The 117,006-nt window shown below is 44.5% G+C and overlaps 4 protein-coding genes across 5 annotated transcripts; 2 read left to right on the top strand and 2 right to left on the bottom strand.

The window, feature by feature from the left end:
• Positions 1–2,973: 2,973 nt before the first annotated feature.
• jmjd6 (jumonji domain containing 6, arginine demethylase and lysine hydroxylase) lies at positions 2,974–30,191 on the bottom strand. The gene is made up of 6 exons (XM_084328702.1): positions 29,770–30,191; positions 28,279–28,667; positions 26,032–26,318; positions 20,069–20,204; positions 17,247–17,385; positions 2,974–6,678 (listed from the first exon to the last, which is right to left on the bottom strand). The coding sequence occupies exons 1-6, from the start codon at positions 29,896–29,898 to the stop codon at positions 6,547–6,549; spliced, it is 1,212 nt and encodes a 403-aa protein (XP_084184828.1). The 5' UTR covers positions 29,899–30,191; the 3' UTR covers positions 2,974–6,546.
• A 326-nt stretch (positions 30,192–30,517) lies between these two features.
• Positions 30,518–33,225, top strand: mettl23 (methyltransferase 23, arginine). The gene is made up of 5 exons (XM_084328230.1): positions 30,518–30,602; positions 31,477–31,581; positions 31,825–32,062; positions 32,463–32,547; positions 32,632–33,225. Exons 1-5 carry the CDS (start codon positions 30,540–30,542, stop codon positions 32,786–32,788), a joined length of 648 nt encoding a protein of 215 aa, XP_084184356.1. The 5' UTR covers positions 30,518–30,539; the 3' UTR covers positions 32,789–33,225.
• A 617-nt stretch (positions 33,226–33,842) lies between these two features.
• On the bottom strand, positions 33,843–37,097 carry srsf2b (serine and arginine rich splicing factor 2b). 2 transcript variants are annotated; one of them, XR_014620464.1, is made up of 4 exons: positions 36,475–37,097; positions 35,652–35,943; positions 35,138–35,292; positions 33,843–34,711 (listed from the first exon to the last, which is right to left on the bottom strand). XR_014620464.1 is itself a non-coding variant. In XM_084328597.1 (3 exons), exons 1-2 carry the CDS (start codon positions 36,897–36,899, stop codon positions 35,664–35,666), a joined length of 705 nt encoding a protein of 234 aa, XP_084184723.1. In that variant the 5' UTR covers positions 36,900–37,097; the 3' UTR covers positions 33,843–34,711; positions 35,652–35,663. The 2 variants fall into 2 exon arrangements, 1 of the variants encoding a protein (XP_084184723.1); XM_084328597.1 differs by lacking the exon at positions 35,138–35,292.
• A 15,685-nt stretch (positions 37,098–52,782) lies between these two features.
• Positions 52,783–86,407, top strand: mfsd11 (major facilitator superfamily domain containing 11). Its single transcript, XM_084328708.1, has 14 exons — positions 52,783–53,096; positions 53,715–53,882; positions 53,999–54,054; positions 57,987–58,094; positions 58,587–58,666; positions 58,775–58,871; positions 59,002–59,060; positions 60,420–60,573; positions 73,446–73,489; positions 73,900–73,965; positions 77,938–78,063; positions 80,632–80,806; positions 82,519–82,654; positions 84,818–86,407. The coding sequence occupies exons 2-14, from the start codon at positions 53,787–53,789 to the stop codon at positions 84,977–84,979; spliced, it is 1,359 nt and encodes a 452-aa protein (XP_084184834.1). The 5' UTR covers positions 52,783–53,096; positions 53,715–53,786; the 3' UTR covers positions 84,980–86,407.
• Positions 86,408–117,006: the final 30,599 nt, after the last annotated feature.

Genomic DNA, 117,006 nt, shown 5'->3' with positions numbered 1-117,006 from the left:
GCAGTTGTTTGTATTGAGCCGTACTGTATTGTACCCATTCTGCAATCTGTTAATGAAGATTTCAATCAATCAATCTTCAGAAACACATCACGTTACTGTGGCTTTATGCTGTAAGATGTTAAGGGTTGAAAGGTCAGCAAAAAAACATCTTGTGCGCGTGCTGCAGGCTCTCCCCATTTGCTTGTACCCCAGTTCGAGAATCGCTGGTTTAGCCGGTATGCGCAGCATGTGTGTCGGAGAGAATTTCCTGAGAGCAGTTACACATTTAAGTCGGAGTGAATTTGTGGATCAAAGAGGCATGTTTCAGTTCATGTCCAAGGCCCACTTTACATTCTCCTGTAAATGTACATATGGGGGGGGGGTCGTTAATATAAGATAAGGACCCCATATTTGATCTTGAAACGGGCCCCTGAACCTTAGGGCCTGGTAGACGTGAAATAAACATTAGTCCATTGCCGGAAATTACCGCCATATATCACAATGTTGCTACTGTAGACTGGAACTATGGTCCCCATCTGCCGCGCTTTCAGTTCAGTTCAGTTCAGAGTTTTTATTTGCCACATGGAATCATACAATCAGAGTTTCTTCATTACACAATCATAAATAACATTCCATGGACAAAAGGAGCAGGAAGAAGAATAAATCGTATAGTTACCTGCCCCTCTTTAGGTCCAGGTTGAACAAACATCTTACCCACAATATGGACCATTAAAAAAAACATGATTACAAATCTCCATGCTTCTGTTTGTAACCGTTTTATTCAATGTCTAATTGATCCAAACAGATACGTTTCCTCATCTTTATTATAATTTATTTTAAACCCGTTCTAATATGCCTGTAATTGCGATAACATTGCAAAGGAGGGTAGCCTCAGTGTATTTTTGAGAATGAAAGATAATGAATCTTAGACGTATGTATATTTATTATTAATATTATATAATATATAATGTTATGTCCACATTTACAAGACACATTTACAAAATCTGTACTTGGGACAAAGTCAGAGCTACCGGGGACAACAGTGAAGAGGAAGTTAAATACCAAACTAAAACATCAGACCTACCCAACGACTGACCGCAGAAAAAGGTCCAGACAAAATGAGAAACACGACAACATGATACGTAAAAAAAAGAATTTATTTATTTATCAACAATATGAACTTTAATTCACTTTGATCTGGAGAACGTCAAGGTACATCTCGAGGCGTTCCCCGTCTCAAAAAGATTCTCATCTCTCCTCGATTCACATTTCACACTGACCTAGAAAAAGAGTTACAGACAGACAGCATGAACATTTAATCTGCTTATAGCCACGTCTCTTCTCGTTCTCTGCGTAAGTAGGGCTCCTTCCCACTTCAGATCAGGGTCTCGTTTCCCCAAAGGTGTTGGTAGCTTTTCAGTTAGAGTTTCTCTCCCCTGTCGTCTCTCTCCCAAAAGAACATACCGTTCCGTTTGTTGTCAAAAGAGGATTGACCGTTAAAAAAAAAAGGGACACTCGGGGACAGTTTGTCATCACTGATTTTGTCCAAACTGGAGGAAAACCTTTCTACGCTTCGTTTGTCCTTCCGTTCCCTTAAAGAAATCAAGAGCTCGCTACCTTCTTCTCGTGGGGAACAACATTGTAGGCGTGTCCTTCCCGTTCCCCAACATAGCTAGTTACTAGAGTTGGCATACCACGTCGAAACTGAGGGACACACAGCTAGCTGTAACCTCAGAGACAGCACGCCCAGGTGGTGACAACGAGGAATGCGAACAAGCCATTCTAGAGACACTTAAAGGACAAGTGTACATGATGTGCAAGTGTCAGGTTGAGCAAAAATAACCAAAAAAAACTCTGAATATCAAGAGTATTGATTTTTAAAGCAGCAATTCTTTAATAAAACTCGGGCAAGAAGTTAGTGGAGTTAAAAGAAAAAATAGACATCGTAAGGCTACGGATGTTAGGGAAACCTTTCCTGCTTCGACTCCCGAGTCTAAAAATCTACTAGTCCTTCCATAGGGTTTACGTATCGGATATGAATCCGATAAGGAAACGGCAACACTTGATCTTAAGCCAAAAAAAGGCAGAGGAGTGACTCCCAGGGGCCGGCTGGAAATGAAGGAGAGGAGAGGACAGGATCAGAATATAAGCCCCAACAACTGCTTCACCTCAGCGGATGGAAGGCACAGTGTGACTGACCCCAGGGACCGTGATAGTGCTAAATGCTTTTTTTTCTTTTTTTACACAGAGGTGAAGCACAAAGAGAAGATTTTAAAAACACCTAAATGCAATGACCACGGCTAACGGCAGAGCCTCTCCTCCGGCCGCCAGTCACACAGCCTCTCGGGCGGGCAACGCGGTCAAGCGGCGCTTCGTAGGCACTTTAGTCAAGAACACGGATAGAGACGCACTGGAGAGGCACGGCACAGCGACTCACAGACGCACTGGAGAGGCACGGCACAGCGACTCACAAACGCACTGGAGAGGCACGGCACAGCGACTCACAAACGCACTGGAGAGGCACGGCACAGCGACTCACAAACGCACTGGAGACACGGCACAGCGACTCACAAACGCACTGGAGACACGGCACAGCGACTCACAAACGCACTGGAGACACGGCACAGCGACTCACAAACGCACTGGAGACACGGCACAGCGACTCACAAACGCACTGGAGAGGCACGGCACAGCGACTCACAAACGCACTGGAGAGGCACGGCACAGCGACTCACAAACGCACTGGAGACACGGCACAGCGACTCACAAACGCACTGGAGACACGGCACAGCGACTCACAAACGCACTGGAGAGGCACGGCACAGCGACTCACAAACGCACTGGAGACACGGCACAGCGACTCACAAACGCACTGGAGAGGCACGGCACAGCGACTCACAAACGCACTGGAGACACACGGCACAGCGACTCACAAACGCACTGGAGAGGCACGGCACAGCGACTCACAAACGCACTGGAGAGGCACGGCACAGCGACTCACAAACGCACTGGAGAGACACGGCACAGCGACTCACAAACGCACTGGAGAGGCACGGCACAGCGACTCACAAACGCACTGGAGAGGCACGGCACAGCGACTCACAAACGCACTGGAGAGGCACGGCACAGCGACTCACAAACGCACTGGAGAGGCACGGCACAACGACTCACACTGTGAAGAAGCACTTTCAACTGGTTTCGGACGTTTCTCGCCGATTTTCTCTCAAGCATGAAATCAGGATTCACTCGACTCCATGTTTTAACGTCACAGAACAAAGTCAGACAAGACAACATTATTCATCGTTCACGCCGAATCCTCGAGACGAGGAACAACAGAAGTCCATTTAGAATTTTTTTGGGGGGAATTTGTAGTTGTAAAGTGAAATTACTTGGGAGTGTTGGAAGTGTCTGTACATAATTAGTTTTTTTTGGTGGAGGGAAAATGTATAATACAATTTAAAAAAATAAAAAAAAATTACTGACATGGTTCTTCGTCAAAAGGGTTGAATTGGTTGGTTGTACTTGTAGAGATCAGGAACGCTTAGGGGCGTATCGAACAGAATACAAAATTCAAGAGAAAATATACGTTGGATAACAGTCAGTGTATCGAATTTTTAAACCATATCAATTCTCCTTCTCTTCTCTTGGTCTCTCATATTCTCTCTCAGGTTTAACCAGTGGTACGCTATGGTTACCGCTGTTAGCCTGTTACCATAACGATTAAGGCTCGTTTTCATTGTTTTCGCGATAAAATATTTGAACTTTGAAATATATATATATTTTCAAATTTTCAGAGCGTAGTATATAATGTATAATTAAAGCCCTGTAGTATGAATACATTTTAACACGTAAAATAACCTAAAATCTAATTGTGATCTCAAAATCAAAATGCATATCAACTCTGAATGATGACTAACAACTTCGATCAATACATTGATTAAAAAAGGCAACAATCCAATTTAACTGACGCAGCGTTGATTCAGCGTGTTCATACATGACAAAACAAATAAGCCGTTAAGAATGCTTACTGTTCAAAGAATGGGTGATTCCGGTTTTTAAACTTGTGTTAAATCAATAATAGTAGTAAATAATAGTAAAATCCAAGCCACATTTGGTTGGATGAGCTTGTGTGTCACAGAATCTTTTCAGCTCGATCACAAGAATCTACATTGTGTCGATCATCTCACTGAATTGAATCATAGCGCAAATACTGAGTTGCTGCCTTGTCAATGAAAATGGTATCAAGGTCAAGGCATCAAGTTTACATCCTTACTACAACTCAACATTTTGTTTTAGATATTAGTCGTAATACTGTAGGCAATTTTTTGGGCTATGGAGACTGGTGACAATCCTAGCAACACGGGATAAAAACTCTATTCAAATGTTTCCTGGCAATAAGACTTTCTCAGGGGGTTTACGCCACAATGTCGGGGCAACTAATTGGCCAATAGGCAGAGCCACTGTTGATCATCAGGTTTGCCCAAAAAAGTTGCTGTGTATCACTGCCTTTAGACAAAAAGTTGCTGTGTATCACTGCCTTTAGACAAAAAGTTGCTGCGTATCACTGCCTTTAGACAAACAGTTGCTGTGTATCACTGCCTTTAGACAAAAAGTTGCTGTGTATCACTGCCTTTAGACAAAAAGTTGCTGTGTATCACTGCCTTTAGACAAAAAGTTGCTGTGTATCACTGCCTTTAGACAAAAAGTTGCTGTGTATCACTGCCTTTAGACAAAAAGTTGCTGTGTATCACTGCCTTTAGACAAAAAGTTGCTGTGTATCACTGCCTTTAGACAAAAAAAAATCCTTTGCTCATTTTGTCCTGTGCCAGCTTTCTTCTGTTACATAATCTGTAATTATCAACCTGTCATTCAGTCAATGAAAAATCTGATCCAATAGACTACTGTTAAAAAAACAGTGACAGAATTGCTCTTGGCATTCTGGTGAGTGTGGCGCCCCCTACGGTATTTGCTAGAGAACACCGGCAAATCGCCTATTTCGACTGCTTGCAGGTAAAAGTACAAAGTAAACGTGTCTAAAATGGTTATCGACAATATCTCCTCAACTTGTAGTTCATATCATTAGAGCCGCATATGGCACACTGTTTTACAAAGAAACGCTACTATATGAACGATATTATCCAATGATTACCCTCATAATGATAACCTTTCTGATTGTTTCTTTAGACTTACACCTGTGGCACCTGAGAATAGCTAGATAAATCTGCAAAAGCTACCGTTAAGGGATTGTTTATGCCAATTTCTCTGCCCAAGACATGCATCCGAGACCGCTACAGTTGCAACCGTAACAAACCTTCCAATTCACTGTCTCACGTCACCAGGATTAAATATCAAACATATATGCCCGGAGGAACTGTTACTTTTACCATTACTTTAGACCGCCGGAACACAAAAACACAATACATATTAGTTTGGAAGATTTAAATGTGATAATCCAAATGTTTTCTCCATCTCGCGGATTATTCTACAGTATTCTACGCCCGTGGACAGCAGTTAGCCGCTTCATTTACTGACCGAAAGGGTTTGAACTCCAGCATATATTACATTACACATTTTTTATAGAGACAATTTAAAGGTGCACCAATACTATTTCCTGGTGACCAATACGGGTACTTAAATTGGAGTGGTTGCGGTAGAAAATAAAGGAAGGCCATTTTCTTTTACAGATATACCTACAGTATAAGTGAAAAAAGTGTATCCTAATCAAATTGAATTCCCCATCTGTATGTAGTGTAGTTAACGGTTAGTTAGTTCAGCAACAATCACATGGCATTTTGGCCCTCGGCGACACCAAGTACACGTACTTGAGCCTGGTACCTGGTCGACATCAGTACTGATGCACCTCCTCTCTCCGGGACATGAAGGCAACCCCCCAATTAACCGGTTTACCCTGTCAGACAGTATTCAGTCTGTACAACGTCTTAACAACGTGTTATAATAACGTGATCGCTTGATTCCACCAGGTCAGAAACTCCACAAAAGTGTCCCGTTTACAGTTAAGAACGAACCCATTCATTCTCCAATCACCATAACCTCATCGTGAAGTCATTAGAGCAGAAAGCAGTTCCCCTACAGAGCATCTTAAGTTCCCCTACAGAGCATCTTAAGTTCCCCTACAGAGCATCTTAAGTTCCCCTACAGAGCATCTTAAGACCATTAGACCCACAGGTTCAGCCCCCAAGGCAACAGAGGGTTCTCTCAATATCCCCCCCACCCCCAAAAACAGTCATGTCTTTCCTTCGTCCACGAGCTACAGACACATGTCCAGTCTCAAGAAGCACAGTGGTGGTGGCAGGTCTCCAGTCGCTCCGCAACCCCAAAAATATTCACCGTTTCTTCTTCTTAAATCTCCACGTCCAACTCTCGTCCTCTCCAACAGACAAGAGAGCAGCCAGAGAGAATATCTCCTTTAGGAACCAACAAAATAACAAAACAATCATCGATTGGCGTGCGTCGTACGTGCGTGTGAGGGAATCATCCGTGGTGGTGGTGGTGGTGGGGGGGCGTGGCCTCCTGAAGAGGTGGGCGGCGTGTACGTTATGCTGGACGTTACCGAGAGGAGCTGCGCTCTTTGCTGACACAGTCGTCCTGGGTGGTGGTGTCCCCGTTGGCGGCCATGCTGCACGTCCTCCTCTTCTTCCTGCGGTGAGACATGGCGTCCCCCTCTGAGCCGGACTCCGCCTGCAGGGGCGAGGGGGTAGTTCAGTGACATGTACACATATTGCATAACAGGGGAGGGAGGGAGGAGGGGGGGGGGGGGGGGGGTGCAACATGTTTCTGTCTATCACATGTAGCGACACCTGTTGCCAGTGCTGCATACAGATACAGTGTCCGTGATGAGAGGTCTGTTCTTGGAACATAATAAAACAGGATCTATAGAGGCGGGTATTGTGACAGTATGTCAGATTCCTCCGTCAGCAGAACATCACAGCCAAACAAGTAGCGGGGAGGAGGAGCTGCGTAGAAGAGTCCTTAACCCTTTCACTACCACACTACAGAAGGTTAACCTTTCACTACCACACTACAGACGGTTAACCTTTCACTACCACACTACAGAAGGTTAACCTTTCACTACCACACTACAGAAGGTTAACCTTTCACTACCTCACTACAGAAGGTTAACCTTTCACTACCACACTACAGACGGTTTAACAGTCTGTATTGTTGCAGTGAAAGGGTTAACCATTTGGTAGTGAAAGGGTTCATCTACTTTCTTGTAATCAAGACGCTCCAGATTTTGAATTAACGCAAATTCAACCAAACCCCCGCAGTATTTGCGACAGCAATCCTATTCCCCGCAACACGTCTGCATGAAATAAGTCAGGCTGCTCGCAATCCTCTGGGTCGCTGCAATGTTTCCGTATTAAAACATGGCATCGTCACGCAGCTGCTGGTGATTTTCTGCTTTCGATTATCGCTGCCAGTTCGGTCACTTGATGTTATCTGGGCAACTTTTGCAACGGTCTTCATTTGGACACAGTCGCTTTTCAAACGGGGAAGTAGGGCTGACCTCGACTAATCGATCGAAATGAGCCGTAGTCGACTGCAAAAAAAAGGAATACTTTTATTTTTTTTTATCATTCTTTCCAAAAGCAGGCCTAGAAGCCTAATGGCGCACATACCAGCGAGGCTAACTGGCTAAGAAAACGGGCACAGAGGCACTGAAAGAGGATTTCACCCGTCTAATGAACACGAATATGAAGATGTATCCATCAGTGGACCAATTGCATGCTTTCGCAGAGGACAAGAAGCCTTCAGTCGATTCCTTCAGACATTAAGCACCCCCCACAGCCCAAATGGCATGATAAAAAATTCGGGGGGGGGGGGGGGGGGGGGGAGAAGGTAAAGTGACGTTAAACTGCCTGTGGGGTGAGACAGTAAAGTGACGTTAAACTGCCTGTGGGGTGAGACAGTAAAGTGACGTTAAACTGCCTGTGGGGTGAGACAGTAAAGTGATGTTAAACTGCCTGTGGGGTGAGACAGTAAAGTGACGTTAAACTGCCTGTGGGGTGAGACAGTAAAGTGACGTTAAACTACATGTGGGGTGAGACAGTAAAGTGACGTTAAACTGCCTGTGGGGTGAGACAGTAAAGTGACGTTAAACTACATGTGGGGTGAGACAGTAAAGTGACGTTAAACTGCCTGTGGGGTGAGACAGTAAAGTGATGTTAAACTGCCTGTGGGGTGAGACAGTAAAGTGACGTTAAACTGCCTGTGGGGTGAGACAGTAAAGTGATGTTAAACTGCCTGTGGGGTGAGACAGTAAAGTGACGTTAAACTGCCTGTGGGGTGAGACAGTAAAGTGATGTTAAACTGCCTGTGGGGTGAGACAGTAAAGTGATGTTAAACTGCCTGTGGGGTGAGACAGTAAAGTGATGTTAAACTGCCTGTGGGGTGAGACAGTAAAGTGATGTTAAACTGCCTGTGGGGTGAGACAGTAAAGTGATGTTAAACTGCCTGTGGGGTGAGACAGTAAAGTGATGTTAAACTGCCTGTGGGGTGAGACAGTAAAGTGACGTTAAACTGCCTGTGGGGTGAGACAGTAAAGTGACATTAAACTACCTGTGGGGTGAGACAGTAAAGTGACATTAAACTACCTGTGGGGTGAGACAGTAAAGTGACATTAAACTACCTGTGGGGTGAGACAGTAAAGTGACGTTAAACTGCCTGTGGGGTGAGACAGTAAAGTGACGTTAAACTGCCTGTGGGGTGAGACAGTAAAGTGACGTTAAACTGCCTGTGGGGTGAGACAGTAAAGTGACGTTAAACTGCCTGTGGGGTGAGACAGTAAAGTGACGTTAAACTACATGTGGGGTGAGACAGTAAAGTGACGTTAAACTGCCTGTGGGGTGAGACAGTAAAGTGACGTTAAACTGCCTGTGGGGTGAGACAGTAAAGTGATGTTAAACTACATGTGGGGTGAGACAGTAAAGTGACGTTAAACTGCCTGTGGGGTGAGACAGTAAAGTGATGTTAAACTGCCTGTGGGGTGAGACAGTAAAGTGACGTTAAACTGCCTGTGGGGTGAGACAGTAAAGTGATGTTAAACTGCCTGTGGGGTGAGACAGTAAAGTGATGTTAAACTGCCTGTGGGGTGAGACAGTAAAGTGACGTTAAACTGCCTGTGGGGTGAGACAGTAAAGTGATGTTAAACTGCCTGTGGGGTGAGACAGTAAAGTGACGTTAAACTGCCTGTGGGGTGAGACAGTAAAGTGACGTTAAACTGCCTGTGGGGTGAGACAGTAAAGTGATGTTAAACTGCCTGTGGGGTGAGAAGGTTAAGTGACGTTAAACTGCCTGTGGGGTGAGAAGGTTAAGTGACGTTAAACTGCCTGTGGGGTGAGACAGTAAAGTGACGTTAAACTGCCTGTGGGGTGAGACAGTAAAGTGACGTTAAACTGCCTGTGGGGTGAGACAGTAAAGTGACGTTAAACTGCCTGTGGGGTGAGACAGTAAAGTGACGTTAAACTACATGTGGGGTGAGACAGTAAAGTGACGTTAAACTGCCTGTGGGGTGAGACAGTAAAGTGACGTTAAACTGCCTGTGGGGTGAGACAGTAAAGTGATGTTAAACTACATGTGGGGTGAGACAGTAAAGTGACGTTAAACTGCCTGTGGGGTGAGACAGTAAAGTGATGTTAAACTGCCTGTGGGGTGAGACAGTAAAGTGCCGTTAAACTGCCTGTGGGGTGAGACAGTAAAGTGATGTTAAACTGCCTGTGGGGTGAGACAGTAAAGTGACGTTAAACTGCCTGTGGGGTGAGACAGTAAAGTGATGTTAAACTGCCTGTGGGGTGAGACAGTAAAGTGATGTTAAACTGCCTGTGGGGTGAGACAGTAAAGTGATGTTAAACTGCCTGTGGGGTGAGACAGTAAAGTGACGTTAAACTGCCTGTGGGGTGAGACAGTAAAGTGACATTAAACTACCTGTGGGGTGAGACAGTAAAGTGACATTAAACTACCTGTGGGGTGAGACAGTAAAGTGACATTAAACTACCTGTGGGGTGAGACAGTAAAGTGACGTTAAACTGCCTGTGGGGTGAGACAGTAAAGTGACGTTAAACTGCCTGTGGGGTGAGACAGTAAAGTGACGTTAAACTGCCTGTGGGGTGAGACAGTAAAGTGATGTTAAACTGCCTGTGGGGTGAGACAGTAAAGTGACGTTAAACTGCCTGTGGGGTGAGACAGTAAAGTGACGTTAAACTGCCTGTGGGGTGAGACAGTAAAGTGACGTTAAACTGCCTGTGGGGTGAGACAGTAAAGTGATGTTAAACTACATGTGGGGTGAGACAGTAAAGTGACGTTAAACTGCCTGTGGGGTGAGACAGTAAAGTGATGTTAAACTGCCTGTGGGGTGAGACAGTAAAGTGACGTTAAACTGCCTGTGGGGTGAGACAGTAAAGTGATGTTAAACTGCCTGTGGGGTGAGACAGTAAAGTGACGTTAAACTGCCTGTGGGGTGAGACAGTAAAGTGACGTTAAACTGCCTGTGGGGTGAGACAGTAAAGTGATGTTAAACTGCCTGTGGGGTGAGAAGGTTAAGTGACGTTAAACTGCCTGTGGGGTGAGACAGTAAAGTGACGTTAAACTGCCTGTGGGGTGAGAAAGTAAAGTGACGTTAAACTGCCTGTGGGGTGAGACAGTAAAGTGACGTTAAACTGCCTGTGGGGTGAGACAGTAAAGTGACGTTAAACTGCCTGTGGGGTGAGACAGTAAAGTGACGTTAAACTACATGTGGGGTGAGACAGTAAAGTGACGTTAAACTGCCTGTGGGGTGAGACAGTAAAGTGACGTTAAACTGCCTGTGGGGTGAGACAGTAAAGTGACGTTAAACTGCCTGTGGGGTGAGACAGTAAAGTGACGTTAAACTGCCTGTGGGGTGAGACAGTAAAGTGATGTTAAACTGCCTGTGGGGTGAGACAGTAAAGTGACGTTAAACTGCCTGTGGGGTGAGACAGTAAAGTCATGTTAAACTGCCTGTGGGGTGAGACAGTAAAGTGACGTTAAACTGCCTGTGGGGTGAGACAGTAAAGTGATGTTAAACTGCCTGTGGGGTGAGACAGTAAAGTGACGTTAAACTGCCTGTGGGGTGAGACAGTAAAGTGACGTTAAACTGCCTGTGGGGTGAGACAGTAAAGTGACGTTAAACTGCCTGTGGGGTGAGACAGTAAAGTGACGTTAAACTGCCTGTGGGGTGAGACAGTAAAGTGACGTTAAACTGCCTGTGGGGTGAGACAGTAAAGTGACGTTAAACTGCCTGTGGGGTGAGACAGTAAAGTGACATTAAACTACCTGTGGGGTGAGACAGTAAAGTGATGTTAAACTGCCTGTGGGGTGAGACAGTAAAGTGATGTTAAACTGCCTGTGGGGTGAGACAGTAAAGTGACGTTAAACTACCTGTGGGGTGAGACAGTAAAGTGATGTTAAACTGCCTGTGGGGTGAGACAGTAAAGTGACGTTAAACTGCCTGTGGGGTGAGACAGTAAAGTGACGTTAAACTACATGTGGGGTGAGACAGTAAAGTGACGTTAAACTGCCTGTGGGGTGAGACAGTAAAGTGACGTTAAACTGCCTGTGGGGTGAGACAGTAAAGTGATGTTAAACTACATGTGGGGTGAGACAGTAAAGTGATGTTAAACTGCCTGTGGGGTGAGACAGTAAAGTGATGTTAAACTACATGTGGGGTGAGACAGTAAAGTGACATTAAACTACCTGTGGGGTGAGACAGTAAAGTGATGTTAAACTACATGTGGGGTGAGACAGTAAAGTGACGTTAAACTGCCTGTGGGGTGAGACAGTAAAGTGATGTTAAACTGCCTGTGGGGTGAGACAGTAAAGTGACATTAAACTGCCTGTGGGGTGAGACAGTAAAGTGACGTTAAACTGCCTGTGGGGTGAGACAGTAAAGTGACGTTAAACTGCCTGTGGGGTGAGACAGTAAAGTGACGTTAAACTGCCTGTGGGGTGAGACAGTAAAGTGACATTAAACTGCCTGTGGGGTGAGACAGTAAAGTGACGTTAAACTGCCTGTGGGGTGAGACAGTAAAGTGACGTTAAACTGCCTGTGGGGTGAGACAGTAAAGTGACGTTAAACTGCCTGTGGGGTGAGACAGTAAAGTGACGTTAAACTGCCTGTGGGGTGAGACAGTAAAGTGACGTTAAACTGCCTGTGGGGTGAGACAGTAAAGTGACGTTAAACTGCCTGTGGGGTGAGACAGTAAAGTGACGTTAAACTGCCTGTGGGGTGAGACAGTAAAGTGATGTTAAACTGCCTGTGGGGTGAGACAGTAAAGTGACGTTAAACTGCCTGTGGGGTGAGACAGTAAAGTGATGTTAAACTGCCTGTGGGGTGAGACAGTAAAGTGACATTAAACTGCCTGTGGGGTGAGACAGTAAAGTGACATTAAACTGCCTGTGGGGTGAGACAGTAAAGTGACGTTAAACTGCCTGTGGGGTGAGACAGTAAAGTGACGTTAAACTGCCTGTGGGGTGAGACAGTAAAGTGATTTTAAACTGCCTGTGGGGTGAGACAGTAAAGTGACGTTAAACTGCCTGTGGGGTGAGACAGTAAAGTGACGTTAAACTGCCTGTGGGGTGAGACAGTAAAGTGACGTTAAACTGCCTGTGGGGTGAGACAGTAAAGTGACGTTAAACTGCCTGTGGGGTGAGACAGTAAAGTGACGTTAAACTGCCTGTGGGGTGAGACAGTAAAGTGACGTTAAACTGCCTGTGGGGTGAGAAAGTAAAGTGACGTTAAACTGCCTGTGGGGTGAGACAGTAAAGTGACGTTAAACTGCCTGTGGGGTGAGACAGTAAAGTGACGTTAAACTGCCTGTGGGGTGAGACAGTAAAGTGACATTAAACTACCTGTGGGGTGAGACAGTAAAGTGACATTAAACTGCCTGTGGGGTGAGACAGTAAAGTGACGTTAAACTGCCTGTGGGGTGAGACAGTAAAGTGATGTTAAACTGCCTGTGGGGTGAGACAGTAAAGTGACGTTAAACTGCCTGTGGGGTGAGACAGTAAAGTGATGTTAAACTGCCTGTGGGGTGAGACAGTAAAGTGACGTTAAACTGCCTGTGGGGTGAGACAGTAAAGTGATGTTAAACTACCTGTGGGGTGAGACAGTAAAGTGACATTAAACTACCTGTGGGGTGAGACAGTAAAGTGACGTTAAACTGCCTGTGGGGTGAGACAGTAAAGTGACGTTAAACTGCCTGTGGGGTGAGACAGTAAAGTGACATTAAACTACCTGTGGGGTGAGACAGTAAAGTGACATTAAACTACCTGTGGGGTGAGACAGTAAAGTGACATTAAACTACCTGTGGGGTGAGACAGTAAAGTGACATTAAACTACCTGTGGGGTGAGACAGTAAAGTGACGTTAAACTGCCTGTGGGGTGAGACAGTAAAGTGATGTTAAACTGCCTGTGGGGTGAGACAGTAAAGTGACGTTAAACTACCTGTGGGGTGAGACAGTAAAGTGATGTTAAACTGCCTGTGGGGTGAGACAGTAAAGTGACGTTAAACTACCTGTGGGGTGAGACAGTAAAGTGATGTTAAACTGCCTGTGGGGTGAGACAGTAAAGTGATGTTAAACTGCCTGTGGGGTGAGACAGTAAAGTGACGTTAAACTACCTGTGGGGTGAGACAGTAAAGTGACGTTAAACTACCTGTGGGGTGAGACAGTAAAGTGATGTTAAACTGCCTGTGGGGTGAGACAGTAAAGTGATGTTAAACTACCTGTGGGGTGAGACAGTAAAGTGACGTTAAACTGCCTGTGGGGTGAGACAGTAAAGTGACGTTAAACTGCCTGTGGGGTGAGACAGTAAAGTGATGTTAAACTGCCTGTGGGGTGAGACAGTAAAGTGATGTTAAACTGCCTGTGGGGTGAGAAGGTTAAGTTTTACAGGAAGGATTATATGTTTTGTTTGCCTAATTTTAAAAGCCACATTGTTGACACTAAATGACCGGATGTCAAGAGACCTGATCTGCAACGCTAACGGTTCCGGGTTATTTTTGGCTAGCGAGAAAGCGGCAGCCATAAGTCGCCCGTGAGGCATCTATGCGAGGAGAGAGAGAAAAGAGAGAGAGAGAAAAGAGAGAGAGAGAGCGAGAGAAAAGAGAGAGAGAGAGCGAGAGAGAGAGAGAGAGAGAGAGAGAGAGAGAGACAGTCCATATTGTGTGTGTGTGAGGTAGGAGGGAAGAGAGAGAGAAGGGGCAGGCAGGCAGGTGTGTGTATGTGTTTGTTTGCGTGTGTGTGTCTGTGTGTTTGCATAGGTGAATGGCAGAGGTTGTTACAGGCAGACCTGCCTACTTAAGAGTTCTTGACGGTAATTGGACTGCATTCACATAGCTCTTTTATCCAAAGCGCTTTACAACTTGTGCCTCACATTCACACACGGCAGCGGAGGAGACCATACAAGGTGCCAAGAAGTTAGGCGTTAAGTGTCTTTGACAGGAGGAGCTGGAATCGAACCAGGAATCTTCCAATTACCAGACAACCACTTTACCTCCTGAGTCACTGTCGCCCCGGTTGATATGAGATCATTCTGAATATATAGCTTAGATAATAAAAAAAAAAAAAAAAGGCTATCTTTCATGGACTTGCAATTGTCCTGCAATAAAAAACAGAACATTTTACAAATTGTGTTGCAATTTTCTCTTTTTAGAAAAGCCACTGCAAAATCAAGTATTTTAGGTTGAGATAATGACGAAAAGGTTTTTCTTGGTGATCCTAGAGTAGATACAACCATGAGAGTTGAAAAGGAGGGTGGTGAGTGGCTGGCTACGCTAAGCTACATGTCACAGCTGAGCAAACCAACACGTAAGTGAGATGAACTCAAGATCCGTCAGGCCCACATTATGTTATGTCTATAAATATATATACGTCTATTTCATTTTTACTTACAGGCGCCTTCCAGATTAACCTAAACACACAACTCACTTATTTGTGGCTCACTTCAAAGCTGTTGAAATGGTCCAACTTGTCAACACTTCACTGGAGAGTCTGTCTACTTTCTGGGACGCTGGTCGAATCAAACGCAAAGTTCTGCGAGTGAAAATAACTCATTTAATGTTCCGACGTTCCGAAAAGTCGGCGTCCAGAAAGGAGACAGACTTCTCTGTTGAAGTTGACCAGTTGGGACCATTTCAACATTTTCCAGTGAGTATTTGACAAATAAGTGCCTCAAATTTGATGTGTATATGACACAGTGACCTGAGGGATCTTAAATTCATCCCACTACCTGTCCGCTCGCCGGGCTGTGATATGAAGCTAGAGAACGAAGATCTTGTTGATCTTAGCATGGCAATAATAATGTACAAAGCACATAACCACTCACTTCCAAGTTGCATTCAGGAGTTGTTCCAAACTAGAGAGAGCCGGTATAAACTTAGGGGAACTTGTGTCTTCAATATCGCAAAGGCAATCCGTCGAGATTGTGCTTAATTTTGTAAATTTTTATAGTTTTAGGTGTTTTTGATGAACCAACTGTTGGTGCATTTAATGTATATGACTTGAAACTTGAAATATAAAAAGCTGATATCTGTTAAAGGGGTAAAACTATGGAATAACTGTGACAAAGAAGTAAACATGTGTAGTTCGATACATATATTTAAGAGATTATTCAAATATAAGGTGATACATAAATATAAAACCTTATTATTATTCTAATTATATATATATATATATTTTTAATCCACTTTTTCAATTTTTTTCTCCCATCCCAATTTAGCCGTGCCAATTCTCCCCTCCCCTGTCTTGAACGTTGCTCGCATATGCCCCCCACTGGTCGGTTGTAGGGAGGATAGAAGCGTTGCATCACGTCACATCTTTTCACCTGCCAGCGTGGACTCTCAGTGGCGAGGTGTAACGTGTGGGAGGCTCACACTGCCCCCGCCATTTTCCTGTCTCTGCTGTGCAGGTGTCCCCCAACCGACCTGTAGGAGTCGCTGTCCACAACGTCCAGTTTACCACCCATCGACTTCCACCCACTAACTCTGCCAATTGAGTTAGTATGACGGCCGGCCCAAGCCGGAGGCAACGCCGACAGCCGGAGTCGAACCCGGTGTCTCTTGCGTTGGTGACGAGCGCAATGTCCGCTGCGCCACCCAGCATGACAAAAATATATAAAAAAAATTAAATGTGTATACGTTTTGTATATAAAACTATGAAACTTTTGTAACCTTGTTTTTGCTCAATTATGTACTGAATTGTGTTTTTTTGTTTGTAAATAATGTAATGTAAAAAAAGGGTAGGCAATTATAAGCCTCGGCTTCAGCCTACACCTTTTCGGTCATTTTCTTTCTTTTATACATTTTCTACTACTGTACAATTGCTTTGTAAAAGAAGACCGAAATCAAATCATTCATTCATTCAACCCAGCGTTAGATAACACTGCCGGCGACAACCCGATATGTGGCAGAACTGCAGCCAAGAGAGGCTGAGCTGAAAATGGCAGCAAATATTTAGCACTTGATTATCCGGAGGCACAGCACTGCCATACTTCAACGGCAAAAGGCCACAAGATCAACGGGAAACACTAGACGGCAGCATGACGGGAACATGTTTCCGACCCCCTGACGCAGACCCCTGAGGGCCGGCGGACACGTGTGTCATGGGGGCTGGGGGGGGGAGATCATTACAACACAGTCTTTTTCACCGTACATTTAAGGAAAGACCTTAATACGTGCTACGATAGAATGTGAACCTGATAGTGGGACCTGAATCAACTTAAAGTAATACCTTAAGTGGTTTAATTCAAGAATCCAGCGAGCACTTTTGGTATACAGTGACACCTGCCTGCCCCGACTGAGAACAGATATACCCACAAATACTTTTTTTTACTCCGTCTATTCTATTTTATTACCGTATTTGTATTACTGAATGAAACCGTAAACAGAGAGGCCTATTGGGATGCTAGATCCTAATGTGAAAAACTGTGATTTACCTTACCTTGCTACCTCTCTATCTTTTTTATGCTCGCTTATGCCTGTATTTTCTACTGCCGTGAAGCACTTTGAACTGCAATTTCTGTGTGAAAAGTGCTATACAAATAAAGTTATTATTATTATTATCCTCCTGGAGCGGGGTCTCTGGGTAGGATAGGACCGTGTTCAACTATGTGAACACCTCACAGGGAGTGAGTGAGTGAGTGAGCGTGTGAGCGAGTGAGTGAGTGAGTGAGTGAGTGAGTGAGTGAGTGCGTGTGTGTGTGTGTGTGTGTGTGTGTAGGGAACACAACGCACGTCTGAGTCAGAGTCTGAGGAGCTGGAGGAAGAGGAGGAGGAAGAGTCACTGGAGCTGTCTGAGGCGATGCCCGTCGACTCCTGCAGGTCCACCTTGTCTGCCAGCACTGCGAGGTCGGGCCGTTCCAGCTTCAAAACACTGAGGGAAGCAGAGAGAGAGAGAGAGAGAGTCTGTCAACGTCAGTATTGTGCTTTTGGAAAAACCAATAATGCCAATAATCTATAATAAAAAGCCTATTGAACTGAACAGAATAGAGGATGGGGAACAGGCAGGTTAATTAGACAGTAAGAAGTATATAACTCAACATAAATGAGTCAAGAGAACCTAACAATGTCTTGAAACTACTACAGGGAGGTGTAGTGGTTACGTCATTGCTGTTTCCTGTGCGGTCCACCCTCCTTGAAATAGCAATGTATTTCCAATGGACCCATTTCTAAATAGTCTCGTTTAAAACAAATAAAGCGTGAACATTGGCCACGGTGTACCTCTCTGTGTGTATTCATCCACAATCTATATAGCTCAACCTGAAAGAATTAGCACTTAATCGTAAAAGTAGCTAAATAACAACGTTTATGTTTTCGTTCACTGAGGAACTACACTTCACTTTGGCGCTGCTGACTGACGTCACCACAGCGTAGACTCCTGGCTGTATTAGGCGACAGCACTGAACGACGTTCTACTGGTAAGTGTAGTTATTTTTAATGACAACTGAAACAACCTTATAACTAACTTTATTTCAACCAAAAATGCTTAAACAATAGTTAGTGATAGAAGGAAACTAATTTTGTGCAAAAATGGAAAGCTTGCCAATGTTCATGAGGCAGAATTATTACAATAGCCGATAATATATTTTCCCAATGATAAAACCCTACAGGTGGACCGCGTGGGAAACTAAAGTGACGTCAGACTACACCTCCCTATACTGGTGGATGTTGGGGTAGATGATAAGCAGCCCTTAACTATCCATAAATAAACACAGGATTTATCCGATATCCATTAAACAACCACAGAAGAATGAGCAGCCTGTACCCACAGGGACTGCCAGGTATAGGCACAGCTCTGTCACCTACCTCTGCCTCAATCAAAGCCAAAACAGGACCTTGTGAATACTAGGGCTCCATGATATGGAAAAACATATTATCCGGCTAGCAAAGACCTTCTATCACGATATGGGAAATGTCATATCTCAATAACGACGTATATCACGATATAGTATGGAGATGGAGGTGCGCTTGATTACTATCACAGGCCAGCGGTTCTGTGTCGTGTTGCGGGGAGCTTTGCGCTCCTCCACGTTTGTTTGTTATTCCAGCACATGTGCGCGTGGGTGAGGAGGACATTCCCCCCCTTCATATTCACATATGGCAGCCCTTTGCAACGTGTATAATGCACAAGTTGATATCGTAATGACGATTAAAATAAACACAATAGATTGTGCAGCCCTACTTGTGAATCAAAACTGAATTGAATCGGGTCACCAGTGCTGACACCCACCCAGTTATTGTATACGTTTTGAAAGATATCGTTTGGTAAATGTATTTGTGGGGAGCCTCTTCCATATTAGGGTGGGTATATGGAACAACTCAACGTATGGGAAACACTGGATAGGAATAACAATAAAGTTTAGTCAACAACCATACTTCCCAGAACCAATCGACACTAGAGATGTTCCGATACCATTTTTCCCTTTCCGATCCGATTCCGATACCTAAGCTTTGGGTATCGGCCGATACCGATATTTATCCGATACCAGTGCATACAAAAAAAATAAAAAATTATATAAATACTTTTTTTTTTTTTTTTTACAGATACTGTTATACTGTTTTTAGTAATAACTGGAAAGTAATGGTATTTATTCAACAACAGGTGATTGTATAGATTTGTATTAGTATCATTAATCAATGAGTATGGGCTGCAGCACTGCAGATATACCCTACTCCAATGATCCACACGAACATTAAACGGTGTTGCACTCGCTACTCCGTGGCTCTGCAGATATACCCTATTCAGTCTGTAAGCTAGTGGCAGATAGAACGTTCATGTTGTGATTTTTGATGCAAAATAAATATTCAACATTCTCTTTTGAAACTCCGCCTCAGACTCTTATCCTTTGGCACTTGCTGTACTTTGCTTGCAGGTCTGCAGCCATTATTGCTGGATTATAAATAGCACCAACTTTAGACACAGTAACGTTATCAAGCTAAGCTAACTGACCTAGCTCGTCTTCCCGCATTGACATTTGATAACGTTAGTAATAGTCAGCTAACGCTAGTCAGTAGCTACTTAACTTAAATACAATTCACCGTGGGTGCATTATTGTTGATAGACGGTCACGGACAGTGTTAGGTCCTGGAGAAAGGACAGGCGATCATCTGGTGATTTGATGTAACGTTAAAGCGGATGTTGTTCCAACTAGCTATCTTTCCAGCTAATGCTATCATAACACCAGCAAAACACATCCCGTCCGAGCTCCCCGTCACACCGCACTGTCGGGGACAATGGAATTTAAGAAAGTGTATCTGCTGTTAAAATGACACAGCATCACACTTTAAAACATGTTCATTTTATAATCCTCACTCTCCGCAGGACTCGGCAGGAGATAAATTACATCATGGGATCGGAGGCTAGAATTTACGTGTACTCGCTGATACCGATACCAGCATTTTAGGCAGTATCGGCGGCATTTCCGATACTGGTATCGGTATCGGAACAACTCTAATCGACACGCTCTCTATTAGTTCCTGCGGGTGGATGTGTCGTGTCACATGGGTTGCTAAAGGCACTTGTGTGTTAAGATATCGATCCGGTAATGAGCACTCACCGATACCACTTTCTGGAGAGCTTGGGGCGGCCTCTGACAGTTTTATGCCACACAATGGGGAAGTTGGTTGTACTGGCAAAGTTCTGAGTGATGGCGATGGTCGTGTCCATGTTGAGAACCACATGCCACCAGCCACCTGGAGGGAACAGAAGAGTCACCATCAACAGCGACACGGTCACAACACTGGTCGATATTTAACACCTGGAAAAAACAGGGTCAACAGAGACGATGCAGACAGACAACATTAGTGTAAATAAATGTTTATTTAAGTTCAGTGATTTTGTGTCTCTTTTCTTCTTATTAAATTGTTGCATCTTATAAGATGCAAAAGAAATTATAATATATATCAGCATTGGTATTTCAAAAACCCATATTGGTCGACCACTATACAATACTGCTTTACATTAATAATAATTAGTAAATAGTCATTTAAGAAGTCTCAACAGTCTTTAATATGGAGAAGGGGTTGTCATGGTAAAGACTTTTTGAGGTGACAAAAGAACCTGTGTCCACAGTTGCAACACACAAAACAGCCAGCGCCTCAGGAGTTAAGGCACGTTGTCATGGCATCATTACAGGGAGGGAGGCAAACAGGAACATTCCAAACTCTGGACACGTGCCCACAAGAGCTAAGGGTTTAATCCAGTCTCCATCTCCAAATTAACCCCAGAGACAGAATTAGCAGAATCTAGGTCACATGACTGTCACTGTCCGCCGTCTCCTTGACTGCGTCGTCGTGGCCCTCAGGAATACCAGCTGATCTTCTGTGTGCGTGTGTGTCTCTCGTTAAACCATGTCTTTTTGGCTTTGGACAGGACAGTAGCATGTTATGGTAGGTTTACACTGAAATAGCCACACAAGTTACCAAATGAGTCTCTCTGGTATCTCTAGCACACTCCTTCTGGCAGTGTCCTGGCATTTGAGGAGTAAGGTGGCATTTGAGGAGTAGGGTGGCATTTGAGGAGTACGGTGACATTTGAGGAGTAAGGTGGCATTTGAGGAGTAAGGTGGCATTTGAGGAGTACGGTGGCATTTGAAGAGTAAAGTGACATTTGAGGAATAAGGTGGCATTTGAGGAGTATTGGTGGCATTTGAGGAGTAAGGTGGCATTTGAGGAGTATTGGTGGCATTTGAGGAGTAAGGTGGCATTTGAGGAGTAAGGTGGCATTTGAGGAGTAAGGTGGCATTTGAGGAGTAGTGACATTTGAGGAGTAAAGTGCCATTTGAGGAGTAAAGTGCCATTTGAGGAGTAAGTGACATTTGAGGAGTAAAGTGCCATTTGAGGAGTAAAGTGCCATTTGAGGAGTAAAGTGCCATTTGAGGAGTAAAGTGCCATTTGAGGAGTAAAGTGCCATTTGAGGAGTAAAGTGCCATTTGAGGAGTAAGTGACATTTGAGGAGTAGTGACATTTGAGGAGTAAGTGACATTTGAGGAGTAGTGACATTTGAGGAGTAAAGTGCCATTTGAGGAGTAAAGTGCCATTTGAGGAGTAAAGTGCCATTTGAGGAGTAGTGACATTTGAGGAGTAAAGTGCCATTTGAGGAGTAAAGTGCCATTTGAGGAGTAAAGTGCCATTTGAGGAGTAAAGTGCCATTTGAGGAGTAAGGTGCCATTTGAGGAGTAAAGTGGCATTTGAGGAGTAAGGTGCCATTTGAGGAGTAGTGACATTTGAGGAGTAGTGACATTTGAGGAGTAAAGTGCCATTTGAGGAGTAGTGACATTTGAGGAGTAAAGTGCCATTTGAGGAGTAAAGTGACATTTGTCTTTGTTATTAAACTACCTTGGTCGCTTGCACCCATGATGCAAAGTTGCAATGTTCAGTCGATTGACAAAATTAGGGTTCCTATCGGTTTCCCCTAATTGAAGTTACCTGCCAGGTCACTTAATTTTTGCACTGCAAGTCACCTGCAAATGCAATCCTGTGCAAAAGCCACACAGTGCTGGGATATATAAACATTGCACTTTACAAACGATCAACTGAATATTGCAACTTCCAAGGTTGTGTAGCAAATAGCAAAGTAATTTCACGTCTTTACTTAACTCATTGGACACAGACAACGTTTATATACGTGTTTGTCCAACAACCGTTGAACGCCAACCACGTATATATATATACGTTATTTGATCATTATTTCTTTTATTCGATATTTCCATTCATTATCCATCCAGGGAGCCTGGTGTTATCATGGGGCTGAGTCTGAGATCGCTAAAGTGCAATACCGGCCACATCCTACCAGGCGGCGGTATCGAGCACCATTTGAAACCATGTGTATTGAGCTGTGCGTCGATGAAATGCCTCCGGGCGCTCTTTTCTAATAACCTGAACCTAGGGCTTCACCCGATCGCATTGAATCGTTTTCGGGGTTATGCTGTGGTGGGTTATGTCGTGGGCCAAATGGACATACGATCTACCAGATGGCAATTAAATAATTGGAATATTCTTTTTGGAATCCCACTGGCCACAGGTAAGAGCAATTTAACGTCAATTTCAGCTTGATTGTGCCTTGTTATGTTGTTGTACTAACGAATTCCATTATTGACAATCAATTAATTAGAAGCGACCCCCCTCCCCTTCATGCTTTCATGATGGAACATAATACCGATCATATGCATTTGAATTTTTTATTGTGGCGTGTGTAGGGACGAAATGCAAATGGGTTTAGTATAATACACGTCACGGTCTATTACTAGCCTCCCAGGAATGACCATAGACCGCTCTAAAACCATAGTAACCATAGTAAACCATTCACCACGGTATAAAACGGGAATGTATGGATGGAAATTATTTTTCTCATATTGAACGATAGATACTCAATGTCAAATGGGCCATAGTATTGCATCCATAGCTATAGTTATAGGCCTGCAAACAAGGTGACGGACTCCATTGGTTTAATGCGTGGCAGCGCATAGCCATATCCCGGAAACAGCGTGGCAGCCAATGAGTTAATGTTGTGTCCAATTAGCCAGCATTTGTTTTCTGGTCTATGGCATTTTCACCCAAACACATACTATGCGGTTGAGCAGAGGTGGAGTATACCAGCTAACCCAGACCAGTTTGCTCTCTTGCCTGTGGCTTAAATAGAAATACACGAACACAAGGTCAAAGGTGAAGTTGAGGGCCAATAGTAAATCACTCTCCTGAGCTGTTCAGTGTTGCAGATGTATTCGCCGTGCTCCAGTTTCCGGTGACCACCAAAGTGCTTCCAACAAGTCCCGCCTACATCATGATCCACCCGGTGCAGTTAAATGTGAAATGTTTTGAATACACAACACATTCTTGAGATGTAGTGGTGGTCAAGACCCCCTCGCTTGGAACCATACATATCCCTGCCGGCCAAGCTTTCAATCCTGCCAGAACCCTTCTCTGTTCCGTCTGCCCTACTCTCGGCTCACCTCTCAACCTCCCTACCATCTCAATAGAGAGAGAAAAAGGGGGGGGGGGGGGTGAGGGAAGAAAGAATGACCTCCATACTAGGGATGGGCATCGATTTTTTCATTGTCATTCAATTATTTATTTTTAATCTATTTATGCAAATATTGTTTTGTCTCAAAAATATTTGCGCCTACAATGTGTAGTGTATTGAGACTGAGAGGGGACCCTATTAATTGTTACACTGCTGAACGGCATGCTGGGTACAGGTAGCTAGCTAGCCAGGTAGCATATTATATTATTATAGCTATAGTCAATGGGCCACGCTAAAAGATAGGCATTTTCACTGTGCGTCACGATGTTTGCAGAGCTATATCTATATTCTATATTATAGCTATGGAGACAATATAAATTTTTTCATGTATACGTTCGCGTGTTATCCCGTGGTGAATATTGTATAGTTTCAAAGTGATCCGGGCTAATTCCTGGAAGCTGTGTTATGTGCATTTTGCTAAAGTCGTTCGCGTTGCTCGTCTGGACACGTTACTATTTCCAAATCAAAGGTATATAATAGGTATTATGTTTCATCTTGAAGGCATCAAGGGGGGGGGGGGGGCGTTTTTTTTTATGCTCCGATCGTCAGCAACGGCATACGTTTTGAATACTACATACGTTGATCATTGTGATCGATGTGAAATCATTGTTGGATCAAAGTAGGATTGATGTCATATAGTCCTTACCTTTACTAGGAGGTATCCCAAAATGAATATTCCAATTGTCTGATCGCGATTTCCAGTATTGATGTCCATCGGGTCCCTGACATGAAATGGCACAAAATATGCATCAAGTGTGCTAAACGCGTTCCAAGTTGCTCGAATGAACCGTTTCACTTGTCCGGGTCCAAATTCTCCGCCCGGATCATATAAAATGTAACACACAGTGTGAAATAAGGTTTCAAAGGGTAGGCGATACTGCCACCTAGCAGGATTTGGCCGGCATTGCACTCTCGAGATCTCAGAATGAGTTCCAATGGTAACACAGAGGTCTGCGAGAGTGTATAGGATATTAAAATCGGAAAAAAGAAAAAACTATCCAAAAACGTAATAATACGTTTTTTTGGCGCTCAATGGTTGGCGAGCAAACACGTAATATTATATATAATATGGTGTTAACAGCTGGGAGAACAGAAAAGAATGATGAAGAAAGAGAGACTAAGTTCACAATTTCAAGCATCACAGTGATTTAACGCTCAGAATGAATGCTTTTGTTGCTCTGTCCGCTAGCGTTAGCAATAACAGCAGCCAGCTAGCTCGCTTGATTATCTCACGTTCGTTAAGTAAAAACAAAATCGTACTTTAATGTGGAAGCTCAGACATTTCAAGCATCAACAATGTAACTTTCGGAATTAATGCTTTTGTTCCTGGAAATAGCCTGCTGTGAATCCCACATATCTAGTTGTTGGCAATGACAGCAGCCAGCTTGGGGGGGGGGTTGATTAGTAATAGGTCCCAGTGGGGCGGTCAGGTGGCGTAACAGAGATTGCGTTCGTCACCAACTTCGGAGACGCTAATCCAGCTCACAGCTCCGGGGTTGTCACCAGCTTGGCTGGCCGTTCACACTAATACAATTGGCAGTATTAGAGGGTGGGAGAAGCTGGCGGGGTGGGTCCGGGTCGTTGTAAACAGCGACTCCTACAGTTCGGTCGGGGCGCCTGCTAATCGCGGATAGGATCTAAGTGGGATAGTGTGATCCTTCCACACGCTACGCCCTCTCAGTGAGAATCCGCACTGCCAGGTGAAAAGAAGCGGTTGATTGGCTGGACGTGTGTCGGAGCCGAGGAAGCACGTGGTAGCCTCCACTCTCCCAGACCGACTGTGGGGGGTAAGTGCGCAGCGACCAGGAAGGGGATTGGGAATTGGCATAACGACTAACATGGGATGGGAGAAAATCGGAGGAAAAAGACAAAAAAAAAAAAAAAAAGGTAATAGGTCCCAGTGACTATCGAATAGTAATAATTACAAAAAAAATGTAATCAAGCGGCTGGGTGGCGTAGCGGAGATTGCGCTCATCACCAATGCAAGAGACTCCGGTATTGAATCCCAGTCTCAGCATTGCCTTCGACTTGGGCCGGCCGTCATACTGGCTCATTTGGCACAGTCAGTGGGTGGAAGTCGATGGGTGGGGATTGGACGTTGTGGACAGCAACTGCTACAGGCCGGTTGGGTGTCGCCTGTACAGCAGAGACAGGAAGTATCGGGGGCAGCGTGAGCCTCCCACACGTTACTCCTCGCCACAGAGAGTCCGCGCACTGAAAAGATGCGACAGGCTGCCTCCTCGTGCACCGGAGGGGACACGTGATGCAAGGCTTCTATCCTCACTACAACGACCAGTGGGGGGGCATAGTCGAGCAACGTTCAAGACAGGGGAGGGGAGAATTGGCAATACGAAATTGGGATGGGAGAAATTATAAAAAAAATGTATAAACATTTAAAATAGTAATATTTTACTAAATAGTAATAATAGTAAAAAAAACTACATTTTAAAATAGTAATAAATAAAAGACCGTTGCCCATCATCCCTACTCCGTACTAACCAGGGACAAAGACGGTCTCCCCGGGTCGCTGGAGGACCTCCAGGGGTCTGAACTCAGCGGGCCAGGTGGGCTGCTGGGTGCGCGGGTACACCACGTTGAACCAGGTGATGGCCTCGTCCTGCTGGTTGCCTCCGTCCTCCCTGGTCACCTTGATCAGCTCGCGGGGCGTGTGGGTGGGGAAGAGGCACCAGCGCTTGTGCCCTTGCACCAGGGCGTTCCAGGCACTGGTGCCCAGCGGGTCGATGTGGATCCCGGTGCCGGAGCGGGAGGGGCCCATCACGAACCACCTGGAGAAGACGAGGCAGACGGGAGAGATAATGGGAGAAGAAGAACCATTTAAAACAACAACCATTGTTTATCCACAAATTGGCAGAATGTAACCCTTTCACTACCACTCTACCAAAATGGTTAACCCTTTCACACTGCGACAATACAGAAGGTTAACCACTTGACCGTCTGTAGTGTTGGTAGTGAAAGGGTTAACCTTCTTTAGTGTGGTAGTGAAAGGGTTAAGTGAACTACAAAAGAAGAACAGCCACAAGCTAAGGGTTGAAGAGCACTTCAACACCTCCGACCCTTGATGCGTGTGGCAGGGCATCCAGGCCAGACTACAGTACAAACCCACAAACAACTCCCCCAACCACTGACCCGGCCCTCCCTGATGAGCTCAATAACTTTCATCATGTATATCGCTGTTGCACTTTACCGTTACTGTACTTGTGCTGCATGATGATTGACAATACATTTTAATCTAATCTAATCTATTTTTTGTATCCACTTTTTCTCCACCATTTTCTATTTTTTCTCCCATCCCACTGGTTGGCTGCAATGTGGACCAAGCCTTGCATCACGTGTCCCCTCCGGTACACGAGGAGGCAGCTGTCGCATCTTTTCACCTGTACAGCGCGATCTCTCAGCGGCGAGGAGTAACGCGTGATTCTGCTGTACAGGCGCACCAACCGACCTGTAGGAGTCGCTGTCCACAACGTCCGATCCCCACCCACCAGCTTTCCCACCCCCTAAGGGCCCGAGTCGACCGGGGACGGTTTATGAGTTGTCAGCTCCTTTCCGTCATTCATTTCTATGCTACAGACGCGACAGGCGCGCTCCTTTTCCCAGCGCCGCGCCTCGCGCTTTAGCGCTCTCTGCGGCAGCGTTTTTGGGTGGAGCGCTCCCAGCGCCTAAAGTTGAAACTAGTTCAACTTTTGGAGAGGAGCGCCGCTCATCAAGGTAACTTTTTTCGACCGACCAATCAACATCGAGGAAGTGGCGGAGCCACGGCAGTCGCGAGACTCAGGAAAACGCTCTGAGCTTTTTTTCTTTTGCTTTTCAAAGCGGTCCGCCTTGAAAAAAACATCCCCGGTGGACACAAAGTCTAATACTGCCAATTGTATTAGTATGAACGACCAGCCAAGCCGGAAGCAACGCCGAGAGCTGGGCTCGAACCCAGCATCTCCTGCGTTAGTGGCGAGCGCCTTGCCCACTGCGCCACTTAGCCGCACAAATCTAATCTGATGTTGACCCTCCAATTACAACCGTTGCTTCACCGTCCCGAGGAAAGCAACAGTTGTGATTGGAGGATCAAGAAAAGAGGGCGGGGTTCGAGATAGGTTTGGCTGCCCTCCATCATTGTCTAACCTCAAGTCATACACATGAGCTGGATGTTATCCTACGACCTCTGTGAGACTAAGGGCTAGATCCACAAAGAATGGATTGCACGGTGCTAATTGCACCCTTACTTACAAATCATTATGAATTGAAAACGGGGGACCCTGATGTAAACAAGACGAAAGTCTTTCTCTGGTCTGCATCTCCTTAACAATTGTGTGTATTGATTGAGCCGTACTGTATTGTACCATTCTGCACTCTGTTAATAAAATGTTCATTCAATCAATCACCGCGCCATGCAATTAGCACCGTGCAATCCATTCTTTGTGGATCTAGCCCTAAGTCTGTTAGTCTACGTCTGTTGTTGATCATTTTTCAAAAAGGAGTATCCGTTTGTTGGACAGTATAATGACAATACATTTGAATATAATCTAAGTCCTTTACAATTTTGTTCGTCGGGAGCAATTAGGGGTTAAGTCAGCGTCTTGCTCAAGGACACTTCGACACGCTGTCCGGGGAATCTAACCGGGAACCTCTCGATTACCAGATGACCGCTCTACCTCCTGAGCCACTGACGCAACAGCTGTACGCGGGGGGTTATATAATCAGCCAGAGTTACATAACAACACTCCTCCTGACCTGTAGGGAGGTCTGCGTTTCTCCCCGGCGAACTGGAACAGGTCGTCCCTGAAGAAGAGGGGCACCTGGTAGTCCTCCAGCAGCTTGCGGCGCTTGGCGTGCTCGCCGTAGCTGCTGTCGAAGATGTAGAGCGGGCTGTCGTCCCGCGTGGACTCCAGGTACTCCACGTAGTACTTCATCTTCATCTTCACAGAGTAGCCGTCATTGTCCTCGCCGCACTTGAACTTCTGGTTGCGGTACTTGCGCTTCAGGCGCTCCATGGTCCATTTCTCACGGGCGGGCCAGCTCTCCTGACAGTTGAGCAGCACGACGGGCTTGTAGGGCCTCTCGAAGCGCTGGATGAACTCCTCCGGGCTGAGACGCAGGGCGTCCGCGCGCTCGATGTTGTCCTGGTTAAGAGACAGCGTAGAACACACACACACAAAACCAACAGGTGGATAGGGTTTAGAGAGAGACAGGTATTATTTTGCCTTGAAGGAATGCATTATGGTAGGTTGACAAACCGCTCAAAAGGTCATTTCAAACTCGAAGCTCACTATTGAATTAAGAGAATGGCTTGTGGTGTGTTGACCTAAGGTTATGAGGGGTTTCTAAACTCTCTAGGCCTGAAATGCTACGTATATTCTCAGCCACCCACACCCCACAGAAGAGCCTCCTGGCTGTGACAATATCAACCTTCTCCTGCTGAAGCGCTTGGCAGCTCCCCAAGCGCTTGTCCCAATCCCAGGCCTGAAGCAAGCAGACATAACACCTGTTCTGTACCGACAGACCAAAACGGTGTCAAGTTAACAATACTGCGTATTATAGGTCTGTTTGGGGTCAAGTGCTACTAACAATATGCATGAGTTACTGTAGTATAATTGGCACGTTTGAAGGTATTTGACCTAATAATAACTAGCTATAACTGTCCGAAGGATAAATCTGTTCTCAGCTTAATAAAAGAAAAACTTTGCAACACGAGGGTAACGTTAGTAAATTAGCAGACCATTTCGTAAATAAGATTGGATTAGTGTCGATTGGCCATATGATTAACGTTAAGTTAACATTTCTGACCAAAAAACAACCCAGGAGAACCCAGTTATGTTAAAGAGCCACGGAGTGTGTCGCAGCAGGCGTGTTGGCTACGTGACCACAAATATATACTCTTTTCTGGACACTTTTTGTATCACAAACAGTATGTATTTGCAAATCTGGTATGTCATAAATGTATAGATGTAGCAGTACTGTCTATCTGTATGTCGTGTGTGTGTCATGTATGTTATGATTAATTGAAAATGGGGGACCCTGATGTAAACAAGACGAAAGTCTTTCTCTGGTCTGCATCCCCTTAACAATTGTGTGTATTGAGCTGTACTGTACCCATTCTGCAATCTGTTAATAAAGTAATCAATCAATCAATAAATTCAATCAATGCTAGGATCATGTTGTAACGTCAAGAAGCGTGTTAGCAGCTGGCTAGCTCAGCATGCTAAGAGACTGTGTGACAGTTACCTTCACTGAGCGATGTGACACGTCGAAAGTCTCACAATAATCGTGTTTGATCCAGTCTAATGAATCCTTCAACTCGGGTCTGGCACTCCGCTTGGCCTCTTTAATCCTCTTCTTACTCTTATGATTCATTCCTCCGTTTAAAGAAATGTTGTTGTTGTTGCCCTGCTGCTGGGGGGTTAGCTAGCTATCCGTCTGTGCTAACGGTGGTGTAGTGTGTAGTAGAAACACATCCGCTAGCCTGCACGGGTTTGCTAGCAGGCTAACGTTTAAGATGACTGGTGTTTAATAAGCCAGTTGATAAAGACAACTATGTCAAAAAGTATCTTACTGTGTTGACAAACTCGGCCTATAATCGATACTACGTGTGAACACTGAACACAACACACTGTTACACCTGTGCGCCCAGTCAAGAGGGTTCGACGCGCGGCTAGCTAACCTCGCAGCGGCAGCTAGTTAGCCGGTGTGCAGTCTCAACCAAACTATGTAAAAAGGGGAACCCCGCCCCCCCCCCTAGTGTCAACGGAAAGGTGATTGGGCCAGAGCTATTTGAGAGCGCAGCGTTGATTGGCTGGAATATAAGAAGACGCCTCTATGTTCCCGCCAGCCAGGTGCGGAACCAGATTCTCATTGGCTTTTCTCCACGCCGCTCTTATTCTCATTAATGGCGGCGACTACTACACTTGAGAGCATCAGCGTGGTGGTTAGTTAGCTGTGTTGTCTCTCTGCAGACTATGGACGACCACGGTAGTAGAGGTGGACAACTTATTGTTATGCATAAAGTATTCACATTTGAACAAAACGAGAACACACGGCTGACTGTCTCCATACCCGAGGTTTATTGATTTTTCTTTTCTTTCTGGCGTCAATTCATATACAGGAAATGGTTGTAATTCCTCTCTGTGGTTTGATTGATTGATTGAAAACTTTATTAACAGATTGCAGAATGGGTACAGTACAGCTCAATACATACAATTGTTAAGGGGATGCAGACCAGAGAAAGACTTTCGTCTTGTTTACATCAGGGTCCCCATTTTCAATTCATCATAACATATAAGACACACGACATACAGTACTGCTACATCTATACATTTATGACATACCAGATTTGCAAATACAGTACTGGTTGTGATACAAAAAGAGTCCAGAAAAGAGAGTATATACATTTGACGTAGAAACTGTACATTGGTCAGTGGTCACAACCCCCGACTGCGTTGACATGATAGATACAAGTTGTATTCATGGCTATCAAACTATGTCATGGCTAGATGGTTTAGCAACTCTTTGGAGGCCGATGGGTGTTCTTAAAAATAATGATCTGTATTCATGCATACAATTAATAAAACCAACGCGTTTTAGCAACATGCCTTCATCAGGGTTACATCATTGGTATTTTAATGTTGATTGATTGATTTAAAATTGTATTAACAGATTGCAGAATGGGTACAATACAGTACGGCTCAAATACACACAATTGTTAAGGGGGGATGCAGACCAGAGAAAGACTTTCGTCTTGTTTACATCAGGGTCCCCCATTTTCAATTCATCATAATATATATATGACATACAGATAGACAGTACTGCTACATGTGAATTTGTACTCGATATAGTTTTTTCCAGTTCATGAACCTTGGTTGAAGGACGAAGTTGCGACAGACATTTTGTTTCTCGTGGATAGATGGTTTTTCATAACATTGTCTCGTGTTGCAGGTCCTTGATCCACAGTATGGCATGTATGTGTGGCCTTGTGCAGTGGTGCTGGCGCAGTTCGTCTGGACACACAGGGGGCAGCTGCAGCAGAGGACAGTACTAGAGGTATGAAACCCCCCCCCCCCCCCCCATTCACGTGATAACAGGAGATTAGATTAAAATGTATTGTTTATGTATAAACTGGATATCACATATATATAAATTAGTTACTAGTACTACTGTGTGATAGTGCTAATCAGGTGTATCTGTACAGTGATACAGGTATAAAGACACTATGGTAGTAAGTCATACTGGCCAGCAGCGTAACTGCTGACGAACATTAAGACACTTCTGGTGTTTTGTTCACAGCTCGGTGCGGGTGTGAGTCTACCAGGCGTGGTCGCTGCCAAGTGTGGGGCACAGGTGATCTTATCAGACAACGCAGAGCTCCCACTTTGTCTGGACAACTGCAGGCGCAGCTGCGCCGCCAACAGCCTCCCTGATGTCTGTGTCGTGGGGCTGAGCTGGGGAGACATCTCTCCAGATGTTGTTCTCCTTCCTCCTCTGGATTTCATCCTGGGATCTGATGTTTTCTACGAACCAGAAGGTACATGTCCATTGCAATATTAACTGTAGTACTAGTTGGGTGTACATTGTGGCTTTATAACCATATTAATTTACTTTATTTGTCACGTATAAAGTACATGTACATTACAGTGAAATGCTTGGTTCTGTATGAGCCTCCTGAGAATGTGCTTCATACAGTAAACAGTATAACCGCCCAACACTATACAAAATGCAAACTTGAGATAAGATATTCCTTTATTGATACCATTGGAGGTATGGATGTAGTGCAAAATTTTTGTAATAGATCAAATATGTAGTTTTAAAGTGTCTAAAGTGAATGTTAAATGTGAGTGTTTAGCGAATGTGTGTGCAATGAATGTGGATGGGTGGGTTAGTGCTGCATTGTAGATCATAAATAACAAATGTGCACCCATTTTCAGATTTTGAGAATGTTCTTGTGACCATTGCATTTCTACTACGGAAAAACCCTAAAGCCCAGTTTTGGACAACATACCAAGAAAGAAGGTAGACTTTTATTTCAGATCTGCAAGTGGCATTTATAATTTTGAATTGGGTCTAAATTAATATTTGAATCCCATTGTATTTCAGTGCCGACTGGTCGATTGAAGCATTGCTCCACAAATGGAATTTGAGGTGTGTTGACATTCCTCTGGAAACATTCCATGCCAACAAAGCTGAGCTGGCCGGCTCAACGCTACCTGGCAGCCACACCGTACAAATGATGATGGTCACACTGAAGACGTGACGGTGGACAAACAAAGAGTCTTCTTTTGGAATGAAAGAGTATCGATTATTTTGTCCCCAACCCCCAAGGGACATCAAAACTAACACTGCAGTGTTCCATTATATTTCACAACAATCTTTTTTCTGCCGTCTCTCCCCCAAGCTTGACAAACAAGTCTGCTCCAAAAAAAATTACTCCCTGAAGCACAACTACGTTTTTCATATTCATCCATCACAAATAAATCAACATATTCGTAGACATGACAGTAATCATTCAGAATGCAGCCGCTAGACTTTTAAGTGGAACCAGGAAATGGCAGCATGTGAAATATACAATTGTAAAATAGTATTTTTTACACTGCCTTAATTTTTTTTTTTTTTACTTCTCCACTATACTATAATTCTTTATTAGGGATATCCGATATTGGCATTAAAATGTGATATCGGACAATATCGGTATAGGTAAAAAAGCCAATATAGAGTATCCCTATTCTGTATGTCTTCTAACTGTCTCCTGTCCCGACTAAAACGTTTAAATCACATCAAAAGACCCACCTTTATCTTGCTTTTAGTGCAGATCGCCTCGTTTTATTCCTGCATCTTATTTGATTGTACTATATTCGATTGACTTCATACTGTTTTGTTGGTACATGTTATACTGCAGTGCTGTGTTCTTAGTCAATGCCATGTATTCTATTGTAATGACTGGAAAGTGGCTCAACTCGTTTTTTAAATGTGCTATATAAATAAAAGTTACTTGACATTCATTCTCAGTCGGTCTCTATGGCTAGTGCTAATGCTCCTTAACGTATCTATGCACAGGAATTTTCATCTTCTGTAGACAGCTTTTTTAAACCATTTATCATAATATGCAGATTACCATTTATATCTATGCATGCCAGTCTTAAATAATGTCAATCGCTCTTGAGAGATTACTCAAGTAATGATACGTTTACAATATGCCGTTAAATACATATGTATAATGAATATCCATACTTTGTCTACAGGTTATTTCAAGCATTCATGTCGCCACAATGACAGTGTGTAGGACGTGAAGTAATAAAAACACAAGGCCCTTTAGACAAAAACGACGAATCTTTAATATGGTCTTTCACAGTGGTCTAAATACAGAATCTTTAAACAGGGGAAAGGAATGCAAATCAGGCATGACATAATCCATTTGTTCTGGTAGAATAAGGGGCAAAAAAAATAAAAAATACATCCAAATTACCACATGGAAAAATGCACCCTAAAGCAGGTGAAATGACAGCAGCCAACGGTAGGTTTAGGAGCATTCTGGAGAACAAGGTGCTGAAACATCCAAGCACTCTGCAGAGCAACACGCCACCTTAACAGCTAACCAGCAACACTCAACTGCTACTCAACTGCGCCTACTGCACAAAAAAATACAAGGAGGAAGATTAGAATCACAATGAAGAATAGACAAGACACAACGAACAGGCTAGAAAAATGTGTGCCTAGTTGTCACAACAAAAAAAACGTTTGATGTGTAAAAATGTTTCTTAAAAATATGCAATGGCCTTTCACCGACCTAAATTGTATTTAATTTAATGTTTGCTTGGGCCATTTCTGGCAAAACATTTACTCATTTCCAATGCCTGTCTCTATTTTAGCCTGACAATTTCAAATGAAAACCCAAAACATTAAAAAAAAGGTCAGAAAATGTACCCTCCATAATAAAAAACTAAGCCAGAACATATTTTTTCGAGGCCATGAGCCTATTATGGAGAGGGGGGGGGGAAAGAAACCAAAGAGAAAGAAACCAGTATCACAGCACAGAAGTCGAGCCTCTTCTAGGCAAATAAAACACAAGAGACCAAGGCGTTCTTAACGAGATACAATAGTAACCTTTCGGACCAGGAAATCATTGCTTGGGCGGGGTCCACTGTTGACGTCTTCGACATCACATCCTGAAAGTCTTCATCTGGAAAATGTCAAAAATGCAACTTAGAACAAAACAAAAACTACAGTATTAACAGACAAATGTTCCAACTTGTCTTTTTTTAACCTCTAGTAATGTGTCAAATGCTTTACAATCCCCCCAGTAGCACAACTTAAATGTGCTCCTCAATGACCCACATCGGTAGGCCACAATGATACATCCCATGTTTGAGTTCAAATTTGTCTTTCTTATTCTCTTTTTTGTGTTTTGTACAGGGGAGAGATAAGGGGGAAAAGGGACCAAAAACAAAAAACCTCAAATTGACAGTCAAGTTGAAACAAACCTCGGTTTCCCCCCCTCATGTACCATCAACCCCTCCTTACTCCGGGGGGGAGGGAGGGGGGTGGGGGGGATGAAACTTGGATGACAAAGTCAAGTTTCTGTCCAATGTCGGGCAGACAGACGTACCTTAACACCAACCCCAACACTGCCTGCCTCCAACCTGCTCCATAGCAACCCTGAACAGCAGCAGGCGGCCCCGGGGCAGCTCACACACACCTCTAACTGCTCATACTGCCTCAGCTCAAACTCCAAACTCCACTTTTGCAAACAGGATTCCGCAGCTTGGGAGGAGAGAATTCCAGATTTTGTTTACCATCAAAACCGTTTCTTTTTTTCTATTTCTTTCAAATACTTAGCTTGATATTAACTGAAAGTTAACCTGCCTTACCTATGACACAAAATCGTAATGATGAATGCACTTTTTTTTAATTTATTTATTATCACATTACCCCAATGTTATTAAAGGAAAAAAAAAAAAAGGACAACCCCTCCTGTATCCCAAACTCTAAAATAAATCAGCCTGGGAAAAGGAGAACAGGTTATGAAGACATTCCTTGGAAAAAAATCAATACAACCCCCCATGCATCACACTTCAACTCAACAGATGCATTACTTTCAAATCACTGTTGCTCAAACTCACCCTGTTGCCATCCTATGGTGATTGGTCACCGCCGTTCTCCCCCGGTGACTTAGCGGCAGGCTGCTGACTCTTGGATCTTGACCTCGAACCTCTGTTTGACTGGGGGGTGTGGCTCCTGGAGCGAGACTTGGACCTGGAGCGGGACCTTGACGGGGACTTTGCCTTCTTCCTCTGGGGGGAGCGGGACTTGGAACGGCTGTAGGAACGGGATCTGGACCGGGAGTAGCGGGACCGGCTCCTGGAACGGGACCGGCTTCTGCTGCGGGACCGGCTACGTCTCCGGCGTCTCGGGCTGTGGGGAGGGGGAAATAGCAGAATACATTCAGTGGGGGTCGAGTTTCCAACTGCTATCTCACAACTGGTCCGTGAAGGCCGCAGTTGACTCATAAGAGATAAGATGTTCCTTTGTTGATCCCCTTGGGGGGGGGGGTCGGGCTCATGGCCGCATGGGGGGAGGGGAGGTACAGGTATGGGCGGGGTAAAAGAAAAGACGGGCAATAAAGTTGTATCTAAATATAAGAAACAATATAATGAACTTTAAAATGTATAATGAACTTTAAAATGTATTAATTAAAATAAAGGGTGTTGTAAACAAAGGTGCAAAGCTTGTGATCTGATCTGGGGCATGAAACATTACAAAAACCTTAAAAATACTAGACATTTACACGATCTAGCACGCTAATGGATTAGGCGCCACACTGGAACAAAAATAGCGCGAATAGGATCTGCAATCATCTAATCTGCCAGTAAGAAGGGGCCATCGTCTGCTAACTTGGGAGCGCGAACAACTAACTTACACCATGCGGTCTACTACTACTCTTACCTCCGGGGTGGTCCCCCTCGCCGTCCTCCTCCTCCTCCTCCGCCGCCGCCGCCACCACCACCGTCCCGGCCGCCACCGTCTCGGCCTCCACCGTCGCGGCCCCCGCCGCCTCCTCCTCCGCCGCCGTGGTGGGAGTCCGGAGGCCGGCCGTACCGCGCCATTTGCACGCGCAGCTCGCGCCCGTCCAGCAGGGCCCCGTCCATGGCGTCCATCGCGTCCTCGGCGTCGCGCTTGTCGTGGAACCGCACAAAGGCGAAGCCGCGGCTCTCCTTGGTGTAGCGGTCGCGGGGGATGTACACGTCGCCCACCCGGCCGTACTTCTCGAACACCCGCCGCAGGGTCTCCGGCGAGGTGCGGTAGGTGAGGTTGTCCACTTTCAGTGAAGTCATGCCCTCGACGTCGGGCGGAGGCCTACCGTAACTCATGGTGCTTCACGACGCAGCAGCGCGAATTTTAGCTTCGAAATACCAGAATCACACGGTTGTAGTCGGTTGCACTAAGTTACTTATGGTATGGTGGCTAAAATGTCGACACGAAGGCCAACATTTGCTAATCCTATCTTGGTTTTCTCGGTCTCCGCCTCGAGGTATTTGTTGTTACCCGTTCGCTCGCTTCTTCTTTCTGCTCGCTCTGTTCGAGGGAGCGAGGTAGAGGGGGGAGGCGACAGGAAGAGGGGGGAGGGGACCAATAGGGTCCAGCTGCAGCGCCGAAGAATCCTCTCACTGGGCAAGCCTGTGGCAGCCACATATAGTACCGTACGTCTGGCGTAAAGTACGAACCTACTTTCTATAGAGGCAGCTCGGAGGTGCCATACGGTACCTGTATTCTCCCGTATTTCAACTCTCTCTCGTTGCATTTACCCATAATCCATTGCTGTATTAGACCCATGTGCCAGTATAACTTTTGTAAAGTAATGAAGCGCAAATGTAAAGTTAATCAATACACAATTAAGAATACCCTGAAGACTCTAGCAGGAGCACTCATTCAAGGGTACTACGACTATGCTTGCACCTCATGGTACCAAAGCACCTCAAAGGCACTAAAAAACAAATTACAAACATCTCAAAACAAGCTAGTCAGACTACTACTTGACCTGACTCCTAGAACCCACCTCACCCCTGCCCACTTTGACAACCTAGGATGGCTTAGAGTAGACGACAGAGTACAGCAACTTGCAATGGGCCTGGTCTACAAGATACACTATGCGACCAAGGTACCGTACATGTCAAAATACTTCCCAAAGGTCAGTGAATACCACGATCACAACACCAGAGGGAGCTCCACAAATCATGTAAAACCCAGATTCGGCTCAAACAAGGGACTAAACACGTTTCGCAATTATGCCACATCAATGTGGAACGCCCTACCTAAAGCTGTAAAGGAATGTGAATCACTACCCACTTTCAAAAACACTCTCAAAAAACACCTACGTGAGACTGCAATTCGAAACTGGCCCCTACAAATGTCCTCACCTAGTTGTACAGTAAATGACCAAGTAAGGCTTTGTCAATATTCCAATGTACAGTGTAAAATGTGTGTGTGTCCCCTACCCAACCCCCCCCCCCCCACCTCCAATGTACAGCCCTCACCCAACCCACCCAACCCCACCCCACCCAACCAACCTCCTCCAATGTACAGTTTCTACGTCAAATGTATATACACTCCTTTTCTGGACACTTTTGTATCACAAACAGTACTGTATTTGCAAATCTGATATGTCATAAATGTATAGATGTAGCAGTACTGTCTATCTGTATGTCATGTATGTCATATATGTTATGATGAATTGAAAATGGGGGACCCTGATGTAAACAAGACGAAAGTCTTTCTCTGGTCTGCATCCCCTTAACAATTGTATGTATTGAGCTGTACTGTACTGTACCCATTCTGCAATCTGTTAATAAACTTTTCAATCAATCAATCAATCAAACTATCTTTATCTATATCACATGTCAAAACTACTTTAATAAAACAAGATTTCCATTTTTCATTTCTACTCATTCATCCAAAACAAGATAGCAATTCTACTTCTGCATGCACCAGGAGAATTAAGCTCATAGCACAGATTTGGAGTTGATAGAATGGACATTGCTGTTCTTAGGAAATGTTCAGTTGCACATGGTGGAAATAATGGAAATTAACATTTCTAACATTAACATTTAGTGTATGTTTAAAGTTGATACATTGAGGCATGGTAGAATTTCACTTTATATTACAGCAGTATCCGTTTTTAACATTACAATTAGTGTCTGACACTATAGACACATGTTAAAAGTCAAAGTCAACTTTGTCATTTTCCAATTTGTGCAAGACATACAGAAAAATTCAATTATGTGCGGGGCGAAATCTCCAGTTTTTTCAAATCCCAATGTTGACAGCTATGGAAGGTGCGCTGTTTTAAGTGAGCATGTGTTATTGGATTGATTGATTGATGTATATATATATATATATATATATTTTTTTTATCTGCTTTTTCTCCCATTTTTTTCTATTTTTCTCCCATCCCAATTTCGTATAATTCTACCCTCCCCTGTCTCGAACGCTGTTAGGCCATGCCTCCCACAAGCCAGCTGCAATGTGGACGAAGCCTTGCATCACGTGTCCCCTCCGGTACATGAGGAGGCAGCCGTCGCATCTTTTCACCTGCACAGCACGATCTCTCAGCGGCGAGAGTCTGCGTGGGAGGGACACGCCGCCCTCGTCGCTTCCTGATTCTGCTGCGCAGGCGCACCAACCGACCTGTAGGAGTCGCTGTCCACAACGTCCGATCCCCACCCACCAGCTTCCCACCCCCTAACACTGCCAATTGTATTAGTATGAACGACCAGCCAAGCTGGTAGCAACGCCGAGAGCTGGGCTCGAACCCAGCATCTCCTGCATTAGTGGTGAGCCTTGCCCACTGCGCCATTTAGCCGCCCTGATTGATTGATTGATTGATTGGACATTTTATTAATGTCCGCCTTGTTTCGAACTGGTTATGCTTAGGCCCTCTTTCGAAGTCGCCCTCTTTCGAAGTCGGTTATGCTTAGAGTTTGGAATCAGGGCTGGTGGTCTATCGCCCTGCTCTAAAGATAAACTCTAAGCATAACCGACTTCAAAAGAGGGCCCAAGCATAACCAGTTCGAAACAAGGCGGACATTAATAAAATGTTCCATCAATCAATCAATCATTCCAATAACACACGCTCACTTCATTCTTAGATGGCATGCACCAACCGACAGGGACGTGCACAGGACTTTAGAGGGGCAGGTGCTCAAAGGCTGAAAAGGGCACAACACTTGTGTGTCTATATTAAGCGAGCGCGCGTAAGGGCCCTTTTCGGGCGGGGGGCCCCCTTTTTATGCTTTTTGGGGGGTTTTGGTGATCAAATATTGAATATTGAACTATAATAATCAGTGCAGGAGCTCACTTATCCTTGAAAGACACTTTTATCACTGACTTAAAAGGCCCATACATCTCCATAAATGTTCAGGGGGGAGGGAATAAGTGCTTATCCTACAGACCCCAAGAAGTGCTGTATATTCTGTATTGTTTAATATAAATGCATTTTTTATTCCAATCCCGATTTGTATTTGAGATTCCCAAATCCCATCGGACTTGACTTCTTTGTGTCCCTCAGTGAGTGTAATACCAGCATTCAACAGTGGTTTCTATCATCATCATCATCACCACCCACGCTATGCATAAAATATATACAGTAGGTCCGCGGAGAGGCACGCTGAGGAGGCCGTGCAAACTGCAATGGAATATGGGGCATCTCTCTCTCTTTACCTAATATTTTTATTCTATCCTGACATTTTTCAGTTGGAAGGGCAGTCTATATGCGTAACAGTATAAAAAAAAAAAAAAAAAAAATATTTTTTTTCAAAAAGGGCACTTTTTTGATGAGGCTCAAAAAGGCAGGTGCTCAGGCACCCCTTGGCCTCTATGTGTGCACGTGCCTGCCAACCGAGTACTTTGAGAAACTTCCGTACTTTCCGCCAATCAGCGCGCTCTCTGTGGCTGCCACAGGCTTGCCCCTTGAGAGGATTCACCGGCGCTGCAGCTGGACTCTACTCCAATAGGGTCCAGGAAGAGGGGGGAGGGGACGGGAAGCATTGAGCAATACTGCGCAAGTGCGTATTTAATCACGAAGGAAACGACAACAACAACAACTAGTTACTGTTTTCTTTATTCTGTTGATGAATACAATTGTATTGTATTGTATGTCTACCTAAAGACACACTTCTTCAATCGATATCTAAAAATCTTTTTGAAAAACTATTGTACTATTATGCACTTTAGAAGAAGAAGAAGAAGAAGTCTTTATTTGTCATGCAGATTTAACACACATGCGATGGGCGACTGATTGATTGGTTTGATTGATTGAAAACTTTATTAACAGATTGCAGAATGGGTACAATAGTACAGCTCAATACACACAATTGTTAAGGGGATACAGACCAGAGAAAGACGTTCGTCTTGTTTACATCAGGGTCCCCCATTTTCAATTCATCTGACATACAGGTAGACAGTATTGTTACATCTAGACATTTATGACATACCAGATCTACAAATATACAGTAAAAAAAAGAGTCTAAAAAAGAGAGTATACATTTGAGGGGGAAGAAACTACATTGGAGGAGGTTGGGTAGGTGGGTGGGGGGTTGGGTAGGTGGGGTGGGAAACTACATTGGGGGGGGGGGGGGGGGTTGGGTAGGCGGGGGGGGGGAACTGTACATTGGAGGGGGTTGGGTTTACAGGGGCCAGTTTCGAATTGCAGTCTCCCATTATTAGGTGCTCTTTGAGAGTGGTTTTGAAAGTGGGTAGTGATTCAATTCCTTTACAGCTGTGGGTAGGGCATTCCACATTGATGTGGCATAATTGCGAAACGTGTTTAGTCCCTTGTTTGAGCCGAATCTGGGTTTAACATGATTTGTGGAGCTCCCTCTGGTGTTGTGATCGTGGTATTCACTGACCTTTGGGAAGTATTTTGACATGTACATTGTACCTTAGTGGTGTAGTGTATCTTGTAGACCAGGCCCATTGCTGTACTCTACTGTCGTCTACTCTAAGCCATCCTAGGTTGTCAAAGTGGGCAGGGGTGAGGTGGGTTCTAGGAGTAAGGTCCAGCAGTAGTCTGATCAGTTTGTTTTGTGATGTTTGTAATTTAGTTTTTAGAGCCTTTGAGGTGCTTTGGTACCATGAGGTGCAAGCATAGTCGTAGTACCCTTGAATGAGTGCTCCTGCCAGAGTCTTCAGGGTATTCTTGTTTACCAGAGAGGAGATCCGGTACAAGAATCGTGTTCGTTTGTTGACTTTTTTGATTACATTGGATGCCATTTTGTCACAGGAACACACACACACATGCACTGAGTCGCTGATGAAATGTTCTCTGCACTTCCCGCCCCATCATCCTTCCCCCCAAGGGCAGCCGGGAGCAGACAAGGGATAGTTCAAGTTTGTTTTTATTTGTCACATATATAAGGTACATGTACTTTACAGTGATGCTTGGTTCTGTATGAGCCCCTGAGAATGTGCTTCATACAGTAAAAAAGTAAGTAAAAGAGGAATAACACTATACAATATACAAACTAAAGTACAACCGCAGTACAATCTAAGTACAATGAGTAAAAATGCAGACAATGTTGTACAGAAACTTTAAGGCAAGGTCCAAATGCAAATGAGGTATGAATGTAGTGCAAATCTCTTTAATAAATAGATCAATATAATGTAGTGTTAAAGTGTCTAAGTGAGTGTTAAGGTGTTTGTTTAAAGTGAGTGTGTGCATGAGTGTAGATGGATGGGTTGATGGTGTTACATAGAGTCATTGAGCATCCTGATGGCCTGGGGATAGAAGCTCCTTCTGAGTCTCTCTGTACTGGCCATGAGACTCCGGTAGGCGGTAGCGCTTGCCTGACCGCAGCAGTTCAAAGAGGCAGTTGTTTGGGTGAATAGAGTCTTCTCAGACATCTTGGTTTAATGTAAGGATTCGATGTTCTAGAATGTTCCGCTATGACATCATCACAAACGTTCCAGAATGTTGTGGCAGCTGTAATGTTCTAGAATGGTCCGCTATGACATCATCACAAACGTTCCAGAATGTTGTGGCAGCTGTAATGTTCTAGAATGGACCGCTATGACATCATCACGAACGTTCCAGAATGTTGTGGCAGCTGTAATGTTCTAGAATTACTGCTCTCTAGTCCTGTCTTCTGGAGCAGTAAGTTCTCACTGTAACTCCCTCTACTTGCAATGATGACAGCAACACGTTCTTAATATTACTGATTGGATTTATTTCAATCCGAACTGTGAAACACACACATGAAATACAATAAATCACAGCTCAAACAATAACAACATACATCCATATTATTTCTACTTGTCTCTTAGTGTCACATGTCTTTGCAATGTTGTTAACCAAATTAACTTAACCTACAAACACATTAAGTCCTTCAATCATTGATGCTTCGCAAGCCTTTAGTTAGCACCTTAGCTACATGGCATGGGCCTACACATAGCAACATTTACGACACCAAACGTACCTTATTGGCTGCATGCAATAAGAGAGGAAATTATGGACTTCAGCATCTTCTTTCTTGATCTTCTTTCTTGATGCTATGAACTCTTTACACGAAAGACTGTCGGTGGCCGGTGTCGTATTCGATTTATAGAGAATAATCTTCAGGACGAGGAGATTGCATTTAGAGATTTATTCAAAGGTAAGCATTCGTTAAGCATGAGTGTAACTCCATCCACGGCTGGCAGCCAACTGACTGTCAGGACCCCTTGTGCAGGTATTCATAATAGGAAGGTGCGCCTGGCGCGCCTGTCGTAAAATGAGATATTCAAAGCATGAATATTACATCCTCCTTCTTTTAAAGAAAGCTTTATAAGCTATGAACAAAATTGAAATAAAGAAAGTTGTGCATTACTCTGTAAGAGTTTCTTTGTAAACAATAACCATGTGCGTTACAGTGTCAGGACCAGGCAATGTAAACAGGTAAGATTAATATGTTAAACATAAAGATTCTTGTATCAAAGGTATTACAGTTCGTATTGTGTGCCCTCTTATTCTGGAAAGTCTGCTTTAGTATTTGAATACTTCAGCTGTGAATAAGGTATGTATTCAAGGCTTATTTGGTCGTGTGTCTCACCACTCTTACCATATGCAGCTCTTATTTGTAGAATTAGCTTGCTAACAAAATGGGAATATATCGACAAGTAAGCAAGGTAAGTAAGTCATAGATTTCAGCATACATTAATATTTTGTTACATTTAGTCAAGGATTCAACACATATAGTAAGTCATCATTTCACCACCCCTTTTTTTTTCTTTTTTTCAATGGGGTAAACAGTGTTATATTAGGGCAGCAATCCGCCTGCACCTTGTACATTTATAAGTCTAAAATGTCCCGAGGCTTCACTGCTCGGCCGGATCTGGTGTAGTATGAAGCTGAGTTCTCTTCTGAGTCCTCTGGCAGTTCAGGGTTGTTGGTCTCCGGCGGTTGATCGACGCTCTCTGGACTTGGTATACCGTCGCTGTCCTGGAAGTGTTCCTCTTTTGTGTCCCTCAAGTGCCTGCGGTTGCGGCGGTATTCGCGTCCATCTTGGGTGCGAACGTGGTATGACCGCGCAGTGTCGGCTGGTTGTATGACAACTGCTGGCCTCCAGCGTCCATATTCTTGGAGCCTGACAGATTCACCACAATGTAGTGGGGGCAGTGGTCTAGCTGACCTGTCATAGTATTTCTTCTGGTGCTGTTGTCTCTGCACTCGCTTGTCGTGTCCATCTTTGGGGCTTACTACCCCTGGCCGCAGCTGCTGGTTGGTGCTCGGGAGGGTTGAGCGTAGCCTGCGGCTCATCAACAGCTGTGCCGGCGATTTGAAGTTGTCGACTGGGGTGTTACGATACTCCAGGAGGCTTAGGTACGGGTCTCTTCCGTCTGCCTTGGCCTTGTCCATGAGTGATTTTGCCGTCTTCACAGTTCTCTCCGCTAGTCCGTTGCTTTGCGGATAATGTGGGCTTGACGTGACGTGTGTAAACTCCCACGACTTGGCGAATGCCTCGAACTCTTTAGACTTGTATTGTGGTCCGTTGTCTGAGACTATGGTCTCTGGGACGCCATGCCTGGCACAGGCTGCCTTTAGCTTGTGGACAACAGCTGCCGATGTGGTGCTGTGAAGTCTGTCTAGTTCGAAGAATCTGCTGTAATAGTCGACGGTCACAACATAGTCCTGGTTGTTCCAGTTGAAGAGTCCCTACAACCTGCCAGGGGCGGTCTGGGATACGATGAGGCATCATAGGCTCCCTGGTGTTTGATGGGCGGCGCTCTTGGCATATTGAGCACTTCTCCACGACTTGCTCTATATGTCTACCCATTCCAGGCCAGAACATGATGTCTCGTGCTCTCAGTTTGCATTTTTCCATTCCCATGTGGCCTGCATGGATCTTGATCAGCATCTCTCCTCTGAGGCTGGTAGGGATGACTATTTTCTCCCCTTTGAAAATGATTCCATTAGTTTTGGATAGTTCATCTCGGTGATTCCAGTATTCAGTGATGTTCTGGGGGCATTGTTTTCTTTCCTCAGGCCATCCCTCCAGGATAGCCTGGCTGAGCAGCTTTAGCTGTGTGTCATTGTCTGTTGTTTCTCTGATCTCCTGTAGCCTGTCGTCGTGCACAGGTAAGCTGTTGTATACCATGTGTACCTGAAGGTCCATCCCTTCACTGAGACCGTCGTCGTGAGAGGTGAGTGATTTCCTGGACAGCGTGTCGGCGACTGGGATGTCTTTCCCAGGGCGGTGCACGATCGTGAAGTTGTACTTGTGTAGTTGTAGTATCATCAGTATGGCGACCGTAGGCATATTGGTGGAATCGTTTGAATCCATAAAGGACTGCGTACATCTCCTTTTCGATTTGTGCGTAGTTGACCTCGCTGTCCGTGAGTGATCTGGATGCGTAGCTAATGGGCCTTCCTTCCTGCATCAGCACAGCACCCAGACCATACTTTGATGCGTCCACTTGCAAGCTGAGCTCCTTATCTGGGTCAAAGTAAGTGAGGACTGGCCTCGGTTCACTGGTAAGTATGTCTTTCATCTTTTGGAATGCAGCGTCGTGCTGCGCGTCCCACAGGAACTCATTTGATTGTTTAAGCAGCTGTCTCATGGGTGCGTTGATCTCGGAGAGGCTCGGGACGAATTTTGCCAGATAGTTGACCATACCTAGCACGTCTCCAGTTCTGCACGGCTCTTTGGCGCCTCCATCTCCTTGATGGCAGCTATCTTGCCTGGGTCAGGCTTCATGCCGTCAGCTGAAAGGACGTGCCCGAAGTAGCTCACTTCGGTGGCTCCGATGGTGCACTTGTCTGCGTTGAGCCGAACGCCTCTCTCCCGTGATCTCACCAACATTGCATGTAGGTTCTTATCGTGTTCCTCTCTGGTCGCGCCATATACAAGGATGTCGTCTACTATAGCTGCTACTCCGTTCAGTCCCTCGTATGTCTCGTCGATTTTCCGTTGGAACTCGTCCTGGGCAGAAGCGAGCCCAAATGGTAATCGTAGGAATCTCTATCGTCCAAACGGTGTGTTGAACGTCGTCAGCTTCGATGATTCTGTGGAGAGCTTGATGGACCAGTATCCCGACCTTGCATCCAGTACGCTGAAATAGCGTGCGCCTGTTAGTCTGGGTGTGATGTCCTCTAGTGTCGGCAGAGGGTAGTGCGGGCGCTTGATAGCCTTGTTTAGCTCCTTAGGGTCCAAACATAGTCTGAGCTTGCCTGTGCGTGGTTTCTCAACAATGACCAGTGCACTGACCCACTCCGTTGGTTCGATGACTCTAGCGATGATCTGTGTGTCTTCCATACTCTGTAGCTCCTTCTTTAGTCGGCCACGCAGGGCGATCGGTGTCCTTCTCAGTGGGCAGACTACTGGCGTGGCGTCTGGGTCTATATGGATGTGACACTCTCCTGGGAATAGTCCTATCCCTTTAAACACGTCGTGGTATTCTTCCATGATGGTCTGTTTATCTGTGTATGCATTTACTGACAACACTAGTTTAATGAGGTCCATATTCAGGCATGCCTGTAAACCTAGAACTGGGGGTGCCTGAGTGTCTACTATGTAAAAGTCTAACAACATGTCACGCTCTTTGTATTTACACTTTAACGTGCATGTGCCCTTTACCACTAGCTTCTCTCCACCATATCCTGTCAGTCTGCGTGAAGTACTGTAGGCTGTATTTTGCGTTTATCTTGTAAACTGTGATACTCTCTCAAAGGAATTACATTTACTTGTGCACCTGTGTCTAGCTTAAATTTAAGCTCTGTGCCCTGTTTTCCTACTTGTATGTCTGCGAACGCTTGTTCTGTTGCATCAAACCGTCTGTCTGTCACAGTGTCTACATACAGTTCGTCTGACTCTTCTCCTGACTCAGAGCGCATGCTAATCTCGTGTACTGACTTTTTCTGGAAACTACCGGCCCTGCAGACTTTGGCAAAGTGGTTCCATTTTCCACACTTCGTGCATTGTTTCCCCCTAGCTACACAGTTATCTCCTTTCTTGTGAGCTCTACCCCCACAGTATCCACAGTTCTTACGTGTGTCTGTGTCGCTCGCTCTGTTCGCTCTCTCTGTCCCCTCTGTTCTGGGGCGGTATTTCTGTGCGCTATACTTCTGTTCATGTCTGTGCACCTCGTGCACGAGCTGCTCCTGCGCGCTGCTCGTGGCGCCAGTAAAGCTCTTTATCTGTGATTGTGCTAGCTCGTGGGCTCTAGCTATATCTACCGCTTTGTCTAACGACAAGTCTGATCCAACGTTTAATAGTTTCTCTCTTACTTTTGCTGAGTGTATGCCAAACACTATGCGGTCTCTAACCATCTCATCAGCACATATGCACAGTCCTTCACGAGTAGTTTCAATGCAGTGACAAATTGTTCAAATGACTCGCTAGGTTGCTGGGTTTTTTCATGGAATTTGTACCTAGCGAAAATCGTGTTCCTCCTTGGAAGTACGTATGCTTCGAAATTGTCATAGTAGCTCTTCAATACCTTTGCTTCATCTGCACTGAGAGTCCATGTGTTGTGAATGTCTCTCCCTTTTTCTCCGCTCCACAGTAGCAGGTAGCTACATTTCTCGTCCTCTCCTTTCTTCTTGAGTGGGCCCGAAAAACATTAGCTCTGCGTGCTGCCTGAACTTCTTCCATTCTCCCGGTAAGTCCAGAGAATCCCAATTCATCCGTGGCGATGGGACTCCGTTGATATCCATGTTCATCCTGCTTCTGACACCATGTCGTATTCGATTTATAGAGAATAATCTTCAGGACGAGGAGATTGCATTTAGAGATTTATTCAAAGGTAAGCATTCGTTGAGCATGAGTGTAACTCCATCCACGGCTGGCAGCCAACTGACTGTCAGGACCCCTTGTGCAGGTATTCATAATAGGAAGGTGCACCTGGCGCGCCTGTTGTAAAATGAGATATTCAAAGCATGAATATTACAGCCGGAACTGCCACTTAAGGATGTGCGAGGTTCTAGAATGTTCAGCTATGACATCATCATCACACACGTGCCAGAATGTTCTGGCGGAACTAATGTTCTAGAATGTTCCTAACAATAGTCCGTGGGTGAATTATGTACCATTACAATCGCTACACTAGCAGCCTTTAGGTAGGAACCAAAACCTGGTAGGAACCAAACTTAAACTGAACACAGAGGCAGTTACAGTTATTATCTTAGCCTTGGCCCTGCAACGCTTGGTATAAATGTCCTGGAGAGTGGGAAGCCCACCTCCAATTGTGCGTTTGGCCGATCGGGCCACTCTCTGTAGTCTGCTGCAGTCGTGTGCGGTGCTATTCCCAAAGCAGGAAGTGATGTTACCAGTCAGGATGCTCTCTATTGTGCACGAGTAGAAGTTCTTAAGGATCTTCTGACTCACTTTTTTTTCTTGATCAACTTTTTCTCCTTTTTTCTGTGATTTTTTTCTCCCCGTCCCAATTTACCTCTTGTGCCAATTCTCCCTCCCCTGTCCTGATCGTTGCTCGCATATGCCCCCCACTGGCCGGTTGTAGGGAGGATAGAAGCCTTGCATCACATGTCCCCTCCGATACATGTGGAGGCAGCCTGTCAGCCGGATTCGAACCCGGTGTCTCTTGCGTTGGTGACGAGCGCAATGTCCGCTGCGCCACCCAGACGCCCCCTTCTGACTCACTTTGAACTTCCTTAGGTGCCTAAGAAAGTAGAGGCGCTGCGGTGCCTTACACTGTCAATGTGTGTGGTCCATGTCAAGTCCTTGAATATGTGGACTCCGAGGTACTTAAAACTGTTCACTCTCTCGACCGGTGCCCTGTTGATGCTGAGGGGGGTGTAGTCCCTGGCCCCGACATCCTAAAATCCACAATCATCTCTTTCGTTTAGCTGACGTTCAGGGAGAGGCAATTCTCCCGGCACCACAGCGCCAGGTTCTCTCCCAGGTAGGCTGTGCCCGGGGACCAATCCAAGGGCTTCTGTCCGTCTTCGTCAGGGACGCGACAGCGTTAGCAATCTGTTGTGCATGTTTTTCCATTGGGTTTATCTTATTGGGAGGGGAAACCCTTGCGAGCATGGGGGAGAACATGCAAACTTCACACAGAAAGGCCCGGGAGATACCCCATCTGGGTAACTGGTAACACAGCAACCTGGTCCCCAAGCGGGAATCGAACCCAGGACCTTCTTAGCTGTGAGGCGACAGTGTTAACCACTACACCACCACCACTAAAAAAAAGCTAAATAGTATATTATGCTGTATTGTATTATGAATTAATTATGAGTAGGTATTATTGTATTGTATTATGAATTCATACGGCGTATATATTGTTATATTGTATTATGAATTTGATTCGGGTTTTTATTGTTGTTTTAATTGTCTGTATGACATGTAAATGTTGTGAGTGTATAAGTCTGTAACTGTATTTTATGTGTTATGGACCCCAGGAAGAATAGCCCCAGCACTGCTGTGGCTAATGGGGATCCAAATAAACTTAAACTACCACTTTGCTATTAAGTAATACACTGTGCCTATATTACTACCTACTGTGCTAATATGTCTATATATACTATGCACTCAAGAGTGTAGCACTCAAGTTCAACACTATTTGACGAACAATATCACTTACCCTTAGCTGCCAGAGTTGTACCCTTTCTGCTGACTTGTACAGAACTTGTAAATTGCTTTGGATGAAAGTGTCAGCTAAATGTAAATATAAAAGGTGATCAGACGCACATTGCAGTATACCCGAATGTCCTGAATATCATACCTTAAAGGAACACTCCAACATTTTGGGAAATTAGCTTATTTAACATCTTTCTTGGAGTTTGACAAGAAGATACATACCTTTGTTGTCTCTGTGCGTGCATTAGGCATCGGGAACGCCTGCACCGTTAGCCTAGCTTAGCGTCAATCACTGGAAGTAGGTTACACATTTAGCCTAGTTCCCAACAGTCACGACAGTCATTTATTAATTTATAGATATTTATTTAATAGTCATTTATCGATTAGGGTGAAGTCCAGCAGGATCCACCAGAAGTCTAGAAAGTAGAAAGTAGCACTGGTGACGTCAAATCACTGTGCCCAGACTAGACAGCAGTGGTTCGGCAAAAAATAGTTCAGTTATTTCTCCACGTGGTAAATACACAGGTCACAACATGTTTACAGGAACGTTTTGGAGTTGTATTTCGATATTTGGAGTGTATTTCGTGACTGTTGGGAACTAGGCTAAATGTGTAACCTACTTCCAGTGAATGACGCTAAACTAGGCTAACGGTGCAGGCGTTCCCGATGCCTAATGCACACACAGAGATGACAAAGGTATGTATCTTCTTGTCTGACTCCAGGGAAGATGTTAAATAAGCTAATTTCCCAAAATGTTGGAGTGTTCCATTAACCTAAAGAAAATAATAAGTCTATGTTCAGGCAAGTATTTCAAACCTTTATTTATTCTCGAAAAGACAATTGAGGTCACCCTCATTTTCAAATATCATCGAGATTTGCCTGTTCATTCCAAAGTCTAAATGTCTCGCATTTGTGTCTGATATTTATCTACTTTTATCACTGTGCAGAATACTACTATAACACTGTACATACATCTGATTAACACTTTACTCAGTAGCAGTGGCGTAACTCTCTCTCCAGGTGTGCAGGGGACAGATTTGTGGGCGTGGCGAGTGACGTCGCTGGGGGGGGTTAGGGGGCCCCCCCCCCCTCTCTACCTAGATTTTTTTTTTAAATACCAGGGGTGCAATACCGCATTTTTTGTATCTTTTTTGTATCACAAACAGTACTGTATTTGCAAATCTGGTATGTCATAAATGTATAGATGTAGCAGTACTGTCTATCTGTATGTCATGTATGTCCTGATTAATTGAAAATGGGGGACCCTGATACAGTACAGCTCAATACATACAATTGTTAAGGGGATGCAGACCAGAGAAAGACTTTCGTCTTGTTTACATCAGGGTCCCCCATTTTCAATTCATGACTGAGCTGTACTATACCTTACCCATTCTGCAATATGTTAATAAAGTGTTCAATCAATCAATCACTTGGCCCCAGAACCTGGATAAACACTTAGATTCCCAAAAGTAGTGATAGACTGTAGCCTGTGTAGGTACCCAGGTCTGTTTGACATTTCGAACATATTTAAAGGAGATATTGATATTTGTTAGTTCTTTTTTCAATACGTTGCTGCAAACTATTATTTGTAAAAAATATTGAACCACACAGACAGCAATCAGAATACTGGCATTTCCATAACGCTTTGCCACCGCGCATTCAGTCCACACTGCAGCTTTCATCTCTACAGTATATTTTCAAAAACATGAGGAACAACTTTGCTTGAATTGTCTTTATTATGAAAACTAAAACAGGACGTTTGCATATTCTCAATGTTGCTGTCGATGTCGTCGCGTCAATGTGGGGACTTGCTTCTTCAAACCGGGTGGACAAAGTTTACAGACAAACGTTAGATTGTTTCCGTCTGAGTCAGTACTGACTTTAACGTTAAACTATTTTAAATCCCCAAGCACCGACGTCAAGAGGTAGAGTTCTCTGAGCGAGTGCTGCTCTCGACCTGCTGCTGCGCAGCTCTCAGCTTCTGCTCGCAGACGCAGATTCAGCTGTTGTTGTGATGAGTCTGATGACGTAGCAGGGGGTGTAGAGGCGCGTTGCCAGATCAGTTGGTTTTCCACATAATTTTATAGCCTGTTTACGGTGTATTTTAACTGGGTTTTCGGCTGAAATACATATGAAATCTGGCACATCTTTGAACGCCGTTATAACAGAGTGCTGAGAATTAACGCACTTTTGAACTCCGTTACACAGCGCTGAGAATGAACGCGTTCTCAATTACGTTCATTTAGCGGATAATCAGTACGTTCAGTTCACGTTCGCCCAAAATACGAACGCGTTCATGAACGATCGTTCATTGAACGCGTTCAGGTACATCACTGTTCATGGGACGGGGGTGCACTAAGTGCAAGCCCAGATAAGTACTCGCTATTTGCATATCAATAGCGCCGGTCGTATTTAACACACCTGACGACCGGCGCTATTGATATGCAAATAGCGAGTGCAATCCCAGTTGATTTCAGGAACGCACCACTGCACACACACACACACTGCTGGTGTCGTCACTGCTGCTGGTTTAGCTCTAGGCAAGGGAAAGAATGCGACCCCCATCTACTCCTCTTTGCATAATAATAATAGGACAGGTAGTCAGAAGGGGGGGGGGGGACATAACTGCATTCTGAAAAAATGCGGGGGACACATTCCAATGTCCCCCGCGGTAGGTACACCCCTGCTCAGTAGTAGTCATTTATATGTGTTATACCCAGTTTAATCACCTCACCTGTACATTGTATATTACTATTGCACTTTACTTTTTACATTTGCACTTTGGTTGGATGCCAAACTTCTTTTCGTTTGTACTTGTCTGTACTTGTGCTGTATAATGACAATAAATTATAATATAATATAATGTTTGGACGTTCCCGTGGCACATTTCCACTAGTAATAGCCAGCATTTGGCGTGAGTTTATAATAATGTTTTTGAGATCAACAAAACAGAATAGACCACATCACTTCCGTGTTACGTGGAGCCCGTGAGTGGGAGAGCGCGGGGATCAAATTAATGATGTTGATTGGAGCTTGTTGATCATTCACGCCCCCCGCACTCTCCCATGGGCTAAAAAATACCGGAAGTGTTGCGGTGGTGGTCTATCCTATATATATCTATGGTCTATCCCATAGATATATATATAGATATCTATGGTCTATCCAGTGGGTGGCGGTAAGGCTGCTATTAGCGGTGCAAACTGCCTGAAATTGAAAGAAGAAGAAAAAGCAGCAGCAGCAACTCTAGTCAGCTGATTGATTACACATGACACACTTTTACAGTTCCACACTAACTGGTGTTGTGGTGTGAAAACACTCTTCGCGAATTCGTCCTGTTGGCAGAAAAAGTGTCGTTATTTAGCGGCAACATATGTAGCACACACGACCAGTACCTTTTTATTAAGTATTCTCTACAAAGAGCATGGGATGGTGTTAACGAGACCGTGAGTTTGCACAAACAAGAGGAGCCATACTCTCAGACACAAAGCTTCAGCACCGCCGGTGAGTTGTTTTGCATGTCATATTTATCCACACCTGTCTGTATATATCTGCATATAATCCCTTTTACATATCTATAGATACTATATCTATAGCTGTACATATACCGTACCTTTTACTAGTTATACGCTGCTGGCCAGTATGACTTACTACCATAGTGTCTTTATACCTGTATCACTGTACATAATAACATTATAACTATACATCTGATTAGCAATTTAGCACTATTACTCAGTAGTACTCATTTATATATTTTATACCCAGTTTAATTACCTCTACATTGTATATTACTGTTGCACTTTACTGCTACATTTGCACTTGGATACCAAACTTGTTTTCATTGTACTGTAACTGTACTTGTGCTGTACAATGACAATACCATTTTATTAAAAAATCTATATCGAATCTAATAATAACGCTATATAATTGTGGTAGGAAAACACCCTCTCTTTGTTTCTGTGTCGCGATCAAGGCGGGTCAATCATTATTGTCATATATATAATCATTATTCTATTATGCTGTTTGTCTTATGTTTGCAGTTGGTTCGCAGTAGATGTACTAATGAAGTTGAGATAATTGGTTTTTACTTCCTGATGTTAATTTCTGTTCTATCTTCCTCAGATGAACCCTGTGAGTCTCGGCGTTGGCAGTTTATTTTCCTCGTAGCGTTGGAAGAATCTGACAGCCACCAAAATGACTCCAGACGGAAAGATGCTGATGAACATTGTCATCCTGGGGTTCGGGTTTATGTTCGTGTTCACAGCCTTCCAGACATGTGGCAACATAGAGGTAGGTCTGAAGCGACTGATGAAAACAGAACAATTCTATCAACTCTATGTATATATTTTGGAAGGCACTTTTATTTCGATATTGTAACCACCCACACACTGTCTTAATCCTTCCAGCAAACCGTGTTGAAGACCCTCAACCACACCCAATTCAATGGTAGCGGATACACAAGGTAATTTGTTGGTGTTATTTCAACCAGACACACAGCGATGCACAGCCATGGTCATTATACATGTTGTTCAGGGTGAGTCCTGACCGGACCTCGCGGACACAAAGCCTGATTTGATCCGCCACATCGTGAGGTCACTCGAAGGATAATTACATTTTAGGTAACCCGTGTTGAGTAACAAAGTTAACTTCCAGTTCGCTGCATGCCAATGAGCTGAGGTATTTAATACTAGACACTGTGATATGACTGTGGTGTTGCTAATCCAGCCATTGCTGGTGACTTTATGTGCTTAAAACCTGGGGTAAATGCAACTACTACAACTTGACAAATTGTCACTAAGAATTAAGACTATTTCCCTTGAAAGTTAATATAGATAAAGGGTTTATCGCTATATGGGCGAGAGGCGACAGTGGTAGAGTAGTGGTCGTCTGGCAATCGGAAGGTTCCTGGTTCGATTCCGGCTCCTCCCCAAGTTCAAGTTCAAGTTTCTTTATTAGTTGTCACAAAAATACAGAATACTTTTATATGAAATGCTTTTTTTCTGTTTTGCTCCTGAGAGTGTGCTAGATAAAAATAGATGAGTATAAAATAGAAAGTCAAAAGTACGTAAACAAGTGTAAACAAAAGTGTTCAATATACATACAATATACAATGCAGAGTAGGACAAAAAAAGTAACTGAGTTACAATACAATATACAGTACAATGCAGAAATGGGATCATGAGGTATAAATTAGGGTAAGGTGCAATAAGGTATGAGTTGTTGTAGTGCAAATCTCTTCCCGGCAGCATGTCGGAAGTGTCCTTGAGCGAGACACTTGAATGAATGAATGAATGAATGAATGAAAAGTTTATTTTTGAACATGTAATTCTCCATTTCCTCCAAACAAATCACGGTATCTTGTTCCGTCAAACCAAACAATCATAACAACAAATTTAAAAACATAAAAGAAAAAAAGGAATTATAAACAAAAGGTCAAGAGCAATGTGTTTGGTTAGCAGACATGTCCAAAAAAGGAGTAGAGGGAAGCTAAGCTTATTGATCCCTACCCCCTTACATTTATATTTGTTCTTTCATACATTTGACTAGATATAACATAATTTAGTATATTACAATATAGTAGTAGTAGTAGTAGTAGTTTATTTCTTTTCAGTCATCATCACACACAGTACAATATACATCATCATTTATCAATATTTGATTATTTACAGTGACTGAAAAAGGTACAGACTGAAGCATAGTGCTTATATGTGCCTGTCCTATATTCTTACCAAAAAAAAATACAAATTGTTTTACTCCAAAAACAGTATTCTAAAGAAAAGAAAAAAGCAAGCAAAACAGTATTTTTCACCGTTGTAGTTTTTCAAAATTTAGCTTTACAAAAAAATACAAAAATGTAGATTCCAAAACAGTATTCTAAAAGAAAAAAAAGAAAACAAAACAGTGTTATTCACCCTTGTAGTTTTCAAAAAATAGCTTTACAAACCTTTTTCTTAAAAACCAAAATCGAATGACCCATTCTTAACTGTATATCCGCATTGTTCCACAAGTTAACCCCAATAATAGAAATACACATCCTTTCAATCCCTTTTTTAGCTTTCTGAACAGTAAATTTACAAATATCTCTCAAATCATATTTTCTTTCATGTGTTGAAAAAAACCTTTGCACCCCATCTGGGAGTAACTTTGCTTTAGCTCTGTACATTATTTGCATAGTTTTATAGTAAACCAAATCATTAAATTTCATAATATGAGACTTTATAAACAATGGATTTGTGTGTTCATAGTAACCAGCCTTGAAAAGGTTCCGAATGGCCCGCTTTTGCAGTACGACTATTGGATTTACTGTATTTTTAAATGTCGACCCCCATACTTCCACACAGTAAGAAATGTAAGGAAGTATAAGTGAGCAGTAAATTATGTGCAAGGCTTTGTAGTTTAATATATCCTTACATTTATACAATATTGCTACTGACTTAGATATTTTTCCTTGAATATAGTTAACATGTTGTTTACATGTTAATTTCTGGTCAATAACTACCCTTAGACATTTTATCTCAAACTCTTTCTATTTGTACATCACATATTTTTAACTCTATCTCCCCCTCTATTTCTTTTCGATTTCCAAAAACCATACATTTAGTTTTCTTAATATTGAGAGACAATTTATTAACATCAAACCAAGTTTTGAGAGTTTCAAGCTCTCTTTCAATAGCAGGCAAAAGTTAATTTAAATTACTTCCTGAGCAATATAAATTTGTATCATCTGCAAAAATAACAAACTTTAACAGTTCAGCAACATTGCACATATCATTAATATAAAGTATAAATAGTTTTGGACCTATCACAGATCCCTGAGGTACTCCACAGGTGACCTTCCTAAATCCTGACACAGTGTCATTGATTTGCACACATTGCTGTCTGTTTTCCAAGTAGCTCTTCAGCCAAGAGTTAGCTATACCTCGTATCCCATACTTCTCCAGTTTTCTCACTAATATGCTGTGATCTATTGTATCAAACGCCTTCTGTAGGTCAATATAAATACCAATAGAACACTTGTCATTTTCAACTGCTTTGGTTATTTCTTCTACCATCTCCATCACTGCATATGTAGTAGTTCTATTTTTCCTAAACCCATACTCGTGTTCACTCAGTATTTTGTATTTGCCAATGAAAAGATCCAGTTGTTTCACAAATAGTTTCTCTAATATTTTTGAAAATTGAGGAAGTAGGCACACTGGTCTATAATTGTCCATTTGATGTTTATCTCTATTTTTATATATTGGTATTACCTTTGCTGGTTTCATATTATTAGGAAAAACACCTCTTTGAAAAGACAGATTGCATATATAGGTCAAAGGTTTTACAATAGACTCAATTACTTCTTTAATAATTACCATGTCAATGGAGTTTATATCAGTTGATGTTTTGTTTTTGAATTTACTTACAATATCAATTATATCAAGTTAATTTACCCCACAAAGGAACATAGAACTGATATTATCATTAATAAGATTATTAAACATATCTTTTTTATCATCAGGCACAACAATTTTGCTGGCCAAAGTAGTTCCAACACCCACAAAGTAGTCATTGAAATCTTCAACAATTGTCCACTTTACATTGTCCACTTTAGCATCTGAGCTATTTAGAAAATAGCTTGGAAATTCAGATTTATATCCTCTATTTCGAATAATATGATTGATTATTTTCCAGGTCTTTTGTATATTATTTGCACTGTCTTCTAACATTTTATTGTAGTATTCCTTCTTATGTACTCTCATAATTCGCTTTTACTTGTTCTCAGTTGTAAATATTTCTTGTAAAGTAAGTTTTTCTTTTTGCACGCCCTTTGCGTAGCTTTGGTCATCCATGGCTTTCCTTTATATTTATCCTTCACCCAGCTCTTTCTAATAGGACAGTGTTTGTTGTATAGCTCTGTGAACGTCAACAAAAAAGAATCATATCATATGCCTGATTTGGATCGTCAACATACACCTCATCCCAGTTGTAGTTTGTAAGGTCCATCTTTAAGGCCTCCATTCTTTCTGGTGTCCTAATTCTTACAATTTTACAAGAAGGTTCACTTACATCAACTGAACATTTTTCCTTAAAATTATGTAGAATCACAAATAGGAAAATGATCACTGATTTCACTTAAGAACAAACCACTTGTTGCTTGGCCATGAACATTCGTAAATATGTTATCAATAAGTGTGGCACTATCTTTAGTTATCCTACTGGGTTTGCTTATAAGGGGCCAGAGACCAAAACTAAACATTGCATTACAATTACGATGAGCAGGTCGGCACCTCTCACGGTCGCCTCTGCCGCCGGTGTGTGCGTGAACGGGTGAGTGTGAGGCGTGAGTTGTAAAGCGCTTTATATGAATGCAGTCCGTTTAATACACCCTGTCTCACCTTTCCTCACCTGTAGCATGTCCATCATCTATGGAGTGTTCTCTGCATCCAACCTGATCTCCCCCTCGGTGGTGGCAGTCATAGGACCTCAGCTGTCCATGTTCTTCAGTGGAATTCTGTACAGGTATGCACAGGTGCACATTCCCACACACTGAATTTGTATATTTAATTGTCTGTATATAAGTGCTGTTGCACTTTACTGCTACATTTGTGCTCTGGTTGGATGCCGCCAAACTTCTTTTCGTTGTACTGTACTTGTGCTGTATAGTGACAATACATTTTAATAGTCTAATCTAAAACAAGAGTCCTACTGTTTGTTTTGGTCAGTGTACTTCACCATTGTAGTTTTTCCTCTGAACTACTTGGTGAAGTGACCGTGACGGACTTGAGTCTGAGCCTGAACCAGAACTACTTCTGAGGCCGTCGCCCTTCCTTCATAAAGTAGTTCTGGGAGAAACTGTGACGCTGGTGTTCATCGCAATGATGATGAATCACGCTGATCACAACAAACGGCACGGCTCTGTGTCTCTCTGAAAAATAACATATCCTTTTAATAAGTTGGTTGTTTTGTGCCAGGCTCCAGGCTCCTAACGCGTCTCACTGTTGTCTTCCACAGTGGGTACATTGCTATGTTTATTCACCCCTACACGTGGAGCTTCTACACAGCCTCTGTGTTCGTCGGAATAGGAGCAGCAGGTACAATAACGGTATCAATATCTGCCATATATATATACCTGGCAAATAATTGCGTCCCACCAATCTGGCATGTTTTCTAATCTGTATTGTTTATCTCTTGCGCTTCAGTGTTGTGGACGGCTCAAGGAAATGTACTTGCCATCAACTCCACCGACGCCACCATCGGCAGAAACAGCGGCATATTTTGGGCTCTGCTGCAGTTCAGGTAAATCTTCTTCTTTCCGGCCTGTATTGCCTGGAGGTGTTTTGGTACGACCAGTGATGTCATTTTTCTACCGAGTGTTCATTATGTTGTCCTGCAGAGGAGTTGGATAACGCCCCTTCTCTCTTCACAGCATGTTCTTTGGAAATCTATACATCTATGTTGCTTGGCGTGGACACGATCACATATCAGGTATCTTATATTCAAACCTTGCTTTTTGTAAGTTAACATTTGATGATACAAGATTATAACCAGAGTACCTCGGATGAAGAAGTTTCCAGAGGAACGATGTTTTTATGATCTAAAGACCAAGTTAGAGTGTTGTGGTGGTTCTGGGACACCGGAACTAGCCGTTGAGTCTTCCAGAGGTGTCGTGAGCCTAACGTGACAAAACACCAGTGAGGGGAGGTGCCCACTTGATAACCCTGGTGGTAATGTGTTGGCTCACACTGGGGGTGTGGTGGCCATTAGGGGCCATGTGGTAGGTTATGAAGCATCTGCATTGTCACTACCTGGAGCTCGCGTGATCAGGCACGGGTCTGTTGGAAGTTGCCAATGCCGCTTGGGGGTCGTTAGGGGCCATGATGTACATTCGTAGTGTGCTGTTCCATCATATTCATTCTTTATAGGCCATGTTAGACTTGGGTTTCTTCATAGAGCGCTTATCCTTATCATTAGGGCACACGTATCTTGTGCTTTACTATAAATTGTGTTCATCCATAGTTAAAGACGGTAGAGGTTGAGTACTTTATTATCTAAATATGGTAAGTTAGAGTGTTGTGTTCATTCATAGTTAAAGACAGTAGAGGTTGAGTACTTTATTATCTAAATATGGTAAGTTAGAGTGTTGTGTTCATTCATAGTTAAAGACAGTAGAGGTTGAGTACTTTATTATCTAAATATGGTAAGTTAGTGTTGTGTTCGTTCATAGTTAAAGGCAGTAGAGGTTGAGTACTTTATTATCTAAATATGGTAAGTTAGTGTTGTGTTCGTTCATAGTTAAAGGCAGTAGAGGTTGAGTACTTTATTATCTAAAGATGGTAAGTTAGAGTTGTGTTCGTTCATAGTTAAAGGCAGTAGAGGTTGAGTACTTTATTATCTAAATATGGTAAGTTAGTGTTGTGTTCGTTCATAGTTAAAGGCAGTAGAGGTTGAGTACTTTATTATCTAAAGATGGTAAGTTAGAGTGTTGTGTTCGTTCATAGTTAAAGGCAGTAGAAGTTGAGTACTTTATTATCTAAATATGGTAAGTTAGTGTTGTGTTCATTCATAGTTAAAGGCAGTAGAGGTTGAGTACTTTCTTGAGATATATCACATTCACACATGTTTAGTTTGACTTTACTGCTGCAAAATAAAATAAAACATTTAAAACATGAGTTATTTGGTTCTTCGGTACAAGGGTTCAATTATGAACTGCGATGTCCTCTTTTTATTATGAGTCATAGACGTGGGTTCCTCTTTGCGTAGACGAGTTCCCCTGCCAGTGATGCTTTTCTGGACACCTCTTTTCCTAAGTTTCTGACTCATGTTGGCGTTGTGTGTGTGTCTCAGACCGGCAGACGGTATTCATCGTGCTCACGGTCATCAGCTTGGTCGGCTGCTTCCTTTTCTTCCTGATCCGGAAGCCCGACCCAGAAACCTCGCTCTTGGAGACACATGAGGCGCTGCCACAGGACGATGCCACAGAGAGCACCTCGGTGGTTGTGTGAGTATGGACACGCTTAGAGTAGGACAGACCGTAGACCTTAGAGTAGGACAGACAGTAGAACAGACAGTAGAACTTAGAGTAGGACAGACAGTAGAACTTAGAGTAGGACAGACAGTAGAACTTGGAGTAGGACAGACAGTAGAACTTGGAGTAGGACAGACAGTAGAACTTGGAGTAGGACAGACAGTAGAACTTGGAGTAGGACAGACAGTAGAACTTGGAGTAGGACAGACAGTAGAACTTGGAGTAGGACAGACAGTAGAACTTGGAGTAGGACAGACAGTAGAACTTGGAGTAGGACGGATGGTAGAACTTGGAGTAGGACAGACAGTAGAACTTAGAGTAGGACAGACAGTAGAACTTAGAGTAGGACAGACGGTAGAACTTAGAGTAGGACAGACAGTAGAACTTAGAGTAGGACAGACAGTAGAACTTAGAGTAGGACAGACAGTAGAACTTAGAGTAGGACAGACAGTAGAACAGACGGTAGAACTTGGAGTAGGACAGACAGTAGAACTTGGAGTAGGACAGACAGTAGAACTTGGAGTAGGACAGACAGTAGGACAGACAGTAGAACAGACAGTAGAACTTGGAGTAGGACAGACAGTAGAACTTGGAGTAGGACAGACAGTAGAACTTGGAGTAGGACAGACAGTAGACCTTAGAGTAGGACAGACAGTAGAACTTAGAGTAGGACAGAGAGTAGAACTTAGAGTAGGACAGAGAGTAGAACTTGGAGTAGGACAGACAGTAGACCTTAGAGTAGGACAGACAGTAGAACTTAGAGTAGGACAGAGAGTAGAACTTGGAGTAGGACAGACAGTAGAACTTGGAGTAGGACAGACAGTAGGACAGACCGTAGAACTTAGAGTAGGACGGATGGTATAACTTAGAGTAGGACAGACAGTAGAACTTGGAGTAGGACAGACAGTAGAACTTGGAGTAGGACAGACAGTAGACCTTAGAGTAGGACAGACGGTAGAACTTGGAGTAGGACAGACAGTAGAACTTGGAGTAGGACAGACAGTAGAACTTGGAGTAGGACAGACAGTAGACCTTAGAGTAGGACAGACGGTAGAACTTGGAGTAGGACAGACAGTAGAACTTGGAGTAGGACAGACAGTAGAACTTAGAGTAGGACAGACAGTAGAACTTGGAGTAGGACAGACAGTAGAACTTGGAGTAGGACAGACAGTAGAACTTGGAGTACGACAGACAGTAGAACTTGGGAGTAGGACAGACAGTAGATCTTGGAGTAGGACAGACAGTAGAACTTGGAGTAGGACAGACAGTAGAACTTGGGAGTAGGACAGACAGTAGATCTTGGAGTAGGACAGACGGTAGAACTTAGAGTAGGACTGACAGTAGACCTTAGAGTAGGACAGACAGTAGAACTTGGAGTAGGACAGACAGTAGACCTTAGAGTAGGACAGACGGTAGAACTTAGAGTAGGACAGACAGTAGACCTTAGAGTAGGACAGACGGTAGATTGATTGAATGAACATTTTATTAACAGATTGCAGAATGGGTACAGTACGGCTCAATACACACAATTGTTAAGGATTTGCAGACCAGAGAAAGACTTTCGTCTTGTTTACATCAGGGTCCCCCATTTTCAAATTCATAATGAGTTGTAAGTAAGGGTGCAATTAGCACCGTGCAATCCATTCTTTGTGGATCTAGCCCATATGTGTTGGTAGATCTCAGCCTACCGTTCACACTGCCATTGATGTTGAAAAGGGCTGAAAATATACTCCATGAAGCTTGAAAGTTGCTAGACGTAGGTAATTTACCCTTGTGAAAACCACTGCCCCTTTACCTTCCCTAATGTTACTGTATTACTCTAGTACAGGGGTTCTCAAACTTTTTTATACCACGACCCCATTTTATTTAGGATGGTTTTTGGCGACCCCACACTTAATGTATCGCGTAATTTCAACATGGAATTAAGGAATATCAAAATAAAAGCACACGTTGTTGAGCTTTATCATGCATATTTATTAGAAAATCTAATTACAGCACTATGTTATCAATACACATTTATAAAACGAGGCATATTTAGCCAAAATATGTTGCCAGAACAAACAAAAAAAACTTTTAGTCACGTACCCACGACCCCACTTTGAGTCGTGACCCGTAGTTTGAGAACTGCTGCTCTAGTACACGCTATTCAGATTCATGCAGCGACCAGGAGCACCGGGTCAAGCGCACCAAACTGAATGCAGAAGTCTGACTTGTGTAGCGCAAATAAAACAGTACAGTGGTTTTCAGAAGGCTGAGGTACTAGAGCTGTCCCTGAAGCCTGTTTTTGGGCTTCGAACTTCGTTAGGGTTTTTCGAATGGACGTTCAAACCTTCGTTTTTAACTCATTCAGTCGATTGTCAGTGAGTTGCTTCTGGTCAACATGCAAAAAACTGATAGTTTTTCATCCGTACATTTCAGTTTTATATTGTTTTGAATATGAGTATAGTATAGTTTGGGTGATTCTTGGTAATCCCAGGAAAAGACGCGATAATAGCCCTTTAGTGAAATCCACTTATCACGTTGTAATTTTTCGCCTGATTATCGAATCTTCCTGAAATCAATGCTAGATTATCGTTATTATCCTTCCTCATGCAACTAAATCTTAAAATAAATCTCTAAATGAGTATTTAAAAAAAATTAAATCAACTTTCTTTAATGAATATAACTCATCCGGGCGGCTGATTGGTGCAGTGGGCAAGGCGCTCGCCTCTAACGCAGGAGACGCTGGGTTCGAGCCCAGCTCTCGGCGTTGCTACCGGCTGGCCGGTCGTTCATACTAACACAATTGGCAAGTGTTAGAGGGTGGGAAAGCCGGTGGGTGGGGATTAGACGTTGTGGTCAGCGACTCCTACAGGTCGGTTTGGTGACACCGGTGCGACGGAAGCAGGAAGTGACGGGGGCAGCGCGAGCCTCCCACGCGTTACTCCTCACCACGGAGAGTTCGAGCTGCTGCGGTGAAAAGATGCGACAGGCTGCCTCCTCGTGTACCGGAGGGGACACGTGATGCAAGGCTTCTATCCTCACTACAGCCGACCTGTGGGAGGCATAGTCTAGCAACGTTCAAGACAGGGGAGGGAAGAATTGGATATACGAAATTGGGATGGGAGAAAAATAGAAAATGGGGAGAAAAAGTGGATACAAAAAAAATATATAACTCATCCGTTTGGTCAACATAAATAATCCAATAAGGGCACGGTTGGTACTGTTGGATTTCGCGATAATCAGACAGTATCATCTCGTCACCTGTGGTTTCGTGAAGTTTTCTGCGTTGTGTTTATCTCTTTCTTTTTTTTTTGATCAAATTTTTTTATTATTATTAATTACATGAAACAGGACAACACAATAACCACAGTAACAAAAAACATAACTTCACAGGAGAATAACAAACAATAATAATACAGAATAATAAATTATAAGACAAAAAGAAAAAGAAACAGCGTCCAACCTATCAAATATAGGTGGCTACTTCAATAACAAAAAGGGGTCTTCAAGACATGGCAACCTTTCCCCACCTTTACAAAGTGGAGTGACTTAAAAGATTGTTTATGAGAGTGTTGTCGCAGATTTACTGTAGATAGCCTAGGTCCCTTACACATGTTCAAGACTGCCAAACTCGCAGACGGTAAAGTGTAAGAAGAAAGAAATTCCTCTTCCAAGTTGGTTGACAGGTCAATCAGTCTGCCAATATTAGTCCCTTGGGGAGATGGCATGTGAATTGACATATAGCGCAGAATAGCTAAATACCAACCCCCCCTAAAATCCCCCCAGCCAAAGTTAAGAAGGACAAGACAAAAACCAAGACAGACAAGACATTTCCTCCTCCCCCTCCCCAGAGACCGCCGGACCCCCCCGATCAAGCGCCCCAACCCCGCTCAGCCGCACACGGCGGTCTTTACCTTCTCAGCTGCTGCGAACCACAGGTCAATGCCAGCCTGCCCTACCCCAATCACCCGAGCCGTGGATATCTCAAGATAAATCACATCCAATAGAGTTAGGGACCAGTTGATCATTGTCAGCTTCTCAGGCTCCTTCCATCTCATTGCTATAAGCTTCTTCGCTGCTGTGACGCCCGCTAGGACAACCCTTTTCAGTTGTACGGACGCGGGTAGTGTCGTTATATTGTTCAGGAGTAGCGTAACAGCTGTGAATGGGATAGTTAAGCCACACAGATCTGAAAGTTTGTCCGTTATTGACCTCCAGAAACGGGCCACTGGTGGGCAATCCCAATACATATGCATATAAGTGCCAGTGGCCTTTTGAGAGCACAAAGTGCACCGAGAGTCGGTTATCAGTCCCATAGCAAATAGCTTCCTAGGTGTAAGATAGGTCCTATGAATATAATTAAAATTAATTTGCTGGTGATTGGGGTTGCGGGAAGATAATGCCACATTTGCCCAAACATCATCCCAGTCAAACTCGGGGTCCAACTCCGGGATATCCACACGCCAGATTGTATCCAATGATAAATTTTTATACGTGGATTGAATTAAGAGCGTATAAAAGTCTGAGACAAACCCTCTGGATGTCGTTCTGTCCACTATGAGCCTGAGGAAGGGGTGTGGTTGCAAAGCTTGAGCCCACGGTACGCCATGCGCCCTCAGTGCTGACCTTAGTTGAAGGTAAAGAAAGAAGGACTCGCCGGGAAGATCATAAAATTCTCTTAAGTCCTGAAACGCACGGAGGCCGTTCTTATCATAAATATCCTCCAGAGTATGCACTCCCCTCCTTTGCCATTGAGGAATATTAACCGGCTTGTGTCCAACAAGTAATTGCTGGTTATTAAAAATTGGAGAGTCCAGGTGCCAAGGGCATTTAACCCCACACGACCTCTGTACATTACGCCACGTTTGGATCACGTGAGTTATGATCGGTCCATACCTCAGCCGGCATTTCGCAATAGAGACAGTAGAGTACACTACATCCTGCAATCTTAGCGGAGACACCGCCGCCGCTTCTAAGGAGCGCCACGATACAGCCTCTACAGGGTCTAGCCAGCACATCAGAGGTCTCAGTGAAAAGGACCAAAAATAAAGTTTAAAATCAGGGATTGCGAGGCCCCCATCTTGTTTCCTACGTTGAGTAGTAGCCCTTTTGATTCTCGGGCGTTTGTTATTCCAGACAAACTTAGATACCATCGATTGTACCTTGCGCCAGTGGTCTATTGGAGGGGGCAGGGGGAGCATTGAGCTAATAAAATTTATCCTAGGCAGGATGTTCATTTTGATTATGGAAGCCCGGGCTTGTAAGGAGTTAGGAAGGGACGACCACCTGTCTAGATCCTGGCGTATTTTATCATAAGTACCCGTGAAGTTGTACTTAGTAGTTTGGTTCAGCGTGGGGAATATCTCTATGCCCAGGTATTTAAAATGTTCTACTATGGGGATATCAGCTGGTAGTCGTACCGCCTTGGCCAGTTCATTAAGAGGTAGGCAGGCTGATTTGTTCCAGTTAATCTTAAAACCTGACAATTTACCAAAGTCGTCGATTATCCTCAATAATTTTGTGGCCGACCGGGAGGGGTCGTCCATGAAAATCAGCAGGTCATCCGCATAGAGAGCAATTTTGTGTGGAGTATTGTTGACCATTATGGGGACGATGTCCTCCGATTGCCTAATAAATTGGGCCAAAGGTTCGAGGGAAAGCGCGAACAGTCCCGGGCTCAGAGGGCAACCCTGTCTAGAAGATCTGGAGACTGGAAAGAGTGTGGAACAGTTTTTGCCTGTCAGTATCATCGCAGACGGCGAGGCATACAGGACTTTAATCATATGAATAAAACTCTTTCCAAGACCCATGACCTCAAGTACCTTCCACAGGTATGACCACTCAAGTCTGTCAAACGCCTTCATGGCATCCAAAGACAGAACTGTGGATGGAGTTGTATTGTCTTTACTGTTATCGATTACATGCAACAGCCTCCTAAGATTATCTGCAGCCAGACGCCCCGGGATAAAACCAGTTTGATCGCAGTGTACCAATACAGACATAAATCTCTGCAGGCGACGGGCCAGCACCTTGGCAAACACCTTTAAATCGGCCCCGAGAAGACTCAAGGGTCTATAGCTACCACAATCATTGGGATCTTTGTCCTTTTTGAGAAGTAAAGAAATCAACGCCATATTGACATCTCTTGAGAACTCCCCTTGTTCGATAGCGTAATTGATCATATCGAGCATCAATGGACCCAGTTGGTCCCAGAAAGCTAAATACACTTCGGGTGGAATACCATCCCAGCCTGGCGCCTTACCCCTCTGCATTTCAACAATAGTCTCCCTCAATTCTACGAGAGTAATCGGTCTCCCCAGTTCCTTGGCCTCTTCCTCAGAAATGTGGGGTATCTCAAGCCCGCCAATGAACGATTCAAATCTAGAGTCATCCAGATTACCCTCTGAGCTATATAACTGTGAGTAAAACTCTTTAAAAGTGTCATTGATCTTTTTCGAATCAGTAGTGACTGCACCCTGGCTCGTCCTAATCGAGGGGATATCTGAGAAATGATCATTTGAGCGTATTTTCATTGCCAATAGATGGCTAGGTCTGGAGCCGTGAAAATAGTAATTTTGTCTTGTCCTATGTATTAAGAACTCAGACTGTTGTTTAAGTATGGAGTTTATTTCTTTTTTGACTATCTTACGTTGTGTGTTTAGTCGTTCATTATAGTCAGTTTGCAAGGATGCGTATAGGTCCGCATATAATGATTCCAGTCCTTCTAGCTTTTTTGACCGGGATTTTCGCAAATTGGAGGCAAATAGTGTGACATGACCCCTGATGAATCCTTTCAATGCGTTCCACAGGACCCTAGGGTCTTCTACCGTGCCAACGTTGATCTGTAAAAATTCAGCTAGTTTACTCCTGAACTCAGAACAGAAGTCATCGTTCTTTAGCAAGGTCGAATTAAAACGCCATCTGGGAGCTCTTGCGGAGAGCCTGCCAAAGGTTGCCGTAAGGAAAATCCCCTTGTGGTCTGAGAGAGCCAAGGGAACCAATGAGACATCGAAACTATCAAACATATTAGGGGACGCGAATGCATAGTCAATTCGAGAGAAGCTTTTGTGTCTGGCTGACAGGTGAGAGTAATCTCTGAGGGTGGGGTTGCATAAGCGCCAGAGGTCTGTGAGCCCCGTGTCTTTGGCCCACATCCTGAGGGCCTTAGAGGCCCGTTTCTGGTCGCTCGTTTCAGAGGGCCCGGACCTATCCATCTCCGCATCCCAGCACGCATTAAAATCGCCACCCACAATGAGAGCGTATCCATTAAGTTCCAACATATTCTTCGTGATTGTATTATAGAACGCTGAATCAAATGTGTTAGGAGCATACAATGCTATTATAGCCATCTTCCTATGCAAGAATTCAACTTTTGCTATAGTAATCCTTCCCTCCGTGTCCGACCATACATCCAAGATTTTGATATCAAGGTTACGTCTTGTAACTATGACTACTCCTTTCGTCTTATCATCGGCTGAGGATGAGGAGATAACGTGATATTGCCGATTTGCCAGTCTTGACACGTCACCTACCATTAAATGCGTCTCACTAAGGAGAGCAAGGTCAATATTTCTCCTCTTCAATAGCCAAAGGACACTGGCACGCTTGTGTGGGGCGTTAAGCCCTCCTGCGTTCCAAATTAAAATATTCAATTTAGCCATGGTCGAGCTTGTATAAGTGCGTAGAGAACATACCCGTGCAGCCAGGCTGAGTACAGAGGTGCCGATCCCGGCGGGCCCGGACGGTCAATCCCAGGAGTTCAGAGGAGGAACACTTACACATATATAAGACAACAGTACATAGAACACATAAAAATACCACCCCAGCTACAGCCCCCCCTCCTTCTACTCTACACCCTAACCCACCCATCCTACTATAAGTTCCTCTATACCCACTCTCCAATCCCCACCCTATGCCCCATCCACTGAGGATGGTCATCTTCCTATCACTTCCCACTAGAGACATGGATCAATAAGACGCTTCCCACTCCCACCCCCCTCTAGATAAACCCCTGAGTAAACCCCCACTAGTCCAATAAACACAAATAATAATAAAATAAAATTCAATAAAGATATCGGTCGAAACCCACCTGAGCCCTGGCCCCAACATGAGACAACCATAATGGTAAAAATAGCCATTATTAAATAATAACTCCGCATCAACCTGCAGCCCTCTATTTCCGAATCTGCGCTTCAACATCACATTGTTATAGCCCAATAAGGTATAGGAAAATTCAAAACAAAATTAAATTAAAGCATCCCAGCCGATAGTCTAAGGCAGGTTCGGGTCACAGGTTAATTGTGCAAAATTGTGTGAACAGTGTCAATTAAACAATGACAAAAAAAAAGGAGGAAGGGGAAAAAAAAAAAGGTTATGGTCAAAGTGCACCCCTTTAGCCGTCCCTCTGATCAGGCACAACGGCTGAATTGACCTAACCTATGTAAGAATAGAATTAAACACAATCATTCATTAATCAATCCGGGGATGGTAATAGGCAACACCTGACACCACCTGTCATCATACATTGTTTCAATAAAGATATCGGTCGGAGCAGTTAGTCCAAGGTAGGATCGAATCACAGTTAAATTGCTCATTCAAATGCCCTTAAAACAGCGACACTAATTATTATACAATTACTCAGCATCAACCCTGTAACCAACTACCTTGGAGTCTGCATATTAATGTCGCAACGTTATAGCATAAGTGGATCACGGAAAATTCAAAACACATTTAAGACAGATTAGCAGTTAGTCCAAGGTAGGATCGGATCACAGTTAAGTCGCTCATTCAAATGCCATTAAAACAGCGACAATAATTATTATATAATTACTCAGCATCAACCTGTAACCATCTACCTTGGAGTCTGCATATTAATGTATCAACGTTATAGCATAAGTGCCTCACGGAAAATTCAAAACAAAATTAAGGCGAGTCAGCAGTTAGTCCAAGGTAGAACCGGATCACATTTATAAATCGCGCATATAGATGACATAAAAACTGCGACAATAGGAAAGAAAAAAGAAAGGAAAAGAGGGTAATGGCTAGAGTGCAAGCCATATAACCATATAGCCATGAAGTGCAAGCCATACCCGACCCAACCTGTTATCAAATATTGTATATGCATATTCAACCGACCTTGGCATCTACTTTGGATCACCAAAGCTCAAAACAACCTGGATATAAAAATAAAAAGCATACCAGAAGTTAGTTAGGGACTCGGTCACTCTTGAACTGTGCAAACCAATGTCCCTTTGAACAGCAACAGCGACCAAAATACGTAACCATTAACGGGTCTCGAATGTCTCGGCGCAGACCATAGTCGAAGCCCGCTGGCTAGCCCGAGGCTAGCGCGTAAGCTAGTGACGAATCCGGATAGCACGTTAGCCTACTATGTACATTGTTCAGCTAGCTCGTTAGCTTCCAAAGAGGCGATACACAAGTACGACCATGAGGTCAGCTTTAGCAAGTAACAGAAGTCATTGGGAAGCCCCGCTAGTTGGATGGGCAGAGGACAGTTAGCATGTCTGGGCATGACAGCAAGTGTTTGTGAATAGTCGACCTAATCAATGTATATAGGCCCAAACCGCCAAGTCACTCACCCTCCATAGATATCAAGCAACAGACTCGGGTGTCTCCGCGAGATATTCCTTCGCTTTAGCCAACGACCAAAACAAACGCTGACCACCGACCTTCTCCAACACAGATAGTTTCGCGGGAGCGAATAACGTGGGCCTCAGGCCTAGTTTCCATAGCTTAGTCAGGACCACCTTGTACTCGGCTCTCTGAGCTTGAACCTCCGGTGTAAAGTCCTCGAAAATGGCCACTTTGTGATCGCCAAGCCTCAGAGTACCCCTTCTGGTACGAGCCGACCGCATGATGATTTCTCTCTGTTGGAGTCTGTTCAGCTTGACTATGATGGGCCTCGGTTCTTTGTTCACGCCGGGAGAAAACCTGCCCGCTCTGTAGGCCGACTCACAGATAGGAGGCGAGGGGAGGACGTCCGTCCCTAGTATCTTCTGCAGCAGTTCGGGCATGGTCTCAGAGAGACGGCCTTCACCGCTGGTCTCCGGTACTCCAACAATCCTGACGTTGTGGCGTCTATCCCGGGACTGCATCTCCTCCATCGCCGACTGTAGTTTGTTGACTTCAGCCTGCCTAGCCAGCAGGGCGGATTCAAGACCCGCCATCTTCTCACACTGTGATGATACCTCCGTCGTTAGCATGGCTAGTTCGTTAGCATTAGCCGATGAGGCAGCGTGAATCGTCTCCATCTTGTCTGTCAGCGGGACTACCGCCAGCCGTATTTCTTCTGATATCTCACGACGGAGGCTGATACAGAAATCCGCCAACACTTTCTTCTGTGCTTCAGCGATGCGTGCCTCAGAGTCTGCGTGTACTTTCTTCTGTGCTTCAGCGATGCGTGTCTCAGAGTCTGCGTGTAGCTTGGTCATGACCAAGAGCACAGCTTCGCTTAACTCCCCGACAGCGGGAGACGGTGCGGCCATGCTCGGCGGCGCCGGTGTCGTGCCTAATTCTTTCATGGCTCTGGTTTCCACCCCCGCCATCGTAGAAAGTCGAAAAAAGTTGATGAATGTATACTAAACACGACGACCTAGCAAACAGATAAAAAACAAATAAAAATAAAATAAAGACTAATGGGGAGAAACGTATATTCAGCACGGTAGAAGGGAGCTCATGTGAAACACGTCTACTCCATGATCGCTCAGCTCCGCCCCCCCGTGTTTATCTCTTTCTTATCGTACTGACTGATACCCTCTCTGTTACCCCGTGGATACATTAGTCTAAAAATGTATTAACGAGACACTGGAAGCAGGATACCTCTCCTGGTGTTGACGTTTATTCTTATAAACATACTCTGTACAAGATGGAAAAACAGTTCTGAAAGGTCCTTGAAAAATATATCGAATTCATTATCTCTACCATCTCTTCTGCTATTAGTCCAATGGTGGTTGAGGCCTCGTCGTTAGCCAAAAACCTTCCCTGTTAGCCGAAGCTAGCCCCCTCGAGGCCTAGGAGGGGGGGGGAGCGGAGGCCCCTCCCACCACCCTCTAGCTAGTGCTCTGTCTCTCTGTCCACGTCTACATGTCTCAGCCTCGTGTCCTATTCTAACTTACACCGGAAGAAACTCACAGCTAATAACGTCTTTCCCCTAGCAACGGGGGCCATCCCTGTAGTCCCGCCCCTTTTCGCGTTACTAAGTGACACGATACCATGGCAACAGCGCTCTGGTCACCTCTGACACACTAACGGCCCTTTCTATCTCTTCCCCTGGCTACGGCTTCTCTGTTGATATTAACTCCCCTCCCTAGCAAACCCACTATCTTTTGTTGATGCGGCCTTGGCTGGCTGCTACTCTGCTATCTCTAGCTCTGCCTGCTGCTCTCTACCGTGGACACACACACTAATGAAAACTGCTGTTCCTCTATAGATCTGTCAGAGTAGATGCTGTCATCTACAGATATTTACATTATGTACACATTGAAAAACAGGGCTATTCTATCAGTACGAAAGTCATGGTGACGTCTTGATGGAAGCGCCGAGTGCCAAGCGGATGCCGATAGGCTACATCATTTATGATAAATGTTTTATTAAAATTTTTATGACGAGTCATATACTATAATAGTATAATACTATAATATTAGTGTAGCCTAATCTTTATCTGAAACTGTGAAGAAAAACCCCATTGGTTTAAACGGAATGAATAGACGCATAAAAAAAAACATCTTTAAAAATAATTTAGAAGAATTTATGCAAATGTAACATTCCAGTTATACATTCAAATTATACATCTTCCATTTCATTCCCCATTCCTATCCCCTAACCCCACCCCATCCCACCCAAGGAGAGCGACAACAAACATACATATAATACACACATAAAAAAAAAAAAAAAATTAAACATAATACAGATGTGAAAAAAACTACGCAAAAAGAAATTAAGTAAAATAAAAATAAAAATAAATCAATAAATAAAAAAAATTAAAAAAAAAACAGTAATAATAATATATAATAAAAGTAATACTCTCCATTCTGGTAGCATGTTTTCCAGATAGTTATAAAAAAATAAAATAGAAAGTAAAGTAAAAGACCACCACAATGCCATCTCCCCAGCCATAGGTCTAGCAGTGTCAGAAAGGTAGGTGGGGGACGGAGGGGGGTCATGGGGTCAGAGGTTTGGACGGAGGAGGGACTTAGGTCGTCATATGGGTTTTGAAATTAAGTAGAAGGGGCTGCCATGTTTTGTGGAAAGTATCTGTGTGGCCTTGAGTTGTCAATCTGATTTTCTCTATATGTATGAGAGACATAACATCCGTCATCCAGTGCAAATGTGAAGGGGGAGTGGCTGCCTTCCAGTTGAATAGGATGAGGCGTCTGGCAATAAGTGAGGCAAAGGCCATAGCAAAAATCCTTTTTTTTTAATAAGAAATTCGAACGTTGATTTAGAATTCGAACGCCAACGTAACGAACGAAGGTCCGAACGTTTGGGCTCAGCCCTATGACTCACATACGCCTACAAACCTTCAAACCACTTTCAAGTCTCATGGAGTATCTTCCACCCCCTTTCAACATCAGTGGCAGCTTGAATGGCCTTTAGTAAGGTCAGGTTCCCCTCGCTGCACGGCATGCCCGGTCAAGAAACCTTGAAGCAGATTCTTGTGGCAATGGGAAGCCAGTGCAGCTCTGACTGTTGATTGCAGGAGGAGTTGACTGTTTTTTTTTTCATTAGAAAAACCATGCATTTATAAATGTGCGAGGAGAACTGCTGACCCTCGTTCAAAGGTCTGCTATGTTTTATATGTCACTTCTGAACTCATGATATTTATTACTCTCTCCATTTTGCAGAGTACCTACCAGAGGCCTCCGCTCCCAGGCTCTGGATGCCTTCCGTAAGCTCTTTATATATTTTATCCTTAAAGGCGAATGCCACCCGTTTTTAAGAATCCCGTGCCCCAGGAGAGTCGAGTCAGTATCGGTCGACGCGCAGCACTCTTTCCTAAAGCTAGAGAAAGAACCCTCCAGAGACCTGGAGCTTGTGTGTGGACTCTTACACCCAAAGTTGAGTTTGAATTATGTCTCAGATCTTCTCGAGATCAACCTCCATTTTGGGGCGTGAGATCTCACACAGACATCCTATGGCCTCGTGAAGTCAAGAGCCCTGTTCATTGTCTACGGAGGTGTACATATTTATAGTGAAGGATTTCCCTTTTTATTGAGTCTCTCTCCACTCCCCCTAAACATGTAACACCTCGATGACGTGGCTGTATCTCATACATATCATGTGCTTCTCTGTTTACAGTCAAAGCATGTAAGCTGCTTGTCACCAAAGAGATGCTGCTGCTGAGTCTCTCTATAGCCTACACAGGTGAGTTTACACATCACCACGCCTTGATTTGTCTGCTGAGTCTCTCTATAGCCTACACAGGTGAGTTTACTGTACAGATCACCACGCCTTGGTGTGTCTGCTGAGTCTCTCTATAGCCTACACAGGTGAGTTTACACATCACCACGCCTTGGTGTGTCTGCTGAGTCTCTCTATAGCCTACACAGGTGAGTTTACTGTACAGATCACCACGCCTTGGTGTGTCTGCTGAGTCTCTATAGCCTACACAGGTGAGTTTACACATCACCACGCCTTGGTTTGTCTGCTGAGTCTCTCTATAGCCTACACAGGTGAGTTTACTGTACAGATCACCACGCCTTGGTGTGTCTGCTGAGTCTCTCTATAGCCTACACAGGTGAGTTTACTGTACAGATCACCACGCCTTGGTGTGTCTGCTGAGTCTCTCTATAGCCTACACAGGTGAGTTTACACATCACCACGCCTTGGTTTGTCTGCTAGAATGCACTGTGTCAGTACGTCAGAATAGAAGCACACGCAACAACATGATTGAATGTAGTTTAAGTTTATCTATTTATTTTTTACACAGTCGCAGTGCACATTAATCAACTTCTTCAGTTTCCACATCAATGTAAATGTGCCAGAATTAGCTAATGAGCTAGTTTTCATCTGTAGTCCCTGCCTGCATGTCTTCATGGTGTAGTGGGAGGAAACCGGAGTACCCAGAGGAAACTCACGCGAACACGGGGAGAACATGCAAACTCCACACAGAAAGGCCCCCTGCTGGGTTCGAGCCCAGGACCTTCTTGCTGTGAGGCAGCAGTGCTAACCACTGTGCCACCATGCCACCCTTAGCAGTTATATTATAATAAATTATACAATGGTCTGAGATAATGCTCTTTTCTGATTGGCCAGCAGGTGTCCGCTAAAACCGTTTATACGATGGCCTGGGTGAATGCTCTTTTCTGATTGGCCGGCAGGTGTAGGCATAGGCAAGGTTATTGACAGAAAGGCTTCAGAATCGGAAAGGGCTTTATTGCCAAGTAGTTTTCTCCTTTATGGAAGACCTTGACTTTGCAGACGATCTGGCAGTCATGTCATCCACTCGTAGCCACCTCCAGGAGACGTCTGACCGGCTAAGCAATTATGCAAAGCGAACTGGTCTCTACATCAACCAGAAAAAGACCCAACAGCACCTCCAATCACCATCGATGGAGAGGCGTTGGAATGTGTAGAAGACTTTACATACCTCGGAAGCCTCATAAGCAGTGAAAGTGGAACGCAAAAAGACATCAAGACGCGTCTCAACAAAGCAAGAGGTGCTTTCAGCCAACTTCGCAACATCTGGAAGTCTAAACAATATAGCCTTAAAACCAAACTCAGGCTCTACAACAGCAATGTTAAGTCTGTCCTGCTATATGGCTCTGAGTGCTGGAGAGTAACAAAACAGGATATGAGAAAGGTTGACGTCTTCCACAATAGCTGCTTACGTAGGATCTGCAACATCTTTTGACCAAATAGAATCTCGAATGAGGAACTTTATAAGAAGACAGGCAGCTGGCATATGTCCCTTGAGATAAGGAGACGGAGGTTAACATGGCTCGGTCATGTATTGAGGATGCCCGAAGGGTTACCCAAAGTTGCCTTGAGATGGACCCCAGTTGGGAAGAGAAAGAGGGGTAGACCAAAGAACACCTGGCGAAGGACAGTGATGATGGAGCTGAAGGAGATGGGTCTTTCCTGGGACGAAGCGCAGGCCAAAGCACGAGACAGGATTCAGTGGCAGTGTATGATTGCGGCCTTATGCCCCAACCGGGACGAAGAGGATAAGTAAGTAAGTACGTTTTCACAAACAAGGAATTTGCTTTGGTTGTTATCGGTGCGAGGCGTGCGACATTAACAGATAGACAATAACAGACGGATAATATAATAGGGCTGTACAACTGGGCAGATGTGGCCAAATATATACACTAATTGGAATGAAGTAGGGATGCTCGATATTGGCTTTTTTACCGATACCGATATTCCGATATTGTCCAACTCTTAATTTCCGATACCGATATCAACCGATATCAACCGATACCGATATATGCAGGGTTTCCCCCCCAAAAAAAACAGAATAATTTCAGGTAACTAATAATTTCACTGTATGCAATATTGTTATTGTTTTAAAAAAAAATTAAACCGATACCGATATTTTCCGATATCACATTTTACTGCCGATATCGGCCGATAATATCGGTCGGCCGATAATATCGGACATCCCTAGAATGAAGTAACAATACAGTTGGCAAGTTAATAGTCCACTAGGGTGTGTTAATGTAACACAGTGGGGGGATGTCAGTGAGGGTCCCGAGCCTTGTTGATGAGGCTCACTGCAGAGGGGAAGAAACTGTTCTTGTGGCGTGAGGTTTTGGCCCTGATGGACCGCAGCCTCCTGCCAGAGGGGAGTGTCTCAAACAGGCTGTGGCCGGGGTGGTAGGGGTCGGCCACAATCTTACCTGCACGCTTCAGGGTTCTGGAGGCATACAGGTCCTGGAGAGATGGCAGATTGCAGCCGATCACCTTCTCAGCAGAGTGGATGACATGCTGCAGCCTGTCTTTGTCCTTACTGTGATGGAGGAGGTGAGGATGGACTCAATGATGGCTGTGTAAAAGTGCACCATCATCGTCTTTAGCAGGTTGAATTTCTTCCGCTGCCGCAGGAAGTACATCCTCTGCTGTGCTTTCTTGATGAGGGAGCTCTCTGCGCCGCCCCCTTGCCTCAAATATATCCGCCATCTTGCCTCAAATAGATCCGCCATCAGCTCTATTTTTTATCTTTCAAAATGTTCAGTTGCTATTGCATGCACTTATCTGTTTCATTACACTTATGAGTGCATGCTTACCAACTGTTTTGCCTCTTTTATTGCAACACTACTATCACAGACATCTAAGAAGGGAGATCCCCCCTTAAACGGCCCTTCTAAGGTTTCTCTCCTCCATATTGCCTGTGGTACATTTTTTCCTATTGCTAGGTTTTAGTGAATTTTTCCTTACCTTCGTGCCTGGGAGTCTTGCATTTATTTAAAATGTTTTGGACTTTATGGTGTTTTTGTTTTGTTCTTGATTTATTGTGATGTTTCTTCTTGACCTGTTTAAAGAAGACGTGTCCGGACCCATGGGGACATTAACGTGTGTTGTCGGGCCTTACAAATACATTTGATTTGATTTGATCTGATGTCATGTCATGGGAGATGATTGTTCCCAAGAAGCGGAAGGACTCCACAGTACTGTCCACTGGGGGGAGTCACACAGGGTGATGGGGTTGGGTGGGGCTGGTGTCCGTCTGTAATCCACAACCATCTCTCCAGTGTCTTGAGAGCGTTGAGCTCCAGATTGTTCTGGCTGCACCAGGTCACCAGATGGGTCAGTCTCCCACCTGTAGGCGGACTCATCATCCCCACCAGAGATGAGTTCAATGAGGGTGGTGTCGTCCGCGCACTTCAGGAGCTTGGCGGACTGGTGACTGGAGGTGCAGCTGTTGGTGTAAAGTGAGAAGAGAAGAGAGGAAATAATGTTATCATAGCATAATGTTAGCTTTCTGGGTCATTGTCACTGGCATTGGTCAAGTGACAGGTGCTTGCTAAGGTAGCAGAGGGACTATAATGAGCAAAGCATAATAACATACTGTATTTCTTAAATTTCTTTATGTTGAAAATATGAATAAACGGTACATATTTTTTGTCTTTGGCAAGTGGCCATGGTATAAGTGGAAAACTGTTTTAAGGCACTTAAACAACGTCTGAACACACCTGCTTGTCGATTATCCCTCAATTAATGCACACATAGTTCAGCTCGAGTTTAATCACCGGTTCTGAATTCATCCACTATCCAACCTGTAACCATAGCAACATTAAAGAGCGCAGCTGTCAAAGCTTACACGTTATCAACCGCGGTGAAAACACCATAGCTAGCTAGTAACGGTGAACTCACAACCTCACTCTTCACCGCCAGGTCTGGAGCTGACGTTCTTCAGCGGGGTGTACGGGACATGCATCGGAGCCATGAATCAGTTTGGGAAAGACGCCAAGAGTCTTATTGGTCTCTCTGGAGTTTTTGTCGGTTTGGGAGAAATCTTAGGTAAGTTTGCTCTGCTGTGTCCCTTTTTTAATTACGCTGCTGGGCTGGCCAGTATGACTTACTACTATATTGTGTTTATACCTTTATCACTGTACATATGAATACTACAAGTCTGTACTTGCATCTGATCTGATTAATCCGATTAGCACTATTACTCAGTAGTACTAATTAATATATTTTATATCCAGTTTAATCACCTGTATATTGTATATTGCACTTGCACTTTAATTTAATTTAATTTAAAACCTTTTATTTAAACTCGAAAGGCAACTGAGGTTTCCCTCGTTTACAGTCACGTCGAGGCTGTAAAAAAGCATACAATCATAACAATAAGACAAAAGTAAGGTTAACAAATCAATTAAAACATGTATACCGTAACTTGATTGACATTGGTTGGAGATTAATGTTTTTAATTCTTCAACAGAGGGGAGAATCTCAAAGCAAAACAAATAGCCAGAGTCCATGGATCTAAGGGTTGAGGCTGCAGCATGCCTATAGATTACATCACCATAGTCCAAGACTGCTTCGACAACTCTCTTTCCACTAATCAAAGGAAAGCTGGTTTCTGTATAGGAAGCCAATTTTCTGTCGCAACTTGGAGGCAAGGTTGTCCACATGGAATTTAAATGTACTGTTACATTTACTTCACTGTTACACTCTGGTTGGATGCCAAACTTCTTTTTGTTGTACTGTACTTGTGATGTATATTATTATTATTATTATTATTATTATTATTATTATTATTATTATTATTATTATTATTATTATTATTATTATTATGTTGCCTAGGGCTGCCTGTCCCCAACTTATGGAATTCTTAGTTGATTAATAGTTATAGTATTCTGTCGATGTGTCTGTTTAATTGACACATCTATAACATTGCTTTTTGCACATTGTTGTCCTGTGAATGTATTTAATCGGACCTCTTTGCATCTAGAATCAGAATCAGAAAAGTCTTTATTGCCAAGTAAGCTTGCACAAGGAATTTGTCTCTGTCATTTGGTGCATCAACATTAACAGACATTATTACATGGCGTTTTAACATTCGCCGAAATGCTTGATTGTGATTGGTCAATAGCCCCTGACAGCGGTGAATTATTTTTCGATAACTGACCGCTGCCATGGGCAACGCGCAATAATCACCGGTGATTATTGGCAATAATGACCGCTGTTCGCAGCTGGAGCAATCAAGCCCACTGACGCACACTGCATCAGTCCACACACCTGCCGGCTGCCGGCGATAATAATAACTTTATTTGGGCTGACAGCGGACGGAGCCACAGAACAACTGCGTCTGCATTTGATCTTGTCTTGTCGATGGTGTAAAATGAATTGGGTATATTGTTAGTAAGTTAGCCATGTAATAAGCGGGATAATGTATAGCTATACTCGGTCATTGTCGCAAAATAATTGACCTTCACTACGTTTAGAACACCTCGGCACGGGCCTCTGTATTTTAAACTCTGTGTCGGTCAATTATTTTGCGACAATGACCTCGTAGCTATACATTATCCCTTACATATCAACACTTACAAAGCAAGTAGGAGTAAATTATATACTGTATATATTATTTTAAATTTAAGTAGAATAAAATGAAATATATAGACAAAGTTGTAATGGAAATATAATATAGGACTGTACAATTGTGCAGGATTGTTGTAGAATATATACACTAAATTAGAATAGAAATACAGTGGAATAGAATATATAACGGAGCTGTGCAATTGTGCAAAAATATGAACAGTGTCGTGTTCAGATGCTCACAGATAATCTAGTGTTGATCACCAACACATCAAATAAAGGTGAATCATTTCCATGTAATAATTGTACAACATGAAAACCATTAAAATAATAATCGACAAGAAACATTGTAGTCGACTGAGACTCTTAACCGCCAAACATAATCAACCAAAAAGGGCGGGTAAAGGAGACGTCGCCGAAGATGTCACTAGTCCTATTGCGTGAAACAGTGGAGTCCACCAGCTCAGTCTGAGCAGGCACCACACCCCCATCTTCCACCGGATGCCTGGTGACTTACTGTAGCCTACGTTAATAATAATAATAATAATAATAAATTGGATTTAAAGAGAGAAGCGCCTTTCTCAGACTCAAGGACACTTTACAAAGAGAGAAGCTATATAAAAAGGGTAAAAATATGAGTATATATATTAACAGGAAAAAATAATAAGGGGGTGGGTTACTTGGGGGGGTGGGTTACTTGGGAGCAGGGCCGTGTTGCGTGAAGGCAAGTGTGAACAGGTGTGTTTTTTTAGGTGGGTTTTGAAGAGGTTAATGGTGTCAGAGCCTCGGATGGAGGGGGAGAGGGAGTTCCACAGCCTGGGGGCAGCTACAGAGAAAGCTCGGTCTCCCAGTGTGGAACGCCTGGTGCGGGGGATGGTGAGGAGGTCGGAGTTGGAGGAGCGGAGGCCTCGTGCTAGAGTGTAGGGGGGTGGAGTAGGTCGGTCAGGTAGGAAGTTCATTAGCCTTGGAGAAAACAAGGACACGGGAGCAACTAGAGGAATGTCACTCAACATGTTTTTCCTCCCTGTGGTTTCGTGGTTTGGCCAGGAGGGGGCGTGTTTGGCATGCTGAACAAGTGTAACCGGTATGGGAGGAACCCTGTCGTCCTGCTGGGCCTCATCACCCACTTTGTGGCCTTCTACCTGATTTTCCTCAACATCGCCAACAATGCACCTCTGGCCGGGGAAGACGGAACCGACCTACAGGCCTACATCACTCCCAGGTACAAAGGGGTCTGAGATGGGAGACTTTTTATTTTTATAAGATAAGATAAGATATTCCTTTATTGATCCCCTTGGGGAAATTCAGGTATCATAGCAGGAGGGGGGAGGGGAGGTACAGGTAGTAGAAGACATACAGGTCACAGAATTATAGTACAGTGGAGAAGTAAAAATAGAATAAAAAGGCATTGTAAACATAGTTTATAATTATTATATAATTATTATTTATTTTTATATAATTATTATATAATTATTTATTACACCTCAGAGGAGGAAGGCTGCCTTTTGTACTTTTGGTGTGATTTGTAAAACTGCACACGGTGCACTTTATCACTTTTTATTTTGCAGTCAGAACTGAATAGAATAGATTTGAATCTTTATTGTCACATCAATTCCATACAGAGTAAAGGTGTGAAATTCTTTGGTTTGGTTCCTCTACCTCACAGCAGCACTAGTAATGGAGTACAACAAACGGCATAAAATAAAAACATTAAAATATAATAAAAAAATATAATGCTGTATAAATATGATATAAAATGATATGGTGTAGATATAGTGTGTGAGAAGAAGTGCAGTGTGGAGTGCATATGTGTGTGTTTATTTGTTTGTGTGTGTGGTGGGCAGGCAGGTAGCAGGCTGTTAGTCCTTGCCCCCACAATGGTGGAATGAACTGCCCACCCCAGTTAGGACAGCCGAAACCCGTCCAACCTTTCGCCGTCGACTAAAGACGCACTTCTTCAACCATTATCTGAAATAAAAATAAAAAAATCTAACCCTAACTAACCTTACTGTCATGCACTTGTCATAATAAACTAACCTACACTGTAGCACTCAACACCTTGATGAACATTGCTCAGCTGATAGAGTTGTGCCCTTCCTGCTGACTTGTCGTACAGAACTTGTAAGTCGCTTTGGATAAAAGCGTCAGCTAAATGACTAATGTAAATGTATGTTACTGTTATTTGTTCATGAGACTGACTGACTGCCTGGAACTGTCCCTGAGCCTGCTGGTCCGGGCCTTGAGGCTGTGGTACCGTTTGCCTGAAAAAGTTTGTGGTTGGGGTGGCAGGGGTCATTCATAATCAATATCAAGAACTGCGGTCAGTGTGGAGTTGATGTTTAGATGTTTGTCATGTGTCTGCCTGTGCGTGGTGTGGTGTGTTGTACCTCACAGCGTGGAGGTGGTGTTTAGATGTTTAACTCCTCGTGTGCCTCACAGCGTGGAGGTGGCGTTTAGATGTTTAACTCCTCGTGTGCTCCACAGCGTGGAGGTGGCGTTTAGATGTTTAACTCCTCGTGTGCCTCACAGCATGGAGGTGGTGTTTAGATGTTTAACTCCTCGTGTGCTTCACAGCGTGGAGGTGGCGTTTAGATGTTTAACTCCTCGTGTGCCTCACAGCGTGGAGGTGGCGTTTAGATGTTTAACTCCTCGTGTGCTCCACAGCGTGGAGGTGGCGTTTAGATGTTTAACTCCTCGTGTGCTCCACAGCGTGGAGGTGGCGTTTAGATGTTTAACTCCTCGTGTGCTCCACAGCGTGGAGGTGGCGTTTAGATGTTTAACTCCTCGTGTGCCTCACAGCGTGGAGGTGGCGTTTAGATGTTTAACTCCTCGTGTGCTCCACAGCGTGGAGGTGGCGTTTAGATGTTTAACTCCTCGTGTGCTCCACAGCGTGGAGGTGGCGTTTAGATGTTTAACTCCTCGTGTGCTCCACAGCGTGGAGGTGGCGCTGCTCTGCAGCTTCCTGCTGGGCCTGGGCGACAGCTGCTTCAACACGCAGCTGCTGAGCATCATCGGCCTCATGTTCCGCGAGGACAGCGCCCCGGCCTTCGCCGTGTTCAAGTTCATTCAGGTGAGTTTTCATTGGTGTAGTATTTTGTTAGGAATAATATTAGCTAGTGATGGGCATCGGTTTTTGAATATTCTAATAGTCGTTAAATTTATAATAAAAAAAGAAAGAAAAAAAAGAAAAAGAACGGCAACTACACTGTGTAGTGTATTGAGAGGGGACCCTATTAACTGTTACACCGCTGAAGGGCATGCTGGGTACAGCTCGCTAGCTATAGCCAGGTAGCATAAACAGTCTGTTAACAGCTGGGAGAATAGAAAAGAAGGGGAGGCCGGAGATGTTGCATGGTAGCGACGTTTTGTATGTTTGCCATGTTGTCTCACTAAAGTTCACTTTTAGGTCAAAACAAAACCATACGTTAACGTGGAAGCTCGGACATTTCAAGCATCAATGATGTAACTTTTGGAATTAATGTTTTTGTTCTTGGAAATAATGTTAGTCTGCTGCGACTCTCAAATATATAGCTGTTAGTAATGATGGCAGTCGGCTAGGTAAATGGTAAATGGACTGCATATAGCACTTTTATCCAAATATAGCACTTTTATCCAAAGCGCTTCACAACTTATGCCTCACATTCACCCATTCACGCACACATTCACACACCGACGGCGGAGGCGACAATGCAGGGTGCCAACCTGCTCATCGGGAGCAGTTAGGGGTTACGTGTCTTGCTCAAGGACACTTCGATGCGCTTGCCCGGGAGGAGCGGGAATCGAACTGCTCTACCTCCTGCGCCACTATCACCGCCTGTTTGATTATCTCACGTTTGCTATTAAGTATAACATTAAAAAAAATATATATCATATGTTAAAGATTTTTGATTAGTATTCAAATAGTTCCCAGTGACTATCGAATAGCAATTCTGTGAGTTTTGCCCATCTTTGATGCGATTCAGACTCGGAACAGAGTTCAAAGTCAGCAACGGAACAATACGCTTGGAAACTATCCTCGCCATCTTGTGAACCGCTAATGTTCAGAATCCGACACAATTAATGTAGACTAAAATAAAATGGAATATAAACAAAATTTAAGATAAAAGTACAATATAATATAATTGTGGACGATGTAGTCGAGTATATACACTAATTCGAAAAAATATATAAACATACAGTGGGATGGAATATTTAACAGGGCTGTGCAATTGAGCAGTATAGGGATGGCTAGGCGCTACGTCATCATAATATTATTCCAAAACGTCTGTGTCCTGTGCTTCCAGACGGGATATTCAAAGGCAGTAAATTGGTGCAGTGCTGTGTCCCGTGTTGCAGCAATAGAAATGATTTAAAGATTTTTTACTATCGTGTTTATTTTTATTTTTTTTATTTGAGTTATACGAGTTGAGACCCTTTTTCACATACTTTGAGAAGTCAGCGAAGTAGGATGTCACAGTAAAAAGGGTGACCGGATTACTGGGCTGTAGCCATTGCTGTTTACATTGGCCGCATTAGACTAAACATGCTAGTGGACAACACGGAAGTAATTCGTGACGTCACACTAGCCATCGCTATAGGGAGGTGTAGTCTGTCTGACGTCACTGGTTGTTCCACCCGTATAGGGATTCATCATTGGGAAAATGGATTATCGGCTATTGTAACAAGTCTGCCGCATGGAAATTGAAAAGCTTTACATTTTGCACAAAATGAGTTCCCTTCTATCACTAACATTATTATTTTAAAATGTTTGGTTGAAATAAAATTTCGCGATTTTATTTTTTTATGATTAATTGTGAATATTTTCATGTTGAGCTATAGATTGTGGATGAATAAGCACAGAAAGGTACACCATGCCAATGTTAATGCTTTATTTGTTTTAAACGAGGCGATTTAGAAATGAGCAATGGGGAAATACATTGCGTTGGACAGAGGGTGGAACATGAAAAACGGCAATGACGTAACCACTACACCTCCCTATAGACCAGGAAGTAACCACTACACCTCCCTATAGACCAGGAAGTAACCACTACACCTCCCTATAGACCAGGAAGTAACCACTACACCTCCCTATAGACCAGGAAGTAACCACTACACCTCCCTATAGACCAGGAAGTAACCACTACACCTCCCTATAGACCAGGAAGTAACCACTACACCTCCCTATAGACCAGGAAGTAACCACTACACCTCCCTATTACATTGCTAACGCAGTGTTTTGTCTCGTTCTCCACAGTCCATCATGGCGGCGCTGGCCTTCACCTACAGTAACTACTTCCTGCTGCACTGGCAGCTGCTCATCCTGGTGATGGTGGGCTTCATGGGAACGCTGTCGTTCTTCGTGGCCGAGTGGCTGGTCGTCTCCAGCCGGAGGGACTCCGACTACGACAGCATCTGACTGCCACGGAGGCCCGCAGGGCGCGGTCAGAGGGACTACGCGTATTCACAGCTGGACGAGGCGCCTGGGGAGGATTCTCTACGCCACATCTTTACCGCTAACTATGTTAGCTTCCCCCTGGATGAACTCCCGAGCTCCTGAGCCCGGCAGCAGCTGCTCTGCCCCGCCCTCGGCCTCTACAGACTCAAATGAACACTAATATCTGTGTTTTCTTTTTTCTTTTTGTAGAGTCATCTAGTCTGCAATTCCATTGATTATCTTTTTTGCCTTCAAGTGCAAAAGGGACACTGTGCCAAACGGTGTGTCTTTTACTTTCTGTAGATCGATGATGTTTATGCACAGAGGAGGCTTTTTATTGTCAGGTCCACTGTTCCTTCACCTCTGTCCTGTACAGTACAGTACAGTACAGTACAGTACAGTACAGTTCAGTACACGTTCAGCCGGCGTCATGGCGTCGCGGTCACTGACATGTAATAAAAGAAAAAGTCACCTCGACCCGCGTCGCTCCTACCGACGTTGCCAGTATCAAACGAGAACGTTCCCACGAGGGTGAAGTACCTCATTCGGAGTGACGACCGGGACCCCACCCCCCCCGCGCCCTATATACACATCGCACCAGCCGAAACAATCAGAGGTCACGCGAGTGCATGCAGTCTCACTTCAAAAATAAGTTCTGTGCATCTATCCCAACGGAACAGTATAAAGGGAAACGGTGTCGATAAACGCCTGACATGTTATTGTGAAGTCTGTGTTTGACCTAATTGTTGAACTATGCTGCCCCCTATTGGTAATTGTTATACTGCATCAAACTGTACCGTTTCATTGGTTTTGCCATATTGGAGGGGCCAAAAGGTAACCGCTGTTGTACATGACACGGAGCGCTGCGTGATGGGCACCACACTGCAGGCGCTGAAGGGTGAATATATCTTGTAAAAAAAGAAAGATTATGATTATTATAATAACCCTTTTCTTTGCTATTTCTTTGCCATTTATTTAATGGAAAATGAAGAGGGGAAAAAAAATTCCATCTTCACTTTAGTGGGGGGAAAAGTGGCTTTTGTTTTTACTACAAGGGTATATACAAATACTGACAATAATTCACTTTAGACCACTTTGACACAAACATTGTTGTATGGACCTTGTACATGGCTCTCATTGGATTTATTGTTCCTGATTTTTTTTGTTTTCAAAAAATGTCGAATCATCTGATGTGATGTACAGATGGTTCAGAATGAGGTCTGTAAGGCTACGGCTCAACTCAGCCTCATTGTGGTGGTGCATGAACTGGGTTGGATGCAGTGTGTGTCTGTAGGATGTTAAGGGAATTACTTGTGTACTATATGAACTTGATTTTATACTTGAATGTAATAGTTGGAGAATGACAGCTGGATTTTCATGCTTCGTTGTTTTATCAATAAAATATGAAATGTTGCCTTATAATATAATAAGATCCCATGCATCCTGCTCATGTGTTGGGGTTTCTATAGTCCTGCTCCTCGTTGCTTAGCGACCTGAGACGCTTCCAAGTCGCGACGGGAGCACGCGACGGACGGAGAGACCGCGTTCAACCTGACAACCGTGGAAGACGAGACCCAAACGTGAAACTAAATACTAAAGATTACTTGTGACACCGGTAGGGAGACAACAGACTAACTAATAGTGTATGTTTAGACTATTTTGCTATTCATTTTGATCGTGATGTTTTTTTTTGTATCCAAACGGGACTCACTCTAAAGAAGTATTTGACAATTGTATACTACTAGTCTTATCAACGTACAGATTTATCATACTCGTCTAGTTAACCCTGATTTTTACATGAGAAATACCGTTAACGGTCAATTCAGGATTAATCGTTGCCTCTCTCCGGTTAGCTAAGCATTTCATATTGAGTCCTATAGACTGTTAGTAAAAGTAGAAGTCATCATGTCAGTCGACAACATGAGTTTATATGATTTGGTCAACTTGTCGGTCGGTTCGCCGGAAGCCGGGGTCGTCAACTTCAAGGCCCTGCACGCGCTGCTCCACGCGATCCTCGGCCACCTGGTCATCCAGGACGTGATGATGACCGCGACATGTCCGGAGGAGGATGACCGGCGGCCGCAGAGCCCGTCCCGCGGGGGGGAGGTGATGACCATGTGCGCCCCCCCCGGCCCGCATCCTCCTCCTCGCAGCAGCATGGACGAGAGACTGCGGCGGATTGAGAAGCAGATCGCCGCGATGGAGAACCTCCCGACCGGTGCAGAACTTCTGCAACACACCACCACCCCCTCCTCCTCTTCTTCCTCCTCCTCCTCCGCTACACCGGTCAGCGATATGTGGCAAGTGATGCAGATCCGCCGCAAGGTTCAGACCAATGAGGACGGGGTGTCCAAGGTGAGGTTTGATTGATTGATTGATTGACAATTTAATTAACAGATTGTACAGAATGGGTACAATACAGTACAGCTCAATATTACACCCAATTGTTAAGGGGATGCAGACCAGAGAAACACTTTCGTCTTGTTTACATCAGGGTCCCCCATTTTCAATTCATCCTAACATTTATATTATGACATACAGTAGACAGTACTGTTGCATCTAGACATTTATGACATACCACCAGATCTACAAATATACAGTACTGTTTATGTGTACAAAAGGAGTCTGAAAAGAGAGTATATACATTTGAGGGGGAAGAAACTGTACATTGGAGGAGGTTGGGTAGGTGGGGTGGGGGTTGGGTAGGGTGGGGGAAACTACATTGGAGGAGGTTGGGTAGGTGGGGTGGGGGTTGGGTAGGGTGCGGTGGGGGAAACTACATTGGAGGATGTTGGGTAATACAGGCTCCTTAAATGTGTGTACAGGATTAGATGATTGAGTTAGTTTAAAATGTATTGTCATTATAATACAGCACAAGTACAGTACAACGAAAATAAGTTTGCCATCCAACCAGAGTGCAAAGGGTGCACATTTGTAATTTATATGATGGGGGGGGAATGTGAGTCCAGCTTATTATACCCGTCAGTCAAGCCTGTACCCCCTGCCTTGAAAACGCCCTCAAATAAGCCTATCGAAATGTATGACATAGGAGGGTATACCTGCACAAGGTTTGGCCAAACAGCAGACCAGGGTATAGGTTTATTTCATCTCTTTACCCAGGCCTGGCCAAGGTAGGGCCTTTTTTTGTGTGTGCCATCATTCAGCCTGTACCCTGTCCCAGCCGGGGGGGGGGGGGGGGGGGGGGGGGGGGGGCTGTCTGCGGTGAGCATTTGAGAGTAATCTACTCAGCACCGTGTAAGGCCACTGATGACAGACCAGAGCACAATGAGAGATGGGCACTGACTTCTCGAATGACCTCTCTCTCTCTCTCTCTCTCTCTCTCTCTCTCTCTCTCTGTGTCTCTGTTCAGGTTTCGGTAAAGTCACTGGCTTGAAGGGAAGCACGTGTCTCGTTGGTTCTTCTCGTCATACCGGGGGGGGGGGGGGGGGGGCAAAACGTGAAATAGGTCAGTCGGGGCTATGGCCATGCAACGCAACAACTGTCGTTGTCGTTATCTCGGACAAACGAAGCAACGCGATATCGGTCGCCGTAAAATGATGTTCGAGGCTGAGCTATCTTCCGTGACATTGCCCAGGCTTGCCCCCCCCCCCCCCCCCCCCTCCTCATCCTATTCCACCCCCTCTGCGTCATCTCTGCAGAGATTACTCTGGTTGTCAGGGTATATGAAAGGCACTCGGGTGAAAGGAGGGGCAGCGGGCTGGGGTGTAGGTGAGGTACTTCTTTGTAAAAAAGAAAAAAACACCTGAATCATTGATGTCCTCCGGGGGCATACTTTGGGTCAGCTGTAACAACCCCCAGCCGCTGTCTATTAACCATGCCAGCCTGCCCTTGTCTCCCTGCTCGTCCCGTCCGTTGAGAATCCCCCCCCCTCTCTCTCTCTCTACCGAGACAAAGTTGTTCCAACTTCTACCCAGAGGCATAACTATAGACGACCTGTCATAGCAGGCCGGGGGTCATAAACCTGTCGGGGGGGAATTGTTTTCCCTGAAAGATGTGCTCTGCCGTGACCCACCGTGGCTGTGTGTGCGAGGGCCGCGCTGAGTAGCGTTCTGTGCTCACAGCGGCGTGGAAGGCCAGCCATAATACGAGTCAGGCCCGGTTAATGGCCGACTATTTCGAATGAGACTGTGGGTTAAAGAGTAACAGAGTTCTGGGCGGCTACGTGGCGTAGTGGGCAAGGCGCTCGCCACGAATGCGGAGACGCTGAGACGTTGTGGACAGCGACTCCTACAGGTCGGTTGGTGCGCCTGCGCAGTAGAATCAGGAAGTGTCGGGGGCAGCGTGAGCCTCCCACGCGTTACTCCTCGCCACTGAGAGATCGAGCTGCGCAGGTGAAAAGATGCGACTGCTGTTACCTCAAGTACCAGAGGGGACTTGTGCTATGTATGACTTAGTCCACATTGCAGCCGGCTTGTGGGAGGCAAGAAACAGCGTTCATGACAGGGGAGGGTTGAATTGGATGATACGAAATTGGGATGGGAGAAAATATAGAAAATGGGAGAAAAAGTGGATAAAAAAAAAAAAGAGTAACAGAGTTCTACAACCGAAGACTATACCGCATCCTCCTCGGTCACAGAGAAACTCTGAATCTATGGGATACTTGGCAGTGTCGCCTAATCCGTCGCTCTTGGATGAAAACCACTAACGTATCCTCAAAAAAGTAAACTTTTCAGGAATTCTGAAAAACAGACTCATTTTCAGATAGACATGCATGTATTTTTAAAGTCATACACTGGGTTTTCGATGTGGTTCATAATAGGTTGTGGGGTCATCATGAACCTGGCTCACATGATAGAGAACCACCTAAACATTCATTCATTCCTAAACTGGAGAACTGGAGATACATGGTTTTCATCCCGACAGCGACGTGCGTATTCGACATAATGTTGCATATTGTTTTTGCTACATTTTCTTATTTTAATTGACTTGAACCTGATCTGTTGTCCATTTTAATTTATTCACGTCCTGCTTATTTTTTTTCTTTTGCCAATTAAATGGCAACCGATACCCCGGTCGGTGTGATGCTGTCCCAGATAGCATGGACCACAATGGCTCTGGCATGGCCCAACGCTTAGTCTTGGCAGTGGACAGACACGATGCTTAACATCCCCACAGAGAGAGGAACAGGGGACGAGGCACGATAAGGAACTGAGCCTGGACCACCAGCACAGGGGTCCATGTATATAAGTCTCCCTGTGGTGGATGTAGGGCTAGTTCTATTGTCAAGGCAACTCATTACCCTGTTTTATCTAGTTTCTATCTGATGTAGGGCTAGTTCTATTGTCAAGGCAACTCATTACCCTGTTTTATCTAGTTTCTATCTGATGTAGGGCTAGTTCTATTGTCAAGGCAACTCATTACCCTGTTTTATCTAGTTTCTATCTGATGTAGGGCTAGTTCTATTGTCAAGGCAACTCATTACCCTGTTTTATCTAGTTTCTATCTGATGTAGGGCTAGTTCTATTGTCAAGGCAACTCATTACCGTGTGTTATCTAGTTTTTATCTGATGTAGGGCTAGTTCTATTGTCAAGGCAACTCATTACCCTGTTTTATCTAGTTTCTATCTGATGTAGGGCTAGTTCTATTGTCAAGGCAACTCATTACCGTGTGTTATCTAGTCAAGTCAAGTCAAGTCAAGTCAGTTTTATTTGTATAGCACATTTACAAATGACTAACAGCCAAACCAAAGTGCTTCACAACATGATAAAAAACACATACAATGCAATAAAATACACTAAAATTACAGAAAAAGGTAAATTACAGTACATATAAGAAAGCAAGGGCAAAATGCAATATAAAAAAGAGACAGGAAAATTGGATAAAAAGTCAGTGACAGCGGACGTCATGTGTAAACGCTAGGCTAGCTCTGGTCAAAGGCCGGGGAGAAGAGGTGTGTTTTGAGCAAGGATTTAAAAACCTCTAGGCTCTGGGCAGATCTTATGTGGGGGAGGCTGTTCCAGAGCAGAGGGGCAGCAGCAGCAAAGGCTCTATCTCCCCTAGTTTTAAGCCTTTTAATCTAGTTTTTATCTGATGTAGGGCTAGTTCTATTGTCAAGGCAACTCATTACCGTGTTTTATCTAGTTTTTATCTGATGTAGGGCTAGTTCTATGAATGAATGAATGAATGAAAACTTTATTTAACAGATTGCAAAATGGGTACAATACAGTACGGCTCAATTGAATACACACAATTGTTAAGGGGATGCAGACCAGAGAAAGACGTTTGTCTTGTTTACATCAGGGTCCCCCATTTTCAATTCATAGTGACATTTATGACATACACAACTTACGTGACATCATGACATTTATTTATACATGACATACAGATCAGTACTGTTACATTTGTGACATATACGATATGCAAATATACAGTACTGTATATTTGGCACCATGACAGACAGGGTCTTGGGGATGTTACTCGGTTGAGAGAAACAGTTGCAGGAATTAGTGAGAATGTTCATCAGATAGTGCCTGAATGTTGACTTTTAGGCATAAAGGTGACCAGTTTGAGTGTTTTATGTAGGTTGTTCCAGTCCCTGGCAGCAGCAGCCCTGAATGACGTTTGACCAAGTGCAGTGCAGTGTTAATTTTAGCAGCTATTTTCATTTTAGTTTTAATCATGTGTCAAGTGCTCCTTTTTCGTTTTCATCATATTTAGTCATCTTCATTTATTTTTAGTTTAGTCAGTTTTAGTCAACTAAATGTCTGAGCATTTTAGTCTTAGTCAGTTTTCGTCTCAATTTTGTCTTTTTTGTTTTAGTCTAGATTTTGTTGACGAAAACGGATGACATTTCTGTCTATTTTTAGTTCATGTTACAAAAAAATAAAAGTATATTATATAAATTATAATTTTTTTTTTCTTTTCTTTTTTACAGCTACTGTTTTATATATACTGTTTTTTAGTAATAACTAGAAAGTAATGGTATTTATTCAACAACAGGTGATTGTATACCGTAAATCCTCAAATATAGGACGGGTCTTCTATTTACCTCAGCTGCAAAGAGCACCAGGCCTTTATTAGAGAGAGGCTTATATAAGAGGCAGGCCTTAATTTAAAAAAAATTACACTCATGGACATAATCCCTACATTTTCAGACTTTTATTGCATTATTATTATAATTATAATTATTATTATTATTATTATTATTATTATTATTATTATTATTATTATTATTATTATTATTATTATTATTATTATTATTATTATTATTATTATTATTATTATTATTATTTATTATTTATTATTTATTATTTATTATTTATTAATTATTAATTATTATTTATTAATTATTATTATTATTATTATTATTATTATTATTATTATTATTATTATTATTATTATTATTATTATTATTATTATTATTATTATTATTATTATTATTATTATTTTTTGTTTTGTTTTTTTTAATACGTACATTGTCTGTCTACATTTATTTAGACTAGCATTCACACACTGAAGTTGGAACTGTCTATACTAGGTTGTGGGGTCCGGGGACGGTTTAGCGTGTGGTACCTTCTCGACTTCCTCCGTCGAATCGAGTTGTTGACATGCAGTAGCTTTAGCTACTAACGCTGTCATAGCATCATGATCTCTAATGTGTCAACTGGACAATGCCTGCCTCTCCTGCCAACGCCATATAGATGGCGAACGTTAGCGTTTGCAAACGAAGTCAACGTCATCCAGCTGACACCACATATCTAGATATTATGACAACGTTAGCTAGCGACTAGCGCTAAAGCTAACCAGAGGGAAACGTTAATGTACGGTAGTCAGTGTAGCGGGAGGCAGCACTTGATTTCCATTGGCAAGAGTTTATCTCATTCTATATCACGGCATGAAAAATAAAATAAAAACTTTTTTTGCGACCTTATAATAGAGACCGGCCTGTGTTTGTCTAAATGCATCAAACCCCCCGGCCATTATGAGAGGCCCCTCCTTTATCGGAGGTCCCTCCTCTATTTGAGGATTTACGGTAGATTAGTATTAGTATCATTAAATGACAACTATGCTCAACTATGCTTCACCCACGGAAAGGTTGTTGGCACATTGGTTCCACACGGACATTATACGTTGTTGCACTTGCTTCCAGAAGGCTCCGTTTTGGTCAGCTAGTAGCAGAGGCTCTGTTGTGATTTTTAATGCACAATAAATATTCAACATTCTCTTTTGAGACTCCGCCTCAGACTCTTATCATTTGGCACTAAAAGCTAAACATTGTCACCGGTATGGCTGTCCGCAACATGTCATTAATTGTGTGCGAGAGGTCGGTCAGTTAGCCACATTAGCGTGAGCTAGGTTAGCCACTAGTTAACGCGAGCTAGATGGAAATACAAACAATGTAACGTTACTGGTGAAAAAGTGATTTACCTTGGAATACTCCTTTGCCAACTTGCTGTACTTTGCTTGCAGGTCTGCAGCTGGATTATGAATAGTCCCAATTTTAGCCAAGGTAACTTTAAGCTAAAACTAGCTTTTCAAATAGCTCTTCAGCTAATGCTAATAACAGAGCTCCCCGTCACACTGCTCCGTCGGGACGATGGCATTAAGAAAAGTTATAATTATTTTGTCTCGTCTTGTTTTAGTCAACAATATCAACATACATGAAGAGAAATTTCGTCCTGGTTTTTGTAAATAAAATGTGTGTGTCCTCAGTTGTGGTCAACGATATTTAATAAACAATTTAGTCTCGTTAGCGTCACATGGTCTTCAATAACATGATGTCACGTCTCGTTGTCGTCATGAAAAAAACCTTTGTTGACGAACATCTTTTGTCATCATTTTAGTTGACAAAATTAACACTGGTGTAGTGTATGTTTTCGGAATATTTAGGAGAATGTGTTGAGCAGAACGAGTGTTGTAAGTGGCAGATGTAATTTGCAACAAGTGACATAGGTAAGGGGGGGACAACCCAAGGAGGGCTTTGTAAATGAGCATGAACCGGAGCATATTGCGACGGGTGTGCAGGGATGTCCAGTTGACGGATGAGTAAAGGGTGCAGTGGTGAGTGTTGAAAGGGGCACTGGTGGCAAACCGGATAGCAGAGTGGTAGAGGACATCAAGTTTGTGGAGTGAGGTCTTACATGCAGATCTGTAGACTATGTCACCATAATCAATCATTACCATCTTTTATTTTATTTGTATCTGTATCTGTATATATATATTAAAAAAAAAATTATCTCATAATTCCAATTAATATCCAGTTGATAAAACAGGCTCTGTCTCACCAGAATATTGAATTAATGCAAATGTACAACCGGATAAGATGAGAGACAAACCTTTATTCACCCGCATGGGGAAATTCGGGTGTCATAGCAGTGACAGGAGAAGGGAGAGGAGAGGTACAGGCAGGATGATGAAAATAAAATATGAAATAAAATAAAATACGAGAATAAAGATTAAGATATAGATAAAAGCAAAAAAAAGAAAAAAAAGTCTCTGTCTGGTGTCTAAAAGAGAGGTGATGGGTCAAGATGTGGTCCTCTCCACTGATCACAGCAGGCCATATATCTCCTCCACTCTCACCTCTCACTTATTAACTGCTTGTTAGCTATTTCAGCAGTTTTTGGTGAAACACTGAAGCTCTGTGGGGTCGCTATGCGTCAGTTCATGTCTGGGCACATTTGACACGTTAAACACTGCCTCTAAAACATGCACACAGAAGGAGGAAGCTTGGGTAAATATGTTGAAATCCACCCAGGGAATTTCATTTGTTACATTCCTTTTTTCTTTTTAGGAAACCCCCAAACAAATTTAGACTGTTTGCTCTGCCAACACAATGCCTTGCGGCCTCACAGGAAAACCAAACATCTTCAAGGAAATGAACAGGGTCACTGGATATGAGCAGCAGTTGGCTGTTTGCGTTGAACAACACCGATCAACACAGGCTGGGTCCTCGCGTCCTGCTGGGATGTGGGGGGGGGGGGGGGGGGGGGGGCACGTCTGAAGCTAATGTAACAGCTTGGTCTCTTGTGCACAAACCGTGGGGTTGCTTCATCCTGGCAACATCTGTTGGAAGTCTTGGCAGCGGCCCTTCAGGGTCAAGGGTTGCAGAGACGATGCCATAGGGAGGATTCTTGGAAGAGGTTAAGGTTGTTGGGGACCATCAAGCTAGCAGTAGTCAGGGGGGGGGGTCTGTGTCTTATTGAGTTCCCAGATCAGAGTCCCACAGAGAGACACAGAGAGATTAAGACCAGAGGCTAAAGTCATTTACAAGCTTGTTAGGTGTGCAACGTGGAACACGGAGGCTGAGGGAATGAGTGCAATGATAAGTTTGCGTTTTTTTCCAAAGCCGTATTTTGATTCACTTGGGTATATAATCATCAAGAAAAAAAACATTCGTTCTTAATTGTGTTGGAATATTTAAGTGGATTCTCTTTGTCTTGTACTTACAGTCCATGGAGCTGATCCAGGATCTGCTGAAGGAGATCAAGGATCTGAAAGAGTTCGGAGACAGCCAGAGGAACAACGTGAAGAGCCTCCAGGAGCAGGTGGAGCAGGTGAGACCGGTCAGATGGTGGGGGGGGTCGGTTGACCTCGGAGCAGGTGAGACCGGTCAGATGGTGGGGGGGGTCGGTTGACCTCGGAGCAGGTGAGACCGGTCAGATGGTGGGGGGGATCGGTTGACCTCGGAGCAGGTGAGACCGGTCAGATGGTGGGGGGGGGGGGGGGGGGGGGATCGGTTGACCTCGGAGCAGGTGAGACCGGTCAGATGGTGGGGGGGGGGGGGGGGGGGGATCGGTTGACCTTGGAGCAGGTGAGACCGGTCAGATGGTGGGGGCTGATCGGTTGACCTCGGAGCAGGTGAGACCGGTCAGATGGTGGGGGGGATCGGTTGACCTCGGAGCAGGTGAGACCGGTCAGATGGTGGGGGGGATCGGTTGACCTCGGAGCAGGTGAGACCGGTCAGATGGTGGGGGGGATCGGTTGACCTTGGAGCAGGTGAGACCGGTCAGATGGTGGGGGGGATCGGTTGACCTCGGAGCAGGTTGGGTTGGCCTTCTCTTGCAGAAAGGCGCAACAACCACTGGTATTTATTTATCTTTAAAGCCCTTATTGGTAAACAACCTGTTTATGTCTCTTCACTGTTAGATTGGAATTCAACCTATTCAACTCGATCGAATGACTGGATGGTTCTTAGGGTTCCTCAAGATTGTTCAGGTCTAGGGAAGTCAGCTTTTTCCTTTGATGCCTCTAACTCATGGAATGTCCTCCAACTCTCTGAAGTGGGAGGTTCTCCCTTCCCTTGGAATGTTTAAACGTATGATTTCAGACCATTGTGTGACTACCTGTAACTGTTTTAGTTGATCTTTTTAAATTATTTTGAAAAGTTTTAAATGTTTTACTCTGGTGTATAATACATTTCTGTGAATATTGTTTTTATTATGTACTGTTTACATTTTGTACAATCGTCGTTTCTGTAAATGAGGGAGACCTCGGATGCTTACGATTTGAAATAAAGGTTGAAATGAAAGAAGGAAAAAAAAGGTGAGACCGGTCAGATGGTGGGGATCGGTTGACGTCGGTAACCCAACAAAAAAAACAAGTGCAAATTCACAATAGCTGCAACCTTTGACCACACCCCCTTTAAACCACACCCCCTTTAAACCAATTGGCATGAACAAACACACCTGACCTCCATGCCCAGTTTCAACCTCCTAGGGTGAGACCTGTGGCCACTAGAGGGTGGGGGAACCAACAGAGTGACCTATAAAGCTGTTGGTCGCAGTTAAAAATTATGGTGGGGAAGGGTGGCTAGGTGGCGCAGTGGGCAAGGCGCTCGCCACCAACGCAGGAGATGCTGGGTTTCGAGCCCAGCTCTCTGCGTTGCTACCAGCTTGGCTGGTCGTTCATACTAATACAATTGGCAGTATTATAGGGGGTGGGAAGCTGGTGGGTGGGGATCGGACGTTGTGGACAGCGACTCCCACAGGTCGGTTGGTGCGCCTGCGCAGTAGAATCAGGAAGCGACAAGGGCGGTGTGTCCCTCCCACGCAGACCCTCGCCGCTGAGAGATCGCGCTGTGCAGGTGAAAAGATGCGCCGGCTGCCTCCTCGTGTACCGGAGGGGACACGTGATGCAAGGCTTCGTCCACATTGCAGCCGGCGCATCTTTTATATATAATATATATAACCTTTATACTGTCGGGGAACTGTCGGGGAACCTTTATACTGTCGGGGAACATCTACTGCCTGGTTACGGGAACATCCCTGCCTGAACATCCCTGCCTGGTTACGGGAACATCACTGCCTGGTTACGGGAACATCACTGCCTGAACATCCCTGCCTGGTTACGGGAACATCCCTGCCTGAACATCCCTGCCTGGTTACGGGAACATCACTGCCTGGTTACGGGAACATCACTGCCTGGTTACGGGAACATCACTGCCTGGTTACGGGAACATCCCTGCCTGGTTACGGGAACATCCCTGCCTGAACATCCCTGCCTGGTTACGGGAACATCCCTGCCTGAACATCCCTGCCTGGTTACGGGAACATCACTGCCTGGTTACGGGAACATCCCTGCCTGGTTACGGGAACATCACTGCCTGGTTACGGGAACATCACTGCCTGGTTATGGGAACATCACTGCCTGGTTACGGGAACATCACTGCCTGGTTATGGGAACATCACTGCCTGGTTACGGGAACATCACTGCCTGGTTATGGGAACATCCCTGCCTGGTTACGGGAACATCACTGCCTGGTTACGGGAACATGTACTGCCTGGTTACGGGAACATCCCTGCCTGGTTACGGAAACATCTACTGCCTGGTTTACGGGAACATCTACTGCCTGGTTTACGGGAACATCACTGCCTCGTTACGGGAACATCTACTGCCTGGTTACGGGAACATCTACTGCCTGGTTACGGGAACAGCGCCTCACCAAAAGGCCCTGCAGAGTGATACGGTGAGCCGAGCGCACCGGCAGAGACAAACTCCCAGACCGTCTGTACATTTATACCAAGCGGTGCAAGACCATGACTAAGAGAATCATAAAGTCCGGGGGGGGTGAGCGAGCAGGAGCATATGTATGTATGGTATTAGATAGCAAGTATTAGGTATATATCTCGTAAACTACATTTATAATGATTCAAATGTTGATTTCATTTGATGTTTACTGTTAATGCTTGTGTGTCTAATTTGTTATGTTTAAAAAATAATTAAAAAAAAAATATAAAAAAAAAATAAAGAATCATAAAGGACCGTTCTGTACCTCTACACCTGTATGTGACAAATAAACTTGAAACATAAAACTAAATGGACAATTAGTCGACAAAAAATCCTAATTTGGCCCTATCTCAAACCCCGCCCTCTCTTTTCTCGATCTTCCAGTCACAACTGTTGCGATTGGAGGATCAAGAAAGGAGGGCGGGGGTTCGAGATAGAGTCAATCATCGGCTTAAGGATGTCTCCGGTTGAGGACAGTCCAGAGGACGATCCCCTGCCCTTTGTGCCGTCCTCGCCCCAGGCCGCTGTCGGGGACACGGTGTCACGCGGAGGCCAACGTCAAAGAGCCAGAGCTTAACTCTGCACCCTCCCTCCCTCCCTCCCCTCCACCACCCCGCCTGTCAGTCATCAGAACAATAGGGATGATCCCACATATCTGTTTCCACCAGTGGTGTCATGACGTGCCTCTCTCTCTCCTGTGTGTCCAGATGAACAACACTGGCGACCTGGCGGAGAGGCTCAGCGCTGTGGAGAAATGCTGCCACCGAGTGGACGAGCTGGAGGTGGTGATGGTGAGTTTACAAAGAGAATAGTTTCCCTTTAGACTGGATTAGATTAGATTAGATTAAAATGTATTGTCATCATACAGCACAGGTACAGTTAAATGAAAGAAGTTTTGGCATAGATGGTAAATGCAAGGTGCCGACCTGCTCATCAGGAGCGGAGGTGAGCGTGCAAGGTGCTGACCTGCTCATCAGGAGCGGAGGTGAGCGTGCAAGGTGCTGACCTGCTCATCAGGAGCGGAGGTGAGCATGCAAGGTGCCGACCTGCTCATCAGGAGCGGAGGTGAGCGTGCAAGGTGCCCACCTGCTCATCAGGAGCGGAGGTGAGCGTGCAAGGTGCCGACCTGCTCATCAGGAGCGGAGGTGAGCGTGCAAGGTGCCCACCTGCTCATCAGGAGCGGAGGTGAGCGTGCAAGGTGCCGACCTGCTCATCAGGAGCGGAGGTGAGCGTGCAAGGTGCCGACCTGCTCATCAGATTAAACTGGGTATAAAATATATAAATGAATAAGAGTAATAGTGCTACGCAGATGTATGTAGTACATGTCGTGTAATGCGTTCCTATACCTTAATGAGCCAGTCAGACAGTAGGTACCTTTGGTTATAGCTTTTAATGTACCTCCGTGTATCACAATACAACATGCCGTGAGCATACACAATTGCACTCTGAACTCTACTCAAGTCCCGCCCACTCCCTTAGACTATTGGTTTACACCACATCTCCCTTTTTGAACTGTTAGAATAACATTAACATTTCCCAGTTCCACATGAACATCTTCACATAACATTCACTTGTGAACTGGTTAAACAATGCACTTTTGATGCAACATTGAATGATGTTTTTGAGTTTGCAGTAAATCCACAGCTAAAGAGATTGGTTTTATCGGGCATCACAGTAGCTAAAAAGCTGATCGCATCACGCTGGTTTCAACCGGAAAAAATGTGCCGGAAGGTTTGGTTTCTTACATATCTCGATGTGATTTATCAAGAAATATCTACAGCAAGAATTCTGGGTCTCAATGAATCCAAAATGTCAATGTGGTTAGAAGTGGTGGAGAGAATAAAAGCTAGCTTATAATGGTAGTGTCTGGTTAGGAGCGAGGGATAATGGAGGTACTATCCAAGGAGGGGTCCGGGAGGGGGGGGTTCGAGCTGGAGCATATGTGTGTAGGGTTTTAGATAATAGGTATTAGGGGTATATCCTGTATAAGACATTGGTATAATTGGTAATTTCGTTGGATATACACTGTATACGGTAAAATATTATTATATATTTTTTTTGCTTTCTGTTTCTGTGCTTGCATGTCATTTTAGCCATCTTAATTGTTAGTTTCATTATGCATTGTGTGTTGAGTACTGACTTTAATAATTTTGTTTTGCAATAATAAAAAAAACAAAAAAAAAACAATGCACTTTTTACATGTACATTAGAACATCAAACAATGCACTCTTTACGTGTACATTAAAACATCAAACAATGTTCCTCTCACAGATCTAGTCTATGAGGTCTGACTACCTCTCTGCCTGACCTTGTTCTGACCGTGTCAGGGGAGACCCGAGGTGAGTCCATACTAGACAGTACTGGTTGGGGAGAACCAGGCACAACAGGAATATCCTCCTGTGGTGTATGACTGTGTCGGGCTTTGCGTCTCTGTTCAGGCATAGGCACTAGGTAATGACGGTTTCGTCTGATTGTGCCATGTAGCCCGCTGACAAGGTAGGACTGTGGTGTGTGATGTGCGGCTGTCACTGTGCCTGGTGACTTCATATCGGTGACCCACACCGGATCTCCTGGTGACAGCGTTGTGAGATTCTTCACCCTGTGTCTCTGGTCGAAGTGCTTCGAATCCATCCATCTCTTCTCTCTTTCCCTTTGCTAAAGTCTCCTTAGATCGGGAAGTGCTGGCTCCAACACCGCTGGGAAGGTAGGCACTGTTGTGCGCAGACGGCGTGAGCGCTGGGCTGAAACCATTACTCAAAGGCGTCGCCCTGTATGCGAGCATGGCTAGATATGGATCTGATGATTTCTTCAGCAGGTTTTTAATCGTTTTGACTGCTCGTTCCGATTCGCCGTTCGATTGGGGAAATCTCGGACTGCTGGTTGTGTGCACAAAGCCATAATGTGCAGCGAAGGCTTGCATGTCCTGTCCCGAAAATTGGGGCCCGTTGTCAGATATCAAAGTCTCTGGAATTCCATGCCGAGCGAACATCGATTTGAGGTGAACTATGACATCTGATGATCTTGTTGGGCCTAGTTTGGCTATCTCCACATACCTGGAGTAGTAGTCAACTACGAGCAGATAGTTGCTACCGTTCAGGGAGAACAGGTCTGCCCCCAGCTTCTGCCAGGGCCTGTCGGGGAGTGTAGTTGGCATGAGTGGCTCACGCGTGTTCACCCACTCTTCGAGACACGCTCTACAGTTCAGAACTAGCTCCTCTATCTGACTGCTCAACCCTGGCCACCACACCGCCTGCCTCGCCCGGTCTCCGCACTTGACCACCCCCTGGTGGCCCTTGTGTATCTTTTCCAATACACTGTTTCTCATTGTGGAGGGGATCACCAATCTCGTGCCTCTCAGTAGCAGTCCATCATGCACACTCAGGATGGCGCGCTCCGCCCAGTAGTGCCTCACCGGCCCTTCCAGTCTGCTGCGGTCTGGCCACCCCTGCACGCAGTATTGCATGACCTGTGTGCACACGCTGTCGTTGCCCAGCTGTTCCCTGAGATCGTGTAAGTAGCTGCTACTTGCTGGTAGGTTATCCATGATGGAGTCGACGTAGATATTGGTGTCCTCCATCAGCTCTTTGTCCCGTCCTGTGCCGCCATCCCCCAGAGGCGCACGCGACAGGGTGTCGGCTGTAGTCAGACTCTTCCCCGCAACGTGAGTGACGAAGTAAGAGTATCTCATGAGACGCATACGAAACCGCTGTATCCGTGGTGGGAGAGCGTCAAGCGCCTGTCCCCCTAGCAGGCTCACCAGTGGCTTATGGTCTGTCTCCAACTCGAAACGCAGACCCAGGATAAAGTCATTGAACCTCTCACACGCCCAGGTCAGGGCCAGAGCCTCCTTTTCGACCTGGGCGTACCGCTGCTCTGTGGGTGTGAGAGACCTGGAGGCATACGCTACAGGTGCCCAGACGTCATCATTTCTCTGTAGCATGACCGCTCCCAATCCGTATGATGAGGCATCTGCCGAAATCTTCAGGTCACAATTAGGATCATACAGCTAGAGAACAGGTGTAGATGAGAGCTCTTGTTTGAAGTTGTCGAATGCCTTTTGCTGTTTATGTCCCCAGACCCACAGGTTGTTCTTAGACAGCAAGTCTCTCAGCGGCTTGTCCTTCTCCGCCAGATTAGGAATGAACTTCCCGAGCTGGTTGACCATGCCCAGGAAGCTCCTGAGCTTAGTCATGTCAGTTGGCTGGTCCATGTGTTGAACCGCTCTTGTTTTGTCCGGGTCTGACCTCACCCCCTCAGCGGAGACAACGTGTCCAAGGAACTTCACCTTGCGCACGCCAAACTCACATTTGTCCATGTTGAGAGTGATTCCGGCCTTTTGCGACCTCTCCAGGACAACATGCACTCTTGCATCGTGCTCCACTTGAGATGAGCCCCATATGAGGACGTCGTCCATATGGCAGGCGACTCCTTCGAGACCCTCTGTGACTTCTGTCACCATCCGATTCTGGAAATGTTCTGGGGCAGAAGAAATTCCAAATGGCAGTCGATTGAAGTAGTAACGGCCGAATGGGTTGATAAATGTAGTGTAGAGTGCAGACTCCTTTGCCAGAGGAATCTGCCAGAACCCCATATTAGCATCCAGTTTGGTGAAGAGTTGTGCTCCTGCTAGCATGCCGAGGGTTTGGTCAACTGAGGGGAGAATAAACTTCTCTGTGTCGATTTTAAATCTGACCTTGGAGTCTCTGATGCCGATGTCTACAGTCCATGGGTCATCTCCTGCCTCTACACTACCTAAAAATATGCTACTACTGTCCTCTGTGACAGCGTTCACACCACTGGCTGATTTGCATACTTTAGCATAATGGCCCAGTTTACCACAGTTGTGACACACTACATTTTTAGCAGCACACTGTGATATTGGATGAGAAGGCTTACCACATCTGAAACAAGATTTATAATCCTCTCCTTTAGGAGGCCATTGCCTTGGTTTAGCCTGGGCATGTGGCTGTCCTTTGTTTACAGCCCAGGGTTTCCCCTTGCTAGCATGCACTGCATCCACATCAATCTTGCTACTACTAGTCATCTCACTCCTTAGGTCAGTCTGTTGTCTCTTAATCTCCTCAGACTGCCTCGCCATGTTAATGGCTTTTGTCAGGGTTAAATCTTTGTCTAACTGCATCCTCTCTGATAGCCCTGTGTCTCTGAGACCAACTACCAATCTGTCCCATAACAGTTCATTGTGCAGCTCCCCGTACTCACAGTTTTCACCTAAAGCATACAGTGCTGTAATGAATGAGTCCACAGTTTCTGATGCTTGCTGCATCCTTTTGTTGAACCTGGCCCTCTCATAGATAACGTTCTTTTTGGGAATAAAGAAGCCATCGAATCCTTCCCTCACTGCGCTGTATACTTCCCGCTGTTGGACGGTCAAGCTGAGCCCACGCAGCACGTCATCTGCCTCATCCCCCATGCAGTAAACCAGCGTGTTTACCTGGTTAGCTTCGGTGAGTTGTTCAGGTTGCTAGCTAGTCTGAAGCGTTCAAACCCCCTGCTCCATTTTTCCCACTCTTGTGGTTTGGAAAAGTCAAAAGGTTCTGGAGGGTTTATAGTGAAAGTCGCGGACGGAAGAACTACCACATTTTGCGCAGGTAATGGAGCTCCCGCTGCTTGTCCTTCTTGCATTATTCTCCTCCTGCGCCGTCTCCTTGGCATTAGCCGGTTGCTAGTCCGTTAGCTTCGAACAAACACTATGAAATCCCCCGTCGAACTTGGCTCAAAGTAGGTCCACTTCAGACACCATGTTGTGTAATGCGTTCCTATACCTCAATGAGCCAGTCAGACAGTAGGTACCTTTGGTTATAGCTTTTAATGTATCTCCGTGTATCACAATACAACATGCCGTGAGCATACACAATTGCACTCTGAACTCTACTCAAGTCCCGCCCACTCCCTTAGGCGATTGGCTTACACCACAGTACAGAGTTGTAGTATTAACATGTAGAGTGATACAGGTATAAAGACACTATGGTAGTAAGTCATACTGGCCAGTGGTATAACTAGTAAGAGTAGGTAAGGGATATGTACAGACAGGGCTGGCTCTGACCAATTGGCTGCCCTAGGCAGGATTTTATCTGTTGCCCCCTTGCATCACAGTTTATTCTGTTCCATACGGTAAAGGGAGAGAAGAAGACGAAGAAGTTGTTTGTTTGGAGAATTTCTCACTCGCCGTCCAAATGAATGAGCCATTGTAACACTCATTTTCCATGGGATTGTTATAAATGTTGGACCTGTACTATAGATAAGACTTCAGTATTTTGAAATAACTAGTAGTATTAGTAAATAAAAAAAATATTATAAAAAAAAAATATATATATATTATTATTATTATTTCTTTGCCCCCTCTGGGTGGTGGCGCCCTTAGCATTTGCCTATACTGCCTATGCCTAGAAACGGCCCTGTGTACAGATATAGATATAGTATCTACAGATATGTAAAAAGGATTATATGCAGGTATGTAGACAGATAAATATATATTTTGGTAAGTATAACAAACATATATACTATGGTATATACAGCATTACCGTACATGCTATCATACAGATCATACATGTAAATCATATATGGGTTATACATGCAGAACCTTGACTTCAAAACCGAGGTACGTACCGTACCGTGGTTTTTGTGTACCGTTACACCCCTACTATATGGTATATACAGCATTACCGTACATGCTATCATACAGTGTAGCTAAGGGGCTACACAACCCGGACTGTATTAAAGATTGTTTAGATTTAACCACTACTAAAGAATATTAATAGCCAGACAGTACAGTTAGACAAAATGGCGGACACTCAATTGACGGCGCGGGGACAGGGATACCAAGTTAACAGTATTTTAATAGTCATAGCAAACATACATATGATTTATTACGGTTCTCCTTTAATAATAGAATGTCAGTGCATCAAAGTCAGCGGTAATGAATGGTTCCTAGACTACTGATACTCGACCGGTGGAGCTCTGCAGGGAGTGAGACGAAGCGAGGCGATACAGGGAAAGCAAGATGGTGGCTGGAGGCGATGGGTTCCCTCTAGAGCTCCTGCCCTAGAGAGACTGTAGACTGGTCGGATAATCCTGTCGCCGCTGGAAGAAGGGGTCTCGTACGGAACCGGTCCTTGTAATCCTAGCGCCCGATGGCAGGGTTAATAGCTATTAATCCAAAAGCCCGTTGGCATAGATGGTAGCTAGTTAGCTTCGTTTGTACTTGAAGCTAACCCACAGACAGTCTCCAATGAGTAGTTATATCCAAACGCCGCTGGGTTTAACTATACGTCTCTCCACGTTACTTCGCTTACACAAGTCACTATACTGTGCCAATAATGGCTCGACAATATTATAGTTGTATCTAAGTAGCCATTAGCTCTCTATAACGATACACTTCTATCGGTCTGTGTACAACTGTACCGGACGTCTTTCCTCTCGCTCAGCTAGTTTTCCTGTAATGTTACTGCCGCTGCTGCTGCTTGCACCGTCTACACAATATACTCTCTCTGGTCCCCGCTAGGTTCAGCCTATTCACTGGTCCAGAATCAATGCGCCTGCTCTGGGCTTGTCTGAACCTGTCTGAACATGTCTAGAAAACACGTCTAGGGGCCGCGCCTCTGGCGCCTAGTCGTTAAGGATGGGATCTACCATAAGTGAATGGAGAATACTGGTAGGCAAACAGATGACGTAGAGATATATATCTTATATATATAAACAATATATAAGTTATACAAAATAATAAACGCAGACTTTCAGTGTTAATCTGGACCTTCAGAACAGCCGCCCCCTAATTAGTCCGCACCTAATTAGTAAATAAAATGTGGGGCACAGATTAATATTAATGGTCAAGTCAACTTCTCCATAATGGGCGGTGGAGGGGTTGGAAGTGATCTACAAAGTCGGTGGGTTATCGTCGTCGTCAGGGGGTCAGGGAACGCAGGAAGCTCTATCAACTTGGCTACTGGTCTGTTATAAGTCCGCCCTTGGACGATGACTTCTGCCGCTCTGACCTTCCCATCTGAACCATTAATCACTCTGCTCACACGGCTGGCTGGCCACGTAGCTCGGGGTAGTGACTGGTCTATTATCATCACGACGGTCCCCACGGTCAGGTTGTCCCTGTCTTTCACCCATTTCTGACGGGCTGGAAGGGAGGGTAGGTAGCGTAGGAGGAAGCGGGCCCAAGACTGGTCGGCCAGTACTTGGCTGTGTCTCCACATTCTCCGTCCGTTCATTCCGTCCTGTCTGTACACCGTCTGAGAAAGGGCAGGGTCCGGCCGCCCCATCAAGAGGTGGTTTGGGGTGATGGGTTCGATGTCAGCTACGTCGCTTGGAACGTAGCCGAGGGGCTTGGAGTTCAGAACTCCCTCTTCTTGAGCCCTCAGGTAGGCCACTGATCCGTACGCCACTTCTGAGGCGTCGCTGAAGACGTGCAGGTCTGTCTGACACTTCTCCAGTCGCACTGTAGGGGGGAAGTAACTCCGCGGGATGGCCACCTCGCGGAGTAAGACAAGTTCATCCTCCCACTCTCTCCATGTGGTAGCTAGGTGCTCGGGTATGGGGTCTTCCCCGCCCTGCTCCTTGGCCCACAGTTCTCTCACCAGCATCTTCGCCCGGGTGGTGTAGGGGAGGATACACCCCATTGGGTCGTACTGGCTGGCGAGTGTTCGGTACACACTCCACCGAGTGGTCAGTCTAGTCGTGGACGTCTCCTGATCCGTCCTCAGAGGTGTGTGTCGGTAGTGAAGCGAGTCCGTCTTGAAGCGCCAGACGAGGCCCAGGGTCATCTCTTGCGCTTCGCCTGGGGTGTGCGCCATCCAGGTCTCGCTGCTCGCGGCCTGGTCTCTGGAGGGAGGTGCCGGAGAACTTGAGGGTCGCTACTGGCCCACTGTCGGAGGTCGAATCCACTGTTGGCTAACGAAGCCCGTAGCTTCATTAGGATGCTCTCTGCTTCTTCTGGCGTGGATACGCTCTGTAGGCAGTGGTGCGTCGCTCCCTTAGGCACATGCAGAGTGGGCATCCCTTCCCGCCTCAAGAGTGGGGTTGCGTATCTGAACACTCCGTCCCCGTGGCTGAGGAGTACTCGTACTACCTTGAGGAGCACTCTGGGGCTCCCACGATTCGCGGGGTCGATGTGGAGCACTTCTGTTCCCGAGTTGCTTTGTAGAGCTAATCTTCGCTTGTGGGCCTCGCGCAGTGATTCGCAGTAAGCGGCGTCCTGCTTGTTAGCCTTACCCCACTGATCCATTTCGGCGGGGGTCAGTTTCTTGTATGCGCCGCACCGCGACCGCCAGTGTCCGCTGTGGCAGTAACTACATGTGATCTTGAATTCTGGAACCTCCATGTTCCATTCCTCTTTGGCGGGGGGGTTGTGACTCTTCTGTTGTGACACCGACTCGGCCTGGTACATCACTGTGATGGGCCTACTTTGGTATTCTGGTGGGCGCTTGTTGCTCTCGTGCAGTGCTTCGAGGTGAGCGCGTCACACTTGCCACACTTCTTCTTAAGGCGGCATTCTGCGGCCATGTGGCCGCGCGCGCAGCGGAAGCAGGGGCGGTTATCTTTAATCCACTGACTTACTTCGGCGGTGGTCAGTTTCTTGAATGCTTCGCACTGTGACAGCCAGTGTTCACTGTCACAGTATTGACAGGCAATTTTCCATTTTTCCTTGGCGGGGGGGTTGTGACTCGTCTGCCGTGACACCGACTCGGCCTGGTGCATCACTGTGATGGGCCTGCTTTGGTCTTTAAACCTCCTCGGTCCCTCTTTAATGTTCGAGCCACCCCATGCGAAGGTGTCAATTCTTAGGCTGCTAACCTCCCTGGCTAGGAAGTCAGCGAGATCCAGCAGTGACTGTTCTGGGCCATTCGGGTCACGGTAGCTTCGTTGCCGCCGAAAGCGTTCTTGGCGGAATGGGGGGAGCTTCTCCAATATGCGCTCCACGTTGGAGTTGGCGTACAACTCGTACATCCCCTGGTCTCGTTGGGACCAGAGCATCCCTACTAGGGACTGTACCTTGACGGATAGGTCGTCCAGGGCTCGGTTGTCTCTAGCCGGGGGGAGGCGTTCAATCTCACGTATCTCCTGAATGACATAGTCCCATGTACGTCCGTAGCGTGCGTCGAGGGCAACCAGGGCATCAGAATAGGGAGTTTGTGAATTGGAGTATGCCAACGCTATGTTGTGCGCTCTAGTTACCTTGAGGTGCTTAAGGAGAATGGCATACTTGTATGACTCGTCCTGTACTCCGGACATAATTGTCTCTAGACACATACGCAGCTCGGTATACTGCGCTCGGTCTTCTCTTGTGAAGTCTGGGAATGTGGGTGTCCCAATGTAGTGTGCCATGGATGGCTGCGACACTGACGCACGTGGGGGGAGAGGCATCCTGGTCGAGTCTCCCTGTACGTTGGGTCGTTGGTTCGTGTTGGGCGGGAACCAGGGGCTGGGTTCCCAGGCACTATTCCTTGGTGCCGTGTGGTGCTCGAACTCCCCACTGGGACGTGTTGGGGGTTCATAACGCAGCGTGTCGGGACTGTGACCGGGGCTGCGCTGAGCCCCTGGTCTGAGATGGGGTAGTGCGGATGGGCTTTCTGTCCTCCCTCGTCCTCCGTCAGGCTTTGTAGTCGCTCGGCTAGCTGCTCTGCGACGTAAGCAGGTTCTTCCCGTAGGCTGGGTCCCGTGTAGCTTTGTCGGGGAGGGGAGGGTGCCCTCGACACTTGTCGTGATGATCTCCGGGAGCTCCGGGTGGAAGAGTGGGGTGTCACCCTCTGGAGCGCTTGCTCCATCATTTGTGCTTGTAGGCGGTCTCGTTCTGCCTCGCGCTGCGCATTGGCGCGGTCTCGTTCTGCGTCGCGCTGCGCATTGACGCGGTCTCGCTCCATGGTTTCTTGAGCCTGGAGGCGCCTCTCTTCCAGTCTGAGATGTATCGCGGCGTCAGCCTGGAGGCGACTCTCTTCCAGTCTGAGATGTTCGCGCTCACTCTCTCGTTGCGCCTGGAGGCGTCTCTCTTCCACTCTGGAATGTTCACGCTCACTTTCTTGTTGCGCCTGGAGGCGATCTCTTTCGGCTGAAGCGGTTAGCGTGGCGATCAGGACTTGCGCTAGCCTCTGGTCGGCCTCGCTTGGGGATGACGCTGATGATGGTGATTTGGAGTTGGCACGGCTTGGCGGTGACCTGGTCTCCTTACGCGCTCCGAGGTCCACCTCGGGGGGGCGGTGTTCTATGGGCATAGTCAAGTCATGTCCCGCTTGTCCCCCCCGTGAGCTAAGTCAGTTTCACTTAAACTAGCTTGGGTCTCTTCCGCTGGGGTTGACAGGTCGATAAGGTTCGGCATACTTGAGCTACTAATGTTATCCTTGCTTAATGTCCTCGTAGATAAGCCAAGTGGGGAGGGGGCTGACGCTGGCGCCTAGGGCGCTCTAATGGGGGATAGCCGATTGGAGAGTGTCCGCCACTGGCCATATTATCACTAATATTATTATTATTACTGATACCCTCCGGCTCGAAGGACCAATTGTAGCTAAGGGGCTACACAACCCGGACTGTATTAAAGATTGTTTAGATTAAACCACTACTAAAGAATATTAATAGCCAGACAGTACAGTTAGACAAAATGGCGGACACTCAATTGACGACGCGGGGACAGGGATACCAAGTTAACAGTATTTTAATAGTCATAGCAAACATACATATGATTTATTACGGTTCTCCTTTAATAATAGAATGTCAGTGCATCAAAGTCAGCGGTAATGAATGGTTCCTAGACTACTGATACTCGACCGGTGGAGCTCTGCAGGGAGTGAGACGAAGCGAGGCGATACAGGGAAAGCAAGATGGTGGCTGGAGGCGATGGGTTCCCTCTAGAGCTCCTGCCCTAGAGAGACTGTAGACTGGTCGGATAATCCTGTCGCCGCTGGAAGAAGGGGTCTCGTACGGAACCGGTCCTTGTAATCCTAGCGCCCGATGGCAGGGTTAATAGCTATTAATCCAAAAGCCTGTTGGCATAGATGGTAGCTAGTTAGCTTCGTTTGTACTTGAAGCTAACCCGCAGACGGTCTCCAATGAGTAGTTATATCCAAACGCCGCTGGGTTTAACTATACGTCTCTCCACGTTACTTCGCTTACACAAGTCACTATACTGTGCCAATAATGGCTCGACAATATTATAGTTGTATCTAAGTAGCCATTAGCTCTCTATAACGATACACCGCTATCGGTCTGTGTACAACTGTACCGGACGTCTTTCCTCTCGCTCAGCTAGTTTTCCTGTAATGTTACTGCCGCTGCTGCTGCTTGCACCGTCTACACAATATACTCTCTCTGGTCCCCGCTAGGTTCAGCCTATTCACTGGTCCAGAATCAATGCGCCTGCTCTGGGTTTGTCTGAACCTGTCTGAACATGTCTAGAAAACACGTCTACACGTTTTACTTTATTTTTATTATTATTATTTTCTTTTTTTTGTTGTCTAATTGTTTATTTGTGTGTATGTGGGCAAGTATATGTGTGTATGTGTGTGTGTGTGTGTATGCCTGTATGCGCGTGTGTGCGCGTGTACGTGTGTGTATGTCCCAGTGTGTGTGAGTGTGAGTGAGAGATGGGAGAATGGATTGAGTGGGGAGCACAAGGAAAATTGTTAAAAATTGTTCATGAGAGTGACACTGAACATTCTGTAGATCTGTCGATTGAATGTGAAACCTCATGAAAAATAAAAAGATTTAAAACAGAAAACACGTCTAGGGGCCGCGCCTCTGGCGCCTAGTCGTTAAGGATGGGATCTACCATAAGTGAATGGAGAATACTGGTAGGCAAACAGATGACGTAGAGATATATATCATCTTATATATATAAACAATATATAAGTTATACAAAATAATAAACGCAGACTTTCAGTGTTAATCTGGACCTTCAGAACATACAGAGTTATATGGGTTATATGCAGATGTATAAGTAGGCATATAGAAGGATTATATGCAGGTATATTTTATTCTGTAGAAACCCAAGTGAATCTGACATATCTGTTTCCACCAGCGGTGTCATGACGTGCCTCTCTCTCTCTCTCTCTCTCTCTCTCTCTCTCTCTCTCTCTCTCTCCTGTGTGTCCAGATGAACAACACTAGCGACCTGTTGGAGAGGCTCACCGCTGTGGAGAAAAGCTGCCACAGAGTGGACGAGCTGGAGGTGGCGATGGTGAGTTTACAAAGAGAATAGTTTCCCTTTAGACTGGATTAGATTCGATTTAGTGATGCACGATATATCGGCCACCGATATAATATCGGCCCATATGGTAATTTTTTTACACATTGGTATTGGTCCGGTATCAAGATAGGGCCAATATTAAAAAAAATCTTTTATTTTTATTATTATTTTCTTTCATCTTTTATTTTCTTTTATTTTTTACATGTTTTGGTCTTAAATAGTTTCAAAACATCAGTCATTTCTGAAAATAAATTAAAAAAAGTAAAAAAAAAAAAAAAAGCGTTTTGGAAAATAGCTCTTTATTTGATTATCATAAAAACGTGTTTTTTATACAGAGATATTGACATCGGTAAATATCGGTATCAGCCAGAACAGCAATATCAATATCGGTTATCGGTATCGGCCACAATTTTCACATCGGTGTATCACTAATTAGATTAGATTAGATTAGATTGGATTAGATTCAAATGTATTGCATGTATTGTCATCATACAGCACAGGTACAGTTAAATGAAAAAAGGTTTGACATAGATGGCAAATGCAATGGTTTATCCAAAGCCCTTTACAACTTCACCCTCACATTCACCCATTCACTCACATACCGACGGCGGAGGTGAGCGTGCAAGGTGCCGACCTGCTCATCAGGAGCGGAGGTGAGCGTGCAAGGTGCCCACCTGCTCATCAGGAGCGGAGGTGAGCGTGCAAGGTGCCCACCTGCTCATCAGGAGCGGAGGTGAGCGTGCAAGGTGCCCACCTGCTCATCAGGAGCGGAGGTGAGCGTGCAAGGTGCCCACCTGCTCATCAGGAGCGGAGGTGAGCGTGCAAGGTGCCGACCTGCTCATCAGATTAAACTGGGTATAAAATATATAAATGAATACTACTGAGTAATAGTGCTACGCAGATGTATGTAGTACAGAGTTGTAGTATTATTATGTGCAGTGATACAGGTATAAAGACACTATGGTAGTAAGTCATACTGGCCAGTGGTATAACTAGTAAGAGTAGGTAAGGGATATGTACAGATATAGATATAGTATCTACAGATATGTAAAAAGGATTATATGCAGGTATGTACAGACAGATAAATATATATTTGGTAAGTATAAACATATACTATACGGTAGGGGTGTAAAGGTACACGTATCCGTACCGAACCGAACCGTTTCAGTGTGTACCGTACCGTACCGTTATGTTAACTCATTCAGCGCCAATCACGGAAAAATCTCTCGTGATCTGGTTTTAATTAGGAAATCCCTTCCCCTTGGGCTGTACACTGATCTAACAAGTCCGGTCCAGGTTTTCCTTCTCGGGCATGCAGTCTCGTTATAACACATTGACTGGGGAGACTGAGAGCAGCGTGGATTATGCCTTTCGGACATATAACGTTGGATCAATAAACGCGATCAATAGTTGGAATGGCGATCAGGAATTGGATTAATCTTTTTGCAGGACATCAAAGACCAGGTAAGGACTCTATGTTACGAATCTTGGGTTAATCCGATGTTTCTTTCGCCACCATCGGAGCATGTGTGTTTCTGCCGTTGGCTGCGGGCAAAGCACTGAGAAGCGATTTTTCAGCCCCTGCTTCTGTTTGCGCATGATGAAACATATAATACCGATAATCTAGCGTTATTTTCAGAACGATTCATAAATCAAGCGACAAATGGCACGATTTCTAAGGAAATACATTGAAGCGCCGTTTGCTCGAGTTTCTTGAGATTAGACAGAATGCTCTGGTAATATACTCTTATTCACCACGGTATAAAACGGAAATGTACGGATCAAAAAACAATCTGTTTTGTGCATGTTGACTGGAAGCAACTCACTGACAATCGACGGGTGTATTAGATCCATAGCTATACTATTTCATATATTTTAAGCACTCGCAAGTTTCGCAGTCTCCCCATTGACTTACAGCGATGGCGTTCTACCCAGAAGGTAGACAGCGACCCCTGGCGCTGAATGAGTTAACCACTAACGACCGCCCACCGGGGGCTGTTTTTTTCACAATCTTTTTCTTTTGAACAAATGTTTTTTTATTTTTATTTTTGACATGACATACAAACATTTAAAGTATAAATCCACTATAAATCACAGGGCTATTACCGACATAATACTAACAATAATGACAGCCCGGTTTTTAAAATTAAAATAGATGTAGATTAAAGATTAAAGATATACACAGATTAATTACAATACAATACAACACATAAATGCTCTTGCTCGTTCTCCCCCCCCCCCCACCGGACCCCCCTTGAATACATCCATTATTCCGTTTGATACCAAGGATTAAAAGTTCATATAATGCTTTATCCTCTCCACCACTTCTGACCAGATTGCTATGCTGGCTTCATTAACACCTAGAATTCGTGCGGTAGATATCTCTAGGTAAATCACATCAACATAGGTAAGAATCCATACCCTCCGGCACATTTTATCAGGTTGAATCCAGCGTGATGCTATTAGCTTTTTGGCAGCCGTAAGACCGGACAAGATTAGCCTCTTTACAAGTACAGAGTGTGATAACTGAGAGACATCATTCAGCAACAATACAGAAGGCATTACAGGTATTGTCAAAAACAAAAATCCTGACAATAGTGTGGTTATTTCTTCCCAAAATATCTTAACAGGCGGGCATTCCCAGTACATATGCATAAATGTACCACTATCACCGTTTGTACATAAGGAACATCGAGAGTCTTGTTTAAGCCCCATACGGTTCAGTCGAATAGGAGTTAGGTAAGTCCTATGAATAAAATTAAGATTAATCTGTTGATGATCCGGGTTACGTGACGATAGCCGAACGTTTGCCCAGACTTCAGCCCAATCAAAATCTACTTCCAAGTCTGGTATATCCTTCCTCCAAACTGAGTCTAGGGGAAGGACTTCATACGAAGATGTAAGTAAGTGACGGTAAAAGTCTGAGACAAAACCTCTCGATGTCTCCCTTTCATAAAAGAATTTGTGATATCTGTGGTGCTCAAGTGGTTCCTTTAATGGGACTCCATGAGCCTTCAAACATGCTAATAACTGTCTGTAGAAATAATATGTGGAACTGGTGAGGTTAAATTTGTTATGTATATCTTGATAGCTACAGAAACCCCGTTCGTTGAAGATATCTCCCAATGTATGTATGCCATTCTTTTCCCATTTGGGAAATCTGATAGGTTGTTGTGCAATAAGGAGTGTATTGTTATTAAATATGGGAGAGTGTCTATGCCATTTATGTTGGTTAGTAATTTTTTTTTGTGTTTCACGCCATATCCGGATCATATGTGTAATAAGAGGGCCAAATTTCATGTTGCATTGCTTAATTGATAGGTTGGTGTATACTACATCCTGCAATCTATGTGGTGCCACAATGTTTTCTTCTAATGTTCTCCAGGATACGGATGCTTGAGAATCAAACCAGGTGATCAGTGGTCTTAAAGAGTACGCTTTAAAGTAGTAGTAGAAGTCTGGAAATGCTAGACCTCCGTCGGCTTTATTTCTCTGTGCGGTGGATCTTTTTATTCGTGGAGGTTTGTTGTTCCAAATAAATTTATATGCAGCAGAGTGTAATTTTTTCCAGTAACCAGCAGGGGGGGGGGGGGGGGGGGGGTAACGGTAACATTGAGCTGAAGAAGTTGATTCTGGGTAAAACATCCATCTTAAAGCCCAACTTGCAGGTTAAACCCTACTCTGCAATTATGGGTAGTTTACATCATTGGTATCTAATTTAATTATTTATTTTTTTCCATTTGACGCCGGAAATTTCACTCAGAAATGGTTAAAAAGGTCCATGCACGAATAACATGCACAAGCAAATCTAAAAGCTTATCAGACGCTAGCACGGCCGTGACGTCACTTCAGAAAACGTATGCCTTATGCCCGTCCGGGTCATAGTACTACTGGATAATTGGCGCTGGCTAACGTTAGCATTATGTCTACTGTCGTGAACCATTTTAGATCGGGGCATGTAGAGGAGTTTGGGGAACGAGTAAAATCATGTGCAGGTCCTCTTCTCAGACCTGTGTGGCAAAGCACTGCACACGCATCATGCAAGCTACACGTCGCTGCATGTTGATCAATGGTGGCCCACTCGGTGCATCACAGTGGGCTACTATTGTGCTAACAACGTGCCGCGGCGTCCGGCTTGTCGGCCGGCATGAGTGCCCGATTTGGGGTGGTTCTCTCCTCTTTGTGTGCCCCCGTCCTCGCGGGTGTCCTGCCGGGGAGCTTGTGGACGCGACAACAGCGGCGGCCGTAGGGTGTTTGAGCCTGTAGCGTTAGTTAGCTCATAGCTATCGTGTACCACTAGCCTTTACGGGCTCGAGCACCCTACGGCTGCCGCCATTGTCGCGTCCATGGGCTCCCCGGCAGGGTACCCGTGGGGACGGGGGTGTACAGAGAGGAGAGAACCATTTTGGGTCGGGCGTTCATGCCGGCCAGCGAGCCGGACGTTGGGATATGTTGTTAGCACAATAGCTACCAAGCTAAGCTATGTTAGCTTCTAACGGTGTATACACAACAATATGTACAACGACACAATGATTTACATTATTACAAATATGGTAACGTGGTTGTGGCTTTTACAAATAGTGGTTAGCTTTAGAGATGGATGGCTATGATCACGGAGCAATAGTGTTGTTAGGTGAAACAGATACATTTTCATTCGGCTAGTAGTAGCAAGGCTCTCTGCCTGCAGTGCCTGCCACTAGCTGTGTGTGACTCTCTGAGCCCCCTGGTGAGCCCCCTGGTGCCCTGCACCTGTTGTGATGACATCATTTCGATTACACGCGCACGTTATGAACCATTGATTAAAATATCCACGTGCATGGTGATTGTGTTGGGCAGACAAAATGTTTGATAAAAACGCTAAAACTGGGTCAATTTCAATTTTTTTTCCCCTTCTTCATGAAAGTCACCGTTGGCCTAGTCCACATTGTTTATTGAACAAAAATACAACATGCAAGTTGGCCTTTAACTATTGATACTCGGGCCTGTACTGAGTTTTTAAGTTTTGACCACCTGTCAAAGTCATTTGTGATCCTATCTTGGATTCCTGTATAATTATACTTCACTGTTTGGCATATAGTGGGGAATATTTCAACTCCAAGACATCTAAAGTGTTCTACCATTTGTATATTTTCTGGAAGGAGGGTAGCCTTCGCAGTGACATTAAGTGGAAGGAAGGCCGATTTTGGCCAGTTTATCCTAAATCCCGATAGATTGCCAAAATCATCTATCAGTTTGAGAAGATGAGGCAGTGAGGTGGTAGGGTTTTGCATGAACAATATTACATCGTCCGCATATAAACTAATATGATGCTGTGTGCCCTTAATTGAGATCGACTCTATGGATTTCTTTCACAATCTAATATTTTTTTTTTTAAATTTAAAAATTTCTTTACAAGTCGATTATTAATTTCAATATAGAATATTCGTTGACAGCCCTACAAGTACAATTAGTTACTGCACACTACATCACCCCTGAGTGGAACATGGAAAGCCAAACTTTCCGCCACTGTACCGAAAACCCGTACCGAACCTTGACTTCAAAACCGAGGTATGTACCGTACCGTGGTTTTTGTGTACCGTTACGCGTGAATACTTTCGGCAACCAACATGCCCTTCCGCGTTGCTCTGATTGGCCAGCGATAATGCGCATGCACGCGTTACCGGCGTAGGGGGAAAACGAGCGTAGAGGGCTGGTTGATCGCTGGCCAATCAGAGCAACGCGGAAGGGCATGTTGGTTGCCGAAAGTATTCACGCTACCGTTACACCCCTACTATATGGTATATACAGCATTACCGTACATGCTATTGTAGCCGGTGTGATCTTGTCTGCGTTGTGTTT

The sequence above is a fragment of the Notolepis coatsorum genome, assembly GCF_963971535.1.
Source record: "Notolepis coatsorum genome assembly, chromosome: 14".
Lineage (NCBI taxonomy): Eukaryota > Metazoa > Chordata > Actinopteri > Aulopiformes > Paralepididae > Notolepis > Notolepis coatsorum.
Note: the sequence above shows the minus strand (reverse complement) of the source record. Positions and strands in the feature narration are given on the sequence as shown.

Excerpts from the sequence above, each read along its gene's own strand:
- jmjd6 (XM_084328702.1), bottom strand. The coding sequence starts at position 29,898 with ATGAATCATAAGAGTAAGAAGAGGATTAAAGAGGCCAAGCGGAGTGCC. Across the intron at positions 28,668-29,769 it reads TGTCACATCGCTCAGTGAAG|GACAACATCGAGCGCGCGGA; the intron begins GTAACTGTCACA and ends TCTCTTAACCAG. Across the intron at positions 6,679-17,246 it reads CCTCAGACTCTGACTCAGAC|GCGGAGTCCGGCTCAGAGGG; the intron begins GTGCGTTGTGTT and ends TCGCCCCTGCAG.
- mettl23 (XM_084328230.1), top strand. The coding sequence starts at position 30,540 with ATGCATAAAGTATTCACATTTGAACAAAACGAGAACACACGGCTGACT. Across the intron at positions 30,603-31,476 it reads TGACTGTCTCCATACCCGAG|GTCCTTGATCCACAGTATGG; the intron begins GTTTATTGATTT and ends CTCGTGTTGCAG. Across the intron at positions 31,582-31,824 it reads AGCAGAGGACAGTACTAGAG|CTCGGTGCGGGTGTGAGTCT; the intron begins GTATGAAACCCC and ends TTTTGTTCACAG.
- srsf2b (XM_084328597.1), bottom strand. The coding sequence starts at position 36,899 with ATGAGTTACGGTAGGCCTCCGCCCGACGTCGAGGGCATGACTTCACTG. Across the intron at positions 35,944-36,474 it reads CGAGGGGGACCACCCCGGAG|CCCGAGACGCCGGAGACGTA; the intron begins GTAAGAGTAGTA and ends CCCTCCCCACAG.
- mfsd11 (XM_084328708.1), top strand. The coding sequence starts at position 53,787 with ATGACTCCAGACGGAAAGATGCTGATGAACATTGTCATCCTGGGGTTC. Across the intron at positions 58,095-58,586 it reads TTCAGTGGAATTCTGTACAG|TGGGTACATTGCTATGTTTA; the intron begins GTATGCACAGGT and ends TGTCTTCCACAG. Across the intron at positions 58,667-58,774 it reads CGTCGGAATAGGAGCAGCAG|TGTTGTGGACGGCTCAAGGA; the intron begins GTACAATAACGG and ends CTTGCGCTTCAG.